The sequence below is a fragment of the Danio rerio genome, chromosome 3 (genome assembly GCF_049306965.1).
Source record: "Danio rerio strain Tuebingen ecotype United States chromosome 3, GRCz12tu, whole genome shotgun sequence".
In the NCBI taxonomy this organism is placed as follows: domain Eukaryota; kingdom Metazoa; phylum Chordata; class Actinopteri; order Cypriniformes; family Danionidae; genus Danio; species Danio rerio.
The window spans coordinates 35,519,100-35,663,278 of NC_133178.1; the positions used below are offsets into that span (position 1 = coordinate 35,519,100).

Sequence of the window (144,179 nt, forward strand, 5' to 3'; positions counted from 1 at the left end):
GGGCAATGTGCCCTATTTAGTAGGACCAATCTTCCTTTCGGTGGGGCTGATGTTTCTGGTGACTGGACTTGTTTGGGTGCCTGTTATCAAGCAGAAGATGGTCCACTCGGCCATGACCCAAATGAGCCAAGTCAAACCTCTGCTGCCCGAGCAAAGGAATCATTCGCAGTCCTGTGTTACCATTTCATAAGGACTCCGAGTTGAGCTTCTATTTATGGGACAGTGTTTATTTTCTGTGTCTTTTACCTTGTGAAATGAGAAATGTCACATTTTTTCATGCGTGCAATCTGTAGATGTGTCTCCCTGTTGTGCTTTTTTTATTGTTTTGTTCCCGGCAAATCCCAACAACTGGATTAAAATGGCTTCAAATGCTCGTCGCTGATGTCATCAGAGGTCAGAATTAATTCAGCTCATAGTGAACAGGAGGGTCTCACCGAATACTGCAAAAGCAGTAAGATCTAGGTCAACCTTTAGATTGGAAACAGGATGCACTGGTTTTGTTTGCTGTTAAGTTACTGGTCACAGATCAGAATAAGGGGTTTTGAGCATTAAAGCAATCAAATGTATTACAGCTTAAAACTCTTTATTTTATGTTAGATGGCTGGGAAATATATATATTTTTAGCAGGATTTGCAGAAGATTTTAGACACTAACTACAACGTAATTCTGTGTAATAATAATTTACGTATAATTCTGTCAAGTTAAATGCCTGAACAAGAATTATTTGATTTTTTATTTTTATTTTTTATGTCTTTATAATTCATTCCAAGAGAAAATTATGATCACTATTTAATGATAAATTGTTATCTAAGTGCAGGTCAGAATAGGCATGCTGTTCCATTTTTACATAAATATGTTTATGTTAAACAATTATAATTATTTTACAATTATTTCACCCAGATAGGGCTACTTTAATGAAAGCGTTTGAACCACAAATGTTGACTACTGTATTTTTTCCCTGTTTATTCTTTTTTCCCCAATTTTTGTTAAACGGAGAGAAGATGTTTTCAACACATTTCTAAACATAATAGTTTTAATAAGTCATTTCTAATAACTGATTTATTTTATCTTTGCCATGATGACAGTAAATAATATTTGACTAGATATTTTTCAATACACTTCTATACAGCTTAAAGTGACATTTAAAGGCTTAACCAGGTTAATTAGGTCAACTAGGCAGGTTAGGGTAATTAGGCAAGTTATTGTGTAACGATGGTTTGTTCTGTAGACTATTGAAAAAAAATAGCTTAAAGGAGTTAATAATTTTGTCCTTAAAATGGTGTTTAAAAATTAAAAACTGTTTTTATTCTAGCCAAAATAAAAAATAAAAAAAACTTTCTCCAAAAGAAAAAAATATTATCAGACATACTGTGAATTATTCCTTGCTCTGTTAAACATAATTTGTGAAATATTTAACAAAAGAAAAAAGAAATTCAAAGGGGGCTAATAATTCTGACTTCAACTGCACATAAAAATGTATGTATAAATAAAGTATCCCCTATATTAAATTATAATCAAGAATGATTTATATTTTCTCATGTAAATTTAGGGAGTAGATCTATAAAATGTCTGATTAATTACAAATATTGGTTTGTGGGTTTCTCAGTAAATCTTCTGAATAACTGGCTTTTCGAACTGACCTGAGTGGTTAATGATTCACAGATTCACTGAGCACCTGCAAATGTGACTAACTATAGATTTTTCCTGGTAAATATATTTCTATAAGAGCTGTTGATGTGAATTGTCAGATTCTGGTGGAAAATTCAGAGCAATTATGTATTTGTAATGGAATGACACAAGGAGAAAGCGCTGAACTACTGAATTACATTTAATGTTTTGTATAAAAGGCTTTTGTTTTTGAAATGACATCTTCAAGACACCTATTGTATGGAGAATGAAGTCGTAGGCATTACTCAGGTGTGATTTTTTTCTTTCTCAAACTTTGACAGTGTTTTAATCTAGACAGTTCTAACCCACCTCTGAGCTTTTGTTCTTATTTTCCATTGGATACAGGTTGGGTTATTGGCTGGGCCATTCCAACACCTATATTTTTTTTCTGAAAGCATTTGAGAGTTTCTTGGCTGTGTTTGGGGTCATTGTCTTGCTGAAATGTTCACCTTGGTTTCATAGTCATCATCTTGGTAAGAGGTGTTGAGACTGAATTCAATTACACAAGGGGCAGGGTTGCTAAATAACTACACAGAGACAAATATTTCCAGCTAATGAATTTAGTGTAATCTCATGCAAATATTTAGGGCCTAAACAGTATTTCAGCATGTGCCTATGAATGTATTTTGAGCAAGCAGGGGATCTGTAAGGAGGACGAATCCGGCAAAAACAATAAATAAATAAATAGGCAAATATATAAATAAATGAGTAATTACATCCATAAATTCCTGCATAAATATAATAAATAAATATGCAAATAAATAAATAGATGTATATGCAAATCCCTGCATAAATAAATATATAAATAATTTAAAATGTGTGCAGGTATATAAATAAATTACACGAATTTTAGGAGAATAAGAAAATGCTAAACTGAGAGTTTATTGCCCCTTTCAAACTTTTATTCATTCTTGAACTTTTCCTCATCTATACATGCTAATGAGAGGGTGCCTGTCAATCATCAGAAGGCGATCCTAGTGCCATCTTTGGTTGATCGATAGAAATATTTTGCATTTGATTTTTTTGACTAACTTCTGATGATTGATAGACACCCTCTCATTAGCATGTTGAGCTAAGGAAAAGTAAATACGCAACTACATTTATTTATGAATTATTAAACGTTTTAAAGAGGGGGAAGATCTAATTTTATTAACAAATGTACATTTTCTTATTCTTTCAACATTCATGTAATTTATTTAACTATTTACACTATTAACTGTCTATATATTTATTTATGCAGGAATTTGTAGATTTTATATATACATTAATTAATTAATTTATTTATTTATGGTTTTATTTATGAAGGAATTTATGGATTTATTTACTCATTAATTTGTAGATTTGCGTATTTATTTATTGTTTTGCAGGTCCTCTATAGATCTGTGGAAACTATGAAAAAAAGCATAATAATAAAAAAAAATAATTGACTTTAAAATAAATAATAAAGCAGTGGGTATCACAATCGCCTCACAGCAAGAAGGTCGCTGGTTCGAGCCCCGGCTGGGTCAGTTGGCATTTCTGTGTGGAGTTTGCATGTTCTCTCCGTTTTTGCATGGATTTCCTCTGGGTGCTCCGGTTTCCCCCACAAGTCCAAAAACATGCGGTGTAGGTGAATAAGCTAAATTGTCCGTAGCGTATGTGTGTGAATGAGTGTGTACGGAGTGTATGGTTTCCCAGTGATGGGCTGCAGCTGGAAGAGCATCTGCTGCGTAAAAACTATGCTGGATAAGTTAGCGGTTCATTCCGCTGTGGCAATCCCAGATTAATAAAAAGACTAAGCCAAAAAGAAAATTAATGTATGAATGAATTAAGATATTTACAAAATTCTAAAATAAGTAAAAAATAATGAAAGTTTTAAAATAATAAAAAATTTATTTAAAAAATGTTTATGTATAAAAAATGTGATTATTAAAATGAATCTATTAAAAATAGATATAATAAGCACCTTTTTTTGTTATTTTTTTTTTACAAAGAACTTTACAAAGCCACACTAAAATAATAATATTTTACAGAAGTCGAGCAGATGTTCAGCGCCTTCTAGTGCTCGACGAACGTAAGGCTGATCGCTTTAAAACAAACGGAACGGAACAACCAACCGAAGGCCAGTAAAATGATGGCATCATTACAAATCAGCCAATCGGATGCAGGCATGAATCAAACCACGAGCTGAGAGTTTTTACACAACAGAGGAAGAATTCTATTGTCAGGAGAGTGACGTTCCACAAAATTATTTATTGTATTGTTTTTATTTTATCCTCACAAAGCATAACCATAGCATTTAGCTCAAAATTATCTCTCACAGGAAATAGAAGGATATTCGGAAGAAAGCAACCTTGAGCACTACCCGGAGGTAAGTCGCTAGCTAGCGCGAAGGCTTTTGATAATGGCAGTTTCATTAACGTTAGTCCTGTTGAGTTGTGAGACGTGTTAGTCCTCTGAAACTCTCACCAACATGCTTATAATCATATAATTACTGTACTATATTGTATTTTACTTCAAATCACACGTCATACACTTACTTCATCTGTTGTTGAAGTGACTTCGTTACTCACAATTCTTGAATCCGCCGACTGTAGATAAAACTTTCTGTGTGCGGTTTGCTGTTAGCCAGCTAGCAGATTCAGCACAGATGTGTTTTTTATGAGATGGGGATGCTAGCTTTATGTCTATTAAAACTATAAATATTTTGCTCTGGGGTGGCTAATTCATAATTTAGACGGAAGCAGAACTGTATACTTAATTTCACATTTTTAAGAGGTTTGTTTTGTCGTTAGCTTAGCTTGAGTTGTAAATCCTTTTCGAGTGTCTTTTACACTGTTCTTAAACATTGTCTTTGTTAATAAAACAGTGAAATGTTGAGTTGTACGCCTGAGGGGAAATATTTTTAGTTGGTCAAAATCATCGCAAGACACACCCTTCCTCTTCTTTTTGTCCATGTTACAATAAACTACAGCCATACAAGACAGTGTTTCAATGGCTAACCTCATAACTTGGCCCTTTTCTGTGTGCACAGTATGTGTAAACAGGTTATTATTATGGTAGACTTCACAGTTTTTGATATAGCCTTTAGTGTTTCTGAGGGTTCCAGGATCGTTGTAAAAGTATTGATTTGCCCTTTCACAATTTAACGTCATAAATGTTATTTCACCAGAGCAGTGTTAAATTTAAGAAGTCATGGCATCAAATGTTTAATGCTGGTGAAAAACAGTAAGAGTAACAGTAAGGGTATTACTTAGTAATGGTAAGAAATAATATCTGCAAAATGAAGACATTCAAGACTACAATATATTTTTTTCTGAGAAATGTTTGTGTGTGTGTGTGTGTGTATATATATATATATATATATATATATATATATATATATATATATATACATATATATATATATATATATATATATATATATATAAAATATAATTTTATATAATACACTTGAACACACACACACACACACACACACACACACACACACACACACACACACACATATATATATATATATATATATATATATATATATATATATATATATATATATATATATATATATATGGGGCATAGAAATTACTTTTCTTTGTGAATTACCATGATTTTTTTCTGAGCCCGTTGGCAGGTGAGCAATTCCATGCAAATGTCAATCTTGCCATAAAAATTGTGAAAAAAATTGAAAGCCTTTCTGTTTTTTTTAGTGTAGGCTTGTATTTTACAGTGCTTTAAAAATTCTCCGAAATGTCTCTGTAAATGTTTTTAAACAATCATATTTGATTACACAAGTGTCAATTTCACATCTGTCACATCCATAATGAAGAGATGTCATGGAGAGATGTCACACATATAAAGTATATAAACAAACAAACAAACAAACAAACATCCATAACCAAGCTTTTTCTCTCAAAAATGCATACATGTAAAGTAAATTAAAACCAAATATTTTTGATCTATAGAGAACTGTGGGTTGTGCAGTTTAATTTACAGAATTTCTACAAAGTATTTTGTGTTCTTTAAACTCACAGACTTTTTCTGGTCACATCCATAACACATGTTTATTTTCCTCATTTAAAATCTAAAAAAGATTTAAAGATTGATATTTTTCTGCTTCCACAACTCTGCGGTTAGCTGTTTTGGAAAATATTAACAGATGTTTCAATATAATGTTAACATATATTTCCTCTGTGAATTTATGTTCGGAGTTATTACTGCAAATGTCATGTCCATAACGCTGGAATTGCTCATATATTTGATTTTAAGGTTTAATTCTAAACTTAATTTGTTGTTACACACGTTCTCTCCCATAACGTATTACAATTTCAAGTCTTACGCTAACCTTCATAATAAAACTTGCAGAAGCTCAGTGGAAATCAGAGGGTTTCAACTGTACTAAAATGATTGAATTGTTTTTAATGTCTTAATATTTGTAATTTTCCCAGTAAGCTTGATTGAACAGCAATGAGTGACCCAGAGCCAGCATCGTTTGATTCTGTCGAACAAGAGAGAGACTACTGGAAGGAACAGGCTGACAAATGCAAGCAGAGGTACTTTCATCTTGTTTTTCCATTCAAATCACATCAAATCTACATGGGACTTTATGGAAATTTAGGTCTAGCAGGGTATCCGCTGGGTCCTAAAATGTTTTGAATAAAATAAAAAAAATTGTAGGCCTTTAAAAAGTGTTAAATTCACTAAAATATTGTTTTGTAGGTCTTAAATCATTTTAAACAGGACTTAAGTTTTCTATGTCTATGTAAAGCTACCCAATAGAGTATATGCCAAAGCATGCTAATAGGACTTTTAACTTGCCAGTAACCTGGGTTAAACGCTTCCGGTGAACTGTATCCAATTGCAAAATTGGCACGTTTAAGGTCTGATTACTTAATCCGTGATCTCCACTGGCTGATTGATATCCGATATAAAGTGGGTCTCAGATTGTACAAGAAGCACTGCAGTCTGGCTGATCTGGAGGATCTAGGAAGATCTGGCTGTACAAACAACATTGGGTAATTTGTATGGGATCTCTGCACTTTCAGGGCTGAGGAGGCACAGGAGGAGCTGCAGGAGTTTCAGCAGATGAGTCGAGACTATGAGGTGGAGCTGGAGACCGAGCTGAAGCAGTGTGACGCACGCAATCGGGAACTCCTTACAGCCAACAACAGACTCCGCATGGAGCTAGAAAACTACAAGGTAATGCCTGGTTAATCAACTGCTCTAGAAGAAGGTTTATAATAGTGGTAAATCGATTGCACGTAATACATACGTTGGATAGAAATTATAAATAGATAAAATTGTAGATTAACTCCCAAATTTAATAATGACAGAGTGAAAGACAGAATTAATTGTATGACAGAAGACCGATGTAATTTAAATTCTTCCTAATTAGAAGTATATTGAGATGGTAGTCATGTCTTTATGTGAATGTGGCTTGATGTACTTAAAGTTTCAGTTGCTCACAGAATTAATTCCAGGGTGTCCGCAGGGTCTTAAAAAGTCTTAAAATGTCCTAAATTCCCAAAACACATTTTTAGGCTTTTAAAATATTAAATTCAAAGAAATATAGTGTTGTAGGTCTTAAACAATTTTAAAAGGGTCTTAAATTTTCTTTTTCATGTAAAGCTTCCCAATCGATCCAACATACATCCAATCATTACAATACATCTCAATTAAACTTTTATAAGGAATATGATAACATTTTGTTGTGCATAAATTCGTTTATCAAAGTTTTTGACAGTTTTTTAAAGTTATGTTGAAAAAATTGCATGTATACAACTTGGGTCTGCTTGATTTGACACAATATTTTAAAGAGCCCATATTATACATTAAAAAGGGTCATATTTTGGTTATATGGGTCTCCAACAACATACTGATATGCACGCAAGGTCAAAAAAAAAACTTTCATGGTCTTATAATATGCATTTATTTTTACCCAATTATCCCAGCGACTCCCATATGAATCGTTCAGCGATTCATTTGTTCCCAAACCCCTCCTTAGCGCGAAGCTAATCTGTGCTGATTGGACCGATGACAGCCTGTTGCGATTGGTCGACAGCGTTCAGCGCTAGACAAATGCCCAGCGCGAGACAAATGCCCAGCGTTGTGTTAGTGGGCGGGGCGCAGGTTTAAATTTTCCTGGGTTTGCGCCCATAACAATTATGTTTCGTAGTCACGTCACGCCGAAACGGCAAAAGACACAATATAAAGATGATTCATTCTAACCACTATGAGTCGACTTTTTTTTTTTTTTTTTTTTTTAGATGAATCAATAGTTTTAAAAACTGTCCACTTTCAGATTTAAGCCTTAACTGGATATTTCACTTTACTTAGATCTGTGTTACACACTACATGGAAGCTCATTTTCGAAAACCCACAATAGGGGCTCTTTAAATATGTGGCTAAAATAATAAATTAAAAATCGTTTCTTGATGGGGCAAGGTATGTTTTGTGCTGGGCCATTAAGAAAATACTATATAAGTCTCATATAGCCCTATAAAAGTCTGAAATTTCAATCTTGATGGTCTTAAAAAGTCTTAAATTTGACTTTATGAAACCTGCAGAAACTCTAAATTCAGAATATCTGAAATCACCAGTCTTCTTTTAAGTGATTCTAAACAGTTGAGGCAAAAATACAGATGTGTATAATTATATTAACATTAATACAACAAAAGAAAAGATGGAGTGACTGGCAAAAAATTATTTGAGGAGTCAATTCTGCATCGATTGTGAGGTTGTCAAAATTGTTTTCAAAACAATTATTCAAAGCTTAGTTTTGAACAGCAGATAGAATTCTCTAGCTTCCTGCTTCACAAACAGCTGTACTCTTTTAGCATCCTATTACTGTAATAATATAAAATCTAACTTGCATGACTATTGGTGCGTTCCAAATGGCACACATCACCAGGGCACTTCAGAGTAAAACAAACATGACCACCATATTGAAGTTGTTCTAATCTGAAGTATTCAAAGCTTGCCACATCTAAGGGCTCTTTAGAAGGAAGAATTTCGAATAGTACTAATTAATAAGCAACTAATTGACACTTCAAGCATCCATAAATCTTTGCACAGGGAAGTAGTTTAGTGTCATAGAATGACAACTGAAGGCTATAAATGTTTGTATAGGATAGTTTTATTGGCTACTACTGTAACATATAAATAAAGTAAATAAATGAAAACAAATAGTTATGAATAAAATAAATGAAAATTAGAAATGCATACAAACATCCATAAATAAATGCATCCATTCATCACAATATACTAATCACTCTGAGTGCGATTTGTGGGTGTCAACCTACAGACAAAGAGCGTGATGAAGGCCCACTTTTTTGGATCATCTTGTTAAGATGAATCAGAAGTGCATTCCAAAATAAGCTTTTTTTGCCCCCTACACCCTTCATTTCTTAGTTGTCACTCTGGATTGTAAACCCTTTGAAAGGATTAGGGCATAGGGATGATCCCTTCCAAATGGAATACAGTGGCTGTGTTCCAGTCCACTTTTAGACATGTACTCACAAACTTCTCCTCCCTTGTTCCCTTCGGGGTAATCCCCAACGCCATTTTGAAGTGTATTCCACTTCGTTTAGTGAATGAGGGAAGCTTACATGGACATACCCATGACCCCTTAACTTTGATCGAAGGAGTGAGTCGGCTTTATGTGTTCATGATGTAACACGATTGTGATGTCATAAAAGTGTAGTGCTCAAGGGTTTAGGATATTCCATTTAAACCCATTTGGATGTTCCACTGTTAGTAGGCACTGTCCATATTAAAGTTTCATATGGAGAAATTTATAAGTACATTTAAATTTAGAAAATGTGCAATTCACAACTGAACACTTTACATGGCGTATCTGTCTTTTATGCAAACTGTTGCTTAGTATTATTATTAGTATTATGTGGAAATATTAGTATGCTGTGCTCACAGAAAATGCAGCTTATATACAGCTTCAAACCCTACGTGAAATTCTATTAATAATACACTGTAAACTGAGGGATAATGGGGAGCCACTGCTGTGTCAGCGATGTCTCCCAAAGCACATTTTCTATCTGTACTATTTGAATATAAATTTTATTATCACCAACTGACATTCATTTGTAAGCATATAACCTCAGATAAAAGCCATTGATTTGAATGTTCTTTGACTCCTTGTGGACATCCAGAATGTATGTAGCTGTTTTCTTCAGTACTTCGTGAGAACACAGTCACACATTCATAGACAAGCAACAGAGATCCAATTCAGGATGAGGAAATCAGCTGATGCTTATTTTTGCTTCAGTTTCTAGAGGGCATGGAGGATCTCTCATGTTTTTAGTTATTTTTGGAAGGTGGTTGTAAAACAGTGTTGATTTTGGAAATAAACATTTTAAATTCTTGATTTCACAGAATTTGGGGCTTTAATGTACTATAAATCTAAATCAAATGGTTAAATATGATCGCTGATTTATCACAGTTCATTACCATTGCTTATACAGTATCAATATTTGCTGAGTTAACCCACCAAATAATGATAAATTAAATAAATTGCATTATTTTGCCACCGGATGACAAGGAATCGACAAGATGTAGCACACAAGAATTGCTGATCATATAGGATTTGATAGTGAGTTTTATTTCTGTTTGTTTTTTTTCATGGCTTGTAACTTTTTTCTCACAAGTTTTTGACCAGGTGTTTGTGTCTGTGCTGTAGTGGTAGTAAGGAAAAAGCTTATGCTATAAAGTATAGGGTCTCGTGAGAGATCCGCAGAGTGGATGGCAATCAAAAGCAAAGAAGGTCAAGGTGCTCTAGGATTGGCCAGCCCAGTCACCAGACTTGAACATTATTGAGCAGGTCTGGAGTAAGATGGAGGCATTGAAGATGAATCTTGGTGAACTCTGGAAGCCCTGCAAAACGTGTTTTTGCCGGATAACTTTATTAATAAGTTATTTAAATTTGAATTGAATTTAAGTCATTGCAGAGATGTATGGATGGTGTCCTCCAAGTTCATGGGGTCAGACACAATATTACTTGTTTTTCCACTGCACCATGACTTTATATTCTATACTGGACGTCATTTCTGTTAAGTGACAAGACTTTTGTCTAAGTAAAGTCAGACCTTACGGTCCTAATTAAATAATGAAAAAATCAAGGCATGATCATATTTTATTTTGGTAAAATAAGTGTAATTTAGAAGCCTTTGCCTTTCATATAAGCCACTTTTGATACCAAGTGATCAATTAAGGTATTATTTGTTGTGCCTAAAACTTTGATAGGCGACAAGACTTTTGTCAAGTAGTGTACACGAGGAAAAAGTTGACTTCTAACAAGTGAGTTGCAGAAGCATAAGTCGGGTAATTGTGTTTTTCATTCAGGGGCATCTAATGTTAGAGAGTGATTTTGTATGTTTACTCTGCTCATTGGCAATGACAAGTGATAATCATCCCAGTGCATGAGGAAGTTTTATTTTTGTTTTCTATATTTATTTTAATGATTATTCTATCTATCTATCTATCTATCTATCTATCTATCTATCTATCTATCTATCTATCTATCTATCTATCTATCTATCTATCTATCTATCTATCTATCTATCTATCTATCTATCTATCTATCTATCTATCTATCTATCTATCTATCTATCTATCTATCTATCTATCTATCTATCTATCTATCTATCTATCTATCTATCTATCTATCTATCTATCTCTCTCTCTTCTCTCTCCTCTCTCTCTCTCTCTCTCTCTCTCTCTCTCTATATATATATATATATATATATATATATATATATATATATATATATATATATATATATATATATATATATATATAAATCATTGTTTATTTAACAAGGCTAGTAAAGACATTGATGTTGTTGAGATTTGTACTTTAAATAAGTGCTGTTTTTGTAAACCTTTTATTCACTGTAAAACGTATGAAAAAAAAAAGTACCACAACTAGTTTTTGCATTTGTCATATAAAAGGTATGGTTTTGCGCATTAAAGAGAGTTCACCCAAAAATGTCCTTTTTTAACCATTTAAAAGCAGTTCCAAAGTTTTATGAATTTCTTTCTTCTGTTGAACATAAAGGACAATGAGTTGAAAATGTTGGAAACCAGTAGCCATTGACATCTATACCTGGGACAGAAAAATACAATGGAAGTCAATAAATGCTTTTTTCCCAGTATTTTCAGTATATATTTTTGGTTTCAACAGAAAAATAACTCAAACTGGTTTGGAGTAAGTAAAGGATGAGTAAATGATGACAGGTTTTTTTCTTTTTGGCTGAACTGTCTCTTTTTATCTGCTTTATTAAAATTATTATTTAAGGATTAAGTGACTGATGATGAAAATTCAGCTTAACAGACATAAATAATTTTAAAATGTGTTAAAGTAGAAAAAATATTTTAAAATATATTTTCAATGTTAATGGTTTGTGTTTTTACCAAATAAATGCAACCTCAGTGAAATAATTTCAAAGACAATACAAATTTGACAGATTCCAAACTTCTATTCCCTCATTATTCTACACACCATCACTCTCTTACAGACATTTTAAGTCTAGTTTCCTGTACATTTAACTTTCAACCCAACTTTTTTTCCACACTTCCTCTGTGTGATCTAACAGGAGAAGTATGAAACGCAGCACTCAGAGGCAGTCAGGCAGATCTCGACTCTAGAAAGAGACCTGGCAGAGACCACAGCCATCAAGGACCAACTGCACAAGTATATCCGAGAGTTGGAGCAGTCCAATGATGACCTGGAAAGAGCTAAGAGGTGGGTTCAGTGCTTTTACTTGGAACATTTACATTTAACAATGTATTTCTAAACCTTATCTATCTTACTCTTACAGGGCAACTATAATGTCACTTGAAGACTTTGAGCAGAGAATGAATCACGTTATAGAGAGAAATGCCTTCCTTGAGAGCGAGCTTGATGAAAAAGAGAATCTTCTAGAGTCAGTGCAGAGGTTAAAAGATGAAGCTAGAGGTAAACTCAACAAAAACACGTCTTTATATACTGCGTTTACTTCCATCTCGTTTTCTTTCATGATTGCTGATTGTTTGCTATCTCTCTCCTCGGGGAAGATTTGAGACAGGAGCTGGCTGTTCAGCAGAAACAGGAGCGCAAGCCATCAATCAGCCTGGCTAAAGATGCGGAGAAGCCAGAAGCCACACCCGCAAGACCATCCTCTGTTGTTAACTCCGCCCTCCCGTCTCTCCTTGCCACACCCTCCAGACCTCCAGGATCAGGGAGTGCATTCAATACCCCGTCAGCATCCTACAGCAGAAGTAAGCACAGAGTAGGGGTGGCAAAATTAAATATTTGTATGGTGCATCACGCTGTAGACGAGATGATTTGGGACCGCCTTTTCTTAGCTGTTTTCCATACACCTATTTTTGTGAGTATTTTGGATGTGGGCATAAAAATGGTTGATGGAAACGCCAAGATGCGCATATATTTTGAAAATGCGCATAAAAATGTGCATAACTGTATTATAAACTTTTTATTCGATAAGAAAAGATGTGCATAAACTATGATGGAAGCACTTTTACTGAACAAATTCCAGTATGCGCATTAAATACGGTCATGTGATTTTGTTATAAGAGATCATGTGATGATAATAGTGTGAATGTACAAACCAGCAGACTGAGCACATTGTAAAACATCTGAAATGTTGTTTTGGTCATTCTAAAACTCCTTAAATGTTTCAGTATTAGTGTTATCATATTATTAATTACCTCCAAAATCAAGAGCGTCTTGTGTCTTCAAACGCTGCCACACATTTATTGCATGTCAGCGTTTTCTTCTAAGGCACAAGTAATTTATTAAATAAAGAAAAGATTAACGCAACCTCTCCTACGACAGTAAATTCCACCTTTACTTTAGGTATTTGGCGCCAGTTAATCAGGGAGTGATGATTTTGTTCTCTTTGACTCATTGGATGGAAACGTTGATTTTTTTTTTTTTTTTTTTTCATCTTTTATGCAATATTCCATTTTTTGCACAGAAATTTGGTTCGCATCTAGAAACATACCTACTGACACCCAAAGGTACCCAAGATCCCCATTTTACATTGTAAAAAAATAAACTCAATCCATAGAAACTGCAAACTTAAAACAGCCTTAATTATTTTACATGGTGCTGTGTGTTGCTTAAGGGGGTTGACCACTTGCCATTGACGTAGTGCAGTTACCTAACTGGAAAAAGTTTACTTAGTCATCTCAGAGATCACACTAGGATGTATCAGTCTTCTCTTCTGATCATCACTGGTCCAAGTTTACCACAATTGAACTTTGCAATGCAATGAAATGGCTTCAAACAGGCTTGTGTTTTTGGTCTCCCACAATTGCTTGTGTGTAAATAGGCGTCGAAGAAAAGAAAAATTTAGTGCAACCACACCATTATTCTTTGAACACTTGCACCCAGGAACAATACAGTTGTGTATTGTATTGTATTGAATAATAGTATGACTAAAAGCTAATTCAACAGAGCCGTATTTGAGTCTGGTTAAGCTTATCTAATAGAAATAGCTTTGAATGGCAACATGCCTATTGCATTATCTACTGACAGCTTTTTTTTTTTTTAGTTATTCTAGTGACTTAGCACTGATTTCAAAGGTTTTTGTCTTTCCAAGGCATAGGCAGCCAAGTTTAACACAACAAAAACTATTTGCTACTAGTAAAGTACCTCTAAAGTTATTGTGGCTGAATGATACCAAATCACTTGCAGAACATTGCAATGTGCACAATCACATAACCATTTTTTAAAAATAACTAAAAGAAAGTGAGGGTGAATTAACAAATGTGAAGCAAGAAAGCAGCTAAAGAAAGGAAAGTAGCTTACCCTAATTTTCCCGCCTTACATTTCAAACAATTTAAAGTAAAAAAAAAAACTGATTTCTACTTTGTCTTTCCTTTCCTGTCCAGTTGAAGGTCTGACTGGAACTCCTCTCACTACATCTGCACGAATATCTGCCCTCAATATAGTTGGAGAGTTGTTAAGAAAAGTCGGGGTAAGTCTCGCTGTAACTATTCTATCACCAAATGTTTCAGTTTATGGGGTCTGTTGTTTTTAAATCATATCTAATGTCACTTTGTTTGTTTCAGAATCTTGAATCAAAGCTGGCATCATGCAGAGAGCTACACATCCCTGAGAAAACATCAAACCGAGCACTGATAGGCCAGAGTTCACCAAGCATTGCACGAGAAACACCAGAAATCCCATCCAACACAAATGGCTTGTATGATAAGGGGTTAGTCTTGACGTTAATTCCAGCACATGTCTATTATTTTTCTATTATAACAGATCTGGCTTGGATTGTTTAAGTATTTCACACTTTGTATCTCCTTTGCAGTATGGTGAAACGACTGGACTTTGGAACAGGATCCAAGATAATGCTGTGACCAGCGCATCTTCTACAAACGCACAAGCATTCACACATCATCAGGAAAACAGTATTCCTAATCCAGTTATTATAAACAATGCTTTATTTTCAGAAGCTGAAGCAAGTGTTATGACCCAAGTCTTCCACGATCTAAGAAGGGTCTGCTTTTATGCTCATACAATATCAATCCTTCTGGTGTGCCTATATTAACTGTTCACCTGCTCTGTCTGGCCTGTGGACTTAAACTATAACTTTTTGCAGATGTACTAACTCTTTGTTTGTTTGTTTGTTTGTTTTTTATTTACGTTTTCAGGTTCTGGCGATTTATAGCCATTTTGAAATGCATAATCTGCACTGTAATCTTAATTTTTTTGGGTCCATAAATTGGGAGAATGTTGTGGGTGACTGAAAGTAAGTCCATAGATTTGCCTCTGCAACCCCAGTTACCTGGCACTAAACTACTGATCGATGTCTAGTGAATCGTCTACTGTACATGCATACTGTTGGACACAGGACTAGAGCAACGTTAACAGCAGGCTCTTTTTTTTTAATATAGAAATAGCTGATTTTATTTTTTTAGACACTAGCATTTTGATGAAATACGAGTTTGTTACTAACAGAATGTCAAGTCTTTAGCATTCAGAGTTAGAAATTGTTACAAGGAAGTTGGTGAGATGTTATGAGCTGAAGCTGCTGTTCATGTTGTTGGCTCATAGGGGTTGACGGAAGTTACCAGCAGTAGCCAAAATGTTTATGCATGAGGAAAACCCCCTAGTCTGGGGCCTTTTTTTATTTCTAGTAATAACTAACTCCTCTTTTGAATTGTCAGTGCCATCTTTGAATTCAAAGAATTTGTAGATCTCTACAATTCTGGGGAGTAGTTGATGTCATATCATGCACTGAACGTGAATTTAATGTGCCTTAATTTTGTGGCCATTATAAGCTTTGCCTCAAAGTTAACTTGGGTATTGGGGAACTTACTAGCCCGAAGGGAGCTGCAGCTTTTCTCGCTATTCTTCCCAATGTATTAATTCTCTGATATTTCAGGGATTCCAGGATGAGGAGAAATTGAAATTCTGAGTGGAGTTGTCTCGCTTAGTTTCCTACATTTCTTTCATCCATGATTTGAAGATATAGTCCAGTAACAAGCAATATGAATACTTCAGTGAAGGTTACAGATATTTTTATGTTAAAAATAGGAATTTATGGAAGAATTGATGCATTATATTATCCAGTTTTTTTAGAGGTACTAGTGAAAATGATAGAACTAGAGAATACTAGTTGATGGGAAGATTTAGCACACTTGATTGCACCATCTCAGGGCCATCTCAGCAATAACCTCACTAAAGATGTAATTACAGTCCAAATTCTATATGCACAAGGCATGCACAATTGCCAATTATGTAAATGTCAGCATGGGTTTTCTTTGCTATTAATGAACCTAAACATCTGTAATGTCCACGCATTCCTCAGCAAAGGCAATGCTTAGTTTATCCTGTGTCTAAGACCATTTGTTGGTTAATCCATAACCTACAAAATAAATGTCTGCTTGACAGGATTAAATGATTGACTCTTTTTGGAAATTGTTCTCTTTTTTTTCCCTTTGCATTTAATTCTGTAACACATCCAAGGCACAGATGGCAGTGTAGAAGCAGAAAATTTATTATAGGTCAAAAAAAGTATCTTATACACTTTACGGAGGAAAAAAATTAAGACTTGAAGAAAGAAAAAACTTTTTAAAGGCATGGTTTAAGGGGTAAGTTTCACAATTTTCAACCAGCTTTGTACGGTTATGTTGTAGGCATTATAAGAAAATGAACATTGCTTACTCCCGGGACTTGAAGAAGTCTGGTAGCATGGAAATCAACACTTTCAAATGCACAAGCATCAGACTATTTTTTTCTAGCATTGAGTACATGGTTATTTGAAGAAAAAAATCCATGGAACAGCGTGGCAGTACTTCATGATATTTAGAGATACACTATTGACCTTATTCTTCACATATAAGCAGGCACAGCCGTTTTAATCCTTTTGGCTTGAGATGTCACATTAACCTCCATTCTTTACAATAAAATGGCTTGTTGTGCTGCTTAATGTTGCAAACTGATATTTTGTGTTGTGTTGAAACATAATTGTTTGTAGAGCGAGTAGTTAAACCGTTTTCTGCTGCTTATTATTCCCAGTCATAGCTGCCAAAACAGCCCTATCAGGATAGACAAAGTATCCATTTTGGACACTTGAGACTTGCACTGAACATTTACTGAAAGGAAAAGCACCCCCAGAATGTCAGTATTACAACAGAAACCAAACTGTTAAACTTGTGGAATGCCCTATTTTTAATGTTATCAGACGTTGTTGTTTTTTTATCTGGATGGATTTTAAATGAAATATTTTTTAAATGTGTATCTTTCTAAAATTGTACTTTAAAAAAAAAAATCAATAGTAAACCTTAAACTGTTTGAGATTTTTATCTTGTATATTATTACTGTTATTATTTATGTATTTTATCTTGTGTATTATTTATTGCTGTTGATGACTTTTAATTGATAGACTTTTAATTGATTTAATTGATAGAATATTTAATACTAAAACAATCGCAAAAACAAGTGCACTTCCGTATTGCAGAATAAGGTCATTAGTGCTAAAGAGTTAATTAACCATTATTTTATGATGTTCATGCCCAAAATGCATGGAGGCACCATGGTACTCGGTAATAAATTTGCTTGCTTGTACAACCCTGCATACACACCCTTTTTAATTAGTCAGTTTTTACCCATAAAGAACAAACATAAGTACCAATCCTCCTTTGTAGGAGATGATCAAGATTAAATAAGTATAAATTACACAGAAATAGGAAAAAACATGAAGCGAGAAGGAAATCCGTTTTCTTAGTTGTTATCCTGGGTGTTGCTGATTGACTCCATCTGAAGTTCCCCAGGTTGACACACTGATGTAGCAGATGGACCCCCATCTTCTGGGATCTCTGACGTTTCCATCATGGTTCTGCGTGCTTGTCTAAAGCTTCCACCAGCGCTACGCCTTAATGGTGTGCTGAAGGATGAATCACTGCCACGCCTGAGGAACATAAAGGATACTAAGAATCCACTTGTCTCCAAACACGATTTTCAAAAGTGATTATCTATTCCACTGATTTTATATCTTTGTACAATACAGAGAATGTCAGTGGAATTCTGGTTTCACATACACAATAAAAAGGAGTCACTTCAGAACAACCTGAGTTTGCTCCTGAGTGAGGAAACTTCTCTGCTCAGGGCATCGTTGGCCTCGATGGCCTCATTCAGCTCTTTCTGAAGTTTACGCCGAGCAGCAGTAGCACGCTGAGATTCTTCATCGCTCTCTTCCATCTGCATCTTCAGCTGCCTTGCTCGAAGATTTGCTTTCTCAGCCTTAAACATATGCAACGTCCATTAGATTTGTCAGAATAGAACATAGGACGTCAAATACTTTACATGAACCCTTTATACCTGGTCCTTATATTGCTCCATCTGTTTCCGTTCATCCTCTACCTGATTCATCAGCTCCTTTAGTTTCTTGTCTTTCTGGCGCATGGCCTTTGCAATTGCTTGTCTCTCTCTAGAGCAAGAAAATATTTTAGTCGGGCCTACTTTTTCTTTACAACCAAATCCATCTTAATGCTGATGATCTCACCTGCTTTCATGATCCAGCTGGTCTTCTGTTTGTTGTAACTTCGACTCTAGGGCAGCTACAGTGGACCGTTGCTTGGACTTGACTTGTCCCTCCATCTCAAGCAGCTTGGCCCTGAGCTCTTTGTTCTGCCTCTCCATCTGCTGCCAGCCACTCTCCATCCTCTGAGCATTGGAGCGTTCAGTATGCAGCTCATTGGTCAGCTGGTCCACCTGGTTATAGATTAAAATAGATCTGTTGTATAAACTGGAACAACAGTAACTGCCTTAAAGTGATGAACAAAAACCAGTTACCTCCTGCACACTTCTTCGCAGTCTCTCATTAAGCGTCTCTGTGGTTGCCTGTTCATCATCAAGCTCCTCTTCCAAATGTTGGATCTTAGATTCCAGACGACGTTTCTCATCAGACGTACCAGATCTATCAGTGTGCAATAATTGTATGTTTAGTGGCTTGTCCTGTTTATTTTTCTCCTTTCACTAATAATAACCCTCAACTTACTTTCCGAAGGAACCACTTGCCATCTCCCCTGCTATCTCATCCCTCTCTCTTTCAGCATGTTTGCGAGCTTTCTCTGCTGAAGCAAGTTCCTATAAAGGGATTGGTATTGCCGTTGTATGGGAAGTAATTTAAGTACATTGCAGTAAAAAAATGTGGTATTATGTTACCTCATGCAAGTGTAAGATTTCGGCCTCCATAGCTCTGGCCTTTCGCTCAGATTCTCTAGCATCGGAAAGAACTTCCTTGTGGGATGCTCGAGCATCTTCCAGCTCCCTCTGGTAGTCTTTCATCTGAGTCTGTCATGGGGAAGATAAAGGCTGGTGGGAATGGCTTGGGAAATTCTGAAAGAATTTGAAGAGTTATCTTTCTGACCTGAATCTTTCGGAGTTGTTTAACGGCCTCATCCCTCGCTCTGCTGTTTACATCAACCTGGTCTTCAAGGTCCTGCAAATCCCCTTCCAGTTTCTTTTTGGCAGCAGCCAAGGACGTTCTCATCTTCTGCTCATCTTCTAGCTCAGCCTCAAGCTCACGGACCTGTGCATGAAGTGAGTAAATAATAAAAGAAAAGATTTCTTGCTATTGCTTTATGAATAAAGTTAAATAATCTACAAGTGCAGTTCAAATTCAAGAAGACCCAGAAAGAAATTGATCTACACCTGCTTGAGGAGTTGTTTCCTCTTCTCTTCACTTTGCTCCTCTCTGCCTTGGATGTCTCTTTGTATTTGGACTTTGAGGGCCTGCATATTTACTTCCAAATGGAGCTTAGCATCCTCCGCAGCCTGTAATTCATCTTCAAGCTCCTCCATCTGAATTGTCATTTCTTCCACTTGAGCCTCCAGTGCACGTTTGGTCTTCTCCAGCTCATGGGCCTTTTATAAATGTTATGTTTTTATTATTGTTTACATTCAGATGACTACTGTACACCTTCACATTTACAATTAACTTCTCTCCAATTTTCATTCGGCTTTAAAATGCAACTCACATTTTTGTTGTCTTTTGAACTGATTAGATCTTCCATGTCAGTGCGAAGTGTCTTGTTGAGTTTCTCTAACTCACGTAATGAACCCTGGCATTCCTCCAGCGCTCGAGTGAGGGCCAAACATTTGGTCTCCTTCTCCCGTGCCTCTGCCTCTGCGCAGTCACGCTCCTGAGAATATTTGCTGGAGAGGGTCTTCTCATCCGCAAGCATCTTGAAGAGAAAAAAGTAATTGAGCAGCAGTAATCTTACTGAGGAAAAGGACAAATTATAACAGAAATGCAACCTGGTCAAATTTCCTTTGTTTCTTCTCCATATTTGAAACCAGCTGTCTCTGGTTGTCTAGGTCTAACAGGACGTCATCCAGCTCTTGCTGAAGATGGTTCTTGGTCTTCTCTGACTTGTCATAGCTTGCAGTTTTCTCTTCTAATTCTCCTTTAGTGGCCTCCAGATCCCTCTGTAGCCGTTTTTTGCTTTCTTCAAGCATTTGGAAATTGCTGGAGTACTCGTCCAATCTCTTTTTTGCCTCCGACAACTGTTGTGGAAACAAACATTTTTAGCTCAGCTTTTCAGCTTCATTTGTACATTTTCTAAGATGCTTTTTAAAAAATATTCTGAGATATGCGTTACAAATGTGAGAGACTGACTTGTGTGTTAAGACTAGAGACATGTCTCTCCACATTCCTTCTGGCTTCTGTCTCTTCATCTATTTGTTCCAGAAGACCATTTCGTTCATCCTCCATTTGACGCAGTCTAGTGGAAAAGTTAAGTTTTTGACGTGTCTCCTCAGCAAGTAGCTCCTGACAGGAGGACAGACAAATCATCATCAATCAGGTGCATCTTAAAATATGCACTATAACCTTATGGTGTTCACTTCATTTTAGATGAGAGTTTTTCAAAAAGCATGACTCCACGTTATGACGATCCTGCTTTGAAAGTTTCTTATTTTAAAATATAAAGGTAGCTTCACTCGCCAGGCACATTATAAACTACTTCTTGCTAAACCAAAATTCAAATTATTACGATTGTATATGTTTATAGGGTGAAGAAGATTTGCTAAAAGTTAAACTGAGCATCAGAATGAGTTAGAAAAAGGAATTTAGGTTTATTCATAAACCATTTTCGAGAGAATCACATGCTTATAAATGATCTTCACCTTGAAGAATCCCCCCTTCCACCCTTACTCCTACACCCTACTCCTGGTGATCCAGTGGTTAGCAATGTTGCCTCAAAGCAAGATTGTCACTGGTTCAAGTCCTTTTCAGGCCAGTTGACATTTCTGTGTGGAGTTTACATGTTCTCCCTGTGCTCGTGTAGGTTTCCCCCGGCTTCCCCCGTTTTACTCCAACCGTCCAAAGGCATGCGGCATTAGTGAATTGACTAAACCAAATTGGCACCACACATTGAGCTCTTAGACGGCAGTACATAGCAATTATGAATTTCTCTGTAGCCATAAACAGCAGGGGAGTTCGCGAGGTCTACCTGAGCTCAAACTCCCTGGAAGGGGAGTGAGTCCTGGGCTGGAGGATCTTATGAGCTCAGCGCTCTCTCCCAGGACAGCACGCCTAACACACTTTATAATCAATTATCAGCTAAGTGTGAACTCTTGAAGGGACTTTAAACTTAAGATGATTGTCAATGCCATACAGAGTTGGTCAAAGTATTTCAGAATTTGCTGATCTTTGCGGATTGTCATGCTCTAAGAATGAAAATCTAAAAACCATTTGCTAGTGGTTATATAGTACCTGTGCATCTTGGAGCTGTGAGTTAAGGCTGACAACGTCTTTACTCAGCTTGATGTTCTTGCTCTCTGCCTCATTGAGGATGCTGTTCACATTGTTATACTCTGTCTAAAAGAGTTCACGAAAGACATTCGTTATTCGAATATGCCTGTACAGAAATATTGTTTCGTTTATACCATATTGTTTACTCAGTAAATTAATCTGAATGTAAAACTCACATTAAGTTTGGACACTGCATCTCCAAGCTCCTCCCTTTTTCTCTCGCTCTCATTGAAACGAGTCTGAAGGTCAGCAAGCTGGGTCTCTACCTTCTTCTTCTTCTGCTCCAAATCCTGCTTGGCATTACCCAGTGAGCGAAGGTTTCCATTTAGGTCTCCAACCTCCTTCTCAAGGGCTTGTTTAGCCTTCTCCAGAGTGGCTTTGGCCTGTTTTTCAAGATTAGACCCATTGCTTATATTTAATGATTTTGCAGATGCTTATATCCAAAGTGAACTTAAACATTTTGAACTTTTTTTTTGCCAGTGTTAAGCAGTTTTCTCACCCGTTTAGATTGGTCTAGCTGCTGACTAAGTTCATCTACAGCCTGAGCATGTTTTTGTTTCAGCTCATGCACTTGAGCCTCATGGCTTCGGCCTTCATCTTCTATCAACTTCTTCAACATAGCCACCTCCTGCTCCCTCTTAGCCCTGCTCAACATACACAAAGTCGATAGTATAGGAGGAATCATGTTGCTGAAATGTTAATGCTATTGAAGTAATCACCTTAGCTCTTGCTGCACGGCTGTGGTGTCTAATGAGTCCTCTAGTTCAGTCCTCAAGGCTGACAACTCTTCTTCCAACTCCTTTCTGGCCTTTTCTGACTTCCTACCAGCCCCCTGTTCAGCTTCAAGCTCATCTTGCAGCTCTGAGAGAAGTCCTTCCATTTCGTGAATCTTTTTCAGAGCATTGCTCTTCTGGGTTGATTCTGCTTCCACGCTGGGTGATATACAGGTTGTCTGGTTACAGTTTACATTGAGCAGTGAAGCAATATCTTTAAAAAGCTATTTATGGGATGAGTAACAATGCACCTTGCTTGAAGTTCTTGAATTTCCATTTCACTTCTGGCTTGCTGTGTCTTAAGCTCTGCTATCAGGGTCTGCAGGTTCTTCATTTGTTCCTGTAAATCACTATGCTCTGTCTCCAGTTTACGTTTTGCTTTCTCTACGTCCTGACGACTCTTCTCTTCCTTCTTCATTCGAACTGCACAGGCGCACAGTAATGATTGTTTTAAGGTATTGACAATATTATTTAATAATGTAGATGATTAAAAGAAACGTTAAAACACCTTCAAGATCTGAAATCATAGATTCATGTTTAGCCTTTAGTTTAGTCAGGTTTTTAGATTTTTCTTCCTCCTCAGCAAGGTTGGAGCTAAAGTCAGCTAACCGCTCCTCCAGCTGTTGCTTCTCCTAAAAGTGCCAAAACAATAGCTAATAATTTAACAGAAAAAACACTCCAATAAACCATGATTAATAACTACAATAAACTACAATAAAACATGAACAATAAAACTGAATGATTAAATTGACAAAAAATAATTAGCCTAAATTAAAAGATGGGTAGGCCGTTCCATAGCTTTGGCAAACAATACGAAATAGCCACCCATGGTCTTAGGTTTACAGCGTTGCTGATACAGGGTTAGTCAGTCTAGATGCAGAATGAAGACTGTGGGTGGGAGTGGCGAAAATTACCTGGTCTCAAATGTAGTCAGGTGCTAGCCCATGCACTGCTTTAGATGTTAATATTAAGGTCTTAAAATCAATACATGACTTAACAGGAAGCCAGTGAAGTTGCTGAAGTACAGGGGTGATATGGTGGTGCGAGGAAGTGTGGGTTAAAACTCATGCAAGAGCTTGTTGTCGGCTCCAATAGCTTAGTAGTTAAGTGCGCCGACATATAGCACCATGGTGCTCACAGCGACCCGAGTTCAATTTTGCCGACCCTTGCCCTTTTTCTGCTCTCAACTATTTCCTGTCAATTCTCTGTACTTTTCTATCCATTTCTATCCATTCTATCCAAGTTAAAACCCCCTAAATAATAATTATAAATTAAACCTCCGGCCCCCGAAGAGTGAGTTACAGAAATCACGACATGGTGTGATAAAGGCATGGATGTTCTGCATCAAGCATGATAGAAAGTCTGATCGGCGCAATGTTACGTAATGTATTGTAATGTTTATTTACATAGCACATTTAATGTGTATGGCCATACACCCAAAGTGCTTCACAATAATGAGAGGGGGGTCTCTCCACACCACCACCAGTGTGTTGCATCAACTTGGATGATGCGACGGCAGCCACAGGACAACGGCGCCAGTGCACTCACCACACACCAGCTATTGGTAGAGTGGAGAGACCGTTTCGGTGGATGGGATGCCATGAAAGGGCCGATGGAGGGAATTTAGCCAGGACACCGGGGTTATACCCCTTTTCAAGATGTGCAATGGATTTTTAATGACCACAGATAGGGCCTCGATTTAACGTCTCATTCGTAAGACGTAGGTAAAACAAGGCTGTTTCTGTCAAGTGTGAGGTAAAACTGAGCTGTGCATCAGAAAGTACTGCAAGGTTGCACATCTGGGCAGAGGGAGACACTTGGAGATCATCAACAGAGAGTTTAAAATCATTTCACTGGTTAACATTGAGTGCCAATTAGTAGAACCACTGTTGTTTATACCTGATGTTTGTTTTCCAAATGGGGATGATTATGATCCAAATAAAACTGGTCAAACTTGATACAAACCTTTTGCAACTTGTTTTTCTGATCCTCCATGATGAGGACATCCTCTTCAAGTTTCTTAATCTTCCCATCGGCAGCGCCACTTTCCAACTGAAGCTTCTGTCGGGTGGCATCTTGTTCTGCCAAATGGTTTTCTAACTCCTAAACATAAACAATTACAGAATTAAAGTTATACTACTAATAAGTATCAGTATTACTATTGCTTTATCATCATTATTACTATTGTTTGTCTTTTTTTAGTTTCAACAATAAAAATAACAATTTGATGATATGTTTTCGACAAATTACAGTCTCATTAAATTCCACTTGTTCTATAGTTTGCCATAAGTAATCACTATTTAACCTTAAGTTTTTGTTGCAAATTCCCTTTCTCTTGCTGAAAAGCCTGACTGCGCTCCTCCTCTTCCTCAAGTCGAGCCTCCATCTCATGCAGCACCTCCTCCAGTTCTTGCTTCTTGGTCTCCAGTCGTATCCTGACCTCCTCAGACTCTGCGTACAGTTCTGCTTCCTCCTGGAGCTTCGCCTGCAGCTTATTCCTCTCCTCCACAACCTGTTGAGTAAATGCTTCAGCTGGTAAGTGCATATTTAATCTGTATGAATGACAATAGTAATTACGGCTGAGTTTGTGTCACATTTTTGATCTGACTTTACCTGGTCGTGTTTCTGTGTGATCTCCTTTAGTTCCGTTTCAGACTTCTGGGCAATTTCTTTGGCTTTCTGGAGCTCCTCTTCTATTTGATTCATCTCCTCTTCTTGACGAGTCACCTGAAGCAGGGGTTTGACCTAAAGGAGAAAATAAACTGAGTACTTGAGCATACATGGATAATGTGTAGCTGGGTTTTACACTTACTTTAGTGAAAAGTCTCCACCACTGCCAGTTCCTGAGTGTCAGATAAACAGCACAGTTCCTCTGTAGCACTTTCATGGCTGTCAACTGCTTTTGTTTGTTGCTGAATGCCCTGTAAATTTAGAGGTTTTAGATTTACTTAAAATGGCCACTGTGAGGCATTTTGATAAATATGATTACTGTTAATACAGTAAGAAAATTCAAGTAGATGGTGACTGATGTACAGTGAAGATTAAAGTCAAGATCAGTGTGGAGAACAGCCTATGCATTTTGAGCTTACTGCTTTGGTCCTCTTTTTTTTAATTATTTAAATAGAAGGAGCAATTTTTAAACATTTACACACTACTTTCATGAGTTCGTTAATAATATTCGATGAATAACAAGTTTAAAGAACACTTTGATTTTTAGTGATGTTAATCTATCATCTGGTTGTGAATTCATTTATTATCAGACAACCCTATTTAACTGGCAATCAAACTTTAGTAACTAATTAATTTATATAGCATTTATATAGCACTTTTATAGTGTATGGACACACACCCAAAGAGCTTTACAATCATGAGAGGTTGGTCTTTCTACACCACCACCAGTGTGCATCATACACTCGGATGGTACAACAGCACCAGTCCGCTCACCACACACCAGCTACAGCTGGAGTTGAGAAATAGTAATAGAGCCAATTTGGTGATTGGGGATGAATTGGGATGCCATGATGGGTTCAGACCACTGGGGTTACATCCCAGTTCTTTACGAGAAGTACCATGGGGTTTATAATGACCACAGAGAGTCAGTTAACGTCTTATGCGAAAGACACTGCTCATTGACAGTATTGTGTCCTCATCACTATACTGGAGCATTAGGTTGAGTACCCCCTGCTATCCTCACTAACACCACTTCCAATAGCAACCTCGTTTTCCCATGTGGTCTCCCGTCCAGGTACTGACCAGACTAAAGCCTGGTTTATACTTCTGCGTCAAGAGATCGGCGTGACCCACGGCGCATGCAATGCGCGTCACTGTGCACTTATACTTCTGCGCACTGTTTCTGTTGTTCTGCAATAACACTTCCGAAAAGCTAGTTGGCAGTGAGGTGTTATTGTTCCTCTGTGTCGAGTTTCTTCGCCTGTGTTTTGTTTTTTCCGAACACTACCTTAATGTACAAGTGGCTTAAACTCGCTCATTTTTTCCACTTTAACCATGAGGTAAATGCAAAACAAAACTTTCCATCCGTAGCTCCTTCACGGGACTCCACACTTGTAAACAATCGCTCCATTGGCCTCGCGCGGCTCTCGGTCCCGCCCAGACTTGCAGACTTCCAAGCCGTTGCGGCGTGTAGTTACATTTTTTGAGAGGTGTGCGTCAGCGACTCCAACGGCCAGGCCGTAGGGCTATGCGTCAACGTGTAGGCTGCGCCGTAGCATACACGTGCGCTTAACGCAAAAGTATAAATCAGCCTTAAAAATGTCACTTTAAGCTGTAAAGAAGTGTCTTGAAAAATATCTTGTCAAATATTATTTACTGTCATCATGACAAAGATAAAATAAATCAGATATTAGAGATTAATTATTAAAACTAACTGACGGTCACCTCTCAAAAAAATTTAACCACATGTCGCAACGATGCGTATCGCAAGCTCTGTGATTAGTCGGCTTGGTAGCACTGATGAGTCTGGGCAGGACCGAGAGCTGGGTGAGCAGATGGAGCGATTATTTCCAAATGTGGAGTCCCATGAAGGAGCTCTGGATGGAAAGTTTTGTTTTGTGTTTACCTCATATAGGTTCCCCTAGGCTGCCTGGTGATATGGCTAGGGCAAACTGAGTGAGAAACTCACAGCTAGCCAGACAGAGAATTTGGTAATTACAAATCTGATTTCTAAAATATTTCATTATTTACAATGACATTAACTAACTCATTCAAAATAGCCACTACAGTGCAATTGTGGAAAACACAACTAGCATGGTAAAACTGGTATTACACTACTTAATATTATTATTATTATTTTTTTTTATGTAAATCTTTCTGCAATTTTGATCTCCTGTATGTGCATGTCAAGAACTCACTTTCTGCCAAGAAAACCACGGGCCTGGGCCTGGAAGGCTATTATAATATCAGTCAGTTTCAGGTCTCGTTCTTCCTCCAGCTGTGCCAACACTCCTGTGCGGAAGAATATCTTGCTCAGACCAATCCGATACAGGTTTGGGTCCAAGTCTAGATGTTTAATCTGATGTTCATAAAACAGGGAGAAATTGTCATCAAGGGTAAGATAGGTTAATATAGCATTTGAATTGTCCCTGCCAGTAGAGTAAAATGAGATATTTTGCTCAACTCACCATAAGCGTACAGGATTGTTTTCCATCCATGAAACCTTTAGGAATGGAACCGGCAGCAAGAACCTCATAGCTAGAAATTTATTAATATCAATTTATTCTACAAACCTCAACTTAAGTGCCTACTAATGCCCTAAGTTTAAAGTTTATTGACATATAAAGTAGTTTTATGGCACGTCATTTTTATGATGTCAAGATATCAAGGATTTAGTATATCAAAAATGCTGACTGTAGATAAAACAATTACATGTCAACTATTAACAATGTTAATTTTCTATCAACAATGATGTCATCATTTGCAGAAATACAATTCTTCATATCAAAAATGCTGATGGTTGATATCATCTATTTAATTCTTGATATCAAACATTTTATTCCTGAAATCAATAATTAAGATTTTGATATCAATAATTAAATTGTTTAAATCAGGAATTGCATTTCCACTAGTAAAATGGTTAATTCTTGATCTCAAAAATTCATTTTTACTAGTTAAAATGATCATTCTTGATATCGGAAATTGAATTTGGTTTCACTTTTTTGAAATAAACAATTTAGAGGACTTCATTTTTGATATCAGTAAGCAAGTGGCTACTAAAGTGCAAATGTCTATTCTCTGTAAAAATTTTAAATGTAAATCGACATCTGTAAATGTATTTCAACATGATACATTTCTGATATCTGGATAAATATTTCTGATTTGAATACATAATATCTACAATTTTAACTTGTAGCAACACAATTATTGATATCAGAAATTACATTTCAACTACAACAAAATTAATCAACAATTACATTTGAATGAGTATTGACACTAATGAAAATACAATCCCAGATAGCAAAAATTGAATTGTTGATTCTAGCAATTTAACTATTGATATTCATTCATTCATTCATTTTTTTTTTTTTCGGTTTAGTCCCTTTAATAATCTGGTTGCCACAGCAGAATGAACCACCAACTTATCCAGCATATGATTTAGGCAGTGGATGCCCCTCCAGGTGCAACCCATAACTGGGAAATTTACTTTTGATATCAATATTTTAATTAATTAACAGTGCACATTTACTAGTAGTAATTCAGTTGTTGATATCAACAATATAAATCCTGAAATCAACAATGAATTTATTGATGTCAAGAATTACATTCAAACTATTTTGAATTTTGTTTTGCTAAATTTAAATTATTAACTTATGATGACATTTAATAATATGGTGACATTTAAATTTAATAAATTCAATTATTACATGTCAAAACGGCTTGCCATATTGCTTGCAATGTTACCTATGTCACACAGAATGTCTTAAGTCATCAAAATTAAACATGACCTTGGAGACATCTATGTCTACAAAAGTGTGTGTTACAGAAATGACTCACCGCTGGCGAAACTCATGAAAGACGATACGATTAGGGAAGCCCTGGCGACAAATGCGGATCCCTTCTAGTACACCATTACAGCTCAGCTGGTCTAGAACAAGATGGGCATCTATCTTGCCAGCCTGGGGATAGAAATGGGGATTTTTTTTTTCAAATACAACATCACACTCCAACAGTGCTGAGCAAATGTGTCAGGAGTCTCCAAAAAGTGATGAATCTGGCCGCTTCTATACACAAACAACAAGGAACAACCAGGGCGTTCGAATGAACAAAAAAACTTTTAGCTCTCCAACAATGCCATTGACTAAATAGGAAGCAGACAGATTTTTTTACTTTTTGTTTCATGCGTTATTTGCCACATGTTTCTGTTTGTGCATGTGTTGTCAAACAGATCTTGCAGTGTGTTTGAGCTATTTCGGTCAATGTACATATCTGCCCTTTAAAGAAGGCAAAGTTGTACAGTAGATTTGAACCATGCATGTGTATTCCTTGCAGTGTGTTTGAGCTTTTTCGGCCAATATACACAAGTTGTACCAGTAGGTTTAAACCACATTAAAGGATGATTGCTGTGGCATACCCTTTTTTCGTGGTTGGGAATGATACAGCGCACAAAGTTTGGTTGAGTGTTATGAAGAGTGGTCATGAGTTTGCCGAGGGACTCTTTGTACAGCTGCCCGACGGTGCGGAACATGCCTTTCTTGGACTTGGAAGCAGCAGGAGCTGAGCTGTCAGACTTGGCCATCTTAGCCATGGTTTCCAAACCCACCACACGGTCCACTGTGGAAACACCGGCATTTATTACAAGATACATTTTAATAACATGAAGGAGTCTCTTCTGCTTTTCAAACAGACTTGAGCAATCCATATTATTACTTATTCAGGCAAAGACTGACCATCTTTCCAGATGTCCTGAATAAAAGCACTGGATGAGTTGCTCAGCAATGCTGTGACGTTGTCGTTGAGTGGGTCCATGTTTTTAGTCAACCATGACATGGCATTATAGTCCACCTAAATTTAATGAAACTGTTACTATTATACAAACGGCAGTATATCTGTGCTGTTTTCCCACTTCATCTGCTTTAAACGTCTGTTCAGACAGATACTTATAGATACTCTTTTAGGATTGTTTTTAGGATTCTGTTGTGAAAATGTATAAGAACTGCATGTGAAATAGAAATCTTTTGTCCCATTATCAACACATTTACCGTCATTCTGTGCAATATAATGCTTTGACTGTTTGAGTAGATAGAAATACCTTGCCGGCATAGTGTTGCACAGTGAAGAAAGTCTTCTCCTTCAGATTCTTGGGTTTGGAGAATTTGCAGTGGCTTGAGTGAGTGTTTGTGAGTTTCTCAACAAAAGAAACATCAGTTGCCTTCGGAAACCAGCACTCCTCATCAAGCAGAGCAAGAATACCTGGAGGGTTGTTCTGTAAGAGAAAACCACTAGAAACATCATGACTGAGTAACCTTCGCCAGTTCTTAAGAGTCGACCTTATACAGCAGGGGTCACCAATCTCGCTTCTGGAGGTCCGGTGTCCTGCAGGGTTTAGCTCCAACTTGCCTCAACACACCTGCCTGGGTGTTTCAAGTATACCTATTAAGACCTTGATTAGCTTGTTCAGGTGTGTTTGATTAGGATTGGAGCAAAAATCTGCAGGACACCGGACCTCCAGGAACAAGTTTGGTGATTCCTGTTATATGTTTAATATGATTGAATGATGTTGGTCATAAACTGACTGGTCTCTCGATGAGCTCAATGCAGGGCTGCAGGTCCAGACCAAAGTCAATGAAGCTCCACTCGATGCCTTCCTTCTTGTACTCCTCCTGCTCCAGGATGAACATGGTGTGATTGAAGAGCTGTTGCAGTTTCTCGTTGGTGTAGTTGATGCACAGCTGCTCGAATGAGTTATCCTGTGAGGAAATACAAAAAAAAGGAACGTTTTAAACTTCATGTTTTGGTAATGTGTTCATAAAGATAATTAACGCTTATTATCACACTCACCTCAAAAATCTCAAAACCTGCAATGTCTAGGATGCCTATAAAAGAGGCTCCCTGACGCTTTGTTTTATCGAGAGCCTTGTTGACACGGCCCAAGATCCAGCGAAACAGACGGTCATACATGGCCTTAGCCAAGGCTTCCACTGCAAAGTCAGCCTGGTAGATAGACAGTATATCATATGAATAAACATTCTTATACAGTTGAAAATAAAATTATGTGTATCTCTTCCTGTGCAATTTTAACAATTTTCCATTATTTCCCAAATTATATTTAATAAAGAGCAAAATTATATTTAAAAAAGCTATTTTTTTAAACAGCAATTCCTATTGTATTTTTCACCTGGAGAAATTATTTGTGTGTGTGTTTGTGTGTGTTTGTGTGTGTTTGTGTGTGTGTGTGTGTGTGTGTGTGTGTGTGTTTTCAATATTACTGTTAATATTATATATTTTTTATAAATATTTTTCCAGTTGGCTACAGAACAACCCCTGATGCAAAACCATTATTATGAAGAACATTTTAATAATCTAAAGAACCCTTTTTCACCATGAAAAATCTTTTGCTTGGAAAAATTATTAAATAAACTATGAATCAATATATATTTTTTTACAAACTACAATCAATCTGTTGATTAAACAAGCATTTAAAACATTCTGAAAGGATTTATTATGCTCTGGTTGCCAAATTTATTATCATGGTTATTATTAAGTTGTGGGTGATGTTTAGCACTGTGTGGATTAGAATTTTATTAAGTATTTAATCAGAATGACTTGTATGAAGTTCTATGACACTTTGATTCAGACTTTCTTATTCTTGTGATTTTCTAAATCAGTTGATGACTGTAATTTGATAATGTTTTGTTTGTTCAGAGTTTGAGAGGATTTAGAAAAGAATTAAAGAGATTGTTCAGCCAAAAAAGAAAATTTACTCATTATTTAATCATCCCCAAGTATCTCCAAACCTTTGTCAGTTTTTTTTTTTTTTTTTTTTTAACAAAAGAAAACATTTTGAAGAATGTTGGAAACCGGTAACCTTTGACTTTCCACGAAATACCATAGAAGTCAATGGTTATCAATTTTTAGGAGAAAAACAAAAGTTTGTGAGAAGTGAAGTGTGAAAGTTAGTGTGAGAGTTAATGCACCTGTTCTTTGGTCTGTGCCTTCTGCACCAGCTCTCGGCCCACTTTGATTTTAGGAGTGAGCATGGCTTTGGTAAAGTCAGTCACATTAATCCCCTGCAGATGGCACACTTTCTGTGCAGCTGGCGAGTACATTTAATGCAACACATGAGTATTTTTTATTTTAGTCTGGTTCAGGATAAGAGCAACGTTGCAGAATAATCCATCTGTTTACCTGTGTTGTCTGGCATACTGGCCTGCTCTTGGTTTTTTTCTGCTTTGAACTCAATATTGCCCAGTTGCAGCACAGTAGAACAGATTTTAAACATGCCTTAAAAAAGCAAAACACGTAAGCAACATGAACGGGTAAGGTGTACATTTGTGATTGTCAAATATGATTTAGACACCTATTCGTTCTTCCTCGTTGAAGCCCAGAACCTCCATGGCCTCAAGAGTCTCCTCTAACATCTCGTCATCTTGCTGGTTTTGAACCTGGACATGTCCAGCCACCAGGAAACGGTAGTTAGCAAAGTCCTCTAGCAAGAGCTCCTCTGTGGAGGGGAAAGACTGTTACTGCTATGTCTGAAATGCAGACGGTAATTAAATATCACCTATTTTTAACCCACCTAGAAATCTGATATATGGAAAATTATATGTAACCCAAGACCACAAAACCTAATATTGTAAATTCATGTGAATAGCATAAACACATTGCATAAATAAAAATGATTGATATTTTTATGCCAAAAAACATTAGTATATTAAGTAAAAATCATCTTCCATGAAAATACATTTACATTTTTTAGAAATATGCTTTGCTTAGAACTTAATTTGGACAACTTTAAAAGGGGTTTTCTCAATATTTATATGTTTTTGGAACCCTTAAATTCTTTGCCAAATAGTGTCCTATCCTAATAAACATACGTCAATGGAAGGCTTACTTATTCAGATTTCAGGTAATACATAAATCTCAATTTCCCAAAAAGAAAAAAAAAAAAAAGAATTCTGGCCCAGATTTGGCATAAAGCTGGCACAGCGGGCATTCATCCGGCTCATGGGCCAAACATGGCCTGGGTTTGACAGAGGTGGCACCATCTTTAAGGCAGCACACAAGATTTGGGCCAGATGTAAAACGTAGTTTTTGGCTTAGATGTTAAAAATTGATATGTGGGCCATGTAAGTTTGGCCTGTCTTGACCCACATTCAAAATACATTACAATAATTTTTAAATAAAGTAAAAAAATCTACCAATCAGGTCGCTTTGAGAAAAAACATGTTCATAGTGTACCTAAAGCGCAATGCTTCGTGGGTTTATTAATTTCATTGCAATCGGCACACCAACATATCTGGCCCAGTTAAGAGTTATTAACTTGGCTGTGACTTGATCAAAAAAATGTTGCTTAAATAGGCTAATAATTTCTACCTTAAAAGGGTGTTTAAAAAATTAAAAACCGCTTTTATTCTAGCAGAATTAAAAATTTCAAAATATATGTCTCGTATTTTTATAAATGAAATCTAAATATGAGCCCATTTATGTCATTTGCATATATTTCCATGCATCCGATTTCTATACGGGAGCTCTCAGGAAGTAGAAAACAAATGCATCATTTTTTTTGTAAATAAAGTTATCTAATAAACTGACCAAATCAGGTTATATACTTCCACAAGACTGTGCTATAGAAGTAGATATGTTAAATACTCATGCTAGTCCTCACCTCGCATTTTGTCTTTTGCTCCAGCCACCATATAGTAGAAGATGTGGAAGGATCTCTCGATTTTGGCCTGTCGGATACAGCGAGACTTTTCCAGGAGGTCTGGATTCAGAGATGTTAAGGTGAGAGTGTTTGACTGTATAATTTACTATTGTAAGATGGATAGTTAAACTATTTATAAATTGAAAGAGATTATAAGGATACACGTTTCAATGTTTGCTCCAACGATGTAGCCGGTGTTGTCAAAGTTGATTTTGATAAATTTACCCTGAGAAGTTAAGAGCATTCTTTATTAGTTGATTATAAAGGTAATCAACAAATTTTCAGTATTGAAGCAATGAAGTGTAAACTCACAAATCTTGAAGAATTATCATTTTTGATGGTCTTTGCATTTCCAAATGCCTCCAGAATGGGATTGGCCTGCAGGAGCTGCTTCTCAAGCTCTCCCTGAATCAATTAATTCAATCAACCATTCAATGAAGTGTAATATAATATAATATAATATAATATAATATAATATAATATAATATAATATAATATAATATAATATAATATAATATAATATAATATAATATAACATAATATAACATAACACAATATAATATCATTTAATATAATATAACATAACACAATATAAAATAATATAATATAATATAACATAAAACAATATAATATAATATAACATAAAATAATATAATATAACATAACACAATATAATATAATATAATATAATATAATATAATATAATATAATATAATATAATATAATATAATATAATATAACACAATATAATATAATATAACACAATATAAAATAATATAATATAATATAATATAACATAAAACAATATAATATAATATAACATAACACAATATAATATAATATAACACAATATAATATAATATAATATAATATAATATAATATAATATAATATAATATAATATAATATAATATAATATAATATAATATAATATAATTAATTGATAAATTGTATAATATAATATGAATAATGTAAAATATTGGTAAATAATAATGCAATTATTCAGTTAAATGTATATTCCTGTAAAAATGAAATGTCGAGTCTTGAAGGATAGTAGCAAAAAATATTGATTGTAATTATTCTCTAAAAATTTAGTTTTAAAATCTTATTTAATTAAGAAAGCATGCTGCATTATACATCTTAGACACACTAAAGAAAAGAAAATGTCTTGGTCATGCATGATGCTTCATATATACTCACAAATGCTAGCTGGGATCCTTTTTGTTGCTAAACAAAGCCAAAAGAAGAAATTTAGAAACAAATAAATGGAAAAAATTGAGAATGACTTAAGTTTAAAATGTTTAGAAATGATAGTGTCTTTAATGTCTTCAGATCTGCATATCCTGCACATTATTGCTGAGAATGCATCAGTTGCATTTTGTTTTCTATATTTACAGCCACCAAAATTCAAAAACACATGCAAAAGCTTATGTACTACAGGATTAAAGTACTTTGCCATGTAACATTCAAACATACCTTGTTTGGTGCTGAAGAGCTTGTATCCTACATCAAAGATGTGACATTTGTATTAATCAAACACTGCACTGTTATTAAAATCTAAACAGTAATCAAGGACATGCAGAACCCATCTCACTGTACTGGATGGGGTATTATATATCAAACAGACGGACTCACAGAAGTGGCCTCTTTCTTTCCTTTATGTGATGATGCCACAACCGCCAGGTACTGGATGACTTTTTTGGTATTTTCAGTTTTGCCTGCACCAGACTCACCGCTATTAAACACACAGGATCACATGATGATTTGCATAGTAAGTGATAATAATTTACATTGAAGGCTGCTTTGCACATACAGTATGACATAAATGAGTATAATTTTATGGCCTGCGTAATGTTTGACCAGGCAAAATCTCTTGCAAAAACTCTTGCAAATTGTTCTGCTGATTACATCGTTACTGAATGGCACTTCAAAGGCACAATGAACACTTGTGTAAAATGAGTTTAAACGCTTTACCACTGAAAGAGGAGTTTGTAAAACTTTCAATAAAGCCTGTGTTTATAATGCACTATAAGTGAATGGTGACACTTTAGTTTAAGTACTGTTCCCAACTTCCAACTGTTAATTACTGGCTTATTATGGGCCTATATAAATAAATTTATATTTAATATAAATATATATTTTCCCAGTGTTGGGTTGCAGCTGGAAGGGCGTCTGCTACGTAAAACATGCTGGATAAGTTGGGTGTTCTTTCCGCTCTGGCGACCCCAGATTAATAAAGCGACTAAGCCCAAAAGAAAATAAATGAATGAATATATATTTATATTTTGATATCGGTTGTTAGTTGAAAATAGTATGGTCTTATTCTACACCCCTAATCCTACCCAATACCTAACTACTACCTATACTATTAATAAGCACCCAAGTTTGAGCTAAAAGTCTTAATAATTTCTACAATTCAGCAATTAAAGCATTAAACTTTTTAATAAATCGAGTATACATAATGTCTTATAGTAAAAGCTATATTATTATAGCTTTTTAAAGTTGAACTATTACTTTAGGAATACTGCATTATGCATACACTGTAAAAATGTACAGTTGAAGTCAGAATTATTAGCCCCCCTGAATTATTACCCCCCTGTTTATTTTTCCCCTCGATTTCTGTTTAACAGAGAAAAACAATTTTTCAACACATTTCTAAACATAATAGTTTTAATAACTCGTTTCTAATAAAAATGATTTATTTTATCTTTGCCATGATGACAGTAAATAATATTTGACTTGATATATTTCAAACTTAAAGTGACATTTAAAGGTTTAACTAGGTTAATTAGGTTAACTAGGCAGGTTAGAGTAATTAGACAATTATTGTATAATGATGGTTTGTCTTGTAGACTATCAGAAAAATATATATAGCTTAAAGGGGCTAACAATTTTGTCCTTAAAATGGTGTTTAAAAAATTTAATGCTGCTTTTATTCTAGTCGAAATAAAACAAAAGAAGAAAAAAAAATTATAAGGCATACAGTGAACATTTCCTTGCTCTGTTAAACATCATTTGGGAAATATTTAAAAAGAAAACAAATTCAAAAGGGGGCTAATAATTCTGATTTCAACTGTATGTGAACAATTAGTCATGACATCATATGTTTTTAGGTCATTGTAACTTGTTAAACTAAGATATTTATGTTCTAACTTAATTTTATAAGTTACACGAGCTGTTTTAAGTCCGTTTAACATAACAGAAGTTCAATGGACTCTTAAGGCTAATTTTATTCAGCTTAAAAATTTAAGACAACCAGCTTTTTTTAGTGTACATGCTTCACAGAAAGTCTTACTATTCCTTGAAAATTTTTTAGAGATAAAAATAAAAAACAATACAAGTAATAGATCACAGTTTAATGTAAAAAAATAATATTACAAAAAAAGCCATCACAAAAAAAGCTTTTATGTTACTTTAACTTATTTTAATATGTTCATCAGGTTTGAACACATTTTTTAAAGGTATACAAAGCCTAATATTTAACCTAATATCTTTAGTCAGTTTGACTGATGTAAGTTGAGATGACTAGAAAAGATCATGTGATTCAGCTAAAAAAATAAGGCAGTTTTTAATTTTTTTTATTTACAGTGTATATGGAGCAAATAACATGTATTTTAAAACTCACGTGCAGAGAATAGACTGGTCCTCACGCTCTGTGGAGAAAGAAAAACAAAACCCTGTAACTTCTGAACTAGTACAGTACATGAACAGGGCAAGAAATGCTTGAATTGTCACAGTTAAGAACCTGAAGAAGATTAACAAGGGGCCAGCCTGTCCTAACACAAACTCCACTATTGTTCACTGGAGCTCCCTGCCTCCTAAATTGTACGTATGCTTAACAGATTGCAGGGTGAGATTAACTTCAGTTCATCTTTCCAAAAATAGCTGTTAAAAGTTTTAGTAAGACCCCATGTATGGTGATTCTGATGGCTGTTCTGGTGCGATGTGCAGTGCCCATGCTCCAGTACATAACTGGACTGAATCACTATCCTAACATGGATCATTTTTACAATTTTGTCATTCAATATATGCAGTGCACAAACAGCCACAATAAAAAAGACATTTTTGGAAAGACAAAACTAAAAATAAACTACTAATAACACACTGTAAAAAAATTATATAATAGTCCTGGCATCATGTTATTCATGTTCTATTAATATAATAATTCACGTAAGCTGTTTTAAGTCAGTTTAACATAATATAAGTTCTTTGGACTCAGTAAGGTTAATTTGATTCAGTTTAATAATTTAAGGCAACCAGGATTTTTCACGGTGCAGTCAATAGCAGGAATTACTTCATATTTTGATTAAACTAATGTTAACATCTAATAAAATAAAGACAATTAAGTAAAATATGTTTATGATTTCTTTCGTTAATAAGCTGACTAAATGATAATGAAATATAAGTTGCATTTTACATTACTTTTGCAATTTCAACATGCATTTTAGTCCAATTTTAGTAGTTAATTCAAGTTATAGTTGGAAGGCCAGTGAACAAAAATCTTTGTATCTACTGGACAACTTCTAAAAACTAATTTTGTCTACAAAACATAATTAGTCAAAACGACAAAATCTTACAATTTTCATCTTTTTTCAGTGCACAGCTTTCTATTTTGTAAGATCATTTTTTTTCCATAGAACAATTTAATTTAGCCCATTCATTTACTAAACTGTAGAATATGTTGGGTTCCACACGATTCCTTCATGTTATCCAAACAAAAACAGATTAAGTTACCTTAATCGTTTTTACTCATTTAAGTGGAGCGTGACAAAACAATGAACTTGTCCCCACAACAATTAAAATTTTGTGTTGTTTCAACTCATTTTAAATAAGCAGTTTGAACAAGGAGCAAAACTTATTTTGTGTGTAAAAGTGTGCATTCAGTGAGTGAAAGCTGACAGTCACCTTGCAGCATGTTCCTGTAGGCATTATCAGTGACAGAGTAGATGTGTGGAGGAACCTCATGACGCTTCTTCCCCTTGTACATCTCAATGATCTTCTCAGAGTAGATGGGCAGCATCTTATAAGGGTTGATCACCACACAGAAGAGGCCTGAATATGTCTGGAGAATTGACATGATACATGTTAAAACAGGATGCAATATTGTTGCAACATTTGAAATATATTTGTGTACAAATACAAGTCTTTATTAAACATTATTAGACATTTTCAATATATTTGATACACTTTCTATGCTTTAGCATTGTGAAATTGAGAGTCCACTTGGAAATATTCAGGTTTCTGGATTTACAATTTGGAGTTTTGGTAAAGCTATTTTTGTTTTGTTCTACTAAACTACTGTTGACGTTTAAATAATAATGATTTCTTTCCAAAAAAAAAAAAATGTCATTGTTTCTAAATAAAAATTGGTCAAAACAACAAAAAAGTGACCCCCCCCTCCTCCCTCCCTCCCCCCCCTCCAGGGACAGACGAGTCTTCGCTGAGGCCAGCTTCCAGCCTTCACCACTGAGACTGCTGCTCTGCATAAGACTTTTGGCCAGCAGAGAAATTAAAATGGTCGTGCCGAACTGAGTCTGGTTTCTCTCAAGGTTTTTTTTCTTCACTTTCCTATCGGTGAAGTTTTTTTTCCCCTCTCCGCTGTCGCCACTGGCTTGCATGGTTCAGCATCGGTAGAGCTACGCATCGATAAATTTGCTTTTCAGTGTTTGGACTCTCAGTAATAATTTTAAACCACACTGAACTGAGCTAAACTGAAATGAACTTAAACACTAAAAACTAAACTACCCTGATTCAGTTACTATGACCATTTATGTGAAGCTGCTTTGACACAGTCGACATTGGAAAAGTGCTATACAAATAAAGCTGAATTGAATTGAACACACACACACACACACACACCATTAGAAGGGCATAAGAAAGCAGTACTTGGTGGAATACCCCCTAAAATTTAATTTACAACTAATGAAAACGTTAGTTTTTTTTAAATAAATGACAATATTATTTTATTTGAAATTTGAAAGAAATGTAATCAGACCTTCATAAATAAAATCAATATTGCCATTTTACTTAAACACACTTAGAAAAATCAGTCATTTAATTTTTCTTCAATTTTTCAAACAAATCCATCCATTCATATTTGACATTTACAGATTCACTTTTATATTTTTAAACCAAATCTCTAAAACTAAATGGAAAACATTTAAATCAGATTTGATACTAACCATGTTTTTCAGTTTTCACATATTGCAGAAAGAGAAAAGCTAAATTCATGTACCCTGTGTAATCACTTATCTGTCTGTATATGGTGATTATTGAATGCACTTACATAAATAAGGCCTGAGAAGTACCTCTCCCTGAGGTTGTGCAGCACTGAAGCCTCGTTCAGGCAGGTCAGAGCAGCCATGTCTTCAACCTTGTTGAATTTGGGTGGGTTCATCTTCTGAATGTCGTCTTTGCTGACGGTCACCTTCTGCCCGTTGTCCAGCTCCACCACCACCTCATTCCCCGTCTCTTCTTTAATGCTGGCTGACTGAAAACCATCCCTTTCTGAGGGAATCCACACCATCTTTCTGGTGGACCAGTCAGCCTGAGCCACCCCACTGTTTTTGAACTCACTGTCCAGGAAAAGGAACTTGTTGCTGTCATCGTTGTCCTGCATGGTCATCTTGAAGAACTTCTGTGAGTTATTCTGTGGTTAAAAGTCAATTCATTATTTGACTTTTTTTACAAAAAATATTTCAATCAAGAATGATATTTCTTCAGTGTGAAGCAAGCTTATGTTATTCAGGCGATATTAGAAACATGCAGTTGAAGTCACAATAATTAGCCCCCCTTTTATTATTATTTTTTAAATATTCCCCAAATGATGTTTAACAGAGCAAGGAAATTTTCACAGTATGTCTGATAATATTTTTTTCTTCTGGAGAAAGTCTTATTTGTTTTATTTCACTTGGAATAAAAGCAGTTTTAATTAAAAAAAAAAATCATTTTAAGGTCAAAATTATTAGCCCCTTTAAGCTTTATATTTTTCGATAGTCTACAGAACAAACCATCGTTATACAATAACTTGCCTAATTACCATAACCTGCCTAGTTAACCTAATTAACCTAGTTAAGCCTTTAAATGTCACTTTAAGCTGTATAGAAGTGTCTTGAAAAATATCTAGTCAAATATTATTTACTGTCATCATGGCAAAGATAAAATAAATCAGTTATTAGAAATGAGTTAATAACTATTATGTTTAAAAATGTGTTGAAAAAAATCTTCTCTCCGTTAAACAGAAATAGGGGAAAAAAATAAACAGGGGCTAATAATTCAGGGGGTTTAATAATTCTGACTTCAACTGTAAATGTATTTTATCACGTGTCTGTATTTGACACTGGGATGGGTGTGCAAACATTTGGCCTTATTTTATAATCTAATTAGGCAAACTGTAGTTATATCTTTGCCATTCATGGGTCACTTGTGCTCTCTAGCTGTAAACCTGTTGAAAGTCAATAATGAATGGCCCATGATCATTCCTTATATGGAGTGTGTCCAGTGAACGCAGTCCCAATGACAATTACAAGCTTTTCTGCTTTGCATGATTTTTACAGTCCCTGTCATGGACATTTGCAGTCTATTCTGTAAAAATGGCAGGTTTTCTGGTAATCGTTTACATATTTAAATAACCGTACACTGCAGAAACATGAAATTCTTATGACAGTAACAGTCCCAACTATTAAAAATGTTATTTATAATTAAGAGTTAAGATGAATTAACATGAAAAAGTAAAGAATGCTTGTCTTTCTTTTGGAATAAAGTACAATAACTCATCCTTTAAATTAAGTAGTATATGCAAGTATTATATACTACTTATAAGTTAAATAGTGCACAGAATAAATGAATACACCCCTATTGAAAAATTATGATTTTTAACCATTTCTTAGTGAATAAGGACAAAATATATTGATGCAATTTTACAAAACAGTTTTATTAAACAGTTATATTCATTAAAATAAGACTGTTGCTTGTTAACATTTTAATATTTATTAAATATATATTTACATTTTATATTTAATATTTTTTAAATTAAAAATAGGTGTTGCAAAACTGATTAATTGGGAAATTTCAATTTTACAAACATATTCATGGGGTTTACTCATTTTTGCACCATGACCTTAAATTACTTTGTTAAAATGGGTTTGGTTTTGGCTTACAAACATTTAAAAAAAGCAGATTTACACAAATGTTTCACTGAAAGTGTTTATTTAAAAGTAGTTTTTCTAAAAAAAAAGAAAAAAAATAAAATAAATAAAAATAAAAAACAATTTATCAGAGGTACTCGTTTATGCTGAGTACCCGTATAGCCTTATACATATAAAAGTATAAATTATTAATACTTACATGATATGATAACCTCTTCTTGGCTTTGCAGTGTCAGTGTGTGTGTGCTTGGAGCAGTATCCAGAAAGTGAGTGCCTTGGATGATCTTCATTAATATCTGAGTTTTAATTTATGGACAGCCTTGGCTTTGGTGGGCGGAGCAGACCACCTTACAGCCAAATTCATCAGAATAAACTGCAAGGGCTATTTGCCTATACCCAAATGACAAGGCCTTCCTTCTGAAAGGCAGCTTTGTACAGGTCATTAAACACTAAATTGCTATCTGTATGTGTCTAAGTGCCTTCACTGAAGTCATTATTTAATATTTGTGTTTTAACTTGGGCAGCTGATAACTGTGGAGCATTTAACCCACACACTATAAATATGTTACAAAACTTTAGTGTAAAATCACACAGGCCAGGTTCATGTGTTATTATTTTCAAGGTTTACACAAGTACACAAGTCTTTCCTTTCATTTTTAACTTTTAAATGAATAGTTTAAACACCAATACAAAAATGTGCTCTCAAGTTACTCAACCCCAGGCCTTTCTAGATGTATCTGACTTGCTTTCTTCAGCTGTAATTTTGAATTTGAGTTGTGTCACCTCATGCGTGAGTCATATTTTCATGTCTTGTTGCTGTGAATTAAAAATTAATTCATAATAAATAGTCTATAAATAAATAGAAATAGTATGTAAATAAATACTAAATAATATTCAGGTTCCCACACAGACAGTTTTTCCCTAGTATGAGTCATAGTTGTAATTGACATGTTTATTTTTACTCTTAAAGAGTCAGTAGTTGTTGATATAAATTGTATGAATTATCAAGGAACACAGTTTTAGCCTAAAATACTCTTTATTGTTCTCCTAAAGAAATAGAGTCATGTATTTCTTGGATGGCCTGAGGGTCAATAAATTTAGAGAAGTTTTAAGTTTAGAGTGAACTATATCCCGTCAATAAATTCTTTTTGCTACTGTATTTCAATGATCAAACCAAAGTAAAAAATAATTAAAAGAACCCTTAAAGGGATGGTTCTCCCCAAAGCAAGCTTATGTTATTCAGGCGATTTAAAAAACACAGTTGAAGTCAGAATTATAAGACCCCCTTTTAATTTTTTTTCTTTTTTAAATGTTCCCCAAATTATGTTTAACAGAGCAAGGACATTTTCACAGTATATCTGATAATATTTTTTCTTCTGGAGAAAGTCTTATTTGTTTTATTTCAGCTAGAATAGAAGCAGCTTGTAATTTTTTTAAAAACCATTTTAAGATCACAATTATTAGCCCCTTTAAGCATAATCAAACCAAAGTAAAAAATAATTAAAAGAACCCTTAAAGGGATGGTTCTCCCCAAAATAAAAAGTTGCTCTCATTATTGCTCCAATTTACTATTTCACTTACCCTTTATATGTGACAGGGTGGCTCAGTGGTTGGCACTGTCACCTCAAAGCAAGAAGGTTGCTCCTTGAGCCCTGGCTGGGTCAGTTGGTATTTCTGTGTAGAGTTTGCATGTTCTCCCCATGTTCATGTTGGTGTTCTCTGGGTGCTCAGGTTTCCCCTAAAGTACAAAGACATGCAGTATACTGCATGTGTGAATGAGTGTGTATGGGTGTTTCCCAGTACTGGGTTGCGGCTGGAAGGGCATTCGCTGTGTAAAAGTTATGCTGGAATTGTTGGCAGCTCATTCCGCTGTAGCGACCCCTGATGAATTAAGGGAATAAGCCAAAGGAAAGTGAATGAATGAAAGAACTTACCCTTTACTTGTTCTAAACCTGATTGAGTTTGAAACAAAAAAGCAGTCACTTGTCCATATTTGTTTTTGCTATGGAAGACAATGGTTACAAGTTTTCAACTTCAAAGCCTCTTTTGTTTTTAACAGAAAAAATAAACTCAAAGGTTTGGAACCACTTTAGGTTGAGTAAATAGTGAGTAAATAAAATTATTTTTGGTTGAACTATGCCTTTAACTATGCCAATGGTTAGCCTTCAAAACAAAAACAACAACAAAAACTCTAAAAACCGTTGAGTTATTGATTTAACCCAATGGTTGAGTTATACCTATTTGGTGCTCTGTTTTTATTTTATTATTATTATTATTATTATTATTATTATTATTATTATTATTATTATTATTATTATTATTTTTATTTTTATTTTTATTTTTAACCTTTATTAGGTTATTTATTTAATAACTTAATCAGTTGGGTTAAATATTTGGTTCTTTGTTGGGTTATTTTTAACCTTTATTTGGTTATTTTTTAAATAACTCAACCAGTTGGGTTTAACAACTTTAATTTCACCAGTCAACTGATTTAACTGACAAAGAACAGCTGTATCAGAATCAGAACAGCTGATTCTATATTTATTTACATACATTTATATACATACAATTTAAGTCAGAATTATTAGCCCCATTGAATTATTAGCCCCCTGTTTATTTTTTCCCCAATTTCTGTTTAATAGAGAGAACACATTTCAACACATTTCTAAACATAATAGTTTTAATGACTCATCTCTAATAACTGATTTATTTTATCTTTTCATGATGACAGTAAATAATATTTGACTAGATATTTTTCAAGACACTTCTATACAGCTTAAAGTGACATTTAAAGGCATAACTAGGTTAATTAGGTTAACTAGGCAGGTTAGGGTAATTAGGCAAGATATTGTATAATGATGTTTTTTTCTGTAGACTATCGAAAAAAAAAATAGCTTAAAGGGGCCTTAAAATGGCTTTAAAAAATAATAACTGCTTGTATTGTGGCAAAAATAAAACAAATAAGAATTTCACCAGAAGAAAAAAATACTATCAGACATACTGTGAAAATTTTCTTGCTCTATTAAACATCATTTAGGAAATATTTAAAAAAGGAAAAGAAAATTCTAAGGGGGGCTAATAATTCTGACTTCAACTGTACATAATGTTGTTGTTTTTTGTATACATGTTTTGTTGGTATTGTATTTGTAAAATTGTATTATTATTAGTTGTATTAAATTTTATGTTATTCAACAACTAATATATAAGGAAAAAACATTTAAAGGGCACTTTATAAATACACTGCAAGTAGGTTAATACAGGGTTGAAAACCAAATAAACCAAAAGCTAGAACATTAGCTGAGTTAACCTATCTAGGCTGGTAAGATTATAATAGCCTACTTACTTCCTCTTGTTAATTTACAAACTAGTTTTAACATTTAAAAAACACTTGTCATGCTGTCGTGCGTGACTTTCGTTACGTCAATAGTTAAATCAATGAAGCAGCAGCGCCCTCTATGTGTGACCACATGTGTGGCATTTGTACACAGGTCCCCATCACCATAACACACAGCAGTGGTTATGAAACGGCGGCAGTGTAAACTCAGCACACTTAATTAGACCTTTCCTGGGGCGAATGGGTATTGACAGTTTCTGCAGTTTGGACGGTTCTGATCCGTTGTGGGTGAGTAAACAAACATTTCTACCTTCACGAATTATATTTTTCCGACGATATGTTGTATTGTACAGATTGGTGAGGTTCGCCGGGGTTTTGTTTCACAGCATGGAGACACCGGGTGTGTGTCAATACATAGCGAGCTGACTAACTAGACAGCATGTGTGTCGTCTTGGACGGTAGTTAACGGCCTTTTGAATAGTCATATAAATTCCAGGCACCACTTATGTATGTGAAGAGTACGGATTAGTTTGTTATGATGCGTTCAAACGCCTAGTAATACCGTCTAGGTAGGCAGCTCACTAATATTGAGACGCAGCCACGGTTGCTAAGCTAACCGGTTAGCTACTCGGCAAACTACCATAAATGTTTATACCTCTATGGACTTTGGTTTTGTTCTGTTAGTATTTCTCTGCGAGAGCATAATCGTCACATATAAAGGTGATTTATAAACAGTGACACCTGCTCAATGTTTGTCTTTACCACAGTGTAAAGCTTAAGAATTGACTTGTCACTGCTCTGACTTGTTTTTTGCTTGCTAACTTAATTCCTCTCATGCCAGACAGTTTAATTTTTACTTGAGAACATGTGTAATCATTTGTCATATTTAGAAAAAAGGAAACTTTGTTTATTTGAGTTGCAAGATCTGACAGGTCATTGGATTAGGAGTATTAGTTGGAGTGTGACATGTTTAGACAGTCAGTTTGTCCTTTAGGATCAGAAGGCCAAAACACTGAAATATGAATCAGTCTGGCAGGTGACTGCTTACCAAGAAAGTATGCTGCTTTTCTCGAAAAGCTCTCAACTTTTTTCTTAAAGTAGGAAGTCATTTTTTAATCCAAGACTACAATGCAGTGGAAGTTTGCCTGGTTTGTAAAGACAAAACTTTTTTGAGTCTACCAGGGTAACTATTTAAAACCCTCTGAACAACATGTTCTAGTCATGTTTACCACAAAATAATAGTTGTTATTATTAATAATATTATTGTTATTAAATTATATTAAAAAGAATAGTTAGGGCTGGGCCAATAAAAAATATTATATTAAATTGCGATAAAATTTATATCAGTGACATCTGATCTAAAAGCCAATCACACAGCAGAAGTGTGCAACATTGTGAATCTAAAAGTGTTTTGATATTAGAGGTGTACCACATTTTCAGCCACCAAAAAGTTATCGGTTGAAATATGCTATGCCATTTAATGGACAATCTAATTTTTGCGGCTTCAGTCTTTGTTGGGAGACTCTTAAATCTGGAAGCATTAGCAACTTATATCAAAATATATACAGTTGAAGTCAAAATTATTAGCCCCTCTGTTTGTTTTTTTTCCCCTATTTTCTGTTTAACAGAGAGCTGATTTTTTTTCAACACATTTCTAAACATAGTAGTTTTAATAACTCATCTCTAATAACTGATTTATTTTATCTTTTCATGATGACAGTAAATAATATTTGACTAGATATTTTTCAAGACACTTCTATACAGCTTAAAGTGACATTTAAAGGCGTAACTATGTTAATTAGGTTAACTAGGCAGGTTAGGGTAATTAGGCAAGTTATTGTATAACAATGTTTGTTCTGTAGACTATCGAAAAAAAATTAGCCTAAAGGGGCTAATAAATTTGTCCTTAAAATGGTGTTTAAAAAAAATTAAAACTGCTTCTATTTTAGCCGAAAAAAAAATTCTCCAGAAGAAAAAAATATTGTCAGACATTCTGTGGAAATTTCCTTGCACTGTTAAACATCATTTAGGAAATATTTAAAAAAAGTGAAAAAAAATCAAAGGGGGGGTTGTTTGGGTAATAATTCTGACTTATATATTTAGCGTTAACATACATATACTTATATACTATATATATAGTTATTGTTCAATATGGAAATTAATTATTGAGATTGCATTTTGCCATATCGCCCAGCTCTAATAGTAGTAGTAGTAGTAATAATAATTGCAATATTAGATTTTTTTTGTGAATAAATTATAAGCTATTTTAGAAGGTTATCATAGTAATTTTAGATGATATTATTCTAACAGCCATTTTTCAGACTTTTTTATTTAAGAAATTGAGCAATCTTTTTGTTCAGCCATAAGTGAGGAAATAGATCAAATGCCTCCACTAGGCTTGTCACGATATCTATTTTTTGTTGTACATTATATTGCACCAAAATATATTTGGATAAACGATATTATTGTCATTTTAAGACAGTTTTATGCCACTCATTATATCATGTCAGAACTCAGAACACAATGCAAGTACAATATAAAATATGATATGTATTTAATTTAATTATAGTAATAAGGTTTTTGTAATCAGAATGGGAAAACACATATCCTAAATAAATAATAATCAATGTTAACAAACAAGTGCAACCTAAAAAGTATTAGAGGCTGCGATATCTGCTACTAGATCAACACCCACATAAAAATATACTTTAGTAATTTATAGTAAATACTACAGTGTTTTAACCATACTGACACTAACACCTCCAGTAGAGATAGATATGTTGCACAATCAGCTACAATGTTGCTAGAATTGTTTTTTTGTATGGACGATATATATTGCATCATCAAAAATGATTGAGGTGATGTCCATGTGTTGTGCGATAAGTCGATATATATATATATATATATATATATATATATATATATTAATCATTGCGACTTCCATGATATAAAAATACTAATTTAAATGTCAAATTTCCTTATCACATTGTAATATTATTTGAATAAATTCTACAATATTGTCAACTACATGTTTTGCAGTAAAATAAAATTTCATTATTAGCACATATTTAAAATAAAAATGTAATTTGCTTCTATCATATTTTCACTTATTTAATGTTTTTTTTATATGGGGAGTTTTACATTTTATATGAATTATTGTCCTTTAGTCCTAGTGGTTCTAAAAACTGGCTTTGTTTTTCTTTTAGGAAAAACAAGTACTTTAGAATATAAATGCCATGAAATACGTTGCTCTTAACAGCTTTTGAAGGAATCATTAGTGTCAACATAAAATGTTGATATTGCTGTTCAGATGCATTTAACTCAACAGTTCAAATGTCAGGCAAATCACATTTCGTGTCTTGCACTTGAGCAGCCTTTTATTTATTGATCTGTTATTCTCATTAATTTATTGATCTATTTTTTTTCTCCTCAGAGACAGCAGGGTTATGGGAACACATGCTTCCTGCAGAGAACAAGATTAGATTTTCTTTGTAAGGAAAAGGTTTAGTTAATGTTTTAGAAGTTACTACTTAAAGAAGACTCTCAGCTCTGCTCTATTGCGTAGAAAAAAACATCCTTGACTTTGGTTCTCAGAAGGCTCCTCGCAGAAGTCCTGAAGTGTTTGTTCCTTGCACACATCATTAGTTCTTTGTGTGCTTTACTACTCGTCTGAGATCACAGTGTCCACTTCAATAATTGCTTTGTTTCCATGTTTCATCTAAAGAATTTCTAGAGATGTGGAGAAAGGAATGAAGCCCTCTTGTCTTGTTTTCAGGATTGGAACCGGACATGGCAAACATACTATCCAGACCTGACCCCATGTTTCCAGAACACTGTGCTGGTTTGGATACCCTGTCTCTACCTCTGGCTTTTTGCACCACTCTACATCCTATACCTCAAAAGCCATGATCGCGGATACATATGCATGACCCACCTCAACAGAGCCAAAACAGTGAGTACAGTAAACAACTCTGTTTGCGTGTTGCAGCCTGCTTTGTGAATGTGTTTCCTGATAACTCTGTCAAGGTCAACAGGGGTTTGAAGGTCATGTGACTCTCCTCCACCAGGTTATCGGGTTTACCCTATGGCTTATCTGCTGGGCAGATGTTTTCTACTCTTTCTGGGAAAGAAGCCACGGGGCTACAGTAGCCCCAGTCTACCTAGTCAGCCCCACAATGCTTGGTGTTACAATGGTGAGACCCGTTCTTTCACAAAAGGAAGAGCTGAGCTAAACTGCTTTGCCTGTAATTTACTTTGCATTGATTTCATATTCAAATGACATACATGTATTTTCCTTGAAGGGAGGAAATAGATTTCTTTATAGATGGTAGCATGGTCTGCTCATGTTCATGTATGTCTTTCAGTTGCTGGCTACTTTCTTGATCCAGTACGAGCGGATGAAGGGGGTCCAGTCCTCAGGAGTGATGCTCAATTTTTGGCTGATCACTATAGTGTGTGCTACGATCACCTTTCGCTCCAAGATCATGCACGCACTGAATGATGTAAATATTATTCTTTTGTTAAAACTTAACAAAATATTATAATTTTTGGTTAGATTTTATAATTTATTTGTTTTGCAATTTGTGCTATTATTATTATTTAAAATGATTATATAGTTCCCAGAAATGTGTTGCAGCTCGAAAGGCATCCGCTGCATAAAACATGTGCTGGATAAGTTAGCTGTTCATTTCGCTGTGGCAACCCTGGATTAATAAATGGACTAATGCGAAAAGAAAATGAATGGATAAATGAATGATTATATAGTTTTTAGATTTATTTATTTATTTATTTATGTTTCTAATTATTTTATTAGCCACAACAAATCTGCAGGTAATGGACCGATAACCAATAATTAACTAATAATCAAAAATTAAAATCTGTAAATCAAAACAAAAACAAATTGATACAAATAAAATGCAATGCTGAAATACAAAATTGCATGTACAGTTAAAGTCAAAATACTGGGATTTTTATTGTATTTTTTTCAAATATTTCCTTGAGGATTTTTAACAGAGCAAGGAATTGGAATAATATTAAATGCATCTTAATAAATATTAAAGACGAATGCATATATTTCAAATACAAGTTTTTTATAAATATTTTCTAAATTTCTTTCATTTAAATTACAAAATGGTTATAGTTTTGTGTATGTATATATCTTAATTTCACATTTAATTTACATTCAATACATTTTACAGTCACTCTTGAATGAGACTGAATGGGAGTGATTTACTAAAGCTGATCTAAACAGTTTACAAAACTGGCCACAGAATTTAATATTTTTTTATCATTATAAAGAGTTATATATCTGTATCTATAAGTGAATTCACTTATTCGTGTTCATTCTTAACTTATGTAGTGAACTAAATGGAGTTCTGTATGTAAAAATGTGGGCATGAGTAAATAGTCATTTGATTTAGATGCAGTATTTTCATGAAAATGTTAAACGCCTCTGTTGCTTATGTCATGTGGGCTCTGGACCGCAGGAAAAGCCAAATTTCTTGTCTGTTTTTACACTGTCAGCTAATTTTCAGTTCCTGTAAAAGAAGAACGTTCAGTATTACATTGATTGTAATATCATTACTGTAGCAACTAATAAATAAAAACTGACTCCACTCTCAATTGCAAAATTATAGTTAGACCTGAGTGAACATTGAACCAAATCAGATTTCTCTGTAATGTGATCAACGCCTTAAAGTAGTATTGTTTGGTTTTCCTTATAGCCTGCAAGTGTGGGTGTATTCAGATATACCACCTTTTACATATATTACACCCTGCTGCTCATCTCCCTGATCCTTGCCTGCTTGTCTGACCAACCTCCACTGTTTTCAGAGGTCGTCAAAGACTCGGTTAGTAAATTTCCTTATTTTATCCAGATATTGTTGTTCAATCTCTACATCCCTCTCTCTTTCTTTCTCTCTCTAAAATGTTTTGTTTGGGTCATTTAGAACCATTAAGTATATTTAGATTACAGAGTGTTAACATGTTCTATGAAGCTATATTAATTTTAGAAACATAAAAAAATATACACTACTTGACTAAATTCTTCTGCAGGATAGCGCCCCTTCTCGTACTTTAGCCTCCTTTTTTCAAGTTCCTGAAAGCAAAAAAGGGCAAGGTGCTTTAGGATTGGCCACTCCAGTCACCATGTATTAACATTATTGAGCATGCCTGTGGTAAGATAAAGGAGGAGGCATTGATGATTAATCCATTGGATGAACTATGGGAGTCCTGCAGGAACGCTTTCTTTCCCATTCCAGATGACTTTATGAATAAGTTATTTGAGTCATTGCAGAGATGTATGAATGCAGTCCTCCAAGTTAATGGGGGTCATACACAATATTAATTGTTTTTCCACTTTACCATGACTTTATATTCTATACTGGACATCATTTCTGTTAGGTGACAAGACTTTTGTCTTAGTAAAGTCAGACCTGTCCAAATTAAATAATTAAAAATCAAGGCATGATCATATTTTATTTTGGTAAAATAAGTGTAATCTAGAAGCCTTTGCCTTTTATATAAGCCACTTCTGATACCAAATGATCAACTTATTATTTCTTGTTCCTAAAACTTGGAGAGGCGACAGGACTTTTGTCAGGTAGTGTATTAATCTTTTGTCCTGCATTAAACCCAACTTTGAAACCGACTTTGGTTGATAAATATGATCACGTATACCTGCAGATAAACCATTTTATTGTGAACCATGAAATATTTATTATGTATTTTTTCATCTTGAAGTGAAAGTTTTTCAGTGTAATATTAGACATGAATATGTATTAAAATAAATGTATATGTAGGATTTATACATTGGAAGAATGTCATTCATCCTGATTAATTGAGCTGATACTGTTTAATACACACTCATAAATATATTTATGTATATATACAAAAATAAACAATATTTAAAGTAAATAATACCATCTCCTTTCCCTCACGTTTACATGTTTTATCAAATGTTTGTTTATAGAATCCATGTCCAGAGTCAGGAGCTTCATTCTTGTCAAAAATCACTTTCTGGTGGATTACAGGGTGAGCTGAAATTCCATTTGTGAAAAAAAAAAATAATTGAGAGAGAAATTGCTTGCTTGTTTATGCATTTTTTTTTTGTCTTGCTCATGAAATTTCTTGCTCCCATTTGTTCAGTCTCTTTCTGTATTCTATGTACTATCTGTCAGCATTCAAAAAGTCCTTTTGTTACTTGACATTTGTTCCCTTCTTTCACAGATTGATGGTGAAGGGTTATAAACGGCCCCTGGAGGAGAAAGATCTGTGGTCACTCAACAATGAGGATAAGTCTGAGAGAGTGGTGCCACAGCTGGTGCGCCGCTGGGACCAGGAATGTGTCAAGGTCAAAAGGTCAGACAGAAGAGTTCGATTTTTAATCGTTTTCTCAAAGACAATAAAGACTGTGGATTTGCTACAAAATTGGCTAATCCTCTGGCTGGTGTATGTGTTTTGTGCTAGGCCGGTAGACAAGACACTGTACTCTCCAAAACGATCTACAAGAGGAGAAAAGAAGGACGGACAACCAGTAGAGGAGTCAGAGATTCTGCTTGCAAAAGCCCTTCAGAAAACCGGGGAACCGTCTCTCTTTTTTGCCCTCTGCCGAACATTCGGACCATACTTTCTCGTCAGCTCTCTGTATAAGATTATACATGACGTCTTGATGTTTGTTGGACCAGAAATTCTCAGGTATGAATCTACAGCAACAACATGAGCTATTTTTGCCTTTCTGCTTGTAATTATCTCAGTCTTTGCTGGGTTCAGGAGCAGTAGTGGTCTGCAGGGGCAAGGGCAAGCCTTCCCTCAGCGTTTTCACAGTCATGTGGCTAGAAATGACTTTAACTCAGTAGGAAGGCCTCGATGTCAAAACAACAGCTGTGGCTCTTAAAAGGGCTTCAATGAAGAGTTAGTTTTGGCATGTTGGAAGTTATGCCATCAAATTGTGCACTGGACCATGTTTAAATCCGCTTAATCTCTTGAAAATAACACTTGAACTCACGGCAGAGAGCCTTTAACCAGTTTGCCCAGTTTTCACACACTTGAATCTTGGATATTTGCATTCTTCTTGTGGTGAAGAGGACTGACATACAGTATTAAATTTGGTCTATTGTATCTTAGGCTGCTGATCCTGTTTGTGAATGATTCAAGTGCCCCCACCTGGCATGGCTACTTCTACACTGCCCTGCTGTTCGTTTGTACCTGCTTGCAAACACTCATTCTTCAGAAATATTTCCACGTTTGCTTTGTGACTGGCATGAGGTTACGCACAGCCATAGTTGGTGCTGTATACAGAAAAGTAAGTGTAGTTTTAATTGATTGATTGATAAAAATGCATGACATGCATTAATTATGAAGTGTAATAAGCTAATATTAATATTTATATTTCTTTTTATTTTTAGATATTAAAAAAAGCATAAATAATACATTTGTTCAATATCAGTGTGTAAAAATTTGGTTCTCAGAAATTTTATTGAATTATTAATGAATTAATTTGTTAATTTATTAAAGTTTTAAAATTGGTTACTAGTTTAGGGTTCAATGCTAAGGATTTTTTTTAATGACCCAATTTTTTACTTGCCCTACCAAAATTTTTAATATCCCCACCTACAAAAAAGGAAAAGTTAATAGCTCTTTTTTTAGCCACATATTTTAAATTATGTGTCAAAAATAACGTCTGTGATTCTAGAATTTAATTATTTTATAAATGTTAATAAATGCATAATATGCAAAATTAAGTGTTATGCAACCAAAATAAACAGTATGGAAAATGTGCAGGTATTTTATTGCGGTTCTGAAATATTTTACATAAGGTGGCCGACCTGCCAAACTTACAGCAAACTGTGCAAAACATCACTTCATTTTTTCATTATGTTGTACCCATATAAATGTCTGCTTCTAAGACGTTAGAAAATTTTTTTTTTTGCCTCATATTTTGATGTTGCTGTCTCTTCGCTGTACTGGTTGTTACCAGGTTATGGAAAAAAATAATAATGTGCTCACAACATCCAATCAGATAAGAGGAACTGAAAAACAATGTGGTCTATCTAACATTACAGAGAAGACGGCATTTAAAGGCTTAAAAGCACAAACTCTTTCTCGATTCTAAGACCATATTTGCACACAATTTACAAATAGTCACATGCAAATTAAACTTTAGTGATCCCGATTTTACTGATCGGGCCAGTAACGATTCTGTCTACTGTCCCTAGCATCTCTCACGGTGGCCCCAGGCCATCATGCAGTCCTTATTGTTGTGCCCTGTAGTTTCAATTTGGCATCTCATGCTCACTCAAGCTGTATTTAATCAATCAAATATGTTAAATTTTATGTAAAAAATAAATAAACATATATCATTACAATGTAAAATTTTTGTTTTCTATTTGAATATATTTTAATGTAAAATATCCTATTATTAGTAAAGCAGTGTTGAAAACCTTAAAATTTACATTCAACATGCAACTTTATTTAGGATTCTAAAAAGACTGCAGCATGTATTTAAATGCATTTTTATTGTGCATTATATATGTCTTCACTGTCAATTTTAATCCATTTAAATTTATTCGGAATTTTTTAAGGCCTTAGTGATTACCAATGCTGCCCGGCGAACATCCACAGTTGGAGAGATTGTGAATCTGATGTCTGTAGACGCGCAGCGGTTCATGGACCTCATTACATATATCAATATGATTTGGTCAGCACCTTTGCAGGTTATCCTGGCTCTATACTTTCTGTGGCAGGTATGTAAAGAGATTTTGAATTGTATAAACTGTGTGTTTGTTTCATTCAACATCACTAATGCCTGTATTATTTTCCCTCTCTTTTTTTAAATCAGAATTTGGGTGCTTCAGTGCTCGCAGGAGTTGCCGTAATGGTGCTAATGGTTCCTCTAAATGCGGTCATTGCCATGAAAACTAAAACCTACCAGGTTTTTTGCACCTCTGTTCCTGCATGACAGGTTTATTTACCTCAAAATGTTGTTAATCAGATCATGTTTGGTAATCTGAAGCACTCACCCACAGGTTGCCCAAATGAAAAGCAAGGACAATAGGATCAAGCTTATGAATGAGGTGCTGAATGGCATTAAAGTGCTTAAACTCTACGCATGGGAACTTGCTTTCAAAGGCAAAGTATCTGCTATCCGAGAGAGTGAATTGCGTGTGCTGAAGAAAATGGCTTACCTTGGTGCTATTTCCACCTTTACTTGGGTCTGCGCGCCGTTTTTGGTAAGTGGCTCTTTTGTACAATTTTCAATGTTTGCTTGTGGTTGTGGAGTTACACTCGCTCATGTCTTGTTTTTTGTTATGAAGGTTGCACTCTCCACGTTCGCTGTATATGTTTTAGTGGATGAAAACAATATTTTGGATGCTCAGAAGGCATTTGTTTCTCTGGCTCTATTCAACATTCTTCGTTTCCCTCTTAATATGTTGCCCATGGTAATCAGCAGCATGGTGCAGGTATTACAGTCTCTCTCTTATTAAAATGCTGCATGTATACCTCAGAATATGGTCAACATTTTCTGAAATGGTTATTACCTTGACCATACAGTTGAAGTCAGAATTATTCACCCTCCTGTAAATTTCTTTTTCAAATATTTCCCAAATTATGTTTAATAGAGCAATGAATTTTTCACTGTATTTCCAATAATATATATATTTTTTCTGGATAAGTCTTGTTTTATTTTGGATAGAATAAAGCAGTTTTTAATTTTTAAAACTGTATTTTCAATAATATATATATTTTTTCTGGATAAGTCTTGTTTTATTTTGGATAGAATAAAGCAGTTTTTAATTTTTAAAACCATTTTAAGGTCAATATTATGCAGTATTATACAATGATTTGCTTAATTACTCTAACTTGCCTAATTAACCTATTTAAGCCTTTACATTTCACTTTAAGCTGAATACTAGTATCTTGAAAAAAATCTAGTAAAATATTATGTATTGTCATCATGGCAACGATAAAATAAATCGTTTTTTAGAAATTAGTTATTAGGACTTATGCTTAGAAATGTGTTGGAATAAAAAAAGAAATTGGGGAACAATATAAAAAAGCTAATATTTCAGAAGGGCTAATAATGGGCAATATGCCCAGCTAGTGTTTTTCAGCCAATGATGAACTTCCGGTGAAAGCTTTATGTGACTATTTTTAATTTCATAAGGTTCCTTTTACAGCATCGATTTTGTAATGTAATTACAATACATTCAGTTAAATAGACTTAAGCGTCCATTTGGTTGTTAAATCGTAAAAAGAGATGAAAAACACAGGCGCCATCATTAGCAGCAGGCTAGCGCAGAGATTCCATTAGAAATAGTGAGGTAAAATTAATTTCCACATTTTAAAGACATGGCGCAGAAAGATATAATTTAATGCAATGTTTCTTGTTTGCTCTGATACCCACTTTATATCAGATCTCATCCAGGCAGTGAAAAACACATTTTTTTGAAGATATCAGATCTTAAATGAGGAAATTTTTAAAGGGGATGGCAAGTAACCAGAAGCCCTGTGGCTGGCTAACTGAAATTACAAGTCTGTTTGCATATACCGCATTCTGACTTCAACTGTAGATCAAGTAATGTGAAGAAGTGTTGTCTGCATGGCTTTCTTTTTTTACGACTTGCATTGCTTTCTTCAGGCCAGTGTGTCTATGCAACGCCTGCGTGTGTTTCTGTCCCATGAGGAGTTGGATGATGACAATGTGGAGCGGCCAGCCATTTCTGGAAGTAAGTATATTGATTCAAAAGCACTTCACATTTACAATCAAACCAATGTGCTATGTATGCGGTTCATATTTGACTTTTAAAACCCTGCAGTCTCAAAATAGTTTCCACAGATGGACATAAACCAGCATTGTATGAAAGAGCAGAACAGCTGTATGACAAATCTGTGGGTTTAAAGACATCCCAATGTGTTTTGATGTTCACTTGAGAGACTTCATTGTTGTCTCCTGCCCATTCAGCTCCTGACAGCATCCGGATTGCAGACGGAGCTTTCAGCTGGTCGAAAGATGACCCTCCAACTTTGAAGAGGTAACATCAATTGATTTGTCTGTAAAGGATGTTTCAAGTACTAGTGGTATAATAAAAAGCATCTCATTCAGTGTTACAGAGTATTAGGGTTGGGAATTGTTTGGAATTTTATGATTCAAGTGTTTATTTTACTCTTTAAGATGCATGATTATCTCACAGTGGTTACTCAAGAGTAAACAAATACAATATCTTTGAATGACATTTGAATGTTTTGAATGTATAGTTTGTTACAGTAAAACAATGTAACAACACATACACACACACACACACACACACAAACACACACACACACACACACACACATATATATACATATCTCCATAACATTGTTTTACTGTAACAAACTATACATTCAAATGACACAATGACACAATTTTGAACAAATTCAATCCAGAAGAAAGTTTGCTTCATAGGACATATTTTATAGCACCCTCATGGTCCTGTTTATGTTACATTCAATAGCAAAAATGCAAAAGCCAAAGTTGATTACAATAGTTTCTGCCACATTGTAAGGCATTCATAAACCATTAACGTTACAGATCATCAATAAATGAGTTAGTTTTTGGTAAATTGTTCTGTTCTCAATTCCCAGCCCTATGGAAAACTCTGCACAAATGTAAATACATTCTAGGCATTAAAATGACATGTAGTACTGACACTCATTGACATTATTGCGGTTACACCGAGCAGAACCAGTGAAACAGGCTACTGAGGACATGACAGGCAAGTACATGTGCATGAACTCCATTACAGGAAAAATGTCAAACCCCAGAGCAATTGTAATCTGATGAATCTACGTTGATGTTAATGAGAGGGATGATGAAATTTGGGTCGCCGTTTTCCTTTTCAATCTTGATTTCTGCCACATCTACTTCAAATTAAGGATTGAAATGTTTAATTTGTCTTGCATTATTGCTCATTTTAAATTCAGTTGTTAATATCAGAGCACTCTATTATCACGTGAATGAAGAAATCATAATGAATGGAAGAATAGATGAACAAATGAAACCTTTTTTCTTGCAATACTGCATGTGTCCACAGGTGATTAAACAGTTAATTCTTTGTATCTGATTTAGTTTTATTCTCTCTTTCTCTCTACCTCCCTCCAGGATCAATGTAAGTATCCCTGAGGGGGCGCTGGTTGCTGTGGTGGGGCATGTGGGTTCGGGGAAGTCCTCTCTGCTTTCAGCTTTGCTGGGAGAGATGCATAAGCAAGAAGGATCGGTCTCGATCAAGGTACAGAGTCAGACCTTTGTCCTTGTGCTCCCTATTGAATTTCTTTGTAGTGAAGTCAACTGAAATGATGTTGTGTGAGGGCAGTGGCTCTTCTAATGGAGTGCTGCATTGTATTTAAGTTTAAAAGTATAGATACTGCTTTATAAAAAATAAATAAAAGACCACTTAGAAGTTTTCTGGATATGTTAATAATAGGTACATTGTTCATTTGTGTTTTATTTTATAAAGCACAGATAACAAATTTAGCATTTAGAGAATTTATTTGTAAAAAAAAAAAAAAAGTCAATAGAAAGTGAAAAAACAGACACATGCATGTATAAATCAGAAATTTGGCTTTTTTGTTTGTCCCCTTTTCCTTTAATGACAGCAGCACTCAAGCTGCTTGAACTTCACATGATTTGAAAATGATCCAGAAAGCATCTTGTGCCTCATTAGAAACAAGAACATCTGACCATCACATGATCATTGTCCCCAATTTTCTTAGAAATAGAGTTAGAAGTAAAAGTTTCTATCTGTAAAACTTGCCATTAATTTTTAGTCCTACTTTTTCTTTGTTTAGATTTCAGACATTTAATATTTAAGTGAACAATGCTAAAGATATTATCGAAAAATATCAGACTCTCAAAGTTTTCCACTTCTGTTGGCCCAAGCTGGGTGTTCGGATAACATTTCACAATTGGATGATAGAGAGAGATTGAGTGTCTCACTTTGTCTTCAGGGCTCTGTGGCTTACGTGCCTCAGCAAGCATGGATACAAAATGCCACTCTCAAAGACAACATTTTGTTTGGACGGGAAACCAAAGACAGCTGGTACCAGAAAGTGGTGGAGGCCTGTGCTCTTCTACCAGACCTTGAGATCCTTCCTGGAGGAGACACAACTGAGATTGGCGAGAAGGCAAGTCAAGTCTTAACTAACCATGGTAGATTAAAGAAGGCAGGTCTTAACCAAGTTCCATTTATAAATATTGTAAAGATATAACCATTGTTTAAATGTTTTATTCCATAATATGCTCTATTTTATTCCATAACATGCACATTTAGGGTTTCTTTTTTAAATTTATCTAATTTCTTCCTGTTTATTTCAAGAATAATACATGAGTTATATTTAAAAGCCATTTTCCCTCTTTTTTCATGCACTGAAATAAAAACAGGTTTAAAATATGAATAAACTATACTTTCTATGTTCATTATTTTATATATTCTCAAGGTTTTTATAAAATTGTGTGTATGTATATTGTTTACCTAGCTTACTTAACTTTCCTAAAAATGTGGAGAGTTTATTTCTTTTTTTTATTTTAAACCTAGCTTTGTCCCTTTTCTGTTCTGAGAAATATATGGAAATTATCACATTTTTATTATTTAATATGTAATTTCCTTAAGTAATTACTGCGTTAAAAACTTTTGATAAAAAGTAAAATCAATTAGCATATAGAAGTAGTGTCAATTGGCAATTTTTTTAAAATCAGATTCTTGACCCCTTCACGATATTCATCTCATATCCTGGTAACGAAATATAGCACAATATTGTACCATTTTCTGTAAATTCAATCAATTAATAGTTTAAATATATAGACCACATGTAAAGGACTGTTTCTTCTTTGTTTTATGTAGAAATGTAAAATTAATATTAATGAAATGTGTAACACTTTAAAAACTAAAGATTACAAATCCAACATTAAGATAAAAAAAATTGCTTAATAAAATGTAAGCATTACACTTTCAAGATTGCTCGAACTTTCTCACTATGCTGTTATTATTGTTTCTGTTTTCATTTTGTAATGGCTTATAATAGAGCTGCACGATTCTGGCTAAAATGAGAATCGCGTTTTTTTTGCTTAAAATAAAGATCACGATTCTCTCATGATTCTGTAGATGTAAAATAAAGGTATGGTAAAAACAAACATATGGCACAAGCTCGATAATAATATTATGTGTAGGTCTACTGGTTTCTATAAATAATTATATTCTACTTATAATAATTCTGATGGTGAATTATTATGTTTGAGATATATGCTTGCAATCTGTCATATTAGACAAATTTATTCATTGGTAAAATCAGATTATATTCAACAATATATAGGCTAAAGTAGTTATACTGACATTGTAAACCTTTATTTTCATGCACAACTGTGGGTTCACTATGAAAGAAAAAACATCAAATGCTTGACATGATCATAACTCTAAAATGCGATATGATCGTTTAAATGAAGTGCACACTTTCGGTTTCATTCTGACTGCTAAGTGCTTGTTCATACTTCGCGCGCGGCTCCCAAACGATCACTCTGTGACACAAACTGAATAATATTTGCAACTGTATTACCTGTTACTCGCAATTATACCTTATAAATACAGTATGTGACTCATTCAACATCATTTGGAGGTGTCAATATCACTGAGTGTGAAACATTGAAAAGACTCGTGCAGCCGCCTTTTCTTCTCTCCTGAACTTGAAAATATGATTGACAGAATCGTAGAAATGCTGGATTAAGATCGTTAAGGGGGTCGAAACGAGATCGCGATCTTTTAACTATTAATTGTGCAGCTCTAGCTTATAATATTGCACTATAATATTACACTCATAAATTATGAAAAAGTATTACTAAACAATGTATTTTGTGACACCACAAAATAAACGATTAAGCATAACATGAAATGCTACAGTGTATTTACAGTAGTCATATTGCACAGCCCTATATTGACCTCAGATTTGAGGCAAAGATGTGTCTTGCATTGAATGTGTAAAAAGAACAGTCAGTCGGGTTAACGATGTGATCTTGTGATCTTGTAATCTCAGGGTGTGAATCTTTCTGGAGGTCAGAAACAGCGTGTGAGTGTGGCCAGGGCTGTGTACTGCAACTGTTCAGTGTATCTGTTAGACGACCCGCTCTCTGCCGTGGACGCTCATGTTGGAAAACACATCTTTGAGAAAGTCATCGGACCTCAAGGGTTGCTACAGGGCAGAGTAAGCTCATTCCATTTGCATTACTCCAATAAATCATAATAGATCTCCAATAGATAGACATGTCACCATCACACATGCTCCACTTTCAGACTCGTGTTTTGGTGACCCATGGTCTGAGCTTCCTGCCCCAGGCTGACCTGATCTTGGTTATGGTGGATGGAGAAATCACAGAGATGGGCTCCTACACTGAGCTGCTGGGCCGGCAGGGTGCCTTCGCTGAGTTCCTGCGCACCTACACCAACACTGAGCAGGAGGAGGGGGAGGAGTCATTGGGAGGTGAGCAAACGTCTGAAGGGCTTTCATGCTTTCACACATCTGTCCAGTCTCAAAGCCACTGCTGCTGAATGATTCCTATTGTTCCCATTGTGTGTGATCTGTTCCCCCATTTAATCCTTGTCTGGAGATAAATCTCTTTTTGTGTTTGTCTGTATGTCTTCATCTCCATGTGTTCCTATTTTTTATGTCCCCTCTGTTGGCTCTTCAGAGGAGGGAGGGGAGGCAGAGGACGAAATGGGAAAATCTGAAGGTTTGAGGGTGTAATGGGTCCCCGGGCCATAGAAGTTCAATAGGTCTGCACGTACTGCATGTTAGAGTAGGGCTTGTTCTCATGCAGGTTTGAGGTGCAGTATGATGTTTGAAGTGCAGACTGAGGCCCCGTTTACACTAATACGTTTATTTTTAAAACAGCATTTTAGAATGAAAACGGTCCGCCTCCACACTGGCGTTTCACCTAGCATTTCTGAACAACTCTCCGTCCACTCTACACCACTGTAAACTCATATTACGCGACCACACACACACACACACACACACACACACACACACACACACACACACACACACTCTGGCATGCATACCTGGCATACCTAATATTGAGGAAAAACAATCAGATAGGTGAACGTCTGCAGCCACGCCTCTGTTTTTCGATGTCTCAGTTTTTTCCCATCCACACTAACACGGAGCAGCAGCGTTTTAAAATGAAAGTTGCTTCTTCAGCATTTTCAAAACGCTCCGTTTTCGGCACTCGACAACTCCGGCGTAGTGTGGACGGATGGAGTAACTGTAGCAAAACTTATGCGTTTTAAAACTAAAACGTATTAGTGTAAACAGGGTCTGAGTTAGTTCTTTAGTACTTCCCTGTAGTGATGGGAAAAGTAAACTTTTCAAAGCTTTGAAACCATTGAACCAATTGCTTCGCTAAATGATTCTCTTTTTTGAAGCATTTGAAACACCACATTACATGGACAGCTGCTGGTCAGAACTGTGTAAATGCAACAAAAACATAGGCAAAACATGGATTAAAATTGGCTTTTTTATGTAATATCTTGTAATATTTTTATGTAATATCGTCTCCACATAATATACTTTCTTTTAACAATTTTCAAGGTTTTTTTTTATTTCTGGACTCTGTTAAACAGGCCAACATGAGACTAATTGACTAATATTATTCCTTTTCACTTTACACATTAACACATTTACAAATTTGTAAAACTCATCCAGTCTATAGTAGAAACTATGAATCCTGTTTAGTTATTATTAAGTTATTATTAGTCATGGTGTACCACTACCCACAGTATTCATCCATAGATTGTTTAAAAATATGTACACCATATGTAGTGTCAGTGAAATCATCTGTAGGTTTTTAAAGAGCACAAATTAAGATACAAGTTTAATTACTTACACTCTTACTTACACCCTTATTAATATTTTATTTTTGTTTTAAGCTTTAATTTATATGTATTTCTTGTTTTACTTATTATATTGTATTATTATTTTATGAATATTGTGCCGGTTATTTTATATATATATATATATATATATATATATATATATATATATATATATATATATATATATATATATATATATATATATATATATATATATATATATATATATATATATATTTTTTTTTTTTACTGCTTTAGCCCCTGGCCTCCTCTATGTTCTTTCTATAGTTCACAATGTTTCATTACATTGTTACAATTACTGACCATTTACTGTTTAATAATAATAAAAAAGATGATACAAGTGGGCGCAGACAGTCATTGCTATCTTTTTAGGATGTCCCCAGACCGATCGAGCATCACTCTCGGATAATTAAATGCATTTAGATTGATGTTTCAGTTTAGTTCAAGTTTATTTGTATAGCACTTTTAACAATAATTACTGTGTCGAGGTGCACATTACTGTATTACAATCAAATTCCAAAAAAGTTAAGGTTATTAGTTACCATAACTTTATTAGTTGCTTATAACTTCAACTAACTAACTAGTAACTAAAAGCTTTTAACAGTTATTACACTGTATAAAAACATAGTTCAATTCAATTTATCTTTATTTCTATAATGCCTTTACAGCATAGATTGTGTCAAAGCAGCTTAACATAGCAGTTGTAGTAAATTAAAACTGTGTCAGTCCAGTTTTGATGTAATGATGTTAAATGATCTATACTACTATACTGTACTATAACATGGAAGACGGGAAAATGAAAGGAACATTAATAAACCTACTCATATAATCGCCTTAATCATATTATTGCCTTATTTAAATTAAGGTAAATAGTGATTAATGGTGTCTTTGTAAAAGTAGTCAATGCAAGCAAATGCTAAGCTATTTATGAAATTTAGGCATAGTATTGTATGGCAACATTCTATTTTATTTTTTAACTCAATCGTTTTTTGTACAAGGCTGTCAAATTTTTTTCTCCTGTAAAGTTTGGGATCTTAGCAAGGGGAATTTTGGAGCCAGTCTCAAGCAGCTAGTCAATAACTTGCAATTTTAGTCACTTTCGTATTGGCTTGATGAGAGAGTCCAGGATGTTGCCACCCAGTGGAGAACTATTGAATTTAAGCGATTAGAAATAGTAATGATGTATCAAAGCCCTGTTTACTGAAATCTTGTGATCTTGCCAATTCTATACACAGTCTGAATCACTGATTCCAAACAAACTTTGTGAAGGATTCAAAGCTTCATAAATCAGTGTTTCCCAATCCATTTTCATGATGTTTATGAGTAACAAACTTCACTCTCCTTTTAAAATGGGTCACATCGCTTTCTGTTTACATATCTGTTATGTACTTTATAAAATATGGAACTTTTTTACTCAATATGGCATTAAAGGTGACATCTAATATACAAATTGATATAAAAAATGCAAATGACATTGCAAACAACTAGGTGGGTTACCTTAAAATTCACCATCAGCTCATTCTTCTGTTTGTATGGATGCGATGAGACCAGTTTTCCTGTTTCTTCGTGTGATTTCTAGCATGAAGACAAACTGGATTGTAGCTCACAACCCTTGATATACCTAGTACACATCCTTGCTTTAAGCTTTACTTTGGTAGAGTAAATGGTTGCCCTTTTTATAGTAGTACTCGAGGGAATAATTTATACTCTTTTTGAATAGTATGTTATATAAACTGACTAACTGACTAATTAAATATATATACAAAATTATGCAATGAGTTTAAGTCCAATTTTTGGGATTGTAATATTTTTAATGTTTCAAAGATTAACTCTTTACTGTTTTACTGTACAGTTCAGTACAGTATTTAACAGTTATTCCTGTACTGCAAAGCTGAACTTACAAAACATTACATCAAACCATCCTTCAGAAATCTTTTAATATGTGCCAATTTTAATAAGCCAGTTTTAGAATGACATTGATGCATTTTAGATTAGGTTTAATTTTATTGTCATTACACATGTGGAAGGCAACAAAATGCAGTTTAGGTCTAACCAGGAGTGCAATAGCAGCAAGTGCAGGATACAGGTATAAGTTATAAAGTGCAATTATAGAAAAACTATGGATAATATTTACAGATGGATGTACTATGAACATTATATACAGGTTGTATTAACTATGATCAGAGATTTACAAAAGATGAATATATGTACAGGATTTTTGGGGTCCCTCAGTGAATAAAATGTACAAATGTACAAAACCCTTTAGTGAATAAAATGTACAAAAGAACAACATTCATTTATAAAGGAAATATTTTGTATGAGTTTCAAACGATATGGTCACCTCACCAGCCTAATAAAAACAAAAATGTTTTTCAATGTTTAAAAATCTTTAGTTGTTATATTTAAAGTATTCAGTCACAGGCTGCTTTCGATGAAAATGATTCTTTTTTTCAAGTTTATAAAACAAACCATCTAAAATATTGTGTAATAATTTCTTAGATTTGTTTTTAATTAAAATAACTTGAAAATATGGTGTAAAATTCACACACAATAGTGTAAATGGTCATTTTAATTTTTATAAATAGGAAAAGCTCTTTGCTGTGTGCTGGACCGTTACATTCATCATTCTTTATTAGCATGGTGGATATATTTTAAAATGTCTGGTCATCAGCAATCTTTTCACTGTAACAGTTCCTTATTTGTCTGATTGTGTGTGAGGTGCTGGACTCTGTTACAGTACAGTCTGCTGGTGATTCTTCTAAACTTAACTCTCACCTTAGACCCTAAAAGGTTGTTTTACCTTCATTCATTTTTACAGAAATTCTCATTTCAATTGGCTTGAGAGGTGTTGTTGTTTTTAGAAGCAAATTATGCTTTTTATTTCTGTTTTTAATATAGACATGTTTGTGCTGAACTGCAGTATGGCTGTGGAATGGCATGAAGCATGCAGGAAGATGTGTCTTATTTATATCTGATTTAGTCAATGTTTTCTCTTCCTCAGATGCAGTCCCACGAAAAGGACTTGAGAATGGAGGTCCTGCTGCCCTATTAAGGTGAGAAAATGGCCTTTTTTTACTCGCATGTTTTGAAGTAACGAACATGTTGTTTATCTTGAATTAATTTGATTTGTAGGTTCATTTTTTACTAAATTGGTGAATCAGTTAATAACTACGTGTCATTAATTTCAAAAGCTTTTCAGTTTTAAAGAGAAGTAAAAAAAAATAAAAATAAATAAAAAAAAAGAGATCAACTATTCAAATCTAGTGCATCAGATCTTGAATAGTGTACAGTAGTGGCCTAAATGGTGAACTTATGTTGTTTCCTTTTGTTCAAACATATTGATGTTATGCTGATGTAGATTATCTAAACTAATTGTGTAGTTGTCCTTGAAGAGTGGAAAACTCAAGGTAACGCTTTAATAAGGTGTTCTAATTACATCGGTTTAATGTACTTACTTAAATGCATAGTTTAAGGACACTATCAAATAAAGTATACTCAAACTTTTGTATGTCATAATTGTTTCAGTTGATTGATTCATTATAACATAAGGAAACGTGCTTTGTGAGAAATACTCAAGAGGTTTGCCTTATGTGGTTTTACCAATGAAATATTAGTTCCAGTTTTTGCTGCAGTTACTTCCATTTTAGGTTATTATTATTGTATCGAACTAAAAAAAAAACATATCTAACCATATCTTCTCTTATTATGAAGTTATCATGCAATATGTTTTTATCTGTGTTGATCTTGCCACAATTTGCTGCCGTGTGAATAAATAAACAAACTAAAACTGCAGGTACTCTATGCATTTTATGCCATAGTAAAAAAAGAAATCATGTTCTTTGATAAGCTATGGTTTGCCTTTTTTTGCCAAATAATTTGTCAGATAAATATCTCAACCGAGTTTAGTGTTTTCCAATATAATTTTCATCTTATATTTTGAGGGTTTCTTCTTCTTGTTCTTCTTCTTGTTCTTGTTCTTGTTCTTGTTGTTCTTCTTCTTCTCCTTCTTCTTCTTCTTCTTCTTCTTCTTCTTCTTCTTCTTCTTCTATATTTAGGCTATTAAAAGTAAATGCTGTACACTTACTGTTTGTCCTAGATAATCTGATTGTTAGTTGGGCTTTATGTAACAATCATTTACCATTTGACATTTATTAACCTGTTGTTTTTCTGTGTCCTTTAGGCAGAGTCAGATCTCTCTTAATGCAACTGGTGCAGGTAAAACCACACAGAAAACTGAAGCTAATGATGATGCTGCTGCAACAAAGACCAAATCTGCAGAAGCTTCCCGACTGACCGAAGCAGACAAGGCCAACACTGGCAGAGTATGAGCCAACCGTCTCCTTATGTCAGGACATATTGTTTGTCTGTTTCTGAAAACAACTAATAGTTTGTTGTAAAATCATAGAATTTGAGTCATGTAAATTGAAATGTTTCAAGTTGATTTTGATGTTTTCTAAGTAATATTTTTTTGTGTAGGTGAAGCTGTCTGTGTTTTGGGAATACATGAAGGCTATCGGCTTGCCGCTGTCCATCTTCAGCATCTTTCTGTTCTTCTGTCATCATCTCTCCTCTCTGGGCTCAAACTACTGGCTCAGTCTCTGGACAGATGACCCTGTTGTCAACAACACACAGCCCAAAAGAGAGATGCGTTTAGGGGTTTATGGAGCTCTGGGAATTTCACAAGGTGATTTCACTTCTTTGGTTGTGTGTTTTTGTGTGACATTGCATATATTTGCATTATAATTTGTGAACAACGTTAATGATTTGACTATTTTTACTGAAGGTCAGTTGCATTATACAGCTTTCTCAACAATTGTAAATGTGTAAGATAATAATCCATACACCATAGGCATTTTGTATCAAGTCCCTAAAGGGATAGTTCACCCAAAAATTTGTATTCTTATTAGGATTGAATTGAAATTTTAATTGGAAAAATTTAAGGGTGAGTAAATAATGACATAATCTTACAAAAATTACATAACTCTTATTAACCTTTTTACTATTGATGCAGGTTTTTTTTTTCTTCTGTTAAAATGACAATTAGCAAAATTGCAATAGTTTAAATGTTGATAATTATATTTTTTGTTGATCAATCATTGTCAATCATTAAAACATTTAGATTTTAGATTTTCATTTTTTTGTCAGACAGATATTTTTGATGAATGCAGTTTAGTATAACCCTTCTTTCTTCAATATATTTTAATAAGCACAAGTCAGAATATATTTGTTGTTTTATTTGTACCTAAATAAGTTACAATGAATGAAACATTTTTGCCAGATTTTGCCATTTTATTTTTACAAATGTTATTTGAAATCTTAAAGGAGACACTTCACTTTACTTTACTTTCATTTAATGTATGAAATATGATTTATTTATTTATTTTGTCCCATGCATATTGTATGTATCTTTATTAAATTGGTTCTAAATCCAGCTTTTTAAACTTTTGTTTGTTTTTCTCTGACAGGCATTGCTGTGTTCTGCTATTCTGTGTCGGTGTCTGTCGGTGGGATCTTAGCCTCCCGCTACCTGCACCAGACAATGCTCTATAACGTCCTGAGATCACCCATGTCTTTCTTTGAACGCACACCCAGCGGCAACCTGGTCAACCGCTTTGCCAAAGAGACGGACACGATCGACTCAGTCATACCTAGCATCATAAAAATGTTCATGGGCTCCATGTTCAATGTTTTGGGCTCATGTGCAGTCATCCTCATCGCCACTCCATTGGTAGCCATCATCATTCCACCATTGGGCCTGCTGTACTTCTTTGTACAGGTCAGTCAGTTTTTTAACCTCTTGTTACACAGTGTTATTGCAGTATGACATTTAGAAATTCATTCGAAGTTTAGTCATTTCCTGGCTCTCTGTTTGTCTCTAGCGTTTCTATGTGGCGTCCTCTCGTCAAATGAAGCGACTGGAGTCTGTGAGCCGCTCTCCAGTCTACACACACTTCAATGAGACGCTGCTGGGCACTAGTGTGATCAGAGCGTTTGGAGAGCAGCAGCGCTTCATCAAGGAGAGTGACGGCAGAGTGGACCACAACCAGAAAGCTTATTTCCCCAGCATAGTAGCCAACCGGTAAGAATTCATATACATTTGGCATATACATGTTTTATTTAGCTGGTCGCCGCACAGCAAGAAGATCGCAGGTTCGAGCCCTGGCTGGGTCAGTTGGTGTTTCTGTGTGGAGTTTGCATGTTCTCCTCGTGTTTGCTCCAATACCTCCAAAGTGATGTGGTGTAGGTGAATTTAGTAAGCTAAATTGTCTGTAGTGCATGTGTGTGAAGAGAGTGTATGGGTGTTTCCCAGTAAGCTAGAAGGGTGTCCGCTGCAAAAAACGTTCTGCTGTGGCGACCTCTGATTAAAAAAGGGACTAAACTGGAAAGAATATGAGTGAATGAATGAATGTTCTATTTAGTTTATATTTATTGGCGTTCCAAACCTTTATGGACTTCTTTTTTCTGTTGAACACAAAAAAAAGTGTTAAAGAATGTTGGAAACCAGCAGCCCTTTGTCTTCTATAGTAGGGAGAAATAAAAACTCAGGAAGTTGATGGCAATTGATTTTGTGCCCTGACTGTTAATTCACTCAAAACTTATGATTATGTTATTAATTATTCAACCTTGTGACTTTCCAATCCCCTGAGACCTTCAATTTAACTTCAGAACACAAGTTCAGGTATTTTTGATGAAATCTGACAGTTCACAGACGTTCAAAGTGAAGAAAAGGAACTAAAACACTGAAAACTTTCCATGTGACTTCAGTGGATCAGTTATAGCCATATGATGCTTCAAGAACACTTTTGGCTGCCAAAAAAAAACTGTAAAAATGATTTTTTTTTTTTCAAAACCCAAATCAAGACATATTGATAAGATAAAATATATTTATCTTATCAATATGTCTTGATTTAGGTTTTGATAATGAAGGAAGGTTTTCAGTTGATTAGAATGAAATGAGGGTGAGTAATTAACAGAATTTTCATTTTTTGTGAACTGTCCCTTGAACACTGGGTAAAAAAGGACGCTTAGTGTGTTGTGGTGTTATTTGTAGAGCCAGACAGAATCTGCTAACTAAAAATGTAATATATATGTATATATATATATAAACTTTTTATTCAACTTTTATTCAAACTTTTATTTAAGTTTAACAATGCAAATCCAATCAGTTCCACTTTTTTGGAAAACAAACAAGTCTCACAAAGAATATCTTTACTAAAAGACAGAAAATATTACTTTACAAACTGTATTGTCAATAAATCTTATGAACATTTTCATATTAGTCAAAAATATTACTGAAATTAATTTAAAAACTGAATAAATATAAATGTACACAAGTAAATAAATGGACTCGGAGATAGGCTTCAAATCTTTGGATTTCTGCACGCGCAGATTCCTTGTTGACCTAGCTATTTGTAATGTTTTGTGTGACTCTTCTGTGTCTTGCAGATGGCTGGCGGTGAGGTTGGAGTTTGTGGGGAATTGTATTGTGACGTTTGCAGCACTTTTTGCAGTGATGGCCAGGAACAATCTCAGTCCGGGTATCATGGGTCTGTCCATCTCTTACGCGCTGCAGGTTAGTCTGATAAATGAGATGTTAAGATACAGGCTAGATGTCCAAACACATTCTTACTCCTCTCCTATTCAACCCAGGTCACAGCATCTCTAAATTGGCTGGTGCGGATGTCCTCTGAGCTGGAGACTAATATAGTGGCGGTGGAGAGGGTGAAGGAATATGGAGACACAGAGAAAGAGGTCAGTGCATCAGCAGGCAGATTGTGTGTGTGTGTGTGTGTGTGTGTGTGTGTGTGTGTGTGTGTGTGTGTGTGTGTGTTCATTCTGTACCTCTGCAGAGTCCAATCTGTGATTAGCCCTGTTTCCTGCTTTATCTCACCGTACTAGAGAGGCAGTTAACATACAGGGACTAGACAGAAGATCTTTATGCAGTAGTTCTCAGAAACAATTTGGATCATTTAATCATGGACTTTTTCTTTAACTTAGGATACAATTTAGATAAATGGTTACATGAAAAGTGTGTATCTAAGATTCTGCTGCTGGTCTGTTTTTTTTTAAATAAACATTGGTAACTACTGCTGAGCAAGGTTATTTTTATTACTAACAGGTAGTTTTCTTTACTAATTCACTTTAAGCTGCCATTCAGTGTGACTTTACTTTGGAATTAAGTGAAATATTCCATATCCTATACACACAGTAAAATTGAAAAGAAATTGGCTTGAAGAAATGTATCACTGTTTACACAAAATATTTTTTTGCGCATTTTAGCATCAAATCATTGTATTGGAATGGTTTTTGAAGAATCATGTGACCCTGACGACACAAGGAATTATGCTGAAAATACAGTTTGGCTTCACTGAAATAAATGTAATAAAAATTATTCAAATAGAAATTAGTTATTTAGAATTGTAATATTTATATTATTACAATTATATTATGATATTTTAAGGTTTTTAATTAAATTAATTCACTCTCGTAAGTACAATTTTCTTAAAATATTTGTAATTTAATACACTATTTTTATAATATTTTAAATAATAAACAATAATAAAACTTTCCATGAACTATTATATAGTTTAATTAGTGCAGTTAACAGGCTAAACTAGTATTGGATATTCTGCTACAGTGTGGCATACTGTATTTATGTCAGCCTTGCAACAGTATTGTAAGTTTGCTTCATTTACTACATAATATATTGTTGCGATTTGTTTGTTTTTGCTCAACTGATGTCTCTTCTCACAGGCTGAATGGAAATTGGAGAACTCAAATTTGCCTCCTGGCTGGCCAACCGCCGGTCACATTGAAATCCACAAATTTGGCTTGAGATACAGAGAGGACTTAGAGCTGGCGATCTGTGATATCTCCGTTAACATTGCGGGAGGAGAAAAGGTCTGTCTCTTTGTGCTTTGACATTTCAGTCTACACCGGCATACCTATTTATCATACATGGTCATTCGTGTTTGTGTTTTTTCTTAGGTGGGAATTGTGGGTAGGACAGGAGCAGGAAAGTCCTCTCTGACGTTAGGACTGTTCCGTATCATTGAGGCAGCGGAGGGGGAGATCCGAATCGATGGAGTGAACATTGCTGACCTGGGCCTCCATGAGCTGCGATCCAGAATCACAATCATTCCACAGGTGTTTTTATTTATTTTCCTGACACTCATTTAAACTAACATTTCACTTTAAAATGAGAATCTACTGTTAATTTACTCACTCTCAGGGCATCTAAGATGTAGACTATTTTTTATTTTCTTTAGTACAACAATAACGATTTTTAGAGCAAACCTTGCTGATTAATTTAAAAAAGTCAATCACAAATGGTTATTTTTACTTGCTCCTCTCTTTTAGGATCCAGTTCTGTTTTCTGGTTCATTGCGTATGAATCTGGACCCCTTTGATGGCTACACTGATGAGGAGGTTTGGAGATCTCTAGAACTTGCACATCTCAAGACCTTTGTGTCTGGGCTGCCTGACAAACTCAACCATGAGTGTTCAGAGGGTGGAGAGAATCTCAGGTACAAACTCTAGATTTCTCCCTAATTTTTAACTCGAGTTGTTTTATTCATAAGTTGACTAACACCTGACCTGTCTGAACACTCTGGCCTTTAGTTTGGGTCAGCGGCAGCTGGTTTGCCTGGCTCGAGCTCTCCTCAGAAAGACCAAGATTTTGGTTTTGGATGAAGCCACTGCAGCGGTGGATCTAGAGACAGACAATCTGATACAGTCCACCATCCGAACTCAGTTTGAGGACTGCACAGTTCTGACCATTGCACACCGCCTCAACACCATCATGGACTACACAAGGTAAGCTGTGAGCTTTTATGATTATTGAAAAAATTAATACTGTTTATATTGAATGCTACTTCTCGTTTTTTTTTACTTTTGCTTCAAACTAATATTTTACATCTACATTCTCTAATGTGTGTTGGTGTGTAGTGAGGGGAAGTCAAATATGTGTTCATAATAGGAGTGTAACGGATCACGGTTCGTCTGTGATTCATACGGATCACATCTCATGGTTTGGAACACACGTGATTGTGGATTAATACATTTTTTTACTGGTAGATTAATCCTAAATTTGCAACTATCACAGAGAGATCGCCTTGCATCTTTCAAATCACATGTATGAAAGCATTTAGGCTTTTCTGTAAAATATAAAGGTGACGGAAGAAGTTGTGGTTGGTTATTAGGGATGTGGTGGGTTTCATTAAATGTGTTTTCTGTCACTATTGTTTAGCCTGCATCAATGTTTTCAGTGTAAGCTGCACGATTAATCATTAAAAGATGAGGATCTCAAACCCTACAAAACAAATTATAAATGATGGTGATTTGCTTATGTTTATTAATCCTTCGAATCGCTGCATTCAAATCCGTGTTTGAAAAACGCAAAAATCAAGAAAGAGATTCAGTCTTTAGTCTTTGTAGTTAATTATGAAGTTATGAACAGTCAAATATCACAGAAGCACTGGGATAACAGCGCTCAAAAATGAAAGTTGTAGGCAGCAATTACATTATTTACCAGCCATCAAAAATATGCCACTGAATAATTCTTCAAAAATGACACTTCTAGCAATGAAACATGAAGTTTTATGAGTGACTAACTGAATCATTTATTGAAAACGAGACTAAAAATAAATATCAATTGTACAAATTGTAATATTAGATTTCTACATTTAGCAACAGTTGTAGTAACAGTGTATTTTTCACAGTACTGAACATTTTACTATTTATTTTTATTCAGCTGATTATTTCTTTATTTTATTTTGAATAAAATTACAGGTTCTCAGTTCTGTTTGTCTGTTTTTGACAGATCCGAAAAATTATCTGATCCGTGACAAAAAAAAAAACATTGTTTGATCTGAACCATGAGATATGTGATCCGGTACACCACTAGTTCACGAGAGCTACTAGTTGCCAATTTTAAATAAAAAAAATTTTATTTTAAAATGTGAATTCATCGTTTTATTTTACTCTCTCAACAATGCGATTTTGACTGAATCAAACAACAGACAATTTTCATTTTCACTTTGTGTCCAATGTGGAAAGCTTTTGGTGTTTTTTTTTTGTCAGGTGTGGTTTACTTTCTGAAAAACATAGCATGTAAATTAAAACACTAAATATTTCCTCTTTTTTTCTCGGAAGGGTGCTGGTTCTCGATAAAGGCCAGATGGCAGAATTCGATTCTCCGTCCAATTTAATTGCCAAAAAGGGAATTTTCTACAAGATGGCCAAAGACTCAGGTTTGGTCTGATAAGTAGGTGGGCTGTAGAGCCTGTTCAAAATAGACTTTCAGTAAGTAAAGCGCATAGAGAGCAGAGCTGGTGAGAAATGGACTCTGAAGCTTCCTCTTCTATGGGCCTGGAGCTCAAACACACACACACACACACACACACACACACACACACACACACACACACACACACACACACACACACACACACACACACATACACACACACACACACACACCGTGTGTATATGACACCACTCCATTCTGCCACTCCTCAGCTAATGTTTCTGTTATCAATCATATCAAAGGTGTTGCTACAAATGCTGCTTTAAAAGTTGTTTGATGCCAACTTTTGGGATGTTTGATAACAATTTGATTTCTTCATTGCCATTTTGTTTGATTTTTTTTTTTTTCATTACTTGTCAACAAGTTTCAAAAGAAAGACTTTTTTTTATATTTTACTACTAAGCCATCGTTTCATGCTTGTGAATGATTGTTTGTGATGAAAATATTTATTTACAAGATTATTTGACTAGAAAGCGTAAAGAACAAAGTTTCTCTGTGCAGTGAGCAGATGCTTGCTTACTAAACAGCTGCTCTAAATCCTTACATAAGCACGAGGGGCTTCAACCCAAGCCAAAGTTCACTTTTAAAGCTATTCTATAAGAATATTTAACATTTAAGTATCTTTAAAAAGACCCTTTTGATAAAAAAAACTGTTTCATTTCCAGGAGCCATTGTTTTTCCTTGTTTAGTTTTTATTTATTCATTTGAGAAAATCTGTTACAATATATCATTGATTTCTTTATATTTTCATTTAACATATTTATTACTGGGTATCTCCACTGATGGCCTGATCTTACCAATATCGTGCAGTGATAGCAGAATGCTACATTTGCTTTCTGCTTTCATTGGTGAATGTATTTAGATGATGTATTTGATTTATAATCTGTGTTTACTGTTACTATATATTTCAGTGATCATTTCACCAAAAAAGAAAAAAAGAAAGCTATAAATGCACTTATTGTTTTTTTTTTCTTCTGTGTAATAAGCTCATTCTAGGGTTTACTTTGTGGGAGTGGTGGGAGTGATATTGTTTTTGAAAGTAGTTGGAATTATCATTTAACCTTGACTTAACCAGTCAAATACCCAAATTGTAGTAGCTTTTAAGGGCAGGTTGTTGTGTTGATGCTGTTCTTGCTGAGCTGTGTGATGTGTGCTGTATACCATATATCTGTTGAATGTATGCTTGAGTGCATCACATTGTTTCATTCATCAGTACCTCCAATTAAGGTCATTTAAGCCTTTTGAGTTTATTTTAAGGAAAATTAGTTTTTTTTTAAAGAACTGACAATGTCAAACTTTAAATGATAGACACAAGAAATATATCTGATTTGTTACATATTTATATAATTTGTATGTAAGCAGCAAGTTATTATTTGATATTTGTATACATGCACTAGTTTTAAGTGTACTTAGTTTCATAAATAAGCAAAATATGTAATAAAATATTTTTTTTGTAAAGCGTGTTTTATCTTATCCTTTATTTATTTTTTTCACATTTTGAGAGCTTGATTTATTTTCTTAGAGATCAAAACAAAAACAATGATTTTTATCAACACAAAAATAATTAATTTAATGAAACTGTTCAGAGAATAAAAAACATTTTCAAGTCTGACAGTCACACGTGATGTGTGCTTGGAAATATAAATATATAAAAAATACAGTTATTGTACAGTATAAAATACATAAATACTGATTTAAAAGTGTTGGATTATGAAAAACAAATACTGGTATTAATACATACAGAGTTACAGACAAAGGAAAAAGTGTCGCATTATTTTGTAATCGACGTTTCTCACATCGTAAATAGCTTAATAAAATGCTTCTTTCACCTGTAGGGGAATTTAGCTTTCAATGTGCTTCTACATGAAATTATAAAGCATGTGAAGTTATAAACTTGTAACAACCTGAAAAGGTTCAAGTAGAAATGTGACTTGATCTACAGCGGTGTCTTATCTAGATCCTGTCTCAGGATCTATAAGAATAAACTACATATTTACAAAAACAATTCACTTTGACATAAATTAGAGATGATAAATAATGACCACCACAAATACCTGACCATCTGAAGACCTTTACGGTAAGTTACTCAGAGTCACTCAAGTCTTCATATTATGAGATGAGATTATTGACTTTCTGTTTCTTTAGCAAATGGGAGCCCAACTCGTACCTTGAGGGCCGGTGTCCTGCAAAGTTTAGTTTCAACCCAATCAGACACACCTGGGCTTGCTAATTAAGCTGTTACTAAGATTTCTAGAATCATCTGTGCAGGTGTGTTGTGGCAAGATGGTGGTATAATCTGCAGGACACTGGCCCTCAGGACTGAGCTTGGGCACCCCTGCTTTAGCACCTCAGACATCAGTGAAAGTATCAGCAGGAGAACGCTAAAGCACACTACTTCTACTACTAGAGAAAATGTGGACACATGCTATAGCATCCGAAACCTCTTCATCCTGAGCTCTGTGCTTCTTTTAAGAAGTCGTCTAAAGATGCCCTTTAGATATTGGTTGTTCGACACCAATATTTTCATTGTCTCTCCTAAGTGAAGATATGATTTTGTCACTGATGGTGAAGGTTCACACCAGCCCAGCCTCTCGACACATTCGATAGAATTGTCCATGCTGAGAAATCAGGTTAGATGGAGAGTCTACCTCCGTGATTTTTCCTCTGTCCATCACAATTACCCTGTTGGCAAAAGGATTGAGTTAGACCACTGTCAATCGTCATAATCATATTCATTTCAGCATTTAGATTTGCTCTTTGTTATACCTTGTGTAGTCCATGATGGTGTTGAGGCGGTGTGCAATGGTCAGAACTGTGCAGTCCTCAAACTGGGTTCGGATGGTGGACTGTATCAGATTGTCTGTCTCTAGATCCACTGCTGCAGTGGCTTCATCCAAAACCAGAATCTTGGTCTTTCTGAGGAGAGCTCGAGCCAGGCAAACCAGCTGCCGCTGACCCAAACTAAAGGCCAGAGTATTCAGACAGGTCAGGTGTAAGTCAACTTATGAATAAAACAACCCAAGCTAATAATTTGTGAGAAATCTAGAGTTTGTACCTGAGATTTTCTCCACCCTCTGAACACTCATGGTTGAGTTTGTCAGGCAAGTCAGACACAAAGGTCTTGAGATGTGCAAGTTCTAGAGATCTCCAAACCTCTTCATCAGTGTAGCGATCAAAGGGATCCAGATTTATACGTAACGAACCTGAGAACAGCACTGGATCCTAGGGCAAGAGGTGAGATTTAAATCAAGTCTTTTTCTAAAGTTTGTCTCATTTGCTATTAACTTCCTTTTTTTCATTTTCAGGTGTACCTGTGGGATGATAGTGATACGAGACCTCAGTTCATGCAGTCCAATCTCTGCTATGTTTATCCCATCTATAAAGATCTTTCCTTTTGCTGCCTCAAGGATACGAAAGATTCCAAGAGCCAGAGATGATTTTCCAGCTCCTGTTCTTCCCACAATTCCTACCTGATTGGATTTGATGAATGGCTTAGCATATATTAAATGATGAAATATGAAAAAATGTATTAAATTCCTCCAATTGTTATATTTACTTTTTCTCTCTCATTGACACTGAGGGAAATTTCTTTCAAGGCCCAGTCAAGACCCTTGCGATACTGAAGTCCATATGCCTGGAATCCAATGGATCCGCATCTGGGCCAGTCAGATGGGAGTGGACTGTCCTCGATTGTCCATGGTGCCTGTGACAACCCAAAACAAACTTGGTAACCGCAGGAATGAATACACTTTGGTCACTCATCATAAAGGAATTTATGGCAAAAACAGAGCATTCAGACCAACACTACCTCTTTTGCCGTTTCAGCATATTCTTTCACTCGCTCAACAGACACAATGTTGTTTTCTACATCAGTCCATGACCGCACAATCCAGCTTAGGATCCCGGTGACCTGCAGTGTGAATTGCCTTTAGAATTTCTTGTATGAAATGCTGACAACATGCATTTTTCCAAAGCTTTTTAAGACAGAGTTCCCTACCTGGAGAGAGTGAGACACAGCTAGCCCCACGATTCCAGGGCTTAAAGTTGCCCTTCCCATAACAGAGAGGATAGCTGCAGCAAGGACCAGCAAGTTACCCAGAAACTCTAGATTTACTGCCAGCCACCTATTGAAATAACATTACAAATATTGTAAAATGTTGGATCGAATAGCTGGACATGCAACAAAGAATGAATAAGCAAACTGAATCTGACCTTGTAGCCACAAATCTTGGGAAGTAGGACGTTTGATTGAGGTCCACTCGACAGTTAGCCTGAAGAATGAATCTAGGCTGTTCACCAAAGGCACGGATCACACTGGCTCCTTGGACTGTCTCATTGAAATGAGTATAAATGGGTGAACGACTCACTGACTCTAGTCTTCGCAACTGGCAGGATGTGGCAACATAGAAACTCTAAAAACAAAGTGGAATTTGTCAGATAAATTACAAATGCTCCTTGTTCTGATATTGTTTTTTGAGTGATATGTAGTAGCATACCTGAATAAAAGCATAGAGAAGAGCCAACGGCAGTATGATCACTCCTGCAAATGGAGTTGCCATCAGCACGATAATGCAAACCTCCAGAAGTTTGAACACATAGCCCAGCATCATCTTTAGACCATCAGGAATCATGCAATCAATGGCGTCTATCTCTTTTGAGAAACGATTGAGAAGGTTACCACTAGGTGTACTTTCAAAGAATGACATGGGAGAGTGAAGTACGTTGTTCAGAAGGTCCAGATGAAGTTGCCGGGATGCAATTATTCCTCCAAGGGATATTGCTACAGTAGTCCCGAAAATTGCAATTCCTGCAATAAATGATCACAGTTAATGTTCAAGACAGCTATACAGACCAAGGATACTAGATGCCTGTTGAAGAAACCTGAGAGAATGCAAACCTTGAGCAAAGCCAAGAGCTCCATATACACCAAGCTTCAGATCAGTGTTAACCTGTGTTCCATTTATAACCGGGTCATCTGCCCACAAACTGAGCCAGTAGTTGTAGGCCAGTGAAGCAGCTTGCTGGAACGCATAGAGGAAGATGATGGGGATGATGAGTGCCAAGCTTATGGTCCTGAAGTACTCCACATACATCTCCAGTTTCACCTATGTGACCCATTATCAAGAAGAAAATTTGATGAACTGCACTGTGAATTATACATTGCATGTAAAGGCTATATTATGGTGTTCAAAACAATATAGCTCAAAGGTCTGTAATCAGGAGTTAAAATTAGATCTCTGAGGTGACACAAGTATCTAAAACCCTTGTCACTGACCCATAGCTGAACTTTACAAAATGAACCTGCTACCTTAACTTTGGAACTGAGTTACACTTAAGGTATATTTTGATGTTTGTGAAGACTGCGGATGTGGGTGTACTGCTTACCCGGCCTGTATGTGCTTTGTCAGCTTGGGTGAGTCTGCCAACTTCTTCATTGTCCGTCTCCTGTTCTGTGTCAGATATGGTCTCCATTGTTTGTATGCTTGCACTTCCCATGTCTCCACTTCATTAAACAAAGTTGACAGGAAGGTGAATATGTGCTTTTCAACAAATGTTGAAGTTGCATTTTCAAAACTTGGTTACTTTTACCTGATGAGTTGCTCTTGAGAGAGGTCAATAGAGAAGTCTGTCATGCTTAGGCGAGATACTGATTTCCTGGTCCCTTAAAACAATGTGCATTTGCATTTATTTACTTTATTGACCTAGATTAACATGTATTTTTACTGTAGTTAATGTAAACTTAATCTTACCTTTGTGGGTGGCACTTTCCTTGCGTTCACTAACAGAAAAAGCCTTAACAAACTCTGCAAAGGCATTCTTTCTGCTCAGAAGCTCGACATAAGAGCCCATCTCTGTGATTTCTCCATCCACAATCACCAGGATCAGGTCTGCTTTGGGTAGGAAGCTGAGTCCATGAGTCACCAGAACACGAGTCTGTTTTAGCAAGGAATATAGAGCATGATCAATAAAGCTATTTACTACTGAAATTGCGAAAGTTTGTCACATCTGACTTTACAAGAACTTTCATTGTATCTCCATCTTAATCCCTATTGTTTTGTATGGAGTTAGCTGCACTTTGCAGCTTCAACTCTTGGGAAACTATTCCACAAGGTTTACCAATGTGTTATTTTATTTTATTTTATTATTATTATTATAAATTTTTGAGATTGGGCGAGTATCACAAACCTTTTAGCAATATATTGTTTGGAACTTTAAACCTGTAATGTGTCCCTTGCAGTAAATTAGCCATAGTTAAATCCACAAAGTTCAGTTAGGATGACAGGAATAGAAAATTGCTATTCAATTACAAAACTGAACTTCATTTCGAGCAGGGATGTCCAGACTCAGTTCTGGAGGGCCGGTGTCCTGCAAAGTTTAGTTTATATCCCAATCAGACACAGCTGGCCTAGCTAATCAAGTTCTTACTAGGCAGTCTAGAAACATCTATGCAGGTGGGTCGAAGCAAGTTGGAGCTAAAATCTGCAGGACACCAGCCCTCCATGACCGAGTTTGGACACCCCTGGTTTAAAGAATAGCATTTCGTAAATTAGTGTTTTTATATATATGAGTTTTTTGTTCTTCATCCTATTAATTTTTTTTTAATTGTACCTTATTTTTAAGAATCCCGTTTGGTCCAATGACCTTTTCAAAGATGTGTTGACCCACATGTGCATCCACCGCTGACAAGGGATCATCCAACAGATAGATATCAGCCTTCCTGTATACTGCTCGTGCCAGACTTACTCTCTGTTTTTGACCTCCTGACAGATTTAACCCCTGTGAACATTGTAAAAATACATTTAGTTATAACCCTTCTGAAACTTAGCATATCTCGAGTGTATAAAAGGTCACATTTAATGGCTTTTAACTTTATCAAATCACATCTGGTTTGCACAATTATTATTATTTTTTTCTCTATTATGCACCTTCTCTCCAATCTCTGTGGCGTCTCTTGCAGGAAGGATCTCCAAGTCTGGTAGGAGGGCACAGGCTTCCAGTACTTTCTGGTACAAGCTGTCTTTCTTCTCACATCCAAACAAAATGTTGTCTTTAAGAGTGGCATTCTGGATCCATGCTTGCTGAGGAACATAAGCCACAGAGCCCTGAAAGAAAGTGTTAGTAAAATGATGTGAAATATGTCATTGATGTTAATATATATATAAATATTTTTAATGATGTTCCTGAAAAGTTTACTGTGATTTTGATGTGGCCGCTTTTCTTTTCCATTTCTCCAAGCATTGCAGACAAGAGAGAGGATTTTCCACTGCCCACATGACCAACCACAGCCACCAGTGAACCTCGCTGAACTTTGACATTGATCCTGAAATGAATTGTTGCCAGATTTTAATCTATAGGAATGATGAACCTACAGAGATCTTCCAGCAGGTGTTAAAAGTAAGTGATAAATATGTTTAAATTTACCTTCTAAGACATGGTGTGCTGTCTTTACACCAGCTGAATGTGCCATTGTTAATAACAACACTTTCAAAATCTGAAAAGAGAATAGAATATATTTTATTGTCATTGGAACATGTATGAAGCCCAACAAAACTGTGCTTAGCATGTTCCACATAATACACAAATTACAAATGGCACTCTATACATTTAACATATATTTTGTGGGAAATAACAGATATTACACAAGCTATACACATATTACACATGAATAGTCAGATATTGCATAAGATTTCGTGCCATTTTCAAGCCCCCTCTCAGGGGTTTTAAACACAGCCTTATTAAGATCCAGTACTCAGGCTTAAAACTGATGAGGTTTGACCCTCTTCGTATGTCCTGACAGAAATTCCTTGCCATAGACATGTTGCTTTGGCATTCCCAGGTCCAACACACTACAGTTTACACACTCTACAAATAAGGAGACTTGGTATAGCTAGCTCGCTGTTCAATATGTGTAATACGTGTGGTATGGAGAGTTGTTTCTAAAGCATCCTCTGTAGATGTATTTGCTCTATATGCTCATTGATGCTGGTCAATGTTGGGCAGCAAGAATTTTATGTGATCACATACCAGGTTTTCAAAACACTTCATGACTACTTGTGCAATTGGTTGATAGTCATTTACGGTGGTGATGGTTGGTTTATTCAGTAGAAGAACTATGATGGAGGACTTTAGGCAGAATGGGACAGCACACTGTGATATTGACAAGTAGAAAATCTCAGTAAAAACACTGGCCAGTCTGAACTGCAGAGTCCTTCAGCACATGTAGACATCAGGTACATCATCAGGTTCTGTGGCTTTTTTTTTTGGATTTTTGTCCCTTAGAGCGTGACTTTCCTCCCACTCCTCCACTCTGAGGGTGAAGCTGCTGTTTTCTGCTGCATATGATGTATGTACCAATTCTTACTTCACCTCAAGATGTTCAATTTCCTTGTCAATGATCACCTTCAGCTTGTAGATTGGGCCAGTAGTTTGGTGAGGTGCCGAACACAATCACACATTTGCTTTCTGCTGTTAATGTTTAGATGTTACTAGATCTTGGTTTTGTACTCTGCCTTGGCCTTCTTGATGCATTTTAATGTTGACTCAAGCCTGTAGGTCCTGGTGTTTAAAAGTCTCCCAATCAGATCTACTAAAACACTCCTGCAGCTGCCGAGAGGCTCCATCTTGCCAGATTTGATGCCAGCAAAAACATTTTTTTTCTCAGGCCAGGGTGATGTCTGCAGGGATTAGGAGCAGGGACAAGTGGTCAGACTGTAACTCAGCTTTAAGTTTGAGTAAACCTAGTCCAATGTGTTAGTTCCTCTTGTTGCGCATTTTAAATGATGGTGGAATTTAGGCAACATTGCTTTCAAACCCACATGAATAAAGTTTGCAGTCACTCCATGTGAAAATTCCATCTCCTCCCAGATTATTCAAATCTTGTTTCACAGCATAAACAGCTGCTTCTTTGGCTCCATTCCTATGCGGTTAGTCTGCAGGACGGATTTTACAACTTTTCCATTGTGTTCCGAGTTTTGAAACCTTATTCTCAAATCTGACTTCTGCTTCGGATGCAGGAACAAGTAGAGCTTCTTTAGAGCAGGCCTAGAGGTTCAAAACAATAGCCCCTTTCACACATACAGACCTTTCCGGAAAATTACCGGCAATTTTCCGGAAAGGTTGTATGTGTGAACAGGTCCTTTTTGAAAATACCGGTAAATTCGTTCTGGCTATTTTCCGGAAAGAGAAGTTGTAACATTACCGGCAATTTACCGGAATGCTGCGCTGTGTGAACGCAGAAGGAAGATTTCCGGAATAAGCGTGTGCACGTCTAGAACGTGCTGACGTAAGACGTCTGCTTTAGCCAATCAGAACAGTCAGACGCATTTACGTCCGCGCGGTTTATGAGAATTAAAGCCTTTGAATATTTTCCCAGACACATTTAGCTGCTAGAAGTTAGTCAAATCACGTTTATATGTTCTTCTTAATGCCAACTGTGTAAATGATCATCGATGAGATGCTTATGATAAGCCGTTGTTTGTTTACCTTCAAGCTTTGCGTGTGCCCATGAAACAGCCTGTGAGCGCCTGCACACGCACATATTATGAACATCTCGAAATGCGAAAGTGATCCTGCGAAAGTTGTTTACAATATTGATCATCCACAGAGTTTGTAATTTAGTCAAATGTTTACAAATACAAGCGCAGCCGTTTAAAGCTCATTTGTGGTGAATGATGTCAGAATTTACCGGTATTTTGGAATGGATGTGTGAATGCTCTTTTCCGGAAAATTTCCGTAACGTCCTCGCCTGTGTGAACAGCGCTTTTTTCAATATACCGGTAAAGTCGTTCCGGAAATTTTCCAGATATTTACCGGTATCACTAGCCCCTTTCACACAGTGATACCGGTAAATATCTGGAAAATTTCCGCAACGACTTTACCGGTATATTGAAAAAAGCGCTGTTCACACAGGCGAGGACGTTACGGAAATTTTCCGGAAAAGAGCATTCACACATCCATTCCAAAATACCGGTACATTCTGACATCATTCACCACACATGAGCTTTAAACGGCTGCGCTTGTATTTGTAAACATTTGACTAAATTACAAACTCTGTGGATAATCAGTATTGTGAACAACTTTCGCAGGATTACTTTCGCATGTCGAAATGTTCATAATATGTGCGCAGGCGCTCACAGGCTGTTTCACAGGCACACGAACGTAAACAAACAACGGCTTATCATAAGCATCTCATCGATGATTATTTATACAGTTGGCATTAAGAAGAACATATAAACGTGATCTGACTAACTTTTAGCAGCTAAATGTGTCTGGAAAAATATTCAAAGGCTTTTATTCTCATAAACCGCGCGGACGTAAATGCATCTGACAGTTGTGATTGGCTAAAGCAGACGTCTCACGTCAGCACGTTCTAAACGTGCACGCGCTTATTCCGTCAATCTTCCTTCTGCGTTCACACAGCGCAGCATTCCGGCAAATTGCCGGTAATGTTACAACTTCTCTTTCCGGAAAATAGCCAGAACGAATTTACCGGTATTTTCAAAAAGGACCTGTTCACACATACAACCTTTCCGGAAAATTGCCGGTAATTTTCCGGAAAGGTCTGTATGTGTGAAAGGGGCTAAGTGTGAAAGGGGCTAATGACTCCATCTTCTCTCTCCCACCACACCACACAGCAACTCCAAATTATTATTAATTCTGAGTGTGCTTCACACAGGTAAGTGGGCTTGTCAAACCACCTATAGAAACATTCTTCTTCTTTATCTTCTTGTTCTTCTTCTTGTACTTCTTGTTCTTCTTTTTCTTCTTCTCGTTCTCTTTCAAAAATCTCCCTTCTCCCTTCCCCTTACTCTAATTGCTGAATCTCCTCCTCAAAATATACATACTCTCCTCATTTGGTTTGGCTGAATGAAACTTTTTCCCTCCAACATTTGGGTGATTTCTGCTACAACTTTCTGCCCCCCACCTTGACCTGACTGGATCCATGGTCTGAAGAATAATGATCATGTGTTTCGCTCCCCTGCTTAGGAAGTTTGCTTACTTGCTACATGCTGAATGCACTTTTAGCCAAATGCCTCTATTGTTTCAGTTGCTTCACTGTTTTTTTCCAATAACTTCCTTTGCTATTATAAGATGATTTCAGGTGTTTTACTCTGCAGACTTGGGTTTTTAATCCTTCTGTCTTCTGCCACACTTATTATCAATTGAGTTTTATTTTTAACTCTCCTGACAAAGAGCTGTCAAGGTCTGAAGGACGTCATGAAGCCATGCCAAAAGTAAATGAGGCGACAGGGTGACATTTTTGGTTGATGCTTTTGCATAAACTCCAACCACAGGTTATTATTACGAGTCTGAGTTCATTATTAAGCATAATCAAATGGTGAAGAAAAGAGAAAGACAGACTCTTTGACTTTATTACAAAAAAATAGATCCATTTTTTAATAAACCAGTTTTGAAAATAGACTTTTAACAGACAAAAATGTGGAAAAAAAGTTATATAAATATGTAATTACAGCTCCAAAGCTGAAAATCCCCTTCCACTGACTGCTGCATGAAGTCATAAAGCACACTTTAGCCTCTACCAAAACCCACCTCATAGCCACAAAATTTCCTTAAAGTGTTTGTGAAATTACAGTGTTTAAATTAATGTTTCAAAAGTCTTACACATGAGCTTGTCTCGCAGATATATTTTTCAAGGTGGGTGTTTCTGGCAAATCAGTAACTTGTTGTTTTTGTTTATCTGGATGATGGTTTTGGTTACGCCTTCTACTTTCTACTAGGAAAAAAAACTCTTTATTGTTCAACTGTAAAAATGTTTTTTAAATGAGGCATATGAAGTGTTTTATCTCATAGAACAAAGTCTGAAAAGCTAATGCACTTACCAGGATTGTATGGAACTCTTTCCACGCTATCAAGTTTCAGCTCATCTTGACAGAGAAACTTCCCGAGTCGTTTGAGAGAAACAACAGCCTTAGAAATAGAAAGCAAAAAAAAAGGGCTTTTAAATATTCTTGAAGTGAGTACTCTACTATTATAACATATATAGAGCATGTAGTACTGGTGCTCACCTGCATAGTAGTGCTCATTGCAAATGGCAGTTGGCTGAGTGGAGCTTTAAGTATGTTAATAAGAGCCATGGACACAAAGATTTTCTGAGCATCCAGAACATGCTTATCATCAATTAGCACATACACCCCGAACATGGCAAACGCAATCTGTAGGCAAAGTAGAGTAAGCCAAACAGTCATATAAATGTTATATATGATTATATGAATATTTTCTGATGTCCATATGAAATGTACCAAAAAAGTGGAGGAATTGAAGGAGGCGATGGAAATGGAGTAAAGTATCTGGGACTTCTTCAGAGCATTCAGCTCTTTTTCCCTGTATTCAAGCACTCGCTCTCTGAAGGCATTCTCCCAGGCGTAAAACTTCAGGATTTTTATGCCACTCAAAATCTCATTCATCAGCTTAATGCGTCCATCCATGTACCTCATCTGGACCTCCTGAAAGCAGTAAATGCATGTGAAATCAGAGTCATGCAGCCACAATTATTTGCAAGAATAGAAAGACATCAAGATGGGCAAGTTTTCGTTTTTTCATTACAAATTTCCTGTTTCTAAATTCTTTGGATGGCTGAGACCAAGCAAATAAAAGCATTCATTTTACTGTATGTCATTTGTAATTAATATATAAATTAACATGCAATCCTGTTATTTTTACTGTGTTCATAACATTATAACATCAGAGGACAGAACTGCATGGACTGTTCACATGCTTGCGTTTTAAATTATCTGTAGATATGAAGCAGATTGATAATACTATCTACCGATGTGACCTCACTTGTCACAACATGACCGTAATGTATAGGAACAATAATAATATAATATTATAGGAATAATATGGGCAATACCTGGAGCTTGCTTCTCATTTTGGCAATGAACCCATTCAAAGGAAAGATGAGAATCACAATGGCGATACCAGCCAATGCAGATGGGCCAAGGTGCTGTACAGGGGTGAGAGGAATGAAAAGTAAAAGGAATGAGTTTGAAAATGGATGCATTAATGACAGTTAAATTAACTTACTTTAAATTAATTTAATTTAATTTTCATGGCATGGCATGTTCTGGCCTTTTAAAAACCCAGTGACATGCTGTTGTTCCTTTAAAGCCCTTGTATACTTTACATATTTTTTGTAATTTAACTCATTGTCATGTTAAAGAAACCAGTTTGAGATTCTTCAAACTCTGTCAAAACTGTTACTCACTGAATATCTTTGTACCTTAGATCTTTTTTAACCTTAGAAATGTAATGCATGAAATTCCCAGTTGATCAGCCATTTCTAAAATACTCAGAACAGCCCGTATGGCACCAAAATTCATGACACCCCAAAGTCACTCACTTTCTTCTCCTTTTTTATGCTCTATTTGACACTTAGCAGATCATCTTGACCACATTTACATGCTGTAATACACAGAGTTTCTGCCATTTGATTGGCTGATTAGATACAAATGGGTGTACCTAATAAACTGAATGACCATATAAGTACATGTCCAATAACTGAACTTTTTGGAGTAGAACAGAAATTGATGAGAGAATGAGGGATAGGATCGGGAAAGGTCAGTGAGCCAGGATTTGCACTTGGGATGTCCAAAGCACAGCTGTACATGTTGGAGCACTTCCTACGAGACTATTGGACTGACTAATTGGAGTATACTTTGAATGGCTTTTGTACACTTTTTAGTAAATTAAATATACTTTGGAAAGGTAGAACTATACTACATATTGTAGAAGAACAATACAATATTCAAAAACATGTTTTGTATTTCTATAGAAGCAGCTGTTCTCACCTGCCAGAGGAAGAAAAGACACAAGGCGATTTCAATGGGAGCCAGCCACACTGCATTGAAGTACACTACAAAATCCATGAGCTTCTGGGTGTCAGCTGAAACCAGGTTCACTATCTCTCCGACTGTACATGTCTTGCGGGCTGCACTGTTGATGACCAAAGACTGTGGACAACCAGAGTAAATGTGAGAACCATTAAATGCTGCTTTGCATTTGTTAGTAAACACTTGTAAGATTTACCTTCCGGTACACCAGTCCCATAACTGCAGTTTTAACCCTCATGCCAACTGCGAAACAGGTATACATGTACTGATGGTTAAATAGGGACTGCAGACAAGACAACAGGAACAGAGAAAAGGCGAAGAGGTAACCCTTCCACAAGGGGGCATCTTCATCCCTCACATAGCCAAGCAGTAAACTGAAGAACAAGAACAAACATTATTATGATTTACTGAGACCCAAAGATTAGCATGCCATTATATATGTACAGTACTGTGCAAAAGTTTTAGACCACAATTACATTTGTTGTTTTAGTGATGGTATCGTAACAATATATAATTATTTAACATGTTTTTTATTAAAATACAACTAGAAAATACAGGTTAGAGTTGGATTTTTTTTTAAAGACCATTTAGGACATGCTGTTTTAGGTTAATTTTTGGTCTTATTGGAGGAATAGGGTAAAAAATTAGTTCTTGCAGCTTTTTGTGAAATATAGTGAAGGCTCTGGCCTGGTTTGGGTCTGCATTTATGCCAGCAGTGTTGGCAATATTGTCTAAATTGATAGGATTGTGGAAGCTAAAAACCACAGACAGGTTTTGATCCATTATGCCATTCCTTAGAGAGCATAACTGGTATTGGTTTGATATTTCAGCATGATAATGATCTCAAACACATTTCTAAAGCAGCTAAATCATATTTCAAGAAAAGAAAATAGCTAATTAAACACAGTCTGAAATGAAACAGGACAGATTAAGCAAAATTTGGCAGCCTAAATCTAAGGAAGAAGTTTGGGAAGAGCTGAAAGAGGCCTAATATTACATATCACAGTATGTTAGAAAGCTTCAGGACAGTCTTCTCAAAACAGTTCAAGCTGTGCCAAGGAAGGCCATATTATAGACTTTTGCTTGAAGTAATTTCATTCTAAAATGAAAAGTTTTTTTTTTTTTTTTAAATCTTGTTTACACATTCTATAATATCTGTTTGTATCTTAATAAAGAGATCGTACTATTTGAAATTGTTTTTAAAATGAGCCCTTTTCTCAGTCTCCCATGTATGGCTTCAATATTTCATTCATTCATTCATTCATTTTCTTGTCGGCTTAATCCCTTTATTAATCAGGGGTCGCCACAGCGGAATGAACCGCCAACTTATCCAGCAAGTTTTTACGCAGCGGATGCCCTTCCAGCCGCAACCCATCTCTGGGAAAGGCTTCAATATTTTTGTTTTTGAAAATTATTATTATTATTTTTTATTCCATTTAAAGTGAAATAATTGAACATAATCATATGAAGCAGAGAAAAATGCTTATTTTTTATGAACATCTTCTAACAGCACTTTAAAGATTTAGCATCTGAACTTCATATGGATGTCTTTACAGTACTGTGCCTTAGACTATCAAAGCTAGTGGCAGCCTAAAGCTTACAGTACTGTTTTTTCAACATATAAATTTTGTATATTTAAACTTTGTCTGATTTACAATATAGCGAGCGCAAGCCAAACCTAAAGAAACTGGGATGTGCACATAATTGATGACCGCCTTCTTGGACCAAGTACAGCTAAACCTAATTTATATTATTGCCAGGTACATACATCAAAGTTATTCAGGGTGCACAGTCATTATAAAGGGGTGTTGTGGTGTTGGTGAGGCCTCGGTTCCTGTGGTTCTGGAGCAGTGAATCCACCACACTGCTCTTGGCTTGTTATATGCCAGAAATAGTGGCTTGTTATGATGATCTACTTGCAGTTTCTTTGCCTTTTCTGAGCTATAGCTCAGCCACAAACAACGTGATGCTGCGTGGAGTGTATGGCACGTAATTAACAGTGTGTGGCTGTACCAAAGCTGAATGTGCTGTTATTCCTGTCTGTGATGGGGATTCACACTCAATGCTGTGAAAGGCCAACAAGTTCATAGACATAGTTATGGTTCCCCCAGTGTTTTTGTTGCACAACACTGCAATTATGTGATAAAGGTCTTGCTCTACATTTGTGCAGTGGCATGTTTTTCCTTATCAAATATAATTTAATAAGTGTTGCCTCCTATATACTCTAGATAATTCATTGATAATATTCACATTTTAGACTAAATGGCAAAGGAACAATAATGATTTAAAATTGATTATAGACACTCTTAATTTTCGAAACAAATGAACACTTTTATTCAGCAAGAATCCATTAAAACTTACATATAATGTATATATTTTTAATTAATTTCATAAATTATTTAAAATAAACAAATATTTTAAAGCATATCATCATATCAAATCACAAAAGTAAATGTATAAAAAAAAGCCTTAAAACTGGTCTTTTAACTTGTAATAGTTCACAGTATTACCGTGTTTTGCTTTGGTGCATTTCTTTTAGTTCTTTTAATTTTCACTGCGTCTCTCACCTTAGGACTTGTGGGATGGAGAACATAAAAGCATCTTGAATGACAAGACAGAGAGTCCCAGTCAGAAAGTAAGGGCCGAAATTTTTGGCCAGTGTCCGGAGAAGAACGAAGCCTGCGCATTGTTCCTTGTGGAGTTTTCTGAGCAGCTGCTTCTGCTCACTCAGCTTATAACCACGTGCTTCTGTTCCATTCAGAGAGCTCTCTCTACTGTGGAGGAATGATCAGACACACTAAATCAATAAAAGAATCATTGCCAAACGTATGACTAGGCAGAAACATTTTAATCAATGCAACAGTTATACAACCAACAGAAATTAGGTTGGGATAGCATGGAAAACTCAATAAAAAAACAAAGTAGTGGTTTTCAAATTTACTTTGACTTGTATTTCAGTGCAGACAATATGAACACAAAATGTTTCATGTTTTTTCTGGTCAACTTCATTCATTGATTCATTTTCTTTTCAGCTTAGTCTTTTAATAATCCAGGGTTGCCACAGCGGAATGAACCGCCAACTTATCCAGCATATGTTTTATGCAGCGGATGCCCTTCCAGCTGCAACCCATCTCTGGGAAACATCCATACACTACGGACAATTTAGCCAACCCGATTCACTTGTACCACGTCTTTGGACTGTGGGGGAAACCGGGGCACCCGGAGGAAACCCACGCAAATGCGGGGAGAGCATGCAAACTCCACACAGAAACGCCAACTGACACAGCCGAGGCTCAAAACAGTGACCTTCTTGCTGTGAGGGGACAGCACTACCTACTTCGCCACCGCGTTGCCACTGGTCAACTTTATTTAAATTGTTGTTCAGACCTGCAACACTACAAAAAAGTAATATAGGACAAGAAATCAGGTAAATTACTTAAATAATGATGTGATTTAAAACAGGTGATGGTCATTATGGTTTGATGCAAAAGCAGCATCCAAGAAAGGTTTTGTTCTTTAGTAGCAAAGATGGGTCAAGGATAGCCAAAATTGCACTGTGCCAAAAGGAAGCCCTATGTTAACAGTGTGCAGAAGCGGCGTCCACTTCTTTGGGCCCAGAGGTAGCTGGGATGGACCTTCACACAGTGGAAACATGTACTCTGGCCAAATGAATCAGTATTTTTTGTGAGAAATGGACACTCCGAACCAAAGAAGAAAAGAAAAAGACAGAAAACAGAGTCTGTCATGGGATGGAGTTGTGTCAGTCCCCTTGGCAAAGATAAATTACACCTCTGTGTTGGAACCATTAATGCAAAAAATTACATAGAGATTTCAGAGCACTATATGCTGCCTTTTTTCCTTGGACGCTCATGCGTATTGCAACAAGACAATGCAAATCCACATTCTGCACACAGTACAATGTCCTGACTGCGGAGGAAGAGGATACAGGTACTTGACTGGCCTGCCGGCAGTCCCAACCTGTCTCCAATAGAGAATCTGTGACGCAGTTTGAAGCGCAAAATGTGAAGACCCAGTACTGTTACCTACCTTAAGACTTGTTTGCAGGAAAAATTGTACAAAATTGCATCCGAAACACTTCACCACTTGGTGTCTTCAGTCCCTAAACATCTCAAGTGTTGTGAAAAGGAATGCTAACATTACAAAGTGGTAAATGCTTTACTGTTCCAACTTTTTGTGTGTTTCAACTTTCAAGAACAAGAATTGGAATGTGTTAATTTGGACAAAATAAAAATCACGAGGAACACGTTAAATAATGTTTGTTATATTGTCTGCAATGAAATAAGTCAAATTAAATTTAGAAATCAATACTTTTTTATTTGCGTTTTTTATATTGTCACAAACTTTTCTGATTTGTGATTATAATTTTAATTAAACACTCTTGAATCCAAAGATTTTTTTGGAGTAAATATTCTATAAACAAATGTAGGTGTCTTACTGTTGCAGTTTGGCCCATTGTTTTGCCCACTCTTTTTCTAGATCACAGATGATTTTTTCAGACGTGTCCTCTTCTCGAAGAGACCAGAGATCTTCAGCTTTTAAAGGTGAGCGGTAGCCCTTCACCACCAGTCTGTGGAGCACAAATAACTGCATTTTTCAGTAAATCTGTGGCCTATTAATCCTTTGAGCTTTTCAACAACCTCAGAAGTCCAGAAAAGAGAGACAAAGAGGTGACTTTACCTGCCGTACCACCAGAACAGCAATTTTGACAGGAAAGAAGCATCCTCAACTGGACATGGGTTCTAGTGGAAAAAACAAGGTATTAGCAATTTTAACTATTTTCTAAAAATTAAAAGTGAAAAGCTAACACTTTACTTAAAGGGGTAGTTCATTAGACTTTAATAAAGCCATTTTAACATAATAACATGACACGACATGAACATGAATGGGACTTCATGACAATTATTAAGTCTCTTGACAATAATGTTTATGACAGATTTATGACAGGTATTCTTATATTGTTGTCTTACTAATGTCAAGTCGTCATGACAAAGACGCTGACAGGTTGTTATTTATTTCAAGTAATACATAACAAAGAGAGCTCAAAAAAATGTCACCCACTTCAAGTAAAGGGTTAACAAAAAATAGGTTGGGTTGTAACATGGATGAACCTGTACCTTCACATATACAGGTTTAAGAGTGTCTGGCCGCTGGTCAGCGAAACAGCTGAGGATGAGCTGTGCCAGCTGAAGAGAGAAGAATGTGAAAAATGCCACAAATCTCATCGCATCTGCAGAGAAACCCTGTAAAACACATGACTGGTTATCAGCAGGATGTAGACAGCAGTGCGGGGCACTTTACACAAAGACGGTACCCTTATTATAACAAATCACCAACATTTCTTTTTCTCCCTATTTTTTTGTGCTGTTGTTTATCTTTTTAAAATGATTTTTTATGTCACCAAAATACTTGTCTTTCCTTATTTTCTTTATAACTTATATTTTTGGGGTTTAATTTGTAGAGATAAAGATATTTTAATGCTCGGAGATCACCTCAGGATTAAATCTGATTGTCTCTCAGCATTTGAAAACGATTCTAGCAATGTTGTTCAATGTTATTGTCATTCATTCAATTGTGGTGTATTGTGAAGACTTTCAAAGCTATCATTATAGTTATTATACTTGGTGAAAATGGGTCTTCATTCTTATTTACCAAGCAAAAATATTTATGTAGTTTAGCCAAACTGTTAACATCAAGAATAAAAATCTGCACATGATTATTTCAGACAATAAAAAAAGTTTAGTTAGATGGTTAAAGTTTTGGTTAACTACATAAATCTGGATCAGAATTACTGGTCGGTGTTATTTACAATCAGCACTTCTTATCACAAATTTAAAACACTTGGTTTTTATTTTTCCCCAGTGTTGAGATGACCATTTAGACAGACATTTGCCAGGGATTTCCCAATGAGTCGTTCACCACATAATAAGCTTCATGCTTCCTGTGGTACCATCTCTATATTTTGTCTTCTACCAGCCTTAATGCCAGAGCTGATCTGGGATCAGCCGCCCACTTAGTCTGACCGCAGTGTGCAGAGTTGGGTCTGGTGGCTGAAGTGGGCAGATTTTTTTTTTTTGGTTTTGGGGATGGTGCCTGCTGTGCCCATCCCTTCCTTTTAAAGACCTCAGCTTAATATAAAGACCTAAACATTTCATTAAACCAACAACAAACCATTTATTGAACACTTCGATATCATGGTTGAAAACAATATAGACTATGGACATATTTGTTTCCGCAGATGCTGGTAAAGTAGAAAGATTCAACCACTGCATCATCGTAAACTATATAATAATGTTTGTCTGAAATAGCTGAATATTCTGTTTAATTATTGATCTTGCAAATAAGTAAGTATTTTCAACGTTCGTTCGTTCTTTCATTCATTCATACATTTCATTTTCGGCTTAGCCTCTTTATTAATCCGGGGTCACCACAGCGGAATGAACCGCCAACTTATCCAGCACATGTTTTACGCAACGGATGCCCTTCCAACTGCAACACATTTCTGGGAAATGTTGTTCAACATATTATTTCATAATTTTGACTTTTTGTCTCTTAATTTGCCAAAATGTAGATTTCTCAACTCTCAACTCAACTCACTTTATTTATAAAGCACTTTCACAACTCACAATGATTACCAAAGTGCTGTTCATAAAACACATAAAACGCATGTACAATATACATAAAACCAAAACACATAAACTCACATCACATGATTAAAAGCTGAAGAAAATTAGTGTGTTTTCAGTGACCTCTGAAAAGACTCAAAAGTTTGAGTTGTTCTTAAAGAGAGTGGGAGATCGTTCCAGAGTCTTGGAGCTGCTACCGAGAAAGCTCTATCACCTCGACATTTTAAGCGTGATCTTGGAACTTGCAAAATAGAGACAATCCATAGAGCGAGGAGATCTCACAGGTTGGTGCATAATAATTAGCTCAGAAATATACTCAGTGGCCAGGCCATGGAGAGATTTAAAAACATACAACAGAACTTTGTACTAAATTCTAAACTGGATCGGCAGCCAGTGTAGAGAAACAAGAACAGGTGTGATGTGTTCTCGTTTTTTTGTGCCTGTTAAAAGCCTGGCAGCTGCGTTCTGGACTAGCTGCAGTCGCAAGAGAGAGGCCTGACTCACACCCAGATACAATGCGTTGCAATAGTCCAGACGAGAAGAGATGAAAGCATGAACAACCTTCTCCAAATCACTGAAAGAGAGGACAGACTTCAGCTTGGCAATATATCTAAAATAGAAAAAACTATCTTTGACAACCGCATTAATTTGCCGATCAAATTTTAACTCAGAATCAAAGATGACACCAAGACTCTTTTCAGAGGAATGTATTTCCCCAGGAAGCAATGACAGATTGTCATTAGAATCCAAACCTTTTTGGCCAAAAACAATGAATTCGCACTCGTCTTTATTCAGTTTGAGAAAGTTATTTGCCAACCAACACTTCACATCAGCCAAACAATTAAGCAATTTCATTAAGACCTTTAAAATCCTAATTTCTATTTTATATGCAATTATTTTGAATGTCATAATTTCATCTTTTGTATCTCAATCATAACTGTCATGTATGTGTTTTATGAGTTATCTCTCATTATCTGTCATATTGTAGATTCAGAAGTTTATAATTATGACTTTTAATGTAACAAGTGTGAGTTTTTGTAAAACATTTGACTGTCACATTTATAATAATCTCCTAATTATGACTTTCAAAGTCAATAATTTCAACTATGTCAGACTTTTTATCTCATGTTTATGACTTTTAATATAAGAATTTCTACTTAATATATATGTATAACGAATAAATGTGTCATAAATTTGGCTTTTTATATCATAGTTTTGGCGCAAAATTACAACTTAATATGTAATAATTTAAATGTTAAAAAATGTTATAATAATTTTGACACTCTCATAATTTTGACTTTTATTGTCATGGTTATGAGTTTAAGTCAAACTTTAGACTAATGAAACTTGACATAATTGCAACTTTTCTTTGATAGTTTTTAAAGTAGTGGTCCACTACGATATCACATTTTAAACTAGTTCATTTATAATGTAGTTGTGTAAACATAAACAACATCTGATTGTGATATGCTCAAAGTTCAATGCAGACATTTGGCTTTTACAGAGTTAGCTGAGCAAAGCCTACAGCGAACAAAGTTTGGGGACCACAAAAAAAAAAGAAAAGAAAAATACACCCAGGATAATGAGATCACAGGGGCTTTCGGTTATGTGCATTCACCACGCGCATACACCTTGCACAGCAATGGGGCGTGGCCCGAGGCACTGTTATGTTATAGCCCAGAAAGCAAAAATGCTTTCTAAACGCTGCTATTTTCACAGAGCTTCTTCTGTGTCTGTATTTGGGCTTCCAAAGGACACAACACAAAAAGAGAAGTGCTTACAATTAAATTTTAATTATGTCTTAGAGAATCATAAAAAATATATAGCTAGCATTTGACAAAGGACAGCTTCCAGAATCTCTCAGTTCAGTGCTGGATTTGGCTAAAAACTTCTCAAAGAAGGAGCAGCTCCAACCATAATAGAAGAAGCTGTGAATTGTGAGCCACAACCTGTCAGTATTTTTATTTGTTAAAAATGATCATTTACATGCATAGTGTCTAGCGTTAACGGAATGTTGTAGCAAGGACATAAACAAGGATGTAAACAAGTGCAAATGCTGTTTGGCAATGTTAGGTACAAGTTCATATTTATTTGTCAAACCATTGTAAACATCCACAATCTTCACCAGCGCTGCAGTGTCTCTATGCAGCCACTTTCCCTGCGTTATACACTTGACTAACACACTTGCAAAAGATATGTGAGCTTTTCATATTACTTACACATCCTTATTCTGAATATATGTGTATGGTACTTGTTAGATTTTATTCTAGAGAGCAGGCATGACATTCAGCTGTGTCTTTTTTATATTCTGTCTGATTCAGGCTCATACTTATATGGCTAACAGCTACTCTGACTGTTTTTACACAGCAGAGGCAAAGCACATGCTTGTAGGGGTGTGACGCTTTTCCTGGTGATGTGGAGCCGATCCGCGAATCACAGCACGTTATGTTAGCTGACCATTTAGAGCTTCTTGATGGTCGATGAGTTGTTTTCATGTTAGCTAAGTAGCTGTATATAATCAAAGTAAGATATATGAATAAATAACGTGATTTTCTACAAATGAAGCATGAGCACACATTGCTTTGCATCTTATAAATACAATCAAGCCTTAAAAATACACTCTGGACCACCCCTTTAAATAGTCATAATTTTGACTACGTCATTTACATTAGATCTTTATTAAATCCTCAAACCAAAATGGGCCATGTCATCTTTGACCCAAATTTATTAAATGTTTCTACAAATAGATAAATAACGCTATTGATTGCATTACTGTGTTACAGCCAGTATTTTTGTTTGTTATTTGTCATAAAGTTTAACCTCCATGCATTTGACCTATTGTGTATAGCATGATACAAGGTTCAGGATTTATTTGAGAGAAAATATGCTAGAGGTCCGGGCTTTGGGTTCAAAACAACAACAACCCTTGCCAAAGGCCTGGAGCACCAGTTGAAAGTTTTACAGGGGCCAGAGAGGGCATCTATTCCTATGGACTTCTAACAGAATTGGTGTCAAATAGCCAAGCTATGAGAGAAAGTGGCCTCTTTAAGAGTGTGTGTAAACACAAGACTCTTTACTCAAATGGACACAGTCCAAACTCTGGATTCCACAATGCAGGACATTGTGATTATTTGTCCACCACACCATACGCTTTAACAGTTTGGACAAACTCAGACTGGTCAGGGAACATGTCTTCCCACAGTGTGGTATGAGGGGACCAAGAGCTGGTTGTTTTGCTTTTGCACATTGGCAGAGCGCTCATTTGGGGTGCAACAGATCCCACCACAAACCAAGCTTTAGCTCCTATGTCAATGTACAGGCTGTCATCATGAAGCTGTTTCTTACTGTATTTTTACTTCCTTATTGTACTTGTGCCCTACATTTTACAAGTGTCTATTTTCATCTGTCAGTATTTCCATTGTGTTCATTCACTTTTGCTTTTTAGGGCCATGCATTGAATACATACAGTATACATAAATATTTGTTTATGCTGTTCTTAATTTCACAGGTTCCAGGAGATGTTGTGAAATACAAAGTTTTTTCTTTTATATCGATTTTTAAAAGAAAAATTAATCTTTTGATTCAGATCCCAAATATATAAATCTAATGTTTGATTCACAGAATAATCGATTAACTCAATGTAATTCATAGCAGGTTTGAAATCAACAACAATACCTATACACTAGCTGTGTCTCATTTCAGAGGCTGTGCACTGCGTCATCGCAAACAAATTCGGAGGATCAGTCTCCAAACGCGTCCTTAGTTTCCCAGGTAATGAAGGAAACAACCGGTGGATCCTTCACAGCCTCGAACGTCCCAAGATTCATTGCGTGCTGATAACGGCAGGGCATTTTTAAAAGAAAACTCTGGATTAAATTCACCTTTGAAGTCTGCATCCTTTGGAGGATGCAGTCTCTGAAATGAGACACAGCTACTGTAAAATTGAAATTTTTAAGCTAAATCAAATTACTTACAAAAACTTATGTGAACCTGACCTAAAACAGCTTATAAAATTAAGCTAGAGCATGATTTACTTAGTTTAATAAGTTACAATGAACTAAAAACATATGCTGTCACAATTAATTGATCATATAATTTTCTACAGTATAAGAAATAGTTCTAAAATTGTTCTTAATTTGAAAGAGAAATAATGACAATATATTGGCATAATATGTGTCAATATGCTCCAATACTCCAATAAATTATGTTTGCTGTTTGTTCAAGCTACTTACTTAAAATGAGCTAAAACAACACAATTCTTGAGTTTTTTTTGACAACTTGTTTTATGTCCATTCCACTTAAAATTGTAAAAATTAATAAGTTAACTCCTTCTTGTTGTTCTAACACAAATCGGTTGTGTGGAACCCAGCAATTTTATAGTTTACGTAAAAACTATTAACCCACAAAAACTATGATTTTTTTTTAAGTGGTTGCTTAATTGTTTTCCTCATATCTATGTAGGATATACTGTATGTGTTTTATATGATAAAAATAAGTATTTCTGATTATTTCCTATTGGACATAATGCTGTTTTCATAATCTTGTTTACTTGCCATTTGAAGTATAATGTGTTCATAACAAACATGTTTTTCATTTTTTGCTTAAAATAAACAGAAGTTGGAAGAACCATTTAGAGTTTGCAAACATCCTAAAGCTCTTCAAACCGCTGAGAGTGGTGGAATATGCACATATATGCAAATATCTCCCACCTCAACATATGAAATCAACTGAATATTTCGACATCAAAGAAGGTGGAGCCTTCAGCCACACCCACCTATTCTGTAATGATAGTTAGAAGTTATTTAACAGCTGGATTTGTTTACCAGTTGTTGTTGTTTTATCCAGTTTTACTCACAACTATCTTGTAATTTTTGTATGAAGTATACCAGTGCCTTCAGTCTATAAGCTTGTTGACTAGGATATTTTTTGCTACACTTCCTTCACTATACATCAGTTCTGACAGGCACAGATTATACATTCCATGCTTAATATATACGCACAATTGTCTTTTCATGTGATTTTCTTATATATATTCTCTTCTCCAGTGTCAAGACGATGGTTGTTTTGTCTATGACAGATGCAGTGAAATAATTACGGAGCGGGTGGATCACAGTAGGCGAGGGACAGACAGAGGGAGACAGTAACGGCATCCACAAACATATATTGGGCTGCTTCTATCTGTCTGGAAAAGCCCCAGTGGTGATTGCGACTGCTCTGAGCTCTGAGACAAAGAGGCCATTGAGGGAAGCGGAAAGGGAAAAGAGCGACAGAACCAGACGTCAGCGCTGGGAAGAGCACAGCTGTAAGCACTCTGTTTACGTCTCGTCTCAGACACAACGCAGATAAATTTAGAAAGCAAGATTGAGTAACACTCATTAACAAAACCATGCGCGGGGGCCTGTTACGCATGCGTGAGGCCAGCATTCCAGAGAAAACACTTTTTTTTGATGTTCCCTTTTGGACTTTCTTTTCACTAGGCTACATGTAACTTTTCAAGTTCAAGTGAACTTATTTTACTAGCCCTAACTCTACCAAGCAGTCTACTAATACGCTACGACTTAGTTGATATGCAGTTGCAAAGATGCTAGTCATAATAGACTTTAATAGCTTTAATATCTGATTGGAAATAACTTTGCCAGTACATACGTTGTTCTACTAACTCAAAGTCTAACCTTATTGATCAGTCAATCCTCAAATATTACTGTATTGAGAGATAGTTAACATGTTGCTACATAATTGATGTATACAACATTTCAGTGCGGTAAAGTCACTGGCCCATGAACATATCCTGCTTGTTGTCAAACTATTTTAATTACTAACAAGAGGCAATTCAGCCATATCACAACATTAAAACAGCTGTCATAACATTATTTGTCAATATGTTGACCTTTCAGGATTCCCGGAAGCTATAGAAATGAGAAATGTAAAACAGGATATACATTTGGACCATTGTTTTTGTTTACATTCCTTAAAATGGTCTATAATTGTGACTGTGAAAATGTAGTGATCTTTTGTTGTGCTCTAAGACAAGACATCAGATTTGCTCGCTGTGTTTTGTGTAAACTCTTAATACACCATGAATAGATGTGATATTAGAAATCCTTAGGGTCCAAAGTGATCTAGGTAGTAAGCGAAAAATATGTTTCTTTAAAGTATTTTGCCTATTTTGTGAACATTTTCCTGTTTAATTTCACACTGCCATTTTAAAAGAGTAACTATTAATTTGACTAGTGAGTGAAATTTATTAATTACATGTATTACAGACTATATTGGTTATAGGGTTACTAAAATTACTACATTAAGTACACAAAACATGTCCAACATGGACAGTTTTATGTAAAAATATATTATTAGTTACAGTATATTAGTAGCTTAAAAGTTTAAATGCAAATCAATAAAAAATAGAGGTTTTAAAAATATTTCTAGTAAAATGGTTTAAATTTACTTTTAGAGACAAATGCAAATCTACTAAAATATAAAAAAGGCTGAGAGCATGGAATAAAAGTTAACCATTTATTTTGATAGTCTTTTTAAGACACTATGTTGATGTATTATAAGTTTTTACTTTTACTAGAGTACAATTTGTTGACTGATATCATACTGACAGTCTTGATAGAATGAGCTAATAAGAAATTATGTAAATGTAAAATTACTCATTGTTGAACTTAATAATAATAATTCCTTTAATTTAATAACACTTTTCTGGAGACTCAAAGCACTTTACACATTTTTTGTGGGGGTGGTATCTTCATCCACCACCAGTGTGCGGCATCCACCTGGAGCAGCCATATTGCGCCATACTGCACACCACACACCAGCTGATTGGTGGAGAGGAGACAGAGTGATGAAGCCAATTATAATATGGGGATGGTTAGGAGGCCATGATGGACAGGTCAGTGGGCAAATTTGGCTACTTTTTTTTTTTTTTCCATAGGACTTTGGTTTGACGTCTTTGAAGTCCCCATCAATATACTGGGGCGTTAGGATCCACACAGACCACAGATTGGACACCCCCTGCTGGTCTCACTAACACCACTTCCGGCACCAACACAGCTTTCCCATGTAGTCTCCCATGCAGGTACTGACCTGGCGCAGCCCTGCTTAGCTTCAGTGAGTGACCATGTGAGAGTTGAAGAGAGCTAGGCAAGCTTCAGTTGTGAGACCATCAAAATAGTCAAAGTCAAATGATGTGAGACCAAAATAGCAAACATATAGAGGGATTGCTAATGGGGAGGTTTAATAATGTGTTACCCCTAGTTTTATAATTATTATTGTTATTTGCAACAGCAATTGGATAATAGTGTTGATGTACAGACCTCCTCTATGATGGCTTGTATGTTGGCTCTGAGAGGCACCAGTGAGCAGACCACCGCCAGCATCCAAAACAGAAAGAGAAACATAGAGGAACGAAAGCCCCTCAGCCTTTCTAAGTGGATCATTAACATCGCCAGTATCTGTAGACACAGTGGGGTCAGTTTAGAAACATCCAACACACACACAAAAAAAAAATACAACTATAGAACATTAGGCAGTATTTAAAACAGGTATCAATTAATTTGGGTTAAGATATTTCTGTATTGATCCTGGTACAAAAATCTAATGTTATTGTTTAGTTTGTGTTTTAGGATCCTATATTTGACTTTTCTTAAAAAAAAATAAAATAAAAAATAAGTCATTTACTACAGTACAACCACTGTTGACACTGCAGTCTGCTGTGACCAGAGGTAAAAGAGGCTTATTTTTTCTGATCCCTTCAGGAAACTTCTGCCAGACGTCTAGCCACAAAAAGATTTGTTCATTCAAGCTTAAATATAACAGATTATAAATTTTGACTATCTTTAAAAATGAGTTTTATTGAAAAAAAACAAAACTATTTAAATCCTTAGTTTGGGCTCGTTGTTCTTCTCAGTTTTATTTTTCATAACACTGGTTAATGGACATTTTAAAATCACTCTATATCTTAAAATCATAGACTTTTACATCATATATGTATAATTACCAGTACAATTAAGAGCCATTTAAATAATAATAATAATAATACAATTATTGTATGTACCGCCTTTGTAGTGCTCATGGATGCTTTACAATAACAGTATTGGAATATGAAAAACAATAACTTTAAAAATGTTCAGAAAATAGAAATAAGACAAAGAAATGGACACAAAAGCTACAGAACATAATGATTATAACATTCAGAAAATGAGTGAGTTTTAAGGAGAAACTTAGTGATATTTAGAAATATTATTGTGCAACAGCACAGAATTTTCTTCCCCCATAAAGCGAGGCGATGCCAAGGGACAACAAGAAGGACAGAGCTCGAAGATTGCAATGACAGTGTTGGAGTGCAGTGAGTGAGTAAATTACAAAGGTTTGAGAGAGCTACAGCACGCAATGATATGAAGGCAAGTAAGAGAATTTCGGTACTGGAAGCCAGAGGAGGTTGTGTAGATTGGGGTGGTATGAGAGTTTGGTATTTTTAGTAGCAGAGTTTTGAATATATTTCAATTATGGAGGCTTGGGAAAATAGTAATAGTGTGATTTACCATGGTAAGGCTGCGGATTATAGGGCTCAGGAGAAAGACCATGTGATGCTCTATGTCTCTCCTTCTTTCCACCAGCAGGTAGACCGTCTCCAGAAAACCAAAGGAGGCCAGACAGAGAGCCAAACCCTATAAGATGTGCACAAAAACATGTGAGCAACATTATTCTGTCATTCTCTGAAAAAATGCTTTACTTGCATGACCGTTCTAATGTTGGGGGGCAAATAAGACTATTTTGCTCATTTAATCTGTCATTTGATTATTTTTGATAATTTAATTTTACAATATTATATATTTAAAATATTATTTATTATTTTGTCACTATATTAGTATTTTCAGCATCAATTTTCTTATTTGGATGTTTGACAAATCGGTCTATCATTTGCTTAAGCTCTCAGTTGAAAAAAAGTTGTGCTGCTTTTTTGTTTAGATAAAAAAAAACATGACTGACATTCTAGTCATTCAAGTTTATTTGAACTATAATATTTTTGTAACATTGTGAACATTTGTCATTTTTACTGTGAACTTTTAGTCTTAACGTTAACATTCAGTCCTGCTGAATATAATGTATAGATTAAGGAAAAGAGATCTTTTTGACCTCAAACGATAATGTATTCCCTGCTATGATTGATTTATTTGCTATCTTAAAAAATATTCTGGTGTTGATGAACAAACCTTAACATCCATTAGAGCAGTAGTCACCAAACTTGCTCCTGGAGGGCCGGTGTCCTGGAGATTGTAGCTCCAACCCTAATCAAACACACCTGAACAAGCTAATCAAGGTGTTATTAGGTATATTTGAAACATCCAGGCAGGTGTGTTGAGGCAAGTTGGAGCTAAACCCTGCAGGGACACCGGCCCTCCAGGACCGAGATTGGTGACCCCTGCATTAGAGGTTATTTGTAGTGGAAACTCTTTTTTTTAAATTAATATTTAGACACTAAAAACATGGGACTGAGCCCTGCATTATCCATTCATTAGTTTTTTTCCCCCACAGAATGTATTACATTTATTTTAAATGATTGTAGTGGTGTCATCCTGTTCTATATGTTTTTAATCCGACTGATGCTATATTCAAGTTAGCAGTTTAGAAAGCCTTGGGGATGATAACTAGAATGCAAGTCTTGATATGACTGAAATGACTCACCGTCTTGGCACAGCAGAGGCTGGATATAGATATGCGTCCATTGTCATAGAATTTGAGATACAAGCAGTAGAAAGGGGCACAGATCCAGAGATAGAAACAAGGGAACCACACCAGTATTGTGTGCTGGAAGCACTTTGTAAGGTCTGGATGTGCTGTGTACCACGTGACGTTCCAATCCTGAAACAAAACAATAAACCATTAGACCTCTCAAACTCCTTAACATGTTACATCAAGAGGGATATACATCTTAACAAACTCATAATGCATGTTTTATAACTTGTATTGCACTCATAGTTAAATGGATGTTCAGTGATGTTCCCCTGTGATGGTTCAGTCCAAAAGCCTCTGTGTCATTTGTGCTTGTTATGCTTCTAAAGTTTTAACAGCTAAATAGTGTGAAGTTGCACAGAGGTAAAAGGTGATACTCAAATAATAAATCTTCTCTGTTTTTCAGTGCTTTAAAATATAGCTTTGCTTGCCAAGTGAGTTCATGATGAATGCAGCAGGATTCACCCTGGTTGTTATCACAAGTCATGACAGGATAAAAACCTCTTCACATCAAAGAAAGAAGATTGAAACTTGAGGCAGTGACCTGACTTGTCCTTCAGTTATTAGGAATTCACACCTTTTGCAGGCATCAACATATTTGACATATTTGAAAAAATATGAATGTATTTTTTTTTAATCTGCAACAAGCCAATGTATTAACCTCATTTTAGCTTGACAGATTGTTTAGCTTCTTTATATAACATTTCCACAGCATTATACTCAAAAGAAACATTTGTAGATACATTTTAATTCTTTCTAGTAGTATTGGCGACAACAACTATGTACTTTCCAAAGTACATAGTGCGCACAAATATTGACGCTGAATAACACTTTGTGCACACTGCTGAGTGATAAATTGAAGAGTGTTCCCAGTGTTTGATAGTCTGAAAGTCTACATTTAAAATAAATGCAAATGTATTTCACAATTGAAAGCAAACAGGCTTTGATACAGGGCGAAATGATGCTCTCTGGATTTCGATTGCATCAAACACAGTGTTACCAGGCTTAAAATCATTGCCAAGTCTTTCTTAGGTGAATTTCACAGGCTCTTTCCAGTCTGACATCAAGTAATTCACACTGTATCTTTTCAGTTATTTCTGGCCCTTCCATCTTGGAAAGTAGGCTGATGTCCAAACGCAGCTGTAGAGCTGCTCTGTTTTTTTCTTTCAAACTTCCACTGGACTGACGAGAACTTATTTGGCTGTGTTTTATGCTGTGGTTATTTCGGCAATGGCACCACTCTGATGAATACTGCATGCTGGTTGGAAGGAGTCTTGTGGTATGGCAGTATATAAGATGTCACCTTTGGCAAGCCACAATGTAAACCCCATATACACCATGAGAAAGGCCATGAGCACCAAGCACATCAGCGTACTGTAGTACAGCCATTTTCCTATTTTTTTAAGATATATATGAACATTATTTTTCTTAAAATAAATTAAAACATTTGTTTATCATTATATAAGTTTGACATTATATTAAAATCCTGAAAGTAGTCCATACAATTAACATACTTCATTTAAAGTCTTGTGATTCATACAACATTGTTTTGTGAGAAATTTGACAAATGTAACCCTCAGTTCACCTTTAATGTAAAAGTGGCCAACAGGTAGAGGCTTTGTGAGTAAACCTTGCTCTCTTGGCCTCAACTAAGGGCTGTAGATTTTAGTGACCTCTTATGATGCCTGTCTGTACACTAGCACTCGACAACTACTCTATTGCCTGCCTGATATCAGTATGGCTTTTTATTCTTTTGTTTTCTGTTCATCTATGAGAATGGCTTTAACACGATTGACATTATAACTAGTCCTGCAGAAATAATTCTGACTTGACTTGAATCCCATTCCAGTAACACTGGTTGAAATCCTACGTTGAGTGAATGAGAAGAACAGCAAGAGTTTAATTGTTGTCGTGACCCAACTAGGAGTAAGCTTTTGGGAGAAGTCTAACAGAGGCAATCTTGTTGGAGCACTGTCAGTAAACCTCATTCTCTTGGCATCATTAGTTAAATCTGAGGAGAATGGGACAGGTTTTGTTGGTGTGTGACCCAATAGAGAGGCAGGTTTAGGGGCAAGTGTTAGGATCTTGTAGGAGCTGTGTGAGAATCACTTCTGGCTACACAAAGAACACCAGCAACTGATACCAGATGCTGTGGCCTTTGTTAGCATGCTAATCTTTCATGCTGCAAACCTTGTTAAAAAATATTACTTATGTGGGGTGCATATATTTAGAAGAAACACTCGTGCTGTGACTCAGATTTGTTTTATTATTATTATTATTTTTTGGAATATCAGTATAACAGAGTCCAGAGATAGTGTTATTATATTAATAAACTTCACTTTCCTGATCTCAATAGCAAAGGCTTCAATCTTTAGCATTCTTGTTAGCACAGTTTCCTGTGCCAAAAACCCTGGTTTGAATCCTGCTTGCTTGGATATAGATGTGCAATATGAAGGGGTTTCATTGGTTCTGTGACCTGAATGGGAACAAGGTTTAAGGCGTGATTGTAAAAGAGGCCATCTAATTAGACCTGTGCAAGTAAGTCTCAATCAACTGGTCTCAAGAAGAACAATTGCAACTGATGTTAGAGACGATTTTAGCCTCCTTGTTAGTGCACTTTTCTCCCATGCTGGAAATACTAGTTTGAATTCTGCTGAAAGAGAGGAAGGTGAAAAGGAAGGAACTGATAGAAATTAAACATAGCAAAATGATGACAGATTTTTTTTATTTTGAATGATCTACCCTAAAAGTGAAATCCCTACACTTACTGCAGATTTGAGATAAGATATTTGGCTAGGTTACATTATTGTTTTGGAGAGGATACGTCCTCGTTTTTGTGAGGTTGTACTGTGGCCTTGGTTTAGGAAGGGAAAGATATCCTTATTCACGTGGCAGTGCACCACACAGTCACAGTTTTCCACAGGGAGTTCAATGGACCTTAAAGACACCCACCTCTACCCATCTTGCAACCTCTAAGACTGTTTGCACTGGTCTAAACCCAATGGCAACCAAAGTCTCAGGAAGTGATTCAGAGCACTGTGTGTACCCTTCCTGAGAGTGTAGGAGTTCAGACTGCCGGTCAGCACATATAACGGTTTAAAAATGACACCACCGATGTTTGGATTTATTCAGAGGAAATGTGTAAGCATGGTTTGTAATTTAGAAGTCTCCAGTCATTTATTTTGGAATCTGAGAAGCTACTTTAACAATATATATTGCCAGCCATATTCAGTAAGTCGATTTTAAGCGCTTAATAAAAAGACTCAAACAGATTATGTAGAATCAGGACAGACAGAGTTACATTAGTCAGACCACTGCTGTCATGACCTTGACCTTCTTCAATTCTTACATTTCCTTAGTAATTCCTATTTTGTCACTAAGACTTACATTTTCAAATGTTATCAAGCCTATTAATGGCATGGTATCAGTTTTCTTAGGTTATCAAATATAAATTTTTGGGTTATGCAAGATAAAAATAGGTGTATTCAAATATCAGTGGAAGGTTAATAATTAAATACCAGAAATCGTACACTTGGAAACATCATAGACATCAACTTATGTCTTGTTGCCCTATTTTGCAATTTCCAATCTACTTGATTGGGGAAAAATAAAAACGGCTTTTCATGCTTGCGTTTAAATAACATATTTTAAATCAGCAACTCTGATGTGGCCTGTCAGATAAATATTAGTTTATCACCCTGCTGCCCAAGACCGGTTACTCACTGAAGCTAAGCTGGGCTGAGCCTGGTCAGTACCTGGATAGGAGACCATTAGGGAACACTAGGTTGCTGTTGGAAGTGGTGTTAGTAAGGCCTGCAGGGGGCGCTTAACCTGTGGTCTCTGTGAGTCCTAATGCCCCAGTAAAAGTGAAGGGGACACTACACTGTCAGTGGGCGCCGTCTTTCTGATGAGACGTTAAACCGAGGTCCTGACTCGGGTCATTCAAAATCCCATGGCACTTCTCGTGAAAGAGCAGCGGTGTAACCCCGGTTTCATGGCCAAAATCCCTCTATCGGCCCTTGCGATCATGGCCTCCTAATCATCCCTTTCCACCGAATTGGCTCTATCACTGTCTTTCCACTCCACCAATAGCTGGTGTGTGGTGAGCACACTGGCGCCGTTGTCCAGTGGTCCAATTGGATGCTGCACACTGGTGGTGTTGTGGAGAGACCCCCCTCATGATTGTGAAGCGCTTTGGGTGTATGGCCATACACAATAAATGCGCTATATAAATACACATTAAATTACATTACATTACGTTAGTTGTTTAATAATTTTAATAAATCATCAGTTGTGTAGAGCCATGTGCTTAATTATTTGTAAGGCACAACGTTTTTCTGCCATATTGCATGTAGCAATATCTCTCATTGATGGTAGTATGAGTGAGCCGGCATAAAGCATGTATGTGTAAATATATCAGTTTTAGTAAAGATAATAACGTACCCTAGCGATATTCCTAAGAAATCTTACTAATAGTAATTGAAACATATCAGAAATAAATGAGAACTGTGTATATTGATGTACAGTTGATGATTCTTGCAATGTTTTTGAGATGATAGGGTAACACTTTACAATAAGGTTCATTAGTTAATGCGTTTACTAACATGAACTAATCATGAACAACACATGTACAGCATTTATTAATCATAACTGAACATTTACTAATGCATTATTAACATCCAAGTCCATTCTTGTTAACATTAGTTAATGCACCATGAGTTAACATTAACTAATAATGAACTACTGTATTTTCATTAACTAACGTTAGCTAACATGAACAAATACAGTAGTAGATGTATTGTTCATTGTTTGTTCATGTTATTAAATGCATTATTTACATTAACTAATGAACCTTATTGTAAAGTGTGACCGATGATTGTATGCTGATTTACTAACTGCTTTGATGCAGTAGATTTTTTCAAAACATTTTAAAACATAAACGTTTTAATAACTCACCTGTTATAACTGATTTCTTTTATCTTTGTCATGTTGACAATAAATAATGTTTTACTAGATATTTTTCAAGACACTTCTACACAGCTTAAAGTGACATTTAAAGGCGTAACTAGGTAAATTAGGTTAACTAGGCAGGTTAGAGTAATTAGGCAAGTTATTGTGTAACGATGGTTTGTTCTGTAGACTATTAAAAAAAGCTAATAATTTTTACTTAATTTTTTTATTTAATCTGCTTTTATTTTAGCTAAAATAATACAAATAAGACTTTCTCCAGAAGAAATAAACATTATCAAATATTTCTGTGAAAATTTCCTTACTCTGTTAAACAGCATTTGGAAAAATTTTAAAAAAGAAAACAAATCAAAGGGGGGCTAATAATTCTGACTTCAACTGCAATTCTGTCAAAATTCATTTTTCTTTCATTTTATGGTTGTTTTCCGAGACATTACCTTGTTTGTTAGCTGTACTGCAACTCTTGCATTTTGAAATGCTATTAAATGTGGTCAGTTACTTATTGATTGAACATCATCATCTGCTTTATCATCATTGTGAAATGGTAAATATTGCATCATGAATGCACAGTGGAGAACCATAGTGTACCCTGATGATGTCACCACACCAATATCATTACACCTGATTATGCCTTGTTAGCCTTGTGCATTACACAACACTGCAGCAGAACATCATTTATCTTTTCTTTTTCCTGAATTTCAACACATGCAATGTACATGTACATGTACATGTACATGCAATCTGTAATCATTGTTTAAAATATGGGTTAAAGTACAGTTACATGCATTGAACTCCTGCCGATTGCAGTGCGCCTAGTTTGAATGTAAACACAGTGACATACTGACATACTTAAGTTTAAAGCATGTAAATAATCTTTTTGCTTATGTTTATGTGTGAATGAAAGGTTTAATATGATTAAACTTTTGCATTCTGTGCTGTTTTAAATCTTAGCCAATGAATCATTGGATCAAAAATACATAATTCCCCACAAATATCCAGAACCAGTGATCAACTCCAGGAATAACAGTCCACAAATAGTGAAAACTGATGACTAAATGACTAAATCTAATGTTTGAATTGGCTGTATTGAAATGAAGGATTTGATTTCATTACAGAAGACTCACCCAGAGAGGGTCCAGGCCACTGAGACTGCAGAGTGTGTCCATCCAGGCTCCTCTCTTTTTCCCTTCCTCAAGTAAATCCCTCAGCAGTGTCCCACTCTCCTGCCCGTGTCGTCTCTGCTGGCAAAGTAAGCGTGTTTGATAGTAGTTGTGCCTGTGTGTGTTTCACCCCCCGTTTTTTTTCTAAGCCAGCCTCCTGACTTATGTCTCGTACAGTCTGAGAGCAGGTTTGTGTAACTGTCCTGTTTATGAGCACTGGCCTGCCAGGTGGGTGGAAGATTTGGACTGTGTAAAACTGCTCTGTTTCGTCGCTCTGGCCCACGTGTGCTGAGGCCACAGCACCACAGACATTCCCCTGGAGGAGATGAGAGTACCGCAGACGTGGCCACACCTCGCTCTTCTTCAGGTCTTGCCTTTGTAAACTCCCCCAACCCCACCCTCACACTCTCCAGCCTGCTTTTCAATCGAAAGGGCAAATGTTTTATAGCAAGTATGACTTGCATTCTTCAAGAAATATGATCGTATTTTTAACAAGTGGAGCAAATGGCAATTTAGACTATATCCAAATAGAGAACACCATTAATTGTAGCATGAATAAAAACTACAGCTAAAATTTCAGATAGTTACAGGACTCCACAATGAGCAGAAAGTGAACAAGCCCTTTCTATAAACTACTAGAGTACATCTGCAGCCACAGGACTCTTACAGGACATTACTAGTCTCTCACAAAAAACACTAGTCTCTCATGGGACAATCACTAGTCTCTAACAGGACATCACTAATCTCTCACAGACCTCACTAGTCTCTTACAGCACATCACTAATCTCTCACAGACCTCACTAGTCTCTAACAGCACTTCGCTAGTCTCTAACAGACCTCACAAGTCTCTTACAGCACATCACTAGTCTCTCACAGACATAACTGGTCTCTTACAGCACATCATTGGACATCACTTGTCTCTTACAAAACATGTGTTCTTTGTTCATGTTCTCCATTTCAATCTCTTTCACAGTTCACTGGTTTCTAAGCTGTAACTTTGTCACCAGTGATATTCCAGAGAATTCATTTCAGGTTTAGGTCAGGACTCTTTGCTGGCTTTTTCATTATGTTAATGTTATCAACTTTAAGGAAATGCTTTATCCATTATGCTCATGAAACCACAGGATGATTAATGGGGGATGAATGTGGGGCAGGAACTGCATGTTGTTAAAGGAGCTTCATCTGGACAACCTGCTGTTAAAGAGTTTTTATTCATCTTATAAATTCAGTGAAAATGCTTAAAATCTGTTTATTTTTATTTTTTTAATCCAAACAGGATTAGGCAGCAAAGCAGTTGAATGCTATTGCGCTCTTTAGAAGTTGAAGTCAGAATTATTAGCCCCCTGTTTATTTTTTCCCTCAATTTCTGTTTAACAGAGAGCAGATTTTTTTTCAACACATTTCTAACATAACAGTTTTAATAAATCATTTCTAATAACTGATTTATTTTATCTTTGCCATGATGATAGTAAATAATATTTTACTAGATGTTTTTCAAGACGCTTCTATACACATTAAAGTGACATTTAAAGGCTCAACTAGGTTTATGTATAACGATGGTTTGTTCTGTAGACTATTGAAAAAAATATAGCTTAAAGGGGCTAATAATTGTGACCTAAAAATATTTTTTTAAAAATAAAAAACTGTTTTTATTCTAGGTAAAACAAAACAAATAAGACTTTCTCCAGAAGAAAAAATATTATCAGACATACTGTGAAAATGTTCTTGCTCTGTTAAACATCATTTGGGAAACAGTAAAAAAAATCAAAGGGGGGCTAATAATTCTGACTTTAATATATACATATTTTTAATTTTAATATGTCATTTTCATGTAAGTTATTATTTAAATATAACTACAGTATATACTCTTACTATAAAATGCATAGTGGGCTTCTTTAAACTTTAGAAGCTTTAAAGAAGCAAGTTATAAAATATAAATATTCTAAATCCCACTTGTGACCAAATTCAATTTCTCAATCCCATTACCAGTACTTTCCCTCTTATTTCCTGTCTTTTTTGTGGCAAGAAAGAAACATATTGGGATTTTCCATTTGGGAGTACTATGCTAACCAGCAAAAAAAAAAAAAAAAGGCACACAAATCCACTTCATTATGTTTCCACATTGGTGTGCATATGGTGGAATTATGACATAAGCTTCTCCATTTAGTTTAAATTCAACTCCAACTTGACTGTAACAGACATCAAAATAAACTCACGAATGTATCATCCTTCAGAAATGAAAATAGTGAAGTTTGGATTGGTAGTAACATTTAATATTCATCTAAACATCTCGAGCATTCATTCAATCATCTTAAGCCAACTTATCCTGCATATGTTTTACACAACGGATGCCCTGCAACCCAGTACTGGGAAACGATATGGAGCAAACAATCACAAAAAAGGTAATTTGAAATGGAACTTTACTGCTTATAAGTCTTTTTACAGTGACACGTTGTGCACTATTTCTATCTTCAATAATGGTTGTCCCTGCCCGTTTCCACACTTAATGAATAATGGCCATTGCAGATGACAGTGGAACTTTTATGGAAAAATGTTTTTTTTTTTTTTTTTTTTTTTTTTACAAAAATCTGCAATCATTTTCATAAAGCACATTTATAGGCTCATTTTAAAAATCATTTTTAGGATTTATAAACTTGAAATTGTACATATCACGCATTGTGATTTTTTTTACATGAAGTCACTTGTATTTTCTTCATGATTTATTGTGTGATGAATACTTAATTAAATGTCAGGGTAACTATAATGTGTTATATTTTTATTTTTCTATGCATACATTTACAGCCAGCATTCTTGAGGAGATGATTGCATACTCTGAGTTACTGGCCTGTGCTTTTGGCATTGTCCACCGTAAATGAAGATCACAACAGTGACCTTTGGCTAAACAATGGCTTTGTGCCTTGAAGTAAACTGTAATTTTTCATGCCTATTTTGTTAAGGAGGAGAATCTGTTTCACAGGTTTCCAAGGAACCTGTATTGATTTTTTAGGTTACCAATGGTCTCTTAAAGATGTATTAATGCCTATTTTTGTTTTTAGATAAGACATTTATAGGTTTTTTGGTCTAATGTTGCGTATGTTATTAAAATCCACAAATTATTCTGTTCATCATATAAAGTGATTAAGTCTTGAATTAGACCACTAAATTCACAGTTTTGATCTATTATTGTTTATGTTTTTATTAAAGCAAACCAAGTTTTTGGTGAATACTTTCGGATTTGATCTAAAAATATATTAATTTTTTGTTTCAAAGGTGAGTGAACTTCTTGGAAAACGACGTGACTGTGAGTAAACAACATCATTTATTATATATTACCTGTAATATTCTTGCAAATTTGTTTCTAGATTGAGCCTTTTATTCCTGCTATTAAACTCTTCCCATGTTATGCGATGCATGAGCACCTCCCAAACTAAAACAAAAGCAGTGAGCAGAGGGAGGAAAGGCCCATGTGAGCGTCAGAAACATATAGTCTGCTTCCTCAGAGGCCTCATATGCCAGCAAAACATAAGCAGCCTGTTTGCATAAGATGTTGCAGGAGTGACTCACTGACTGCGGGGATGCAGAGAGGAGATGGACTGTTTCCTCTAGTTGGATCTGTGCCACCGCCACACTCCCAATTACAGCATTCGACTGGCTGGCCGCGAAAAAAGCCGCCTCCACCAGACGGGCTGGGAGCAGCAGCCATGCAGTGGTAAACCAGATGCAGATAAACTACGCTTCCTCTGTCTTCTCGCGCTGCAGCAAACTTAGTCTAGTCAAAATAATAGCGTAACTTTCTGCTTGAGTTCTCAGACGAAGTGTAAATATACCCGCATCAGATTGAGACTGAGACAGAGAATAATATTTCTCATGAACAGGAAACATTCTCATGTCTGAAAATATTGTGGTCACTTAGGCCTCTGTACAGGAAAAGATGTTTGTGATTTATTACATACTAAAAATTAGGCTGCAAGTATTTGAAAGTACCATTCACCAAATGTCAGTGAAAATCAACTAAGTTTCTATCAAATCAGATCTAATGATTAATTAGTTTAAATCTAAGCTGTGACTTTGATAATTTGGTTATTTCTCTCTTTTTTTATTTTTTGTGCTGGCGATAAAAAAAAGTTCTGTTTGGCCAGTATCCTTACCATCTACAGCAGCAAGTTATCAGTCATGTTTGTTCAGACCAATTTGTTTTGTAAAGTATAAAGAAATAGCAGTTATTTACTGATCAGCTAATTACTAATCAGCCACACTGTAAAAAAAATATGATAAAAATCATGACAACTATTTTTTACTTTATCAGGTTTAAACTCAAATTTTTATTAGGTTATACACAACTTAACTTAAATACTTATTCAGTTTGACTGATTTAAGTTAAAAATGACTGGAAAAATTCATGTGATTAAACAAAAAAATTTATGCTGCAAAGATTTTTTTAAGTGTATAATTAAAATTATTATAGTTTATCTAATATGACAAAGCCAGCAGACACAGGAAGTCAACATGACGTCAGATTGACATTGTACCTCAATGTTGCGGGGTCATTTCATTGTGTTTAGAAATAAAAAATCAGGTGTCAGGACACAACATCAGGTTGATGTATGTCCAACATCCAACCTAAAATCAAATAAATATCAGCGTTTAATGATGTTACAGCTTGTCGTTGTGTGGATATTACAATTATGACGTCCATCAGACGTTGGATTTTGGTTGCCATAACTAATGAATAAATGTCAGTTAGAAATTACAGACTGTAAAAAACCTATTGAAGTTTTTTCCTAAGAAAATGAAAAAGGAAAATTCAAATGCCTAAACGATCAAATAATAAATCAAACTCTCAAAACAACTACCCAAATGATAAATCAAATGCTCAAACTATAAATCAAATTCTCAAATTGACTCCGCAAATGGTGAATCAAATCCTCAAATCAAATCCTCAAACTGACTCCGCAAATGGTGAATCAAATCCTCAAACTGACTCCACAAATAGTGAATCAAATCCTCAAACTGACACCGCAAATGGTGAATCAAATCCTCAAACTGACTCCACAAATGGTGAATTGAATTCTCAAACCAACTCCTCAAATGGTGAATCAAATCCTCAAACTGACTCCACAAATGGTGAATCAAATCCTCAAACTGACTCCACAAATGGTGAATTGAATTCTCAAACCAACTCCTCAAATGGTGAATCAAATCCAAAAACCGACTCCGCAAATGGTGAATCAAATCCTCAAACTGACTCCACAAATGGTGAATCAAATCTTCAAACTGACTCCGCAAATGGTGAATCAAATCCTCAAACTGACTCCGCAAATGTTGAATCAAATCTTCAAACTGACTCCACAAATAGTGAATCAAATGCTCAAACTGACTCCGCAAATGGTAAATCAAATCCTCAAACTGACTCCACAAATGGTGAATCGAATTCGCAAACCGACTCTGCAAATGGTGAATCAAATCCTCAAACTGACTCCGCAAATAGTGAATCAAATCCTCAAACTGACTCCGCAAATGGTGAATCAAATCTTCAAACTGACTCCACAAATGGTGAATTGAATTCTCAAACCAACTCCTCAAATGGTGAATCAAATCCTCAAACTGACTCCTCAAATGGTGAATCAAATCCTCAAACTGACTCCACAAATGGTGAATCAAATTCTCAAACCGACTCTGCAAATGGTGAATCAAATCCTCAAACTGACTCCACAAACCGACTCCGCAAAAGGTGAATCAAATCCTCAAACTGACTCCACAAATGGTGAACCAAATGCTCAAACCGACTCCGCAAATGGTGAATCAAATCCTCAAACTGACTCCACAAATGGTGAATCAAATTCTCAAACCGACTCTGCAAATGGTGAATCAAATCCTCAAACTGACTCCACAAACCGACTCCGCAAATGGTGAATCAAATGCTCAAACTGACTCCGCAAATGGTAAATCAAATCCTCAAACTGACTCCGCAAATGGTGAATCAAATCTTCAAACTGACTCCACAAATAGTGAATCAAATCCTCAAACTGACACCGCAAATGGTGAATCAAATCCTCAAACTGACTCCACAAATGGTGAATTGAATTCTCAAACCAACTCCTCAAATGGTGAATCAAATCCTCAAACTGACTCCACAAATGGTGAATCGAATTCTCAAACCGACTCCGCAAATGGTGAATCAAATCCTCAAACTGACTCCGCAAATGGTGAATCAAATCCTCAAACTGACTCCGCAAATGGTGAATCAAATCCTCAAACTGACTCCGCAAATGGTGAATCAAATCTTAAAACTGACTCCACAAATAGTGAATCAAATCCTCAAACTGACTCCGCAATTGGTGAATCGAATTCTCAAACTGACTCCACAAACCGACTCCACAAATGGTGAAGCAAATTCTCAAACCGACTCTGCAAATGGTGAATCAAATCCTCAAACTGACTCCACAAACCGACTCCGCAAATGGTGAATCTAATCCTCAAACTGACTCCACAAATGGTGAATCAAATCCTCAAACTGACTCCGCAAATGGTGAATCAAATCTTCAAACTGACTCCACAAATAGCGAATCAAATGCTCAAACTGACTCCGCAAATGGTAAATCAAATCCTCAAACTGACTCCACAAATGGTGAATCGAATTCTCAAACCGACTCTGCAAATGGTGAATCAAATCCTCAAACTGACTCCACAAATGGTGAAGCAAATTCTCAAACCGACTCTGCAAATGGTGAATCAAATCCTCAAACTGACTCCACAAACCGACTCCGCAAATGGTGAATCAAATCCTCAAACTGACTCCACAAATGGTGAATCAAATCCCCAAACTGACTCCGCAAATGGTGAATCAAATCCTCAAACTGACTCCACAAATGGTGAATCGAATTCTCAAACCGACTCCGCAAATGGTGAATCAAATCCTCAAACTGACTCCACAAATGGTGAATCAAATCCTCAAACTGACTCCGCAAATGGTGAATCAAATCTTCAAACTGACTCCACAAATAGTGAATCAAATCCTCAAACTGACTTCGCAATTGGTGAATCGAATTCTCAAACTGACTCCGCAAATGGTGAATCAAATCCTCAAACTGACTCCACAAATGGTGAATCAAATTCTCAAACCGACTCTGCAAATGGTGAATCAAATCCTCAAACTGACTCCACAAACCGACTCCGCAAATGGTGAATCAAATCCTCAAACTGACTCCACAAATGGTGAATCAAATCCTCAAACTGACTCCGCAAATGGTGAATCAAATCTTCAAACTGACTCCACAAATAGTGAATCAAATCCTCCAACTGACACCGCAAATGGTGAATCAAATCCTCAAACTGACTCCACAAATGGTGAATCAAATTCTCAAACCGACTCTGCAAATGGTGAATCAAATCCTCAAACTGACTCCACAAACCGACTCCGCAAATGGTGAATCAAATCCTCAAACTGACTCCACAAATGGTGAATCGAATTCTCAAACTGACTCCGCAAATGCTGAATCAAATCTTCAAACTGACTCCACAAATAGTGAATCAAATCCTCAAACTGACACCGCAAATGGTGAATCAAATCCTCAAACTGACTCCACAAATGGTGAATCAAATTCTCAAACCGACTCTGCAAATGGTGAATCAAATGCTCAAACTGACTCCACAAACCGACTCCGCAAATGGTGAATCAAATCCTCAAACTGACTCCACAAATGGTGAACCAAATGCTCAAACCGACTCCGCAAATGGTGAATCAAATCCTCAAACTGACTCCACAAATGTTGAATCAAATCCTCAAACTGACTCCGCAAATGGTGAATCAAATCTTCAAACTGACTCCACAAATAGTGAATCAAATGCTCAAACTGACTCCGCAAATGGTGAATCAAATCCTCAAACTGACTCCACAAATGGTGAATCAAATCCTCAAACTGACTCCACAAATGTTGAATCAAATCCTCAAACTGACTCCGCAAATGGTGAATCAAATCTTCAAACTGACTCCACAAATAGTGAATCAAATGCTCAAACTGACTCCGCAAATGGTGAATCAAATCCTTAAACTGACTCCACAAATGGTGAATCGAATTCTCAAACTGACTCCGCAAATGGTGAATCAAATCTTCAAACTGACTCCACAAATAGTGAATCAAAACCTCAAACTGACACCGCAAATGGTGAATCAAATCCTCAAACTGACTCCACAAATGGTGAATCAAATTCTCAAACCGACTCTGCAAATGGTAAATCAAATCCTCAAACTGACTCCACAAACCGACTCCGCAAATGGTGAATCAAATCCTCAAACTGACTCCACAAATGGTGAACCAAATGCTCAAACCGACTCCGCAAATGGTGAATCAAATCCTCAAACTGACTCCACAAATGGTGAATCAAATCCTCAAACTGACACCGCAAATGGTGAATCAAATCCTCAAACTGACTCCACAAATGGTGAATCAAATCCTCAAACTGACTCCACAAACCGACTCCGCAAATGGTGAATCAAATGCTCAAACTGACTCCGCAAATGGTAAATCAAATCCTCAAACTGACTCCGCAAATGGTGAATCAAATCTTCAAACTGACTCCACAAATAGTGAATCAAATGCTCAAACTGACTCCGCAAATGGTGAATCAAATCCTCAAACTGACTCCACAAATGGTGAATCGAATTCTCAAACTGACTCCGCAAATGGTGAATCAAATCCTCAAACTGACTCCGCAAATGGTGAATCAAAACCTCAAACTGACACCGCAAATGGTGAATCAAATCCTCAAACTGACTCCACAAATGGTGAATCAAATTCTCAAACCGACTCCGCAAATGGTGAATCAAATCCTCAAACTGACTCCACAAATGGTGAATCAAATTCTCAAACCGACTCTGCAAATGGTGAATCAAATCCTCAAACTGACTCCACAAACCGACTCCGCAAATGGTGAATCAAATGCTCAAACTGACTCCGCAAATGGTAAATCAAATCCTCAAACTGACTCCGCAAATGGTGAATCAAATCTTCAAACTGACTCCACAAATAGTGAATCAATTCCTCAAACTGACACCGCAAATGGTGAATCAAATCCTCAAACTGACTCCACAAATGGTGAATTGAATTCTCAAACCAACTCCTCAAATGGTGAATCAAATCCTCAAACTGACTCCACAAATGGTAAATCGAATTCTCAAACCGACTCCGCAAATGGTGAATCAAATCCTCAAACTGACTCCGCAAATGGTGAATCAAATCCTCAAACTGACTCCGCAAATGGTGAATCAAATCCTCAAACTTACTCCGCAAATGGTGAATCAAATCTTCAAACTGACTCCACAAATGGTGAAGCAAATTCTCAAACCGACTCTGCAAATGGTGAATCAAATCCTCAAACTGACTCCACAAACCGACTCCGCAAATGGTGAATCAAATCCTCAAACTGACTCCACAAATGGTGAATCAAATCCCCAAACTGACTCCGCAAATGGTGAATCAAATCCTCAAACTGACTCCACAAATGGTGAATCGAATTCTCAAACCGACTCCGCAAATGGTGAATCAAATCCTCAAACTGACTCCACAAACCGACTCCGCAAATGGTGAATCAAATCCTCAAACTGACTCCACAAATGGTGAATCAAATCCCCAAACTGACTCCGCAAATGGTGAATCAAATCCTCAAACTGACTCCACAAATGGTGAATCGAATTCTCAAACCGACTCCGCAAATGGTGAATCAAATCCTCAAACTGACTCCACAAACCGACTCCGCAAATGGTGAATCAAATCCTCAAACTGACTCCACAAATGGTGAATCAAATCCCCAAACTGACTCCGCAAATAGTGAATCAAATCCTCAAACTGACTCCACAAATGGTGAATCGAATTCTCAAACCGACTCCGCAAATGGTGAATCAAATCCTCAAACTGACTCCAGAAATGGTGAATCAAATCCTCAAACTGACTCCGCAAATGGTGAATCAAATCTTCAAACTGACTCCACAAATAGTGAATCAAATGCTCAAACTGACTCCGCAAATGGTGAATCAAATCCTCAAACTGACTCCACAAATGGTGAATCGAATTCTCAAACTGACTCCGCAAATGGTGAATCAAATCTTCAAACTGACTCCACAAATAGTGAATCAAATCCTCAAACTGACACCGCAAATGGTGAATCAAATCCTCAAACTGACTCCACAAATGGTGAATCAAATTCTCAAACCGACTCTGCAAATGGTAAATCAAATCCTCAAACTGACTCCACAAACCGACTCCGCAAATGGTGAATCAAATCCTCAAACTGACTCCACAAATGGTGAACCAAATGCTCAAACCGACTCCGCAAATGGTGAATCAAATCCTCAAACTGACTCCACAAATGTTGAATCAAATCCTCAAACTGACACCGCAAATGGTGAATCAAATCCTCAAACTGACTCCACAAATGGTGAATCAAATCCTCAAACTGACTCCACAAACCGACTCCGCAAATGGTGAATCAAATGCTCAAACTGACTCCGCAAATGGTAAATCAAATCCTCAAACTGACTCCGCAAATGGTGAATCAAATCTTCAAACTGACTCCACAAATAGTGAATCAAATCCTCAAACTGACACCGCAAATGGTGAATCAAATCCTCAAACTGACTCCACAAATGGTGAATTGAATTCTCAAACCAACTCCTCAAATGGTGAATCAAATCCTCAAACTGACTCCACAAATGGTGAATCAAATTCTCAAACCGACTCTGCAAATGGTGAATCAAATCCTCAAACTGACTCCACAAACCGACTCCGCAAAAGGTGAATCAAATCCTTAAACTGACTCCACAAATAGTGAATCAAATGCTCAAACTGACTCCGCAAATGGTAAATCAAATCCTCAAACTGACTCCACAAATGGTGAATCAAATCCTCAAACTGACTCCACAAATGGTGAATTGAATTCTCAAACCGACTCCGCAAATGGTGAATCAAATCCTCAAACTGACTCCACAAATGGTGAATCAAATTCTCAAACTGACTCCACAAACCGACTCCGCAAATGGTGAATCTAATCCTCAAACTGACTCCACAAATGGTGAATCAAATCCTCAAACTGACTCCGCAAATGGTGAATCAAATCTTCAAACTGACTCCACAAATAGTGAATCAAATCCTCAAACTGACTCCACAAATGGTAAATCAAATCCTCAAACCAACTCCTCAAATGGTGAATCAAATCCTCAAACTGACTCCACAAATGGTGAATCAAATTCTCAAACCGACTCCGCAAATGGTGAATCAAATCTTCAAACTGACTCCACAAACCGACTCCGCAAATGGTGAATCTAATCCTCAAACTGACTCCACAAATGGTGAATCAAATCCTCAAACTGACTCCGCAAATGGTGAATCAAATCTTCAAACTGACTCCGCAAATGGTGAATCAAATCCTCAAACTGACTCCGCAAATGTTGAATCAAATCTTCAAACTGACTCCACAAATAGTGAATCAAATGCTCAAACTGACTCCGTAAATGGTAAATCAAATCCTCAAACTGACTCCACAAATGGTGAATCGAATTCGCAAACCGACTCTGCAAATGGTGAATCAAATCCTCAAACTGACTCCGCAAATAGTGAATCAAATCCTCAAACTGACTCCGCAAATGGTGAATCAAATCTTCAAACTGACTCCACAAATGGTGAATTGAATTCTCAAACCAACTCCTCAAATGGTGAATCAAATCCTCAAACTGACTCCTCAAATGGTGAATCAAATCCTCAAACTGACTCCACAAATGGTGAATCAAATTCTCAAACCGACTCTGCAAATGGTGAATCAAATCCTCAAACTGACTCCACAAACCGACTCCGCAAAAGGTGAATCAAATCCTCAAACTGACTCCACAAATGGTGAACCAAATGCTCAAACCGACTCCGCAAATGGTGAATCAAATCCTCAAACTGACTCCACAAATGGTGAATCAAATTCTCAAACCGACTCTGCAAATGGTGAATCAAATCCTCAAACTGACTCCACAAACCGACTCCGCAAATGGTGAATCAAATGCTCAAACTGACTCCGCAAATGGTAAATCAAATCCTCAAACTGACTCCGCAAATGGTGAATCAAATCTTCAAACTGACTCCACAAATAGTGAATCAATTCCTCAAACTGACACCGCAAATGGTGAATCAAATCCTCAAACTGACTCCACAAATGGTGAATTGAATTCTCAAACCAACTCCTCAAATGGTGAATCAAATCCTCAAACTGACTCCACAAATGGTGAATCGAATTCTCAAACCGACTCCGCAAATGGTGAATCAAATCCTCAAACTGACTCCGCAAATGGTGAATCAAATCTTCAAACTGACTCCACAAATGGTGAAGCAAATTCTCAAACCGACTCTGCAAATGGTGAATCAAATCCTCAAACTGACTCCACAAACCGACTCCGCAAATGGTGAATTAAATCCTCAAACTGACTCCACAAATGGTGAATCAAATCCCCAAACTGACTCCGCAAATGGTGAATCAAATCCTCAAACTGACTCCACAAATGGTGAATCGAATTCTCAAACCGACTCCGCAAATGGTGAATCAAATCCTCAAACTGACTCCACAAACCGACTCCGCAAATGGTGAATCAAATCCTCAAACTGACTCCACAAATGGTGAATCAAATCCCCAAACTGACTCCGCAAATAGTGAATCAAATCCTCAAACTGACTCCACAAATGGTGAATCGAATTCTCAAACCGACTCCGCAAATGGTGAATCAAATCCTCAAACTGACTCCAGAAATGGTGAATCAAATCCTCAAACTGACTCCGCAAATGGTGAATCAAATCTTCAAACTGAATCCACAAATAGTGAATCAAATCCTCAAACTGACTCCGCAATTAGTGAATCGAATTCTCAAACTGACTCCGCAAATGGTGAATCAAATCCTCAAACTGACTCCACAAATGGTGAATCAAATTCTCAAACCGACTCTGCAAATGGTGAATCAAATCCTCAAACTGACTCCACAAACCGACTCCGCAAATGGTGAATCAAATCCTCAAACTGACTCCACAAATGGTGAATCAAATCCTCAAACTGACTCCGCAAATGGTGAATCAAATCTTCAAACTGACTCCACAAATAGTGAATCAAATCCTCAAACTGACACCGCAAATGGTGAATCAAATCCTCAAACTGACTCCACAAATGGTGAATCAAATTCTCAAACCGACTCTGCAAATGGTGAATCAAATCCTCAAACTGACTCCACAAACCGACTCCGCAAATGGTGAATCAAATCCTCAAACTGACTCCACAAATGGTGAATCGAATTCTCAAACTGACTCCGCAAATGCTGAATCAAATCTTCAAACTGACTCCACAAATAGTGAATCAAATCCTCAAACTGACACCGCAAATGGTGAATCAAATCCTCAAACTGACTCCACAAATGGTGAATCAAATTCTCAAACCGACTCTGCAAATGGTGAATCAAATGCTCAAACTGACTCCACAAACCGACTCCGCAAATGGTGAATCAAATCAAATCCTCAAACTGACTCCGCAAATGGTGAATCAAATCTTCAAACTGACTCCACAAATAGTGAATCAAATCCTCAAACTGACACCGCAAATGGTGAATCAAATCCTCAAACTGACTCCACAAATGGTGAATTGAATTCTCAAACCAACTCCTCAAATGGTGAATCAAATCCTCAAACTGACTCCACAAATGGTGAATCAAATTCTCAAACCGACTCTGCAAATGGTGAATCAAATCCTCAAACTGACTCCACAAACCGACTCCGCAAAAGGTGAATCAAATCCTTAAACTGACTCCACAAATAGTGAATCAAATGCTCAAACTGACTCCGCAAATGGTAAATCAAATCCTCAAACTGACTCCACAAATGGTGAATCAAATCCTCAAACTGACTCCACAAATGGTGAATTGAATTCTCAAACCGACTCCGCAAATGGTGAATCAAATCCTCAAATGGTGAATCAAATTCTCAAACTGACTCCACAAACCGACTCCGCAAATGGTGAATCTAATCCTCAAACTACCTCCACAAATGGTGAATCAAATCCTCAAACTGACTCCGCAAATGGTGAATCAAATCTTCAAACTGACTCCACAAATAGCGAATCAAATGCTCAAACTGACTCCGCAAATGGTAAATCAAACCCTCAAACTGACTCCACAAATGGTGAATCGAATTCTCAAACCGACTCCGCAAATGGTGAATCAAATCCTCAAACTGACTCCACAAATGGTGAAGCAAATTCTCAAACCGACTCTGCAAATGGTGAATCAAATCCTCAAACTGACTCCACAAACCGACTCCGCAAATGGTGAATCAAATCCTCAAACTGACTCCGCAAATGGTGAATCAAATCTTCAAACTGACTCCACAAATAGCGAATCAAATGCTCAAACTGACTCCGCAAATGGTAAATCAAATCCTCAAACTGACTCCACAAATGGTGAATCGAATTCTCAAACCGACTCCGCAAATGGTGAATCAAATCCTCAAACTGACTCCACAAATGGTGAAGCAAATTCTCAAACCGACTCTGCAAATGGTGAATCAAATCCTCAAACTGACTCCACAAACCGACTCCGCAAATGGTGAATCAAATCCTCAAACTGACTCCGCAAATGGTGAATCAAATCTTCAAACTGACTCCACAAATAGTGAATCAAATCCTCAAACTGACTCCGCAATTGGTGAATCAAATCTTCAAACTGACTCCACAAATAGTGAATCAAATCCTCAAACTGACTCCGCAATTGGTGAATCGAATTCTCAAACTGACTCCGCAAATGGTGAATCAAATCCTCAAACCGACTCTGCAAATGGTGAATCAAATCCTCAAACTGACTCCACAAACCGACTCCGCAAATGGTGAATCAAATCCTCAAACTGACTCCACAAATGGTGAATCAAATCCCCAAACTGACTCCGCAAATGGTGAATCAAATCCTCAAACTGACTCCACAAATGGTGAATCAAATCCTCAAACTGACTCCGCAAATGGTGAATCAAATCTTCAAACTGACTCCACAAATAGTGAATCAAATCCTCAAACTGACTCCGCAATTGGTGAATCGAATTCTCAAACTGACTCCGCAAATGGTGAATCAAATCCTCAAACTGACTCCACAAATGGTGAATCAAATTCTCAAACCGACTCTGCAAATGGTGAATCAAATCCTCAAACTGACTCCACAAACCGACTCCGCAAATGGTGAATCAAATCCTCAAACTGACTCCACAAATGGTAAATCAAATCCTCAAACTGACTCCGCAAATGGTGAATCAAATCTTCAAACTGACTCCACAAATAGTGAATTGAATTCTCAAACCGACTCCGCAAATGGTGAATCAAATCCTCAAACTGACTCCACAAATGGTGAATCAAATTCTCAAACCGACTCTGCAAATGGTGAATCAAATCCTCAAACTGACTCCACAAACCGACTCCGCAAATGGTGAATCAAATCCTCAAACTGACTCCACAAATGGTGAACCAAATGCTCAAACCGACTCCGCAAATGGTGAATCAAATCTTTAAACTGACTCCACAAATAGTGAATCAAATCCTCAAACTGACTCCACAAATGTTGAATCAAATCCTCAAACTGACTCCGCAAATGGTGAATTAAATCTTCAAACTGACTCCACAACAAGTGAATCAAATGCTCAAACTGACTCCGCAAATGGTAAATCAAATCCTCAAACTGACTCCACAAATGGTGAATCGAATTCTCAAACCGACAACATAGATTTCTTTCTCCCACTTATCAGCCAATTTATGCTTTCCTCTTAGCTTGACATTCCGTACTAGAACACGATCTTCAACCTCAAGGAATGAGGTGACTACTCGCTCATCAAATCGTTTCTTGTTCCTTCTTGCTAATTTTGAGGCATTCTCAGTAGCTATTCTATAGCTTTCCTCTAAGCGATCTTTCAGATTTCTCACATAAATGGAATGAGATGGGGATGACCCAGTAGCAGGTAAACCAAATGCTATGTCTACTGGCAGTCGAGGCTGTCTCCCAAACATCAGCTCGTAAGGTGAGAATCCTGTTGTGTCATTACGAGTGCAATTGTAAGCATGGACTAATGGTTTAACAAAGTCTTTCCAATAGGTCTTTTGTTTGTCCTCCAGGGTCCCTAACATTTGGAGCAATGTTCTGTTGAAACGTTCTACAGGGTTGCCTCTGGGATGGTAAGGCGTAGTTCTTACTTTTTGTATTCCTGCTATGCCACACAGTTCTTTGATTATTCTTGACTCAAAGTCGGGCCCCTGATCACTCAGAATTCTTTCAGGAAACCCGTAATGGATGAAAAAGTTGTCCCATAAGCATTTGGCCACAGTTTCAGCTTTCTGGTTTCTAGTGGGCACTGCAACAGCATACTTGGTGAAATGATCAGTAATTACAAGGATGTCTTTAGTGTTGCTTCGATCAGGCTCTAGTGACAAGTAGTCTATGCAGACTAGTTCAAGGGGTCTGCTGGTTGTGATATTCACCAGGGGTGCAGCCCTCTCAGGAGGGGTCTTTCGTTTTACACATCGCTCACAGGTCTTTACTTTCTCTTCCACAGTTATTGCCATTTTTGGCCAGTAAAAACGGGCTCTAGCCAGGTCCAAAGTCCTTTTAATTCCGAGATGCCCCATGTCATTGTGCAGATTTTTTAATACATTTCCTCTAAACTTTTTGGGCAAGGCCAACTGATACAATACGCCTCTTGGGTCCTGTCTCTTTCTAAATAAGATTCCATTCTTGAACTCAAAGCGGTCCCACTCTCTTAGCCACAAAGCTACTTCTGCAGGCTCTACTTTCCCATGAGGTTTCTTTCCAGAATTAAGGTGCCTAATTACTTTTTCAAGCACTGGATCAGTTCTTTGACATTCTTTTAACTCTTCCTCTGACATTTGGGGAAGAACTGGAAGGCCTCCTGCCTCCTGCTGGAATTCTTGGGGTACTGCATCAACACTTTGGGACAGTGATTCTACCACAGTAAGTTGAGAATACGGTAGGTTAGAATCACCACAGCTCTGATATACTTGGTGTCGTTCACAGAGGGCTTTTACTGCATCGGGCAAGATAACTTGTTGTTCTGTCTCAGCTAAGTGATGGAGAGTGAATTGTTTGATTCTTTCACGTTCTTTCTGAGAGGCGAAATCATCAATCTGTTCATCATGGGGCCGTCTTGAGAGTCCATCTGCATCTAGATTTCTTTTGCCTGCACGATACTGGATCTTAAAATTGAATGTTGACAGGCTGGACAGCCATCTGTAACTGGTTGCATCGAGTTTTGCAGATGTTAATATGTAGGTGAGTGGGTTGCTGTCTGTAATCACAGTGAACTCTCCTCCATACAGATAGTCACTGAATTTGGCTGTGACTGCCCACTTGAGTGCAAGGAACTCTAATTTGTGAGCGGGGTACTTTGCTTCACTTTTAGTTAGTCCCCTACTTGCAAAGGCAATCACCCTCATTCGACCTTCCTGCTCTTGATAAAGAGCTGCTCCAAGTCCAACAGTGCTGGCATCAGTGGTCAACACATAGGGGAGTCTAGGATCTGCGTATCCTAGGACTGGAGCAGAGGTCAACTTCTCTATGATTGTGTTAAATGCCCACTGACAATCCTGGTTCCATCGCTCTCCAAACTGTTCTTTAGGATCCAGGTAAGGTGTACTTTTTGTGGGGTTTCGTTTCTGATTTTTCTGCAGTGGGGGATATCCAATAGTAAGGTCATTAAGGGGTCTTGTGATTTTTGAGAAGTCTTGAACGAACCTTCTGTAGTATCCTGCAAATCCAAGAAAAGATTTCAGTTCTTTAAGGTTTTTAGGTCTTGGCCAGGTTTTGAGAGCTTCAATTTTGGTTGGATCTGTTTCAACACCATTCTGAGAGACTATGTGGCCTAAGTACTGGACTGATGTTTGGAAAAACTTGCACTTCTTGGGAGAAAGCTTTAATCCGTATTCTTTTAGTCGTGTCAGGACTTGCAAGAGTTTGGCTTTGTGCTCTTCTAATGTCTTGGAAAAGACTATAAGGTCGTCTATGAAAACTAGGACGTCTTTTCTGTTAAGATCACCCATGCATCGCTCCATCAGCCTCTGAAATGTACTTGGTGCATTAGTGACGCCTTGAGGCATTCTGTTGAATTCATAGAATCCTAAAGGACAGACGAATGCAGTCTTTGATTTATCAGCCTCTTCCATCTCAATTTGATAAAAGCCTGATTTTAAGTCGAGAACTGAAAACCATTTGGAGCCAGATAGAACAGAAAAGGCTTCCTCCAAATTAGGCAGGGCATATGCATCTTTTACAGTTTGCGAGTTTAACTTTCTGAAGTCAATGCAGAGGCGTACATCATTGTTTTTCTTTCTTACTACTACAATTGGAGAAGCAAAAGAGGATTCAGATTCTCTGATGATGTTTGCATCAAGGAGTTCTTTAAGATGCCGTCTTACAGCATCGACATCCTGGGGATGGATAGGCCGAGCACGCTGCTTGAATGGGGTGCTATCACTGAGATGGATATGGTGTTTTACTTTGTTTGTGTGGCCATAATCCAAGTCATGAAGTGCAAATACATCCTGCATGGAGTTTACAAGATCAGTTATCTTTTCCTTCCAATCATTTGATAACGGAGAGTCACCAAAGTCAGGGATGATTCTATTTTGTGCAGGATTTGTAACTTTGCTCACAGAAGCATTTACTGGTTTTCTTCCCTCAATCACACTTTGTACAGCATGTACTTCGGCCAATACTGCTTTTGGAGGAATAGTTAAATCAATTTGTGTCTCATTTCTTAGCACTATTGGTATTTGGACATTGCGTTTTGCAGGTAGAGAATGCAAACTGCTTGCCACAAGTAATCCACCAGGCAAAGATGACGATACTGAGGGTTCAATTGTAACACAAGTCTCTGAGAGTGGCCCAATAACTTTGACGCATCCATTAAGAACTACAGTACTTCCAGCTGCTATCACTTCAGGCATGTCTCCTTTTACTTTCACTTGGCCCAGGACATTCACACCAGCCTGCTGCAGTCTTGCTTCTAGAACTCTTATCACAGCTTGATACCCTTGATAACGTGACATAACTCTGGGCTTGACTGTTTGAGCATGACCAGCATATAAGACATCTAGGGTGTTAGTGCCAATAAGGATTTGGGGTGTTTGTGTTAGGTCTGGGACAACTAGGGCCAATGTTGGAACTTCGGCCTCAGTTCCTAAAAACTCTTGTGGAAACTTTAGAGTCAGTTCAACATATCCAAGGTAAGGAACAGCTTGGTCGTTTGCCCCTTCAACCTCCAACAGATGATTCAATGGCTGCATAGGATGTCGTGACAGGTAGCGGTTGTAGAAAGACATGGGGACTGTTGTGACTTGAGACCCTGTGTCTAGCAAGCAGTTCACTTCCTTTTCTTCAATTTTGACTCTAGCAGTACACTTCATTCCCACTAGTCCGGCTGGTAACTTTAAGGAGTTCCTGGTATCTGTATGCTTATTAAGTGACTGTTGATTATTTGGGCTTTGTTTTCTCTCAGTCCCCATCCGCCCTGCGATAGAGACTGATTTTAGTTTAAAGGCACTGTGGCTCCTCCATTTCTAAGATCCCACTCAGCTTGTTTCTCTCTTAATTTTTGTCTCTTTTCTTCAACTCCTAATGGGTTTGGTGCATTTTCACAGTAAATGGCAAGATGACCATCATCTCCACAGCGAAAGCAATACCATGGTCTGGGTCGATTGGTTCTTAATTCAGTGTTTTTTTGCCTTTCATTTCTCTCTCGACTGACACCAAAATCACTAGGATTATTACTCTGTTGAGGGGATTTCTGAAACTGCTTTCTCTGTGCTCCAGAAGTGGCAAGTTGGACTTTAAGCTCTGCTATCTGTCCTTTTAGTTGCTGAAGCTCACTTGCCTCAGTTCTCTCCCTTGCTTCCTGGTCAGCTGCTGTTTTAATGGCAGTGATTTGGCTTTGGAGAGCCATAATCTCCTTTTTCAAAGCATCAGCTTCAGATGTTTCAGGACACTGGGTTTTACTTTTCTGTTTAGAGACTTTCTGTTTTGGATTGTCAAATGCTGGAATATTAGTTGCATCCACTTCAAATGAGTTATTAAAGTGAGCAGACTGTTGGTGAGTTATTGTTCTTAATTTGAGTGTGGTTGGTGAGGGTCTGCCCAAACCAAGATGCTTTCTCATTCTCTCTTCTTTTGAAGTTTTCTTCTCCTCAGCTGTTCTTAAGAGTACTGCTAACTCAGCAAAGGAGAGTGGATCAGCTTTTATTCTCTCTAGCTGCAATTCAACTATCAAGGCATTGTCCCAGCAGCCACGGCAGAACTGTTTCAGGAGATAACGGTCTCGTTCACTCTCCGCAATCCCTCCACGCCTAATAGTAGTGCACAGGAGCACATACAATCTATGAAGATAGGCAGATGATTTTTCACCAGGATCCTGCAGAGTGTTTATGAACTTTGCTAATAATTCATCTCCATCTTCCACTGAACCGTAAACAGACTCTAGTAACCTCAGACACTCTGATGCTGGAGCATTGGGGCTCACATGCTTAATGACATCTGAAGCAGGCGGTAACAGGCTGTCTAGAATTTTTTGCATTTTATGTGACTCAGAAAGGGATAACTCATTCAACAAATAGTCAACGCTTGTCCGCCATGTGTCGAAGTCAGGCTCATTACCTGGACGAGGCATCCTTCCAGAAAAGGCTTTTAAGCGGAAAGAAGCACTGTGTTGGGGCACTGTTTCACTCATCTTCACAACATGTTCCATAATTACTCTCTGAATGTCTGGGGGGTGCATAGAGGATATAGGAATTCTCACAGATACAGAATTGGCTTCTGTTAAACTATGGGGCGATGTAGTACTCATGTTCACCTTGGCTGGGTTGTTATTATCAATTTTTAGAGCAGATGGCTTGAAACTTCCAGTTCGCTGAGGGGTGTTAGTTACACTTGTCAAGACTTTTGTGCTGGATTTTAAATTTTCAAGTCCACAATCTTCTCTGTGTGATGCATCATCCAAATGTGTCACCCCATTCATTTTCATTGAATTTTGCTTAATGATATCTTGTTGGGATTCTACATTTTTATCCTCTAGTGACTTCAGTTGCTTTGCTGTGTCGCTAGATGTGGCGGTGCTGTAAGCAGTACTCAATTTGTGTATGCGGAATATAACACTCATATCAGTAGGGCTTACGATAGTCAAAGGCAATTGAGGATCAATGTTGCAAATGGCGGAGTTGTGTGAAAACTCAACAACTGCATTATGATGAAATACAGACTGCGGATCATCAATCAGAAAGTTTTGCCGTATAGAACCAAATCTCAAAAGGTAGGATTCTACGACTTCATCGGTTTCAGTTAGGGTTAAACCACTAATAATCACTGCATTTTCTATTTTAACGTCTTCTCGTTCTATGACATCCATTGTAATGTTATATTTTCACTATATATGCGTATTTCAATAATTATTCACCTCAAAAGCTGCTGCTTTCTCGCTCCTGGCTGGCTCGCCAAAATTGTAGCAAGTACGATTGATATGTCGCGATAGCGTATTTTTCAATGTGGGCCAATTGGTCAGAAGAGAAAGAACGGCTACTGGAGAGAGAAAAGCAGCACAGCAGGTGAGTGAATAATCAGACACAGTCAGTTTTTTCCTTCAATATAGTTTATATAATTAGAAATATGTTATGAGTTTGTGAATTTCTGTCCAATAAGCATAAGTATTTATGTATATATAGGTTCGATTATAAATTATAATAATGAAAAGTAAATAGTTTTCTCTTTTTTTCTTTACACAGATGAACGTGAAGTCAATATACAGTTAAAACAAAGTTGTGATCAAGACAGTTGAGAAAATTCAAACACTTGTACAAAATAAAAATAAAAATCTTAGAAAGCTACAACACTGTGTTACCCTTTGTATAAAACAAAGTAAAGAAGGCAATAAATTCGTGATAAAAAATACTCTGTACTCTGAAAATAAAGAAATAAATCAATAATAAATATACCAACTCTACTCAAATGCAGGCTATAATTCAATATTCACACTTTTAACTCAATAAATCATTAATGTGCTCAAATAAATCACCTCTCTGTTCAAAGAATCAATACACGGTTCAAATGAATCACCTCCCTGTTCAAAAGATCGTTACTCTGTTCAAATGAATCGTTCGCTACTCAAAAGATTCGGTTTGCTGTCCAAAAGATTTGTTTCGCTTTTAGATGATTCGTTCCACCGTTTGCCGTTCACAGTTCAATACCAAGGATTTCGTGAAAGAGAACTGTTGATTCTCTTAGCTCAGTTCCAGTAAAGGTTTTCCGTTGAGGATTTTAGGAAAAGTAAGAAGGAAAACCGGAAGGTCGCGATGAGTCCGAGTCTCGTTTCTCCAAACAATCAAAAGAACTCTCCTACCAGTCTGGTGGCACAAACACACATTCTAACAGGAGAGTCGGTTCCGTGGGTGGCTCGCCGTAAGTTTCTCCTCGAGTCCAACGTGAATTAGGGACTCATCACAGATGCTTCAACACACACAAAAAACCCAGCCTTGCAAAACACAAGGCAAATATCAATTAATAGAATGTCTTTAACAATAAATCTCATATGTACACTCTTGCACATTTACTCAACATATATACACACATTGATCATAACATTCCTCAAATACCACATTTTTGACACTACTTGAAATCATGTTAAACTGAAAACAAAAATAAACACAAATTCACCAAGGAAATCACTCAAAATCAAAGCGAAAACCCAGGAAAACTCCAGGTGGCACTCGTGTGCAGATTTCACTCTCATATACAAATGACGCTTTTTCTCTCAATCCTTAATCAAAAATATATTACATAAATCATTGCAGCATCTTATTAATGGTAAAATTGCACAGTTAATACGAGTTTAGAACATTAAAAGATATAAATCTAATAATTTTCTACTGATAATACAATAACAACTTACTTCTACTTACTTCAAATTGACTCCACAAATGGTGAATCAAATCCTCAAACTGACTCCACAAATGGTGAATCAAATTCTCAAACCGACTCTGCAAATGGTAAATCAAATCCTCAAACTGACTCCACAAACCGACTCCGCAAATGGTGAATCAAATCCTCAAACTGACTCCACAAATGGTGAACCAAATGCTCAAACCGACTCCGCAAATGGTGAATCAAATCCTCAAACTGACTCCACAAATGTTGAATCAAATCCTCAAACTGACACCGCAAATGGTGAATCAAATCCTCAAACTGACTCCACAAATGGTGAATCAAATCCTCAAACTGACTCCGCAAATGGTGAATCAAATCTTCAAACTGACTCCACAAATAGTGAATCAAATCCTCAAACTGACACCGCAAATGGTGAATCAAATCCTCAAACTGACTCCACAAATGGTGAATTGAATTCTCAAACCAACTCCTCAAATGGTGAATCAAATCCTCAAACTGACTCCACAAATGGTGAATCAAATTCTCAAACCGACTCCGCAAATGGTGAATCAAATCCTCAAACTGACTCCACAAATGGTGAATCAAATTCTCAAACTGACTCCACAAACCGACTCCGCAAATGGTGAATCTAATCCTCAAACTGACTCCACAAATGGTGAATCAAATCCTCAAACTGACTCCGCAAATGGTGAATCAAATCTTCAAACTGACTCCACAAATAGCGAATCAAATGCTCAAACTGACTCCGCAAATGGTAAATCAAATCCTCAAACTGACTCCACAAATGGTGAATCGAATTCTCAAACCGACTCCGCAAATGGTGAATCAAATCCTCAAACTGACTCCACAAATGGTGAAGCAAATTCCCAAACCGACTCTGCAAATGGTGAATCAAATCCTCAAACTGACTCCACAAATGGTGAATCGAATTCTCAAACCGACTCCGCAAATGGTGAATCAAATCCTCAAACTGACTCCACAAATGGTGAAGCAAATTCTCAAACCGACTCTGCAAATGGTGAATCAAATCCTCAAACTGACTCCACAAACCGACTCCGCAAATGGTGAATCAAATCCTCAAACTGACTCCGCAAATGGTGAATCAAATCTTCAAACTGACTCCACAAATAGTGAATCAAATCCTCAAACTGACTCCGCAATTGGTGAATCAAATCTTCAAACTGACTCCACAAATAGTGAATCAAATCCTCAAACTGACTCCGCAATTGGTGAATCGAATTCTCAAACTGACTCCGCAAATGGTGAATCAAATCCTCAAACCGACTCTGCAAATGGTGAATCAAATCCTCAAACTGACTCCACAAACCGACTCCGCAAATGGTGAATCAAATCCTCAAACTGACTCCACAAATGGTGAATCAAATCCCCAAACTGACTCCGCAAATGGTGAATCAAATCCTCAAACTGACTCCACAAATGGTGAATCAAATCCTCAAACTGACTCCGCAAATGGTGAATCAAATCTTCAAACTGACTCCACAAATAGTGAATCAAATCCTCAAACTGACTCCGCAATTGGTGAATCGAATTCTCAAACTGACTCCGCAAATGGTGAATCAAATCCTCAAACTGACTCCACAAATGGTGAATCAAATTCTCAAACCGACTCTGCAAATGGTGAATCAAATCATCAAACTGACTCCACAAACCGACTCCGCAAATGGTGAATCAAATCCTCAAACTGACTCCACAAATGGTAAATCAAATCCTCAAACTGACTCCGCAAATGGTGAATCAAATCTTCAAACTGACTTCACAAATAGTGAATTGAATTCTCAAACCGACTCCGCAAATGGTGAATCAAATCCTCAAACTGACTCCACAAATGGTGAATCAAATTCTCAAACCGACTCTGCAAATGGTGAATCAAATCCTCAAACTGACTCCACAAACCGACTCCGCAAATGGTGAATCAAATCCTCAAACTGACTCCACAAATGGTGAACCAAATGCTCAAACCGACTCCGCAAATGGTGAATCAAATCTTTAAACTGACTCCACAAATAGTGAATCAAATCCTCAAACTGACTCCACAAATGTTGAATCAAATCCTCAAACTGACTCCGCAAATGGTGAATCAAATCTTCAAACTGACTCCACAACAAGTGAATCAAATGCTCAAACTGACTCCGCAAATGGTAAATCAAATCCTCAAACTGACTCCACAAATGGTGAATCGAATTCTCAAACCGACTCCGCAAATGGTGAATCAAATCCTCAAACTGACTCCACAAACTGACTCCACAAATGTTGAATCAAATCCTCAAACTGACTCCGCAAATGGTGAATCAAATCTTCAAACTGACTCCACACATAGTGAATCAAATGCTCAAACTGACTCCGCAAATGGTGAATCAAATCCTCAAACTGACTCCACAAATGGTGAATCAAATCCTCAAACTGACTCCACAAATGTTGAATCAAATCCTCAAACTGACTCCACAAATGTTGAATCAAATCCTCAAACTGACTCCGCAAATGGTGAATCAAATCTTCAAACTGACTCCACAAATAGTGAATCAAATGCTCAAACTGACTCCGCAAATGGTGAATCAAATCCTCAAACTGACTCCACAAATGGTGAATCGAATTCTCAAACTGACTCCACAAACCGACTCCGCAAATGGTGAATCAAATCCTCAAACTGACTCCGCAAATGGTGAATCAAATCTTCAAACTGACTCCACACATAGTGAATCAAATGCTCAAACTGACTCCGCAAATGGTGAATCAAATCCTCAAACTGACTCCACAAATGGTGAATCAAATCCTCAAACTGACTCCACAAATGTTGAATCAAATCCTCAAACTGACTCCGCAAATGGTGAATCAAATCTTCAAACTGACTCCACAAATAGTGAATCAAATGCTCAAACTGACTCCGCAAATGGTGAATCAAATCCTCAAACTGACTCCACAAATGGTGAATCGAATTCTCAAACTGACTCCACAAACCGACTCCGCAAATGGTGAATCAAATCCTCAAACTGACTCCGCAAATGGTGAATCAAATCCTCACACTGACTCCACAAATGGTGAATCGAATTCTCAAACTGACTCCACAAACCGACTCCGCAAATGGTGAATCAAATCTTCAAACTGACTCCGCAAATGGTGAATCAAATCTTCAAACTGACTCCGCAAATGGTGAATCAAATCCTCAAACTGACTCCGCAAATGGTGAATCAAATCTTCAAACTGACTCCACAAATAGTGAATCAAATGCTCAAACTGACTCCGCAAATGGTAAATCAAATCCTCAAACTGACTCCACAAATGGTGAATCGAATTCTCAAACCGACTCCGCAAATGGTGAATCAAATCCTCAAACTGACTCCGCAAATGGTGAATCAAATCCTCAAACTGACTCTGCAAATGGTGAATCAAATCTTCAAACCGACTCCGCAAATGGTGAATCAAATCCTCAAACTGACTCCACAAATGGTGAAGCAAATTCTCAAACCGACTCTGCAAATGGTGAATCAAATCCTCAAACTGACTCCACAAACCGACTCCGCAAATGGTGAATCAAATCCTCAAACTGACTCCACAAATGGTGAATCAAATCCTCAAACTGACTCCGCAAATGGTGAATCAAATATTCAAACTGACTCCACAAATAGTGAATCAAATCCTCAAACTGACACCGCAAATGGTGAATCAAATCCTCAAACTGACTCCACAAATGGTGAATTGAATTCTCAAACCAACTCCTCAAATGGTGAATCAAATCCTCAAACTGACTCCACAAATGGTGAATTGAATTCTCAAACCAACTCCGCAAATGGTGAATCAAATCCTCAAACTGACTCCACAAATGGTGAATCAAATTCTCAAACCGACTCCGCAAATGGTGAATCAAATCCTCAAACTGACTCCGCAAATGGTGAATCAAATCTTCAAACTGACTCCACAAATAGTGAATCAAATCCTCAAACTGACTCCGCAGTTGGTGAATCGAATTCTCAAACTGACTCCACAAACCGACTCCGCAAATGGTGAATCAAATCTTCAAACTGACTCCACAAATGGTGAATCGAATTCTCAAACTGACTCCGCAAATGGTGAATCAAATCTTCAAACTGACTCCACAAATGGTGAATCGAATTCTCAAACTGACTCCGCAAATGGTGAATCAAATCTTCAAACTGACTCCACAAATGGTGAATCGAATTCTCAAACTGACTCCGCAAATGGTGAATCAAATCTTCAAACTGACTCCACAAATGGTGAATCAAATCCTCAAACTGACTCCACAAATGGTGAATCAAATCCTCAAACTGACTCCGCAAATGGTGAATCAAATCTTCAAACTGACTCCACAAATGGTGAATCGAATTCTCAAACTGACTCCGCAAATGGTGAATCAAATCTTCAAACTGACTCCGCAAATGGTGAATCAAATCTTCAAACTGACTCCACAAATGGTGAATCGAATTCTCAAACCGACTCCGCAAATGGTGAATCAAATCCTCAAACTGACTCCACAAACCGACTCCGCAAATGGTGAACCAAATGCTCAAACCGACTCCGCAAATGGTGAATCAAATCCTCAAACTGACTCCACAAATGTTGAATCAAATCCTCAAACTGACTCCGCAAATGGTGAATCAAATCTTCAAACTGACTCCACACATAGTGAATCAAAAGCTCAAACTGACTCCGCAAATGGTGAATCAAATCTTCAAACTGACTCCACAAATGGTGAATCAAATCCTCAAACTGACTCCACAAATGTTGAATCAAATCCTCAAACTGACTCCGCAAATGGTGAATCAAATCTTCAAACTGACTCCACAAATAGTGAATCAAATGCTCAAACTGACTCCGCAAATGGTGAATCAAATCCTCAAACTGACTCCACAAATGGTGAATCGAATTCTCAAACTGACTCCACAAACCGACTCCGCAAATGGTGAATCAAATCCTCAAACTGACTCCGCAAATGGTGAATCAAATCTTCAAACTGACTCCACAAATAATGAATCAAATGCTCAAACTGACTCCGCAAATGGTGAATCAAATCCTCAAACTGACTCCACAAATGGTGAATCGAATTCTCAAACTGACTCCACAAACCGACTCCGCAAATGGTGAATCAAATCTTCAAACTGACTCCGCAAATGGTGAATCAAATCTTCAAACTGACTCCGCAAATGGTGAATCAAATCCTCAAACTGACTCCGCAAATTGTGAATCAAATCTTCAAACTGACTCCACAAATAGTGAATCAAATGCTCAAACTGACTCCGCAAATGGTAAATCAAATCCTCAAACTGACTCCGCAAATGGTAAATCAAATCCTCAAACTGACTCCACAAATGGTGAATCGAATTCTCAAACCGACTCCGCAAATGGTAAATCAAATCCTCAAACTGACTCCGCAAATGGTGAATCAAATCCTCAAACTGACTCTGCAAATGGTGAATCAAATCTTCAAACCGACTCCGCAAATGGTGAATCAAATCCTCAAACTGACTCCACAAATGGTTAAGCAAATTCTCAAACCGACTCTGCAAATGGTTAATCAAATCCTCAAACTGACTCCACAAACCGACTCCGCAAATGGTGAATCAAATCCTCAAACTGACTCCACAAATGGTGAATCAAATCCTCAAACTGACTCCGCAAATGGTGAATCAAATATTCAAACTGACTCCACAAATAGTGAATCAAATCCTCAAACTGACACCGCAAATGGTGAATCAAATCCTCAAACTGACTCCACAAATGGTGAATTGAATTCTCAAACCAACTCCTCAAATGGTGAATCAAATCCTCAAACTGACTCCACAAATGGTGAATTGAATTCTCAAACCAACTCCGCAAATGGTGAATCAAATCCTCAAACTGACTCCACAAATGGTGAATCAAATTCTCAAACCGACTCTGCAAATGGTGAATCAAATCCTCAAACTGACTCCACAAACCGACTCCGCAAATGGTGAATCAAATCCTCAAACTGACTCCACAAATGGTGAATCAAATCCTCAAACTGACTCCACAAATGGTGAAGCAAATTCTCAAACCGACTCTGCAAATGGTGAATCAAATCCTCAAACTGACTCCACAAACCGACTCCGCAAATGGTGAATCAAATCCTCAAACTGACTCCACAAATGGTGAATCAAATCCTCAAACTGACTCCGCAAATGGTGAATCAAATATTCAAACTGACTCCACAAATAGTGAATCAAATCCTCAAACTGACACCGCAAATGGTGAATCAAATCCTCAAACTGACTCCACAAATGGTGAATTGAATTCTCAAACCAACTCCTCAAATGGTGAATCAAATCCTCAAACTGACTCCACAAATGGTGAATTGAATTCTCAAACCAACTCCGCAAATGGTGAATCAAATCCTCAAACTGACTCCACAAATGGTGAATCAAATCCTCAAACCGACTCTGCAAATGGTGAATCAAATCCTCAAACTGACTCCACAAACCGACTCCGCAAATGGTGAATCAAATCCTCAAACTGACTCCACAAATGGTGAATCAAATCCTCAAACTGACTCCGCAAATGGTGAATCAAATATTCAAACTGACTCCACAAATAGTGAATCAAATCCTCAAACTGACTCCACAAATGGTGAATCGAATTCTCAAACCGACTCCGCAAAGGGTGAATCAAATCCTCAAACTGTCTCCGCAAATGGTGAATCAAATCCTCAAACTGACTCTGCAAATGGTGAATCAAATCTTCAAACCGACTCCGCAAATGGTGAATCAAATCCTCAAACTGACTCCACAAATGGTGAAGCAAATTCTCAAACCGACTCTGCAAATGGTGAATCAAATCCTCAAACTGACTCCACAAACCGACTCCGCAAATGGTGAATCAAATCCTCAAACTGACTCCACAAATGGTGAATCAAATCCTCAAACTGACTCCGCAAATGGTGAATCAAATATTCAAACTGACTCCACAAATAGTGAATCAAATCCTCAAACTGACACCGCAAATGGTGAATCAAATCCTCAAACTGACTCCACAAATGGTGAATTGAATTCTCAAACCAACTCCTCAAATGGTGAATCAAATCCTCAAACTGACTCCACAAATGGTGAATTGAATTCTCAAACCAACTCCGCAAATGGTGAATCAAATCCTCAAACTGACTCCACAAATGGTGAATCAAATTCTCAAACCGACTCTGCAAATGGTGAATCAAATCCTCAAACTGACTCCACAAACCGACTCCGCAAATGGTGAATCAAATCCTCAAACTGACTCCACAAATGGTGAATCAAATCCTCAAACTGACTCCGCAAATGGTGAATCAAATATTCAAACTGACTCCACAAATAGTGAATCAAATCCTCAAACTGACACCGCAAATGGTGAATCAAATCCTCAAACTGACTCCACAAATGGTGAATTGAATCTTCAAACTGACTCCACAAATGGTGAATCAAATCCTCAAACTGACTCCACAAATGGTGAATTGAATTCTCAACCCAACTCCGCAAATGGTGAATCAAATCCTCAAACTGACTCCACAAATGGTGAATCAAATTCTCAAACCGACTCCGCAAATGGTGAATCAAATCTTCAAACTGACTCCACAAATAGTGAATCAAATCCCCAAACTGACTCCGCAGTTGGTGAATCGAATTCTCAAACTGACTCCACAAACCGACTCCGCAAATGGTGAATCAAATCTTCAAACTGACTCCACAAATGGTGAATCGAATTCTCAAACTGACTCCGCAAATGGTGAATCAAATCTTCAAACTGACTCCACAAATGGTGAATCAAATCCTCAAACTGACTCCACAAATGGTGAATCAAATCCTCAAACTGACTCCGCAAATGGTGAATCAAATCTTCAAACTGACTCCGCAAATGGTGAATCAAATCTTCAAACTGACTTCACAAATAGTGAATCAAATGCTCAAACTGACTCCGCAAATGGTGAATCAAATCCTCAAACTGACTCCACAAATGGTGAATCGAATTCTCAAACCGACTCCGCAAATGGTGAATCAAATCCTCAAACTGACTCCGCAAATGGTGAATCAAATCCTCAAACTGACTCTGCAAATGGTGAATCAAATCTTCAAACTGACTCCACAAATAGTGAATCAAATCCTCAAACTGACTCCGCAAATGGTAAATCAAATCCTCAAACTGACTCCGCAAATGGTGAATCAAATCCTCAAACTGACTCCGCAAATGGTGAATCAAATCCTCAAACTGACTCCGCAAATGGTAAATCAAATCTTCAAACTGACTCCACAAATGGTGAATCGAATTCTCAAACTGACTCCGCAAATGGTGAATCAAATCCTCAAACTGACTCCACAAATGGTGAATCGAATTTTCAAACTGACTCCACAAATGGTGAATCAAATCCTCAAACTGACTCCGCAAATGGTGAATCAAATCTTCAAACTGACTCCACAAATGGTGAATCGAATTCTCAAACTGACTCCGCAAATGGTGAATCAAATCTTCAAACTGACTCCACAAATGGTGAATCAAATCCTCAAACTGACTCCACAAATGGTGAATCAAATCTTCAAACTGACTCCACAAATGGTGAATCAAATCCTCAAACTGACTCCACAAATGGTGAATCAAATCCTCAAACTGACTCCGCAAATGGTGAATCAAATGCTCAAACTGACTCCGCAAATGGTGAATCAAATCCTCAAACTGACTCCGCAAATGGTGAATCAAATCTTCAAACTGACTCCGCAAATGGTGAATCAAATCCTCAAACTGACTCCGCAAATGGTAAACCAAATCTTCAAACTGACTCCACAAATAGTGAATCAAATGCTCAAACTGACTCCGCAAATGGTGAATCAAATCCTCAAACTGACTCCACAAATGGTAAATCAAATCCTCAAACTGACTCCACAAATGGTGAATCGAATTCTCAAACCGACTCCGCAAATGGTAAATCAAATCCTCAAACTGACTCCGCAAATGGTGAATCAAATCCTCAAACTGACTCCGCAAATGGTGAATCAAATCTTCAAACGGACTCCACAAATAGTGAATCAAATGCTCAAACTGACTCCGCAAATGGTAAATCAAATCCTCAAACTGACTCCACAAATGGTGAATCGAATTCTCAAACCGACTCCGCAAATGGTGAATCAAATCCTCAAACTGACTCCGCAAATGGTGAATCAAATCCTCAAACTGACTCTGCAAATGGTGAATCAAATCTTCAAACTGACTCCACAAATAGTGAATCAAATGCTCAAACTGACTCCGCAAATGGTGAATCAAATCCTCAAACTGACTCCACAAATGGTGAATCAAATTCTCAAACCGACTCTGCAAATGGTGAATCAAATCCTCAAACTGACTCCACAAATGGTGAATCAAATTCTCAAACCGACTCTGCAAATGGTGAATCAAATCCTCAAACTGACTCCGCAAATGGTGAATCAAATCTTCAAACTGACTCCACAAATAGTGAATCAAATCCTCAAACTGACTCCGCAAATGGTAAATCAAATCCTCAAACTGACTCCGCAAATGGTGAATCAAATCCTCAAACTGACTCCGCAAATGGTGAATCAAATCCTCAAACTGACTCCGCAAATGGTAAATCAAATCTTCAAACTGACTCCACAAATGGTGAATCGAATTCTCAAACTGACTCCGCAAATGGTGAATCAAATCCTCAAACTGACTCCACAAATGGTGAATCGAATTTTCAAACTGACTCCACAAATGGTGAATCAAATCCTCAAACTGACTCCGCAAATGGTGAATCAAATCTTCAAACTGACTCCACAAATGGTGAATCGAATTCTCAAACTGACTCCGCAAATGGTGAATCAAATCTTCAAACTGACTCCACAAATGGTGAATCAAATCCTCAAACTGACTCCACAAATGGTGAATCAAATCTTCAAACTGACTCCACAAATGGTGAATCAAATCCTCAAACTGACTCCACAAATGGTGAATCAAATCCTCAAACTGACTCCGCAAATGGTGAATCAAATGCTCAAACTGACTCCGCAAATGGTGAATCAAATCCTCAAA

General features: G+C 36.5%; 4 protein-coding genes and 2 long non-coding RNA genes across 10 annotated transcripts; 4 read left to right on the forward strand and 2 right to left on the reverse strand.

Annotated features, from left to right (window-relative positions):
- Positions 1–3,808: 3,808 nt before the first annotated feature.
- On the forward strand, positions 3,809–16,597 carry nde1 (nudE neurodevelopment protein 1). Its single transcript, NM_001030203.1, is given in 9 exon segments — positions 3,809–4,018; positions 6,096–6,200; positions 6,693–6,846; positions 12,255–12,403; positions 12,480–12,616; positions 12,715–12,918; positions 14,557–14,642; positions 14,737–14,882; positions 14,985–16,597. Coding segments are annotated over 8 exon segments (1,011 nt in total). The 5' UTR covers positions 3,809–4,018; positions 6,096–6,114; the 3' UTR covers positions 15,034–16,597.
- A 58-nt stretch (positions 16,598–16,655) lies between these two features.
- Positions 16,656–42,532, reverse strand: myh11b (myosin, heavy chain 11b, smooth muscle). Of its 2 annotated transcripts, XM_017354803.4 has the most exons (43): positions 42,434–42,532; positions 40,374–40,736; positions 38,993–39,149; positions 37,713–37,740; positions 35,723–35,822; positions 35,564–35,590; positions 35,288–35,314; positions 34,401–34,493; positions 34,251–34,314; positions 34,050–34,148; positions 32,742–32,885; positions 32,570–32,665; positions 32,359–32,477; positions 31,223–31,375; positions 30,958–31,131; positions 30,474–30,647; positions 30,112–30,226; positions 29,796–29,995; positions 29,219–29,340; positions 27,850–27,919; positions 27,580–27,740; positions 25,524–25,632; positions 25,325–25,456; positions 25,017–25,223; positions 24,677–24,814; positions 23,220–23,343; positions 22,963–23,134; positions 22,658–22,870; positions 22,438–22,582; positions 22,115–22,321; positions 21,900–22,004; positions 20,802–20,954; positions 20,441–20,689; positions 20,161–20,367; positions 19,835–20,047; positions 19,551–19,712; positions 19,346–19,474; positions 19,179–19,267; positions 18,974–19,097; positions 18,684–18,892; positions 18,500–18,608; positions 18,249–18,421; positions 16,656–18,089 (listed from the first exon to the last, which is right to left on the reverse strand). In XM_017354803.4, exons 2-43 carry the CDS (start codon positions 40,710–40,712, stop codon positions 17,903–17,905), a joined length of 6,018 nt encoding a protein of 2,005 aa, XP_017210292.1. In that variant the 5' UTR covers positions 40,713–40,736; positions 42,434–42,532; the 3' UTR covers positions 16,656–17,902. The 2 variants fall into 2 exon arrangements, with proteins under 2 accessions (XP_017210292.1, XP_073800856.1); XM_073944755.1 differs by lacking the exons at positions 35,288–35,314; positions 35,564–35,590; positions 42,434–42,532 and having other exon boundaries at positions 40,374–40,734.
- On the forward strand, positions 22,655–25,778 carry LOC141381241 (uncharacterized). The gene is made up of 2 exons (XR_012401111.1): positions 22,655–25,246; positions 25,355–25,778. It is a non-coding gene; the product is annotated as an uncharacterized lncRNA (long non-coding RNA).
- Positions 42,533–45,689: 3,157 nt separating the features above from the next.
- abcc1 (ATP binding cassette subfamily C member 1 (ABCC1 blood group)) lies at positions 45,690–76,255 on the forward strand. 3 transcript variants are annotated; one of them, XM_068219215.2, is made up of 32 exons: positions 45,690–45,856; positions 49,344–49,520; positions 49,636–49,761; positions 49,933–50,070; positions 51,292–51,417; positions 52,539–52,600; positions 52,796–52,927; positions 53,036–53,263; positions 53,693–53,870; positions 55,150–55,311; positions 55,407–55,499; positions 55,594–55,797; positions 55,882–56,028; positions 57,207–57,294; positions 57,531–57,600; positions 58,710–58,836; positions 59,555–59,731; positions 61,631–61,798; positions 61,888–62,074; positions 62,283–62,324; positions 66,491–66,542; positions 67,670–67,811; positions 67,966–68,173; positions 68,955–69,265; positions 69,369–69,568; positions 70,936–71,062; positions 71,140–71,241; positions 72,244–72,390; positions 72,478–72,636; positions 72,850–73,016; positions 73,111–73,305; positions 74,644–76,255. In XM_068219215.2, the coding sequence occupies exons 1-32, from the start codon at positions 45,809–45,811 to the stop codon at positions 74,750–74,752; spliced, it is 4,599 nt and encodes a 1,532-aa protein (XP_068075316.1). In that variant the 5' UTR covers positions 45,690–45,808; the 3' UTR covers positions 74,753–76,255. The 3 variants fall into 3 exon arrangements, with proteins under 3 accessions (XP_068075316.1, XP_073800858.1, XP_001341895.3); XM_073944757.1 differs by lacking the exon at positions 62,283–62,324 and having other exon boundaries at positions 57,531–57,800; positions 57,942–58,836; XM_001341859.9 differs by lacking the exon at positions 62,283–62,324.
- An 85-nt stretch (positions 76,256–76,340) lies between these two features.
- On the reverse strand, positions 76,341–111,570 carry LOC137487238 (multidrug resistance-associated protein 1-like). 2 transcript variants are annotated; one of them, XM_073944759.1, is made up of 31 exons: positions 111,119–111,570; positions 104,979–105,155; positions 103,835–103,960; positions 102,608–102,745; positions 93,783–93,908; positions 93,346–93,407; positions 93,104–93,235; positions 91,215–91,421; positions 88,844–89,021; positions 88,606–88,767; positions 87,669–87,761; positions 87,058–87,261; positions 86,824–86,970; positions 86,638–86,725; positions 82,220–82,289; positions 81,992–82,118; positions 81,724–81,900; positions 81,407–81,574; positions 80,548–80,731; positions 80,387–80,459; positions 80,183–80,300; positions 79,695–79,818; positions 79,294–79,604; positions 79,010–79,209; positions 78,795–78,921; positions 78,606–78,707; positions 78,354–78,500; positions 78,109–78,267; positions 77,853–78,019; positions 77,564–77,758; positions 76,341–77,479 (listed from the first exon to the last, which is right to left on the reverse strand). In XM_073944759.1, exons 1-31 carry the CDS (start codon positions 111,158–111,160, stop codon positions 77,371–77,373), a joined length of 4,440 nt encoding a protein of 1,479 aa, XP_073800860.1. In that variant the 5' UTR covers positions 111,161–111,570; the 3' UTR covers positions 76,341–77,370. The 2 variants fall into 2 exon arrangements, with proteins under 2 accessions (XP_073800860.1, XP_073800859.1); XM_073944758.1 differs by having other exon boundaries at positions 79,695–79,902.
- Positions 93,797–103,983, forward strand: LOC141381242 (uncharacterized). Its single transcript, XR_012401113.1, has 3 exons — positions 93,797–93,975; positions 100,369–100,593; positions 102,226–103,983. It is a non-coding gene; the product is annotated as an uncharacterized lncRNA (long non-coding RNA).
- Positions 111,571–144,179: the final 32,609 nt, after the last annotated feature.

Coding starts and splice junctions, on each gene's coding strand:
- LOC137487238 (XM_073944758.1), bottom strand. CDS start 111,160: ATGGACACACTCTGCAGTCTCAGTGGCCTGGACCCTCTCTGG. Junction 105,156..111,118: donor GTGGCCTGGACCCTCTCTGG/GTGAGTCTTCTG, acceptor GTTTTGTTTCAG/GATTGGAACGTCACGTGGTA. Junction 87,262..87,668: donor AAATGAGAAGCAAGCTCCAG/GTATTGCCCATA, acceptor TACTGCTTTCAG/GAGGTCCAGATGAGGTACAT.
- abcc1 (XM_068219215.2), top strand. CDS start 45,809: ATGGGTATTGACAGTTTCTGCAGTTTGGACGGTTCTGATCCGTTGTGG. Junction 57,295..57,530: donor GCGGCCAGCCATTTCTGGAA/GTAAGTATATTG, acceptor CTGCCCATTCAG/CTCCTGACAGCATCCGGATT. Junction 69,569..70,935: donor CCCAGCATAGTAGCCAACCG/GTAAGAATTCAT, acceptor TGTGTCTTGCAG/ATGGCTGGCGGTGAGGTTGG.
- myh11b (XM_017354803.4), bottom strand. CDS start 40,712: ATGACCATGCAGGACAACGATGACAGCAACAAGTTCCTTTTCCTGGAC. Junction 29,996..30,111: donor TCAGGACATCTGGAAAGATG/GTCAGTCTTTGC, acceptor GTGTTTCCACAG/TGGACCGTGTGGTGGGTTTG. Junction 29,341..29,795: donor TTCCCAACCACGAAAAAAGG/GTATGCCACAGC, acceptor TTCTATCCCCAG/GCTGGCAAGATAGATGCCCA.